General features: G+C 29.5%; 1 protein-coding gene across 1 annotated transcript; it reads left to right on the plus strand.

Moving 5' to 3' along the window:
- The first annotated feature begins 17,187 nt into the window (after positions 1 to 17,187).
- LOC142331313 (uncharacterized) lies at positions 17,188 to 118,422 on the plus strand. Its single transcript, XM_075377133.1, has 7 exons — positions 17,188 to 17,566; positions 61,451 to 61,584; positions 77,162 to 77,342; positions 97,832 to 97,988; positions 99,758 to 99,840; positions 101,873 to 102,017; positions 117,624 to 118,422. The coding sequence occupies exons 3-7, from the start codon at positions 77,256 to 77,258 to the stop codon at positions 117,710 to 117,712; spliced, it is 561 nt and encodes a 186-aa protein (XP_075233248.1). The 5' UTR covers positions 17,188 to 17,566; positions 61,451 to 61,584; positions 77,162 to 77,255; the 3' UTR covers positions 117,713 to 118,422.
- The last annotated feature ends 645 nt before the right edge of the window (positions 118,423 to 119,067 follow it).

The raw sequence follows: 119,067 nt of genomic DNA on the forward strand, positions 1-119,067 counted from the left end.
CTAATTAAAACTAATTTTAAATGAGATATTATTAAGGTATTAATTATTTCATCGCATAATTACCTATTTATTTATTTCGTAAAAAGTCACTTTCAAAATTAATTCGAAGGACAAAATTGTGGAAATTTATGGAAACTTTTTGGAATTTGTGGAAAATTAAAACATACCGTGTGTACAAAAAATAATATCGAGGTTTTAATTTCTTATATCACTTCGATAGGTGTGCGGTGTGTTGATTTTAGGTTAGAATTGTTAAGTTAGAATCGAGTAAAAAGTTTGTAACTACACAAGTCAACAAATTTATTTATTTATTTTTTGTTATATTATTGGAAATAGCTGTATTTAAAGTACCTTTGGCCATAAATTCGAAAATGATATGCAAAATACAGTAAAACTTACAATTTGTTTGGTACAAGGGTTGGGGTTTTGATATAAAAACAGAAGACATATTTTTGTTATGTAATGTACATTGAATAAAATATATATATTTACATGTAGTAATACATGTTAAATTTAATTAAAGACGTTCTATTAAGGACCATATGCAATAAAAAATATAAAATGTTACGTAAAGATACCATACAATGACAAAATATTTCACTTTTTTTTTGTGTTCAGTAAAATCTCTTTTTAAAAACCAGCAGTAGTCGGCCATAATAGATGGGTCTTAGCATCCCTGGTATTGTATTTCCATTGTCCTGATATCTTGTTGAAATATCTCTCCTTGTTCGTTACTTACTGCATCCAAATTTTCCGGAAAAAGTCCATTGAGAGTGTAAAAATGCATTTTTAAGGGTGCTCCCCCCACCATAGGAACAGCAAACGACGTAGAATTTTTCTTTCCATGCATCTACTCCACTAGATTTACGTGACATCTCACATAGTAAAAATGAGAAGCTCAAGATTTATCTTGATCTCCAATTTAGCACTTAAAATATAAAATATTTTGTTTTTTATGACTTCCTGAGATATAAATCTAGTCTGTGACTTTATAGTACATCTTCCACTTATAACAAAACTTATCCCTGGAATTTTGCAATATCGACTTGCTATTTTATATAAAATATAATTATATTACTAAAAAACACTTGACTGTACGGAAGACAGAATCAAACTAAAGTTTAAAGAAATGGTGCGGGACATGGTATGCCTCGGTGCCGACAGAGGCGGGGATGGTGATCCCGGGGCAGCCACCTCTTCAGCAGCTGGCAGAGGCTCGAGTGTTGAGCTACTGGGGAGTTCCCATGCGGGATACGTTTCAGTGTTTCAAGGAAAAGCTTACATATGCGTCCATAATGTTTATAGATGCTACAGGCTGTAACCTGTAATTCAAAACCAACCATGTTGTACGTGCCGAAGTAGAGATTGAAATGTTGTAGAATGAACATGATGATTTTCTTTATCGTGTTGTGTTTAATGATGAGTTACTATTTCATCTTAATGAAAAGGTTAGCACACATAAAGGCCATATCTGGGGGTCAGAAAATCTCCATTAATTATTTTAATACGAAAGGGTTTCCCAAAATTAAGTGTTTTCTAAACGATATTTCAACGGCAAGGTTACGGGCCGTTCTTCTTCGCTAAACCAAGCGTAAGAGGATTTACTTATTCGATATGTTTCGTACACGGCTCTTTCCTAGACCGCATGATTGACCAAAGAATTTTATTTAACAATAAATTGTATGCATCATAACTGTGTACGGGATTGGTTGAATGATAATTTTCCCAACCTCTGAATTGGTCGGCATGAACCCAATGACACAGTTTGTTTGTGCTTGCCTTCCAAGGTAAGTCGATCTGAACTCATGTTATTTTCTCGTTTGGGATTTTTCAATTCTTTCATATTTGGATTTTATTTTTTTCCTTTGGGATAAAGGATCTTGTGTATGTGCCACCGTTAGCTAGTGATTTAACTAATTTGAGGCAGAAGATTGAAGTAGCTGCTGCTTCTATTACTCCAGATATGTTGGTTTTGGGACGACCTCTTCCATAAGTTTGGTGTGTGCCGCGTGGTGAAATTTTCTCACAATGAACTTTTGAAAAACTGTGACAATTACTCTTCCATTTTATCCTGATTCATTATATAGGTTAAATTTAAAAACAAAATAAATAATTTTAATACCCTGATTCTTTTATTTGTACAACCTATATAATTATGTAATATAATAATAATTACCCACCGGGTTGGTCTAGTGATGACTTCCCAAATCATCACCCGTTGGCGGGTGGCTTCCCAAATCAGCTGATTTGGAAGTCAAGAGTTCCAGCGTTCAAGTCCTAGTAAAGTCAGTTATTTTTACACGGATTTGAATACTAGATCGTGGATACCGGTGTTCTTTGATGGTTGGTTGGGTTTCAATTAACCACACATCTCAGGAATGGTCGAACTGAGACTGTACAAGACTACACTTCATTTATACCCATACATATCATCCTCATTCATCCTCTGAAGTAATATCTGAAAGGTAATTACCGGAGGCTAAACAGGAAAAAGAAAACAAGTAAATAATTAGGTAAAAAGAGCTTCTATTTTTTGAGCAGGGTTGAGTAAAATTTTTACTAGATCCAGGTTACCAACTTTGAAATCAAAAGATTCTTGACCTTGAAATCAAAATTAAATGGCAGTGATATGTATGCTGAAGTCATCATACAAAAGTTTTATAAAAATTAGGCTTAATATGCCCCATCCCAGAATGAAATTGTCCAAATACATAACCATAGTGAAATATTAATGTAGTGCATCATTTAATTAATTCAAGAATGTGATTGTGGACCCAGAAAAAAAGATAAAGAGTTTTTTTGAGCCTCATCTTTAAGAGGTTTTGAATAAGACCATTCCAACCCCGTAGGTTAAAGACACCCGCCTTGTGACGCTTCCGGTCGACACACCACACCGCCCGTTCCTTTGAATAAGACCACATACCATCAGAAGCATCTTAACTACTTAAGGAATATTAAATTATGTGATAAAATTTATCTTAAATTAAATTTTGAAATATAATAGCCGTAAAGTTCATGTCTCCATGTATATTTGATGCGTTATCTCCAGTCTTGAGATACCAAGCAAAAAAACAGCCCACAAAATATACGTATGTATACATACATCTTTCCAGAATTATTCACTGCCAAAAAAAAGGTTTTTTTTTTGCTAATAAAGAAACGTCGAAATTTGCAACACGACATGAAAAATTTGAGTGATACTTTCTTTCACTGATACTTTTCTTTTGAAGTATACTTTCTCTTATATGTAAACGGGAAAGTAAAATATAACATTTTGAAAAAAATACATTTTTTAAAAATTACAAAATAATTTAGATAATACAGCAAAATTATTTTACTTCAAAATAATAGAGAAAAGTCAAAATAGCAAAGATCACTTACAGTGAAACTTAGGTAAGTGGGCGAGTAGCACTGAAATACTAATTCAATTAACAGATTTTTTTCTAACCGTAAGTTTTATGTTGTTTATTTTTGTATTGTTTAAATTCATAAAAAGAATAAAAGTATTACTATATTTGCATTACATACATAAAATATGCATTTTTATTTAACATTTTTACTTCTATAAATGAAAAAAAAAAAGGTTATTTTGAACTCTCTTAGTGTGGCCCTCAGTAAATGGGACAACTGATATTTTCAACCTGGTTGTTTGGCAAGCTGGGTAAATGGTAAACTTCTTTAAGTCAGAAAAATAATAGGTACCTTGAGATCCCATTAATCAAGGTTTCACTGTATTTCCCTTTTTATAATTATATACTTGAGTCAATAGATATTTTAACCTCGAAAAAATCTACTACAGAAAATAAGTTACTGGAGTGTGTTCGGAAAAATATGAAGAATAAAATTTGACATAGGGGACAGGAATTTAAATTATTAATTAACAGATTAAGGAAAGATTTTAGGTTTTCCCCAATAGCGGCTTTATTTTTAATCGCATGTAAAAATATAAAGAACCGAGAGACAGCTGAGAAAATTTCGCATAAAAAATATTCCGGATATTTTTTCTATGAAACCACCGGGTTGGTCTAGTGGTGAACGCGTCTTCGCAAATCAGTTGATTTGGAAGTCGAAAGTTCCAGTGTTCAAGTCCTAAAAGTCAGTTATTTTTATACCGATTTGAATACTAGATCGTAGATACCGGTATTCTTTGGTAGTTGGGTTTCAATTAACCATACATCTCAGAAATGGTCGACCTGAGACTGCAGAAGACTACACTTCACTTACACTCATACATATCATCCTCATTCATCCTCTGAAGTTAATACCTGACAGTAATTCCCGGAGGCTAAACAGGAAAAAGAAAGGAAGTTATTTCTACGAGGAAACCTAACGGCATTAGTGAATTTTATAATAAGCACCAAAATCACGCTATAGCTATTATACACAGGTAGCGTAACTTGAGGGAGCGCAATAAATAAACTTCTAAAACTCTGTTCCAATTAGAGATAAATAAAAAATTCAAAAAGGTACGGATTCATAAGACCCAAGGCTATAAATTAGTCAAATTTTAGAAGAATTTTTCATTGCTGACTGCCCGTTAATCCGGATCTACGATGAAAATTTGCAAGTTGTTGATAAAACAATAAACAAATTACAAAAAAAATGAAAAAGTCAGTACAGTATTCTGTACTTGAACTTACTACTTGAAAGTTTCATAAGGGATATCATTATATCTTATTTAATTGTTTATTTACCAACAATTCAAAATTCCATTTTTTTAGAAAAAGCAAGTTTTGGTATCTTGTAACGTTCAAAACCGATCGTTATTAATTCAGTTTTTTTTAAATATAAAAAAATTTGAATTGCAATTTGTTAGGTAAAACATTTACTTTATATGACAGAGATGTTTTTTTAAAAAACTTAAATTTTTCAATGAGTTGTAGGAAGTAAATTTTAGTATACTTCGTGAACACTTAAAAATGACACCAAAAAACATTGTAATAAAACATTAACAAAAACAAATATTTTGATGCAACTTCGTTTATTTATGTAAAAATACGTCATTTAACATCTGATTGTTTTGAAAAATTTTGTGCATAAAAACGTGGTTTTTTGAAAAATTATCTAGTTTTTCGACAATATTTTGTTTATTTTTAATATTGTGAAAAAATAAAAACCACCTGTAGAAAACTAAGATAATACTGCACCAAAGCTCCCAAACACTTTTGCACTACGAGCAAAATTAAGATATTTTGGATAAATTATTAATTTATCTATTTAGTCTTACTGTATACGAGAAGGCTTGGTTTCCAGGATACTATACCATATCGCGAATTTGGTGCTTTTTGTAAAATTTGCTATCTCCTTAGTTTTGCTCGTAGAAAAAAGTATCAGGGTAGGAAGGGTTTATTTTCTCAGCTATTTATCGTGCGCATTTTATTAATTCCTTGTACGAAGTAAAGGAAGTATTGTGATCGCGAAAATTTGCGGTTGTTCAGATTTCAACGGAAATATCCATTTTGAATATCCCTGAAACCATTTTGTCTAGTTTCGGCGTGACGTCGTGTGTATCTCGCATAACTCATAAACGATTAGCCGTAGAATGTTGAAATTTTGGATTTAGGACTGTTGTAAGATTTAGTTCTTCACCTCCCCTTTTGACTGCAATCGACTAGACCAAAAATGTCCAAAAAAGCCCAAAAAGCAAAGATTTGGATTTTAGACTTTTTCTTAACTGCAGTAATAAGCTCTCATTAAGTGCTTTTTAACGATATATATCATAAGTGGTCTACTTTTGATTGGTTCCAGAATAATAGCCAAATAAGATTATAACTAATGAAGTATTTGCATCTTACAAGAGGAAGGCATATCGGTTCGAATCAAAATTCATCTCCTTTGTTTAACTTTTTTTTTGTTTAAATATATTGATTTATTAATAACTTGTAACCGCTGATTGTAAAAAAACTTTTATGATATATAATAATTCAATAATAACAATTTTGTTGTTGTTTTAATCCGTTCAGGCGTGTCCGACCCTCGACGTTTCTATGGATAATTTTTCTCCATCCGTTTCTGTCATTGACTGCTTCTTTCAGTTGTTTCATGGCTAAGGCTACGTCAGCTTTGATGGTATCGAGCCAACGGGTGTAAGGCGGCCAGTCTCCTTTTGCCGTTGACTATACCAAGCAACATTGACTTTTCTAATAAATTTGACCTCATGATATCTCCGAAGTATGAGAGCTAGAGCCGAATTACTTTACCATCAAGGGACACAGCTGGTTTAACCCGCTCCAAAACCGCCCTTTGGGTAATTTTGGCTATCCATAGTATTTGCAGCATTTTTCTCCAGCACCATAACAAAAAAAAAAATTAAAAATATGAAAAAATATCTGAAGTTATTAATGTTATGTACTTTTCATTTTTTTAAAAATGCGTATATGTAATTTAATAGGCGTACAAGGAAGTCATATGGTGTCCACATCAAATTTTTTTATTCAATGTGAAAAAAAAATTTCGTTCTGATTATTTAGGTTTCAGTAAAAGTTAATGTTACGGAACGGCTTCTTCGTGAAAAGGTATATTTAAATAGATAATATTCTTTTAAATAATGTAATGAAAGGGCTTAAAAACGGGAAATTAAACAAATTTGAATTAGAAAAATGTTTCATTCAAAATTATAATAATTTCAGTTTAAATATTTCCATACAAAAATTTTTCAATTCATTAAGGCTTCTTGAAAAATCGTCAAAATTATCTGCTCACGAATAAAAGTTAATAAAACAAAGGTTTTTTGGAAAAAAAATGCTTGATATTAAAGCTTACAAAAAAAATCGAAAAATATAAATTTTTAAAGGGCAAATAAGAGTGGCTAAATAACAATAAAACCCTTTTCCCTGAATTATACAAAAGATTAATCTCACACACAAAGCGAACCGAAAATTTTTAAATTTGTGTTTTACCGTAGGCAGTGTCAGCACTGAATAACATAAGTAAACCAACTCACGCCATCTTGCGTGTTAACTGCTAGTTTAACAATCATGGATATTTGGAATACAACAAAACATTCAACACAACGTGCTTTTGCCGTTAAAGCTTTTTTTATAAAAATAATGACTGTGGAGGATGCGTGTACAGAATTTCGCCGCTAGTTTAATTTAGGACGCTACGATCTTGTACCGTCAGCACATGAAATTAACACATGATAAGTATTAAAAAGAACCCACCTGGTTGGTGTAATGGTGAACGCATCTTCCCAAATCAGCTGATTTGGAAGTCGAGAGTTCCAGCGTTCAAGTCCTAGTAAAGCCAGTACTTTTATACGGATTTGAATAATAAATCATGGATACTGGTGTTCTTTGGCGGTTGGGTTTCAATTAACCACACATCTCAGGAATGGTCGAACTGAAACTGTATAAGAATAGACTTCATTTACACTCATACATTTCGTCCTCATTCATCCTTTGAAGTAATACCTGAACGGTTATTCCCGAAGGCTAAACAGGAAAAAAGTAATGAAAAAACCAATTTTCCAGGAGGTTTGCGGACCGTTCTTATGCCAGACAATACCGAAACTGTTTGAGCTATTGTCATAAGAACTCTACACCGTTCATTTCGTTGTTATGGAATATCTTTACAGTCCCATAGTTCCAGTTATTTGAAGAATATTGTTACAGGACTTATTTTTCCATCCATACAAGTTGCTCATTGGCCAGGAACTTAAACAAAACGATCACATAATACGCCATCAATTCTGTGATCGAATTAATGAAATATTTGGATCTTTCAAGGAGAAGACACATCGGTTCGAATCAGACTTCATCTCCTTTTTATTTATCTTTTTTTTTAATTTAAATATATTGATTTATTGATAATTAATAACCTCTGATTGTAAAAAAAAAGTTTTACGATAAATAATAATTCAATAATAAGAATAAAAAAAAATATCAGAAGTTATTAATGAAATGTATGTTATTTAGATATTGCTAAAGGTACAGATAACTCCTCTCCGATTGATAGCGGCTTTAGAGCTGAGGATATATCTGCGAATTTTCTATTTTTTAATGAAAATCTACATATATTTGTCATAAAATTAGCAGTCGGTGAAGTGGTCCTTAGGTTCACGCCATACCATCGGTACAGCAAATGGATGGATCGCCGTTTCCCCCTCAACCATTCAGTTAGAGTTACTAAGCACGATATGCAAATAACATGAGGCGCCCAGATTTTATCTTAATCCCCGAGTGCACAATCAAAATAAGATCTAAAACTGTATAAAACCTTATCAATTCAGAAATCATCTTTCTTTGAGATTTAGGCTTAAATTAACAGACATAACAAAAATTGTCTGGATGATTTAAACAATTACAAACTTTTTGCAGAAGCCGTATTGTAGCAAATAAAAGTGAGAAAAATTACTTTTTTTTTAAAGAATTGATGAAAATGTAGCATACCACTAATAACTCTGTGAAGCACAACACACAGTATAGGCAAGTGAAGCTAGAAACTGAATAAAATTTTAAGCTCTGTTGTAGGTAAAAACTGATATCTACATATATGAGGTCATCATACAGACATGTTTGTATGTGCCTACTTCTCATAATACAGTGTGTATATTAATTTATTTCTCTTTATTCATCATGTATGCTATTGTTTAAAAGTAAAAATATAGAAACTATTCTAATTGTAACCAGTAGTTGACCAAAATGAGTTTGTTACAAAAAAAATTACAAATTTACGTAAAACCTTTTACGTGGTAACACAATTTGAATAGTATACTTTAAAACAGCACCCAAATTACAGTGAGAAAAGTTGTGTAATGTGTTAGATATAAATTTTGTGTTGACTAGTGTAATTGATGTTCATAATGCCGAAAATTTTTTTTTTATATGACAGCTGATTTAAAAGAATTTTAAAAAAAGAACAGATAGAAATTTCTTATTTGTTCATATTCTATAAAAACCAACATTAAAAATAAATTATTTGAGGTATACCAATTTCTTGAAATATTTATTTTATTAAAAAATAAAAAAAATAAAAAATATTCTTGATAGTATATTATATTTATTTAAAGTTCTATTTTTTATTCATTACTTCAGTGATTCCCAAACTGTGCGCCGCGTTCTCTTCACAGGGACGCCACGAAATAGTGTAAAAGCTTCATAATTAATTGAACCACGACATTTATAATTGCTAATTTAATCTTAATAAAGTAAAAAAAAATAATGAAGATACACGGGTTTTATTTATTTTTATCTTTTACTTACAGTCATATTTTTACATAGGGTAAGGCGCCATGGAAAAAGTTTAATTGACAAAGGGCGCCGCGAATCGGAAAAGTTTGGGAACCACTGCATTACTTAAAACAAAGAAAATTTGAAAAAAAGAGAATTATTTCTATAAGAAAATGAAAACTGTAATTTACTTTTTTTTTGGAGGGGAGATTTAAAAAAAAAGACGCATAGAACGCTGTGAAGATAAACTGGCTGTACAATTTATAGAACAATAACGTAGTTTTATTTTAAATTTTGAATAAATTAATTTTTTTTGGGGGGGGGGAGATTTTTTCGCAGATTGTATATTAGCCGGCCTCATTAGTGCGAGTGGTAGCGTCTCGGCCTTTCATCCGGAGGTCCCGGGTTCGAATCCCGGTCAAGCATGACATTTTCATACACGCTACAAATCATTCATCTCATCCACTGAAGCAATATCTAACGGTGATCCCGGAGGTTAAACAAAAAATAAATAAATAAAAAATTAAGATTATATATTAAAATTTTTGTTTATTTCAGATTTTAAATAAACTAAGTTGTTCTATAAATTGTACAGCAAATTTATCTTTATCAGGGTTCTTTGCAAGACAGTATATGAGCAAATAAAATCAAGTCATTTATTTGTAGAACTACATAAATTTCAATTTATACTTCCTTCTCGTAATTTTGAATTTCCTATGTTTCATTTTCGTATATTATTGTTAGAGTTATATGAATATATGAATTTATTCTTATTCTTTAACATATTATTATCATCTGTGTTATTTATGTTCTGTTTATTTTTCTTTTTTGTAAATTTCTGCCGTTAGGAAACAACAAAATTAAATATAATTCTTACTCGGTTGCATTGTGTTGAGCTATTATGCTGGAAAAAGGAAAGTATTGTAATCAGTAAAAAAATGGAGAAAAGGTTTTTTCATTTCTCAAATTTTTTCAATCCAGGAGCCCCAAAAATCAAAATATTGGGAAAGAATGTTTGTTCGTACGTATATGTACGTGCATTGGCATGTTTAAAGCTTAATAACTTTTGACTGGATAAAATAATTTTAATTGAAATTTGGAACAGAAACTATTGTATATGGAGAAATTTGTTGGTAAAATTTTGAGATCAATATCTCTAAGGGTGAGGGGAGGTTTTAGGGATCAATTTTCTGAAACTTTTGTAAACACAACCCCCACTTTATATTAAACTCAGTAAATGCGCGCATGCTTGTCTTACGATTTAAAAAAAATTGCCTAGGGATTCCACATCTTCCTCCAAAAATCGAAAAAAATTACCTTTTTATTATTGAATATTTTTTAACCAATTTTTTTTCTATCCTAGGCAAAGTAGTAGTAGTAGTAGTAATTGTAGTAGTAGGTAGTGGTAGTAGCAGGTAGTAGTAGTAGGAGGTGGTAGTATAAATAGTAGCACTAGTACTAGTGTAAGTAGTAATAGTAGTGTAAGTAGTAGTAGTAGTAGGAGGAGGTAGCAGTAGTAGTAGTAGGTAGTAGTAGTAGGAGGTAGTAGTAGTAAGAGAACAGACCAAAGTTTAAAAATTCCGTTTTTCGAATCTTTATAAATTTTTTTTTGGTTTAAGTTTTCTAACAATGTTAAACGTTTAAGTAATAAACTTATAGTTATATTACAATAAAATTTCATCCCTCCTCTATGAATCATGAGACCTTGCCGTTGGTGAGGGGGCTTGAGTGCTCAGGGATACAGAGTAGCTGGACCGAAGGTGCAACCATATCGGAGAGGTATATGTTGAGAGCCAGACTAAGGAATGATTCCTGAAAGAGGGCAGCAGCTCTTTCAGCAGTTGTTAGGGGCGTGAGTCACAATGACTTAAACGGCCATATCAACATCACTCAGTCCTCTGAGTACTGCGCAGCTGAAAGCAATGGAAAACTACAGCTGCTATTTTCCAAGAAAATGTGGCTCTCTGCATTTTCATATAGCAATAATGGAGGCGCCTTCCTTGGTAAAATATTCCGGAGGTAAACTAGTCTACAAGCGCCCATGATGATGATGATGAGGTAGAGTGTGTATACGAAGAGATTGATGAAGCAATTAAACACGTAAAAGGAGATGATAATTTAATAATAGTTGGAGATTGGAATGCAAGCGTTGGAAAAGGCAAGGAAGGAAATATAGTGGGTGAATACGAGCTGGGCAAAAGGAATGAAAGAGGGGATCGACTTATAGAGTTTTGCACGAAGTATAATTTAGTAATTGCCAACAGCCAATTTAAAAATCATAATAGAAGAATATACACTTGGAAAAAGCCAGGCGATACTGCAAGGTATCAGATAGATTATATCATGGTTAAGCAAAGATTTAGAAATCAACTTGTTGACTGCAAAACTTACCCTGGAGGAGACATTCATAGCGACCATAATTTGGTGATAATGAAATGTAGATTGGGGTTTAAAAACCTGAAGAAAAGGTGTCAGATGAATCGGTGGAATTTAAAGAAGCTTGAGGAAGAGGAGGTAAAGATTTTTGAGGAGGACATCGCAAGAGGTCTGAGTAAAAAAAAATAAGGTAGATAATGTAGAAGAAGAATGGGAGAATGTTAAAAAGGAAATTCTTAAATCAGCAGAAGCAAACTTAGGCGGAATAAAGAGAACTGGTAGAAAATCTTGGGTTTCAGTCGATATATTGCAGCTGATGGATGAACGTAGAAAATATAAGAATGCTAGTGATGAAGAAAGTAGAAGGAACTATCGGCAATTAAGAAATGCTATAAACAGGAAGTGCAAACTGGCGAAAGAAGAGTGGATTAAAGAAAAGTGTTCAGAAGTGGAAAGAGAAATGAACATTGGTAAAATAGATGGAGCATACAGGAAAGTTAAGGAAAATTTTGGGGTACATAAAGAAAGCAAAGAAAGCAGGGGCAGATAAATGTGAAGAATACAGAACAATTAGTTTAACTAGTCATGCATCAAAAATCTTAACTACAATTCTATACAGAAGAATTGAGAGGAGAGTGGAAGAAGTGTTAGGAGAAGACCAATTTGGTTTCAGGAAAAGTATAGGGACAAGGGAAGCAATTTTAGGACTCAGATTAATAGTAGAAGGAAGATTAAAGAAAAAGAAACCAACATACTTGGCGTTTATAGACCTAGAAAAGGCTTTCGATAACGTAGACTGGAATAAAATGTTCAGCATTTAAAAAAAACTAGGGTTCAAATACTGAGATAGAAGAACAATTGCTAACATGTACAGGAACCAAACAGCAACAGTAACAATTGAAGAACAAAAGAAAGAAGCCGTAATAAGAAAGGAAGTCCGACAAGGATGTTCCCTATCTCCGTTACTTTTTAATCTTTACATGGAACTAGCAGTTAATGATGTTAAAGAACAATTTAGATTCGGAGTAACAGTACAAGATGAAAAGATAAAGATGCTACAATTTGCAGATGATATAGTAATTCTAGCCGAGAGTACAAAGGATTTAGAAGAAATAATGAACAGCATGGATGAAGTCCTACGCAAGAACTATCGCATGAAAATAAACAAGAACAAAACAAAAGTAATGAAATGTAGTAGAAATAACAAAGATAGACCACTGAATGTGAAAATAGGAGGAGAAAAGATTATGGAGGTAGAAGAATTTTGTTATTTGGGAAGTAGAATTACTAAAGATGGACGAAGCAGGAGCGATATAACATGCCGAATAGCACAAGCTAAACGAGCCTTCAGTAAGAAATATAATTTGTTAACATCAAAAATTAATTTAAATGTCAGGAAAAGATTTTTGAAAGTGTATGTTTGGAGTGTCGCTTTACATGGAAGTGAAACTTGGACAATCGGAGTATCTGAGAAGAAAAGATTAGAAGCTTTTGAAATGCGGTGCTATAGGAGAATGTTAAAATTCAGACGGGTGGATAAAGTGACAAATTAAGAGGTATTGCGACAAATAGATGAAGAAAGAAGCATTTGGAAAAATATAGTTAAAAGAAGAGACAGACTTATAGGCCACATACTAAGGCATCCTGGAATAGTCGCTTTAATATTGGAAGGACAGGTAGAAGGAAAAAATTGTGTAGGCAGGCCACGTTTCGAATATGTAAAACAAATTGTTAAGGATGTAGGATGTAGAGGGTATACTGAAATGAAACGACTAGCACTAGATAGGGAATCTTGGATAGCTGCATCAAACCAGTCAAATGACTGAAGACAAAAAAAAAAGAAAAAAATTTCATTATAATTCACCCCCATCTGCCCTCCCCCCAAAAAAAATAATTTTAAGTAACCTTTTATTTGTTGTACACTTGATAGTGGAGATATTTTTAGTTTCTTCCATTTAATAAAGTAAACGAAGAAAAATCATAATCGTTTTTTTGGAAGTTGATTTTTTTTTTTGGGTAGTTTGTACTATTACCATGCCTCAAAACATAAAAAAGTTCAGTTAAAAATATGCAATAAATATAAAGATAGCTCTTTTCGATTTTTGGGAAAGGGGGAATTATGAGGCAAAATTTAAAAAAAAGAATAGTAAATTAAGCATTTACGCATTTTTTAAGTATGATTATATTTTCAAAATTTTCAAAAAATTGACTCCCAAAATCCCCCTGGAGTTTTTGGCTCAAAAGTATTACCATAAAATTGTCCCATATAAAAAGTCTCTGAACAAAACTTCATCAAAATTGGTTTATCTAGTCAAAAATTATTAAGGTTCAAATACACCAACAAACGTACATTCGTATGTATAAACATTATCTTCAATTTTTTTCTGTTTTTTGGGGTTTCTGGATGATGAAACACAGAAAAATGAACAAAAACTTATACCTCATTTTTTTATTGATTACCATACTTTTCTTCTTGCTGCATAGCTCTAGAACTATCATACCAGGAAAGAAAATCATTTCGATATTCCTCATATTATAAGGTATTAAGGGTATTATAGGATATGAGTAATTGTTTTTTGAAAGGCCAAAACATTGAACGAACGACCTCAAAACTTGATGACGGTCATGATGGGTGTCCGTAGTTTTACATATTCTACAAAGACGTTATGTCGAGGTTCTATATGGAGGAAATAGCGTATACAAATAAAAGACATAAAAATTTGGTTTTCTTCAAAAATGTAAACTTTACTATTACTGTTTGAATAAGCTCTTTGTAAATTAATGAGAAAAGTTCAAGCTTTGATTTGGTTTATATCGCATTTTATGAAGGTTTTATTAAAAAATTATTAGTCTAACTTTAGGTGACATGTAAAAATCGTCCATAGTAAGTAAATTTTATAGAAAATTTGGGTAAAATAAACAAAAAAATATTAATGACGGAGGATTAATAGTTTTCTTAGGAAAATAAATTAAATTTTGTATTATCAAACAAAAATTACCTTTTTTGACAGTCAGTTGAATCACCGTAAATACCAATTAAGTAGAAATGCGTAAAAAAAAGAGAAAAAATCTTTCTCAGTTCTTAGCAAGAAGACCGCCTTTTCTTTATTTTATTTTGTCCTCATGTTCCAACTTGCAGCATCGTAAGAAACCATGCTTCTAATTTTTTTTTTTTTTTTGTTGAGACGGATGAACCCCTTACAGCTGGAGTGTCGGGCTCGCTAACAGGTTCCGCAAGATGTCATTAAGAGTGCGTATGTGTGCCTGCGCCCTACCGACTAAACCTCCTATCTCATCGATCCTCCCTCCCGGGGCTGGAGCCACAATTAAGCGTACTCAGCCCGGGGAGGTGCCATGGAGCTCCGGGGATTCACAGTCTCCATGCCTCATCACCGTCGTCGATCCACGCAAACGCGGACCAACGACGGCTCCGCATGGAGATGTCCTCCACCCCTTCGCCCTCCGAGCGATTTCTTCAACTTACCTAGGAGGTCTTATTCCAGATATCTATGCTCAAGCGCAGGTCATCCATCCTGGCTGATACATCCGCATTAATCCAAATCCCGTCCTCGAAGTTCTACCACTTTTTGCGTATGATGTTAGCGGTAAGCATTTCTACCGCAGTTCGTCCTTGTTTTCTTGTCAGCATGAAGTACGATAGTATTATCTGGAGTGTGTCTTCCTAGACCCAGCCTCTCCTTCGTCTGTATCCAGCACATTCATCAGTAAAAGGTGTGTTCACAGTATCTAGCGTACTGAGCAACTTGCCCTACTGAAACGTTTTCGATCATAACTTGAGCATAACTCAAGAACGACTCAACAAATCTTCATCAAATTTTTATATGCACAACTACAAATACACTTTTACAGCATACCTAAATTACAATGAAACTGATGAAGTAGTTTGGAGATTTTTGAGCCTCAAATTTTATACATAGGCATATATACGAATATATATATATATAAAACACATTGGTAAAGTATTTTTCATCATTTATTTAATGTTTATATTGAACACTGTTCACGCATAAAACCACACTTTTTCAAAACAGAAATTTGTCCTCGAATTTATTTTCAAAATTAGTGATCAAATTAAATCTCATCTAATTCGATTACGTATGAAATTCAAACTATCCAAATTAAAAGATAAAAGAGAAAATTATTAATTCATTAAAAAACTCTTAGCATAGTTAAAGTTATATTTTTTAGATGTTCAATATCTTTCGGCGGAACGGTCAAGTATGGTCAAATTCGTGTGTTTTCGGCTGAAAATAAATCGAATAACTATGTAGGTAACTTGGTCGATTCCATTTCTTCTATAGGGATCCCATTTTAATACGAGATATATTGCTTTTATCCTACAAAAAATTCTACAGGATGAATTTAGTAAGATACGAAACACTCACTATTAACAATACTATTTAAAAATAAGTGGTGATATATTTTGCTCATCCATCTCTTTCGTTGAGATTTAATATATATATGGTTTGCAAAATAAATTACCTCAAGATAAGTATGTTTAGGCATAAAGTTTTATGTAGAAAAAAATATCTTATATTGAAATATTAAAAAAAAATCATGTCGTAGGCAAATGATCAAACGAATGTTTAAGCTTGGTACAGTGTGTTTTAATTTAATTTTCTGCGTAGAGTTGAAGATGGAATTGTCCATAGAGTTCCATGTAGATAAAGTCATGCTTGCTCCTAAATAATCTTCTTTTTTTTAAAAAAGAATGACCACTAATTTTGAAAATAAATTTTCCTGTAGAAGGAAAATGATTGCATGAAAGTTCAAGTTTGACGTTTTGATTTCATTTTTTGCATTTGATGAATGTGGAGTTAATAAAAATTAATTTATATTGAAATAAAAATGAAACTGCGTAAAAGGATTATGATCGAATGAAAGTTTAAACTTGACAGAATGTGTTTTTATGTAATTTTTTGCATACAGTTGAAGTTGGAATTGTCCATAGAGTTTTGTAATAATACTATCGAAAACTATTTTATGATGCGAAATAACGCGTGAAGGTAAAAACGTTTTGGAATCTCAGCAGTATTTTAAAAAAGTTGAACACATCATTCCGGGAAAGTTTTTACATTATAGACTTCTCAAAAATAATAATAGTTGTAAAAATTGTACGGAGAGTTGAAATAACCAAATTAAAAATATATATTTTTTTTATATTTTGTAATCATTCCGTAATTAAAATTCTATTAACTTTAAAGTATGCACGAATTAGAGCGATGCAGTTCGTGTGTAAGACTAAAATAAGAATTTATTATGGCAATGGGTTTTGAAAAGTATATAATACAATCTCTAATGGTATTTATTATTTGTACAACTTAATAATTTATTTTTATAAATACCTGATGCGGAAGCATAATTTTTTTATTAATAAATAAATCTATGCCGTAGGTAGCCTATACCGGAAAATAATTGCATTTTTATAACCAATTTTATAGATAATACGATAACACTGTATTTCAATTAAACAATATAACATCGCTTTTTTGTTTTGTCACTAGGAATGCTTTTTTTACGCATTATCTGAAGTGTAACTTGGCGGACATTACAAGGTCATCGCTCCGGCTGGCAAGCTCAATTACGTCCATTGGTACAATATAGCCTACACCGCACAGCATTTGCTATGTTCTGTTCTCTTCTCGTGCGCGGCTTGTTGTCTGCTTTATAGTTCTCTCTTGTGTTCTTCATAATATAATTGAGTATGGCGATGAGTGGTTGGTTATTATTTATTAACTAAATAACATAACTTCTACAGCTGAACTGAATTTAGTCGGAGTTATACGTTTGACGGAGTCGTTTCATACGTTTGAAAAACAAAAACATTTTTGTTAGTTTTTATTTGTTGAAATAATAATTTTAAATCGCGAATTATTTAGTTTAACAAAAAAAAACCGCTAATTATATATTTAATGTTTAAATTTAAATTGGTATTTTATTTAAATTTTTGTAATTATTTCTGACATTAGAATAAAATTCGCTACATTTTACCTTCGCTGGTAAGTAATATTTACATTTTATAAATTTATAGTACATTGCTCAAAGATTGGCTTAATCCCTAGTTATAAAATAATGACTTGAGATATTAAACTCCATATCATAGGTTTTACGATCAAACATGTTTTATTACTTTTATTCAATTTCTGTTGTTCTACATAATACAAGAATAAGTTAAACGCGCATTAAAAAAATAAAACTATTTTTTTTTTAAATTAAAAAAAAAAATAATTGTTTGAAATTTCTTTAAACAAGAGAAAATATTTAGATTTTTTAAAATTAATATTTATATTAAATTCACAAGGTTAGTTTGAAAAAAAAAAATTAAGAATTTTTTCATTTTAGTTTGACATTTTTAATTAGTAAATGACTATTATAACTTACGTTTATACAAGTAGGATTATTATTACAAATCATACAGTGTTGTTAATTGAATCTGTAAAACAGAAATACAATTTTTACTTTCTATATGAATCCTACTAGAAGTATCATTAATTTTATATAAATATAAATCTAAACATAATGGTAAATTTTGTTAAATAACTTAAAATTTTGTACCCTACATTGTTGTCAGGCTGCTCTCGTTCGGAGTTTATACGACAAAGAACGAATCAATAATGTAAAAGGTTAACCTTTTATAAACTTTATACACTTGACCCATTTAGTTACAGAAAGGAAAACAACGTTTAATTTTACGTCAAACCTGTGGATTTAAAATCATCACAATTTAATTTTTTTAGTATTCCAAAAAGGTTCAAAATGTTATTAACCCATTCGTTTCCTAAAAATAAATATTTAATATCTCATCAAAAAAAATTATTAAATGACACAGAAATATTAGGATATAGTACTGTTGGACCGAGATTTAAATTTACGATAAATTGTGCTAATAGACTTACAAAAGTCGTTTATATTAATTTATCTGCCAGTAAAATTTTTAAATGTTTATAGCAAAACTAATAAAATTTTTAAAACCTATATTTTTGACATTTAATGAAAATTTAATAAAAATCTTCTTCTTCTTCTTCTTCTTCAGCTCCACGGTTTCAAACAATATGACATTTATAAAATAATGTTCCACTTACCAACAGTTTTAAAAGTATATATCCGAGTACTTTCAGAGCCGTTACTCCATCATCAGGGATTTCCCAAAAATTCAAATTCAAGTATATAATTGTATTTAAATTAAAATTGTTACGTTCATAATAGTCGGTCGTCAAGAAATAAAATTAAATTGTACGTCAATAAGACCGTAACGTCATGTTCATAAGATGTTTGCGACTATTACAATAGTCGCATCATATGTTACGTTCATATTACGAACGTAACAATTTTAATTTAAATACAATTATACATTTGAATTTGAATTAACATCTTTTGGGAAATTCCTGATGATGAAGTAACGGTAACGAAAGTACTCGGATATATACTTTTAAAATTGTTGCTAAGTGGATCTTTATTTTATGCAATTGTACTAATACCAACGATGCCAAATGTTTAGTAAATTAAATTGGACATGTTCCGGTACTGATCTCTTCTTCTGTCTTTCCAGATCTCTTTTCTCTAACGCTTATAAATCATTTCATATACTAATTGGAAAATCTTTTGCTTTACCTGTTACCTTTATCTTTTATTATAGCAGAACGTCAGTAATTTAGATTGATAAAAAAACCAAAGAATCAGTCTGGCATAACATCTGTAAATATTTACAGAACATAAGTATTTCTGAATTAAATAAAAAGGAAACTACATTTCTTTAATCTCTTTAAGCAAAAATAAAAATAAAATGTGACATAACTGGATTTTTAATGAGTCAAGATCTTTATTGTTTACGTAATTAAAAAAAATCATGGAAACAAATTGTGGCCTTTTTAAATGAAACACAAATTAAAATGATAAAATTCGAACTAAAGGATATTGGATGAAATGATTAAGTCTTTTTAATCCAATTCTCCGATTTGAAAACTGTAGAGAAAAAAAGGAGAAAAAAAACAACGATTGTTTAAAAAATGGTATTAGAAAAAGTCTTTCCAGTTTTAGATAAGAATTATACAATCCATACAAGATACTTGTGTTGGTAAGAATGATTCCTACGAGGTTAATGAGATCAACACTGGACTTTTTCATTCTGAAGTTTTCCGTATTTTTGATACGTGGGGTAAGTTCGCCGAAAAAAAAAGAAAAAACTGAATAAAAAACAAATAGAGATAAGTGTTGTTGCAAAAAAAAAAAATTAATTAAAGAACAGTACTGCAAAAAATCAGGAATTATGTCAAATATCTTTTCATTTGTTAAGAAAAATTAATTTTTCATTACCTTTGAAAAAAAACTTTTGGAATTTTAAAATACCTTATAAGTATTGGTTGTCTACTATATAGTACTTTAAAAATTTAGTTTTTACAGATTATCATCTTATTGTGCTAAGCCACAAGTTTTTTTTCTTCAACCGACCATTAAAAACATGTAATACAACTAAATGTTTTAATTACTCATACTTTACTACAATTAGTATAAATACTTATTATTTTGTTTATCTACTATTTATATTAAAAAAAACCGACAAAACTAAAATTAGAACTGACCAAGGTTGTACATTAAAATTATTGAAGTAGATATATATGCCTACTTTATTCTGGAGGGGGAAATGATTATTAATTTCTAACGAATAAAATTTTGATTTCTTATATTTTGTACATTTGGGTGGAATTTCTTTCATTACATAAATATTTTATTTCTGTGGGAAAAAAAGCCTGATGTGAAAACCACATGACTTCCTTGTACGCCTATTAAATTACATATAAACATTGTTTTAAAATGAAAATACATGCAATTTCAATTCATTAATAACTTCTGTTATTTTTTCATATTTTTTTTTATTGTTATAATTTAATTATATTTAGTGTAATTTTTTTTTACAATCAGAGGTTAATAATTATTGATAAATCAATATATTTAAATTAGAAAAGTTTAAAAAAAGAAAATGAAGTCGGGTTCGTACCGATGTGTCTTCCCCTTGTAAGATCCAAATATTTCATTAATTAAAATTTTACTTGGCTATAACTCTGGACAGTAAAAATAAGTACCATTTATGTTATATCGTTTGAAAATCTCTCAATGACGGCTTATTATTGCAGTTAAGAAAAAGTCCAAAATCCAATTTTTTTCTATTTTGGGCTTTCTTGGACTATTTTTGGTCTAGTAGATTCCAAACAAAAGGAAATGTGCACAACTAGATGTTACAACAGTCCTAAATCCAAAATTTCAACATCCTACGACTAATCGTTTTTGAGTTACGCGAGATACGTATAAACATACGTACGTACAGACGTCACGCCGAAAATAGTCAAATTGGATTCAGTGATGGTCAAAATGGATATTTCTGTTGAAATCTGAAAACCGAAATTTTTCGCGATCACAATACTTCCTTTATTTCGTACAAGGAAGTAAAAATGAGAATATTATGGGATAAAATAAAATATAGAAAGATAAAAACACAGAACTGAACATGTATTCATATATCTCATTTTTCTTTAATTATATTACTATTATTTATTAATATTAATTATTACTTTAATTATATTTTATAAAATTCTGATACGGACACCACAAAAAAAAAGTGATGCAATGTGGTGTCCAACACAATGCAATTGTGTAACTGTCCACTTTATTAAACAATTGCAGAATCGTATCTCACTTTCAAATGAAATAAGTTTAAATGAAGTGCAGCAAAAAATGTGTATATGTAATTTAATAGACATACAAGGAAGTCATGTGGTGTCCATATTAGATTTTTGTTATTGTACACATTTAATTGATTTATAGTGTAATTTTTAGATCAAAAGAAAGAACTGGGTCGTTATTTACAATAATTGTTCCATTTATCTAATATATATACCGAGGTGCAAGTGTCATTAATAACATTCACTTTCTCTGAGAGTAATGATTTTCATTATACAGCCAAATCTTGTGGTCAATGATGTGAAGGTGAAACTTGCACAGTGTACTGAATTACGATCAGCTAAAAAAAAATCTATATTTATATTATAGTAAAAGAAATCATTTCACCTCTCACTTACCCAAGTAATCCTGGCATGAGGTGTTTTATATTCTTGAAAAAAATGTTTATACCGACTATGGGAGTAATCATATTATTTCGCCTATTATAGTTATTATGATAAATAACAAATATGTATTACATTATAGTTTTTAATATCTCACATCTAAAGGTGGAAGTGTTCTACCAATAAATAACAGCAGATGAAATTATAGATGTCATTATTTTAACATTAGGTTAATTGTTACCTGTTGTAAATTAATTAATTGTATTGTAAGGGAAAATTTAAGAATGTTTTTTTTTTGTATTCATGATAAATTATGAGCTATTTAGAAGTATTCTGTTTACTTCTTAACCGAAGTACATTTAAAAGAAATAATAACCTCAATTTTATATGATTTGTCAGCTTCGGTTAAATTATTAGAGCTTGAATAACTGGTTTTTAGTTGGATTTGTTTCGTAAGCTCTCATGAACTAAAGTTTGTATTTTTATTTTTAATTTTTAAATATCAACGTTATTATAATGTGAAGTAATTCAACATAGCTGTTTGTATCGTTATTAAACTTTCTTGAAGGTTATAACGCAATCAATTTTTTAATACTTTTTTCAGTGTATTTATATAAACATTTTCATAACCTTCATGTAATTAAAAAAAATCATATTATTGAAAAATATATGAGTGAAACTATACATATGAACAATCGGCTATGGCTAACAGATTTTTATTTTTCCATTTACGTTGCAATGCTCATTATAAAATACACGCTTATAGTTACTCACCGTTACCTAAGGAGCAGAATTATAAAAATGTTCACTGTAATTCACACTACAAAAGTAGTATGAATTTGCGACTGTATGTCAATTTCAGTTTCATCTCTGTTTAAAATAAGATGGATCATCTATAAATTCATTTCTACAGAGAAAATAATAGAATCTCCGGCAATTTTTACTTCCTTGTACGATGTAAAGGAAGTATTGTGATCGCGAAAAATTTCGGTTTTCGGATTTCAACGAAAATATCCATTTTGACCATCACTGAATCCATTTTGACTAGTTTCGGCGTGACTTCTGTACGTACGTACAGAAAAGTTCAAAACTGAAAATGATTTTGGAATTTTTCTTAACTGCAGTAGTAAGCCCTCATTGAGAGCTTTTTAACGATATATCATAAGTGGTACTTATTTTCATTGGTTTCAGAGTTATAGGCAAATGAAATTTTCATTAATGAAATATTTGGATCTTAGAAGGGTAAGGGAATGCACATGGGTCCAAATCAGACTTTTTGCATCTCATTTTTTTTTTTAGCTTTTTTTTTTAATTTAAATATATTCATTTAACCTCTTATTGTAAAAAAAATTATGATAAATAATAGTTCAATAATAAAAAAAAAAATTATATGGAGATATCAGAAGTTATTAATGAAATAATTTGATGTACTTTTCATTTAAAAAAAAAATTATATATAATTTAAAATGCGTACAAGGAAATCATGTGATGCCCACATTAGATTTATTTTATGAAATCTTATAAATTACTACACCGGGAGATTCGAAAAGGACTTCACAAAAAGCTAATAAATATTTATTTACATAACTTAGAGATTTGGTTGAGATCTCATTTCATAAAAAAACTCATCAAATTTGTCACCCAACACATTCACTTTGGTTTGATATGGCTTCCGTTTATAATGATATACATACCACCTGAATTCGATTTTATTCCAGACTGTAGCCAGCAAGTCGGGTTACACTCTACTTACAGCTGGGGTGTTAATTCGAAGTCTTAGCTCAACAAGGTCAGCAAGAGAAGGTGGTACATTAACCCGATCTTTAATGAAACTCCACAAAAAAAACTAGCCGGGTCAAATCAAGAGCGAGGTGGCCGTGCAATTGGACCTTCACGACCGACCACCAACCTGGGAATCGAGTATCTAGAAAATCTCGGACTTCTAGGCGGTAGATGGTGTCCCGTTTTGCAGACAGTAAGACCATCTTAGTTATCATCGTCCAACTGAAGAATTAGAAAATTTTGAAATATGTACAGATAAACAATACCATTTTCGGTTGCCTCTTGAAAGAAGAAAGGGCCGTTCTATCTGGAAGAAGATCTTATCTCAACGAAGGTTTGGAGTCAAGAGAAAATTTTATGCCTACTAGGAGGCTTCCTACCGGATTCTCTACGAAAATTACGTTGAACTGCACTTTTGACTGTAAATCGTGAAACCAGAACACACAATGATTACGTTCCGCATCAGTAAATCTATTCATTTTTAACAACACTGGTGGCCGAATTTGGTGCTAATGAACTACGTGAGTCAAAACTTGATGTGTTTTGCTATGAGTTCAGGTCTCAACCGAATCTGTAAGTTAACTTAATAAAATTTTGTATGCTTTTAAATTTGTGAAGTCCTTTTTGAATCATCCGGTACTTTGCGTTAAGTTTTTCAAGTTTTCACTTAAACCCGGTTGTCGTAAGAAAAAAAACCGTGTCCTAGTCTTTTCTTGTCTGTTGTTCAATAGCTATGGAGGATTCATTCACAGTATACTACATACATATCAAAAGTGGTATGAGCGTTTCCCGGTTAACCCACATCCTTAAATTCCTTTTTATTCTGTTAGTAAATTATATATAACAAATATTTTTTTCTTTTATGCCAAAAAACAAAATTGTTCTCCAACGATAAAAAAAAAATTTACAAACACTAAAAATTTTCGAAAATTAAATAAGTATCAAAATTTAAATATTTCGGAGAAGTAATAATGCCAAACGCTCTAATAAAAGGAAGCGCTAAAAGAGTGAACGTAGAAAACGGCGTTAGCGTTTAACTTAACACGAAATTTATGTAATAAAAAATCGCTTTTACATAATGCTAAACTCCGACATTAAAACACAGTTATTCTTCCGAAGGTGTTATATGTTGCTGAGTGTTTGCAAAGATTTTCGGCTAAAGACCTTTTTAAAATAGAAAAAAGAATTTTAAGAAACATATATGAACCCAACTACCAGGACGGAATTTTTAAATTAAAAAGTGAAAAAAGTTTATTAAAATACAGAAAAAATAAGACACCATTCGGAGAAGAATATTACAGTTTTATGGGTATTTATGTAGAAAGAGCGAAAACAGATTAACAGAACAAATATTCATTTTTTATAACAGAACTGTAGAGCTGTAAAAAGTAACTGTGGTTTAAAGAAAACCACAGTCTTCTTCAAAAATCTCCAAAGAAACACGTTTAAATAGAGACCACCAGAAAAATAATCAAAAAAATCTACGTTTCCAAAGAAGAAAGATAAGAGAAATGTAGGAAGAAAAATAACAGATTAAAAACAATATTAGGAAAAAAAAAGAAGTTCCAAATTATTATGCAAACGTGTTCCTTAGGGTGCGGACGGAATATATATATATATATATATATATATATATATATATATATATATATATTGGGTGCGATTTTATATATATTGGCTCTTTTGATCCGTTTTATATAAATTTTCTTTTAAACATTATGACACTAAAAAGCTTCTATTATGATAATTAAGATTTTACTGCTCTTAAAGAATTCTGAAAATGATTCACCCTTCAATTTTTTTTTTGTTTAATGAATTAATTTAATAATTCAACACAGAAGCATTGAAGTTTGTTCGTAGAAATATGAAAATGGAATTTTGAAGCGTAAGAAAAATCCCTTGGGTGACCCGGGATGAGATGCCAAAGCGCTACCACCCGCCGATGGAAGTAGACAGATGATGATTTTCACCATCATCCGGTTTGCTGCCAGGCGATAGGTCCCTTACGCCACTGTTGTCTCCATCTAACCCAGATACAAGTCATCTCCTTCGTCCCCTCCCAGTTTCTAATTTTCATCTTATCTATAAATTTCATCATAATTTTATCATAAGAATCTGAATTTTTTTGGGTATTTTGAAACTATAAGGCCCTTTTACAATTGCATCTAAAAGATATTTACAATCAATTTCTTTAAATAAAAAAGGAAAACAGTGAGTAATAAAAAAAAAAGCCGACAACACAGTTGTAGGACTTTCCCGCCATGTGGCTTTTTTCTGATGCACGGATTGCACACAAATGAATTAAAAATATTTATCACTTTATTTATATATAATATTTTTTGTTTATTTACTTCAATGATTCTAACAAAGCGCTCGCGCATACCGTATTTCATTCGCGCGTGTGAGGCGGTACAAGCCGCTATTTTAAATACTTCTTACACTTTAAATATTATCCATTTATTTAATTCTGCATTTCACTTATAAATACAATACAGAAGACGACTTCAGCAGCTGTACGTCAGTGCTGCACTATCACCCACCAAGCTGGTCTAGTGGTGAACTCGTCATCGAAAATCAGCTGATTTCGAAATCGAGAGTTCTAAGGTTCATATCTTAGTAGCCTAAAGATAGTTAACTTTATACGGATTTGAATACTAGATCGTGGATACCGGTGTTCTTCGGTTGCTGAGTTTCAATTAATCACACACCTCAGCAAAGGTCAACCTGAGACTGTACAAAACTATACTTCATTTACACTCATACATATCATCCTCATTCTTTCTCTGAAGTAATACCTTAGATGGCTCCGGAGGCTAAACAGAAAACAAAAGTGCTACGCTATCACTCGTTGTGGTGAGAGGGTACTAATGACACACTAATTTATTTAAACCCACTTAGCCATTAGTTTATTTAGATCAATTTTAGGTGTGGTGGTGCGATTTTGCAAAAAATTTGTTTTGGAAATATTATTATTTTTTAATTTTTATCAAATGTGCTTAAGAAAAATAAGACCTTAATTAGGCGAAATCTCGAAATACTGTGAGTGACCTTGCTCTAAAGCCTCACTTCCTTGACCTTCTAAGTTGAAAACTTAATGGCATCAATGTCCCATATATAGAAGTTATCTGCCCATGTTTGGTCAAAATCGGTAGAATAGTTCTGGAGATATAAGGTGATTTAGGTAGCGACACCTAACACCGAACACAGATATGTACATATGAACATCCGGAAAATTTCCATCCGGTTTTTTGGGTTTCTTAGGTGTCAAAACGTAAAGATTCGGTGAAAACCGCATATGCCCAAATTGCAACGATTTCCCTTCTGTAGCTACAGCTCTAAACGGGAAAGTAATATATATAAAGTATGTGCGAGGTGTGTGAGCAAAGAAATGAGATTAGTAACACTGCGAGCGATCTGGCAACGCTGTTTCTACCGGTCTGTGCTAGACCGGTTTTTTCATCCCTTTTACATGCTTAGTATGAGTTTCAACTTAATTCAGCCAACACATTATTTTTGACAGCGCCATCATTAAAGTTGTCTGTTACGATAATGGAGCATCGAAATTAAAGCGACGTTGTGCAATCAAGTTTTGTGTTAAACTTAGGGAATCCGCTAGTGTGACCTTTGAAAAGTTGAAACAGGCCTATGGGGAACATTGCTTATCAAGAGCACAAGTTTCCCGCTGGCACAAATCCTTTTTGGAAGACTGAGAACACGTTGAAGATCAACCTCGCTCAGGGAGACCTTCAACTTCAAAATCTGAGAAACGTTGAGCGTGGGAGGGTTTTTGTGACATCAGACCATCGTTTAACAATAAGGTTGATAAGTGAACAGTTAAATTTAAACGCTTTCACCGTATATCAAATTTTGACAGACGAATTGGACATGCTAAAGGTTTGTGCGAAATTGCTACCGAAAAACCTCACAACGGAACAGAAGGACAGGGAGACCTCAGGGAGACCTTCAACTTCAAAATCTGAAAAACGTTGAGCGTGTGAGGGTTTTTGTGACATCAGACCGTCGTTTAACAATAAGGTTGATGAGTGAACAGTTAAATTTAAACGCTTTCACCGTATATCAAATTTTGACAGACGATTTGGACATGCTAAAGGTTTGTGCGAAATTGCTACCGAAAAACCTCACAACGGAACAGAAGGACAATCGAAGAAACATGTGCGTTGATCTTCTTGAGAGGATTGAGAATGATCAAGAATTCTTCAATCGTGTGATCACAGGTAATGATCCTGGATATTTGAGTACGACCCTGAAACAAAGCGGCAAAACGAAGAGTGGCACACTTCTCCTCGACCGAAAAAATGTCTGATGTGAGCAAATCATGAAAACATGCTGATTTGCTTTTTTGACAGCAGGAGTAACGTGCATAAAGAATTTGTTTCTCCAGGATAAACTGTTAACCAAGTGTTTTACAAAGGTTTTGAAAGGCTCAGGAAAAGAGTGATTCGCGTGAGACCAGACATAGCAGACAAGTGGATGCTTCATCATGACAATGCCCCGTGTCACACGGCCATTTCCATCAAAGAATTTTTGACCTCCCTACGGTTCCTCAACCCTATTCACCTGATTTGAGTCCTTGTGACTTTTTCGTTTTCCCGAAATTGAAACATTTCTTAAAAGGACATCATTTTGGAACTCTGGAGAACATTCAAAAGACTGTGACCGACCAGTTAAAAGTCCTATCAGTTGAAGCCTTCCAGCGCTGCTACCAGGAGTGGGAACAACGACTCTGCCGGTGTATAGCTGCTCAAAGAAACTACTTTGAAGGGGATAATATTGTTTGGAAAAAATAAAAACTTTGGTAAGTAAAAGGTCAGTCTCATTACTTTACTCGCACACCTGTTACATATATATATATATATATATATATATAAATAAAATAACTAGGTTCATTGATTAATAGAATGGAAAATAAAAAGTATTAATAAAAACAACCTCAATGCGTTAATATCTTACACATAAATTTATTTCCTTGAAGATCATTATTAAGGTTATTTGAGGTTATTTGCTTTATTAATGAAATAATAAAACAGCTGTATAAATAAATATTTGATTTGCTATTATGTAATTTATTTTTCAATAGGTAATTAATGAACGGAATTTATCAGTTTCATACTATGTCGACAATTAAGACGTTGTTAAATTTAAGTCGAATTAAAAAATAACATATATATTGCAAGTACTGGATGATTTACTATTTAAATTTTAAATACTCTTAAAAATAAATATTATCAGTTGATATACAGGAAGTTTTAATTTAATTCTCTAATAATATAAAAAAAGTCTCTATAATTGGTGTACTCTTACTAAGTTATCGAAGAAAAAAAGTAAATGATTTTAATGATATTTGAGTGATTTAAACAAAGGTAATTGTTTTGAATGAAATTTGAACGCAAAACATTCCTACATTGTTTCTCCGATAACATTTCTTGCAAAATTTTTGGATCGCCGCTTACATATTTAAAAAAAAAATATTTATAAAAAATAAAAACAGAAGTAGATTAATAAAAAAACACGTTTTACTGTTTTATATATCATAATATTTTACAAGAAAATCAAATGACATCTTTGCTATTTAAAAAATTTAGTTCAATTCGAGTAAACGAACAGAAAATTTTAAAAATTTCCTTAAAATAATATTTTTGTTGCTGTATATAATACCTATATATTTATACTTATTTATAAATATATAGGTATTATATATAGGTACCTATTTATACCTTAATAATAATTTAAGTGTTCTGCCCAAAGGCAGGTTTTCACATGGCCGCCGTCGATTGTATGTCATCCGTTTCATTTTATAGTAACTTCCCTTTATATATTGTCTACCATTTTCATTTGTCTCCGACCTCTTGCTTTCCTCCCCGTTACAAATCCCTCCAATGCCGTCACCAACAGGCAGTCATATCTCAGCCAATGTCCCAACCAACTGCATTTTCTTCTTTTTATTATTTGATAATCGCCTTCTCTTCTCCCACTCTATGAAGCACCTCCTCGTTCCGAACTCTCTCCGTCCATCTGATCTTTTCCATCCTCCTCCAAACCCATATTTCAAAGGCCTCCAATTGTTTCTCCTCTCCCTTCCTAATAGTCCACGTCTCTCTCTCCGTCCAGCTGATCTTATCCATCCTCCTCCAAACCCATATTTCAAAGGCCTCCAATCGTTTCTCCTCTCCCTTCCTAATAGTCCATATCTCTGCTCCATAAAGGGCCACACACCACACAAAACATTTCGCAAATTTTTTCCTTAGTCCCAGATCTAGTTTGCTACATAGCCCTCTCATCATTTTGCTGAATGCTTCCTTCCTAATTTATACCTTTAGGTTATAAATTAAGTTTTGTAATGTGAAACCTATAACAACAGACTTTTGTATCTCTATGTTTACATTTTTAAAAGATATACAGATAGCAGTGGAGGTAATGTTGATCAAAATAAAGGTATAATTTTTATTTTCACGTAACGTTCTACAATCATTATAATATGAAAGTATCTGTATACTGTATACAACTGTATATAGACCTTTTGAATATAGCTATATAAAGCTATACGAGATGGTGCCGTCAAGTTACAGCGACTGTAGAATAGTTGACGAGAATTGAAAAATGACGTTAACCTACCGCTCTTTAATATGTAAGCATTAAAATTTATAAATTGGAAAAAATATATATTTTAAAAATTTTTAATTGAGATATGGTAAAATTCATAGTATGAAAAATTGGGTATTATTTCGAAAGCGGACACATTGTTTAATTTCCATTTTCATAATTACTAATATGTAAATATTACTATATGTAAATTAATTATGAATTAAGTAATATTATTTAGTTTTTTTACGTCAGTCATTTGACTGGTTTGATGCAGTTCTCCAAGATTCCCTATCTAGTGCCAGTCGTTTCAATTCGGTATATCCCCACATCCTACATCTCTAACAATTTGTTTTATATATTCTAAACGTTGCCTGCCTGCACAATTTTTTCTATTTACGTCTCCCTCCAATATTAAAGCGTCTATTTCAGGATGCCTTAAAATGTAGCCTATAAGTCTGTCTTTTCTTTTAGCTATAATTTTCCAAATGCTTCTTTCTTCATCTATTTGCCGCAACACATCTTCATTAGTCAACTTATCCACCCATCTGATTTTCAATATTCTCCTAAATCACCAAATTTCAAAAGCTTCTACTCTTTTCTTCTCAGGTACTCCGATCGTTCAGGTTTCACTTCCATACAAAGCTACGCTCCAAACATATACTTTCATATGCTTTCAAAACGTTTAAATTAATTTTTGATGTAAGTAAACTGTAAGCTGAAAGCTCATTTCGCATGTCCTATTCGGCATTTTATGTCACTACTGCTTCCGTCCATCTTTAGTAATTCTACTTCCCAAATAACAAAATTCTTCTACCTCCATAGTCTTTTCTCGTCCTATTTTCATATTCAGTTGTTCATCGAATGTGAAGAATACAGAACAATTAGCTTAACTACTCATGCATCAAACATCTTACATATTAAATTGCTAATGTCTACCTCAGTGTCGTTTTAGTAATACATTTCAACTTGTCTTATCATATTTGGCTGTATACTAGTCTTTACAATAAATTATTTCAATCGTGTACTGTATGTGTTTGCTGTGCTTGCAACTATTCGTTACTTTCATCCGACATGGGTTTTATTGACTTAATCTGTGAAATTTCAGATAAACAATATGTTGTACGGTTTTTTACGAGCCTAGGAATTTTACATAATCTTAGGTTTTGCGAACAGTCATGAAATAACTCTTTTGATAAGCGACAGGGAAGATTAATGGTGTAATTTTAGCGATTTGGTTCGGTTAAGTACCGGTACGTGGCTGCAATGCAGTTAACTAAAGTTGGAAGTTGTGGTTTATTTTCTCTACGCTTAGAGTAGAAATATAGCAGTTTTAATTGCAGTTGCAATTAATTTCAGTTGATTTTATCTCAATTATATAGGGAGATATAATTTTTTTTTTATTGCCTTTTAACCTTTGTCGATGACTACGTAAGTAAATAAATGTTATATTATAGGCTTAATATCTAATTGTCTATAAGTTTTTTAATGCTATAAAAAGTTTAATCAATAACAGTGATGGTTATTTGAAAATATCTGTTGGAGGTTTATTCGATCCTAACGGAAATTTTTATCAATTTAATTTTTACTTCCTTGTACGAAGTAAATTATTGTAATGGCTAAAAAATTCGGTTTTCTGATTTCAACGGAAATATCTATTTTGACATTCCCTGAATCCATTTTGACTAGTTTTTGCGTGACCTCTGTACGAACGTATGTATCTCGCATAACTCAAAAACGATTAGCCGTAGAATGTTGAAGTTTTGGGTTGTTGTAACATATAGTTCAACCTCCGCTTTTGATTGTAATCAACTAGACCAAAAGTGTCCAAGAAAGCTCAAAATAGAAAAAAATTGGATTTTGGACTTTTTCTTAACTGCAGTAATAAGCCGTCATTGAGCGCTTTTCAACGATATGTCGTAAGTGGTACTTATTTTCATTGGTTCCAGAGTTATAGCCAAATAAAGTTATAATTAATGAAATATTTGGATCTTACAAGAGGAATGCACATCGATTCGAATCAAACTTCATCTCCTTTTTTTAATTTAAATATATTGATTTATTAATAATTATTAACCTCTGATTGTAAAAAAAATTACAATAAATAATAATTCAACAATAACAAAAAAAAAAATATCAAAGTTATTAATGAAATCAAATTTTACGTACTTTTCATTTAAAAAAAAAATTGTTTATATAATTTAATAGGCGTACAAGGAAGTCATGTGTTGTCCACATCAACTTTTTAGTGTTTAAATATATGATAAATTAGGAAACTTATTGAAAATAAAATCCTACCTGAAAAAATAAACGAAACACGCCAATTCAATATGTTTAACGGAAGAACATTAAACAAAAGATTTTAATTAGGTTTTGTTGTACCGGTTATCATTATCTGCCTTGATAATGATTATCTCTCAAGTAACCTGCCTAGGTCCCTCACATCATATCTGTCTCCATTGTCGCCTGTGACCAGCTAAACTTTTAAGTTCTTAACAGCAACGATTTCTGTTAGATTATCTACATTTAAATTTCTTTCCAGCCTCTTTGTAGTTTTTCTGGTTCTTCTAGCAATAGTTTATTCAATTTTTTTCTCTTTATTTTCAATCTCTTTTCTTTTCTTTTCTTTAATAATAATCTCAGCCGATTAGTTTTCCTATTCCGAATTGTTCTGATTAATTTTCTACTCTCATTAACTCTCTTCATTTTTAATTTTATCTCTCTTTTTAATCTTTTCCAATCTCTTCCATTCTCGTATTTCAAGATACTTTCAACCTTTTTGTACCTTTATCTTTGTTTTTTTTTTTCACATCCATATAGAAATTTACTTCAAGCATAACACTTCACGTGGCGCTTCGTCAAGTTTATCTCCACTCTTCTACGTAATAATTTTTTCTACCAAATTCTATTTTAACCAATTATTATTCTCGTGTCTTTTCAGTTTTTGGTTAATATCATACTTGTACTATTTTACACGTCCAATTATTTTTTTCCTTTGTAAACATTTATTGGCTTGTTACTTTTCACCATCAATTTTATTTTCCTAACAATTTTCAAATTGTATTTTTTCAAAATTTTTTTTAACTTTTAAACCATCCATTAATTTTTTTGTCGTCCTTTTCTGAAACACACCATGAATATATACCCTTATACAATTTATTTTCCTTCGTCATATGCTGATTCCTTTAATTTTTTGAGCATTTTTTTATATTTTCAACATAAATATTAAACAAGGTTGGAATTAAATAAGACATTTGCCTTCTTCTTTGGTCAAATCACACAGTTTACGAATTCCTATTTTCATAATTGTTTGCAACAGAAATAAAATGATACAAACCTTATACAACAGTGTTGTTAATTTCCGTCGCATAGCTTGATCGTAGAACATTATATTAATTACTTAAACTGATGTGACTCTCGGTCTAGAAGATATATCTTGATTAGTGCTGCAATTTATTCCTAGTAGAACGACCTTGAGTTACCACTCATATAACAAACCGTTGCATTTCTAACCAGTTATATGCTTATAATCTACACAGTATATTGGTGTACATTTTATTTATATCAGGATCTAATTAAATTCCATAATAATCAATAGAATAATGCTGGATGAAAATTTTATTATTCATTATTTACTTATATATTTTATAGTCTTAAAATTAACTGAAGGTGCGCCTTCGAGAAATTTGAAGTTAATTTCAAGTGAAGAAATAACCGTAAGTTTCCAATGGAGAAATACGGCTTTTTGAGCAGATCAACTTATCATTTCTTAATTATATATTATTTTTATCCTGGTTAACAAATTTCAAAAAGACCGCTTACCAAATTATGGACTACCATTTTGAACTGCTTTCATTCTGCTATCCTTCCACTATTAATTCCTCGGTAATTAAACCCCTTTATTCATTAATATCCCTTTTTATCATTACTTTTATCCAATTCTTATCAATTATTCTGATACTTATTTTCATTCCGATAGTGTTCCAAGTAATTAAATATATATAGAGACTACTGGGATGGGTAAAACCTGGATACTAATACAGTAAAACTTCTTCTTTTCTGTTTAGCCTCCGGAACCACCGTAAAAGGTATTACTTCAGAAGATGATATGTATAAATGTAAAGGAAATGTAGTCTTGTACAGCCTCAGAGTCGACCATTTCTAAGATGTGTGGTTAATTGAAACTCAACCACCAAAGAACACCGGTATTTACAATCTAGTAATCAAATCCGTATAAAAATAATTGTCTTTACTAGTATTTGATCTTACAACTCCCGACTTCAGTTGATTTGCGATGACTAGTTTACCAACTCGGTGAATACAATAAAACTGAGATACATCGGGTTATATAGCTTATACGAATCTTAGCCTGCTACAATATTATTAAAAAATATTTATATAATAGTTTCCACTTACCAACAATCTTTAATAGTAATGTTCGAGCGCTTTCGGATTATTAATCTATCCTCGGGAACAATGATGTGTTATACATTATAATTATTTATTTCACATATCATTAATTATACTAAATTGAATCTTTATAAAAATATAACAAATCATAATATAACGTCACGTGAGTATGAAGATTTCAGCTGCTATCCAACAATAGAGACCTTCATTCTGACATAACGGAAAACGTTAACTTTATTTTACCTTTTGAAGAACAATTGTTATAGATATATATTTTTTTTATAAAAATTCAATTTAGTAAAATTAATGATATGTGAAGTAAATAATTATAATGTATAACACATCATTGTTCCTGAGGATGGATTAATAATCCGAAAGCGCTCGAACATTACTATTAAAGATTGTTGGTAAGTAAAAACTATGATTTAAATCATTTATATTAATATCAACGGGCCAGGCTTAATAAAATTAATGTAAATATTAAAAAAATTTCATAATATTTTCTAATTTTTTTTTAAATTCGAAACTTTTACCTCTTTTAAGGTAAACAATTTTTTCAAATTAGTTTAAGAAAAGAATTAAATTATATATAATTGATATTTAGATATATAGAAAATTTTTTTTACAATTTTTCATGGTATTTCCGTCCTTCTTAAAACAATAAGAATCATTAATAATGGAATTAATAACAATTAAAAATGGTTATACACGAAAATTTATCATGGGAACAAAATTCATTAAACTAATAAGTAGTGTTTTAGTTACAGGCAAGGAAATGACCCGCAAAGCGGATAAACCAGCCAGTTATAAATAAATATATAGTTAGTGTAAATTCTATTATATGTGTAATTATATATAAAAGTATTTTGTATGAATAGTAGGAGAATTATAATACTATTATTATGGATATAATTGTAGTGTACGATTTGGCGTAAAATAATTACTGTTTAATAATCATTGGAAAGTATGTCGGCACTGTAGGTTGATAAAACTGTCGGTATTACTAAATTACTATCTTTTTATGATACAAATAAAACTTTGTTATAAAAATATATATGGCAGCCACATTTTATAGTATACTGTTTTAATTGTTTTTTTACGATATTTGTTAAAGGTATATTTTTTAATGCAAGAACTTTGTAAAAATTATTTCAATGAATACTTACTTATCAGAAACATTTTACCAAGCGAGGTAAAATATTATTTTAATTCAACCTTTTGCCGTTTCGTAATAATAATTAACGGTCTAATTAAGTAATAATTATTACTTAAATAATAATTATTAAGTAATAATTAAGTTACGATCTAAAGTCTTTTCTTATTTTTTATTAAATTTTAAGTAAGTATTTTGCTATGAAACAGGTATGTAACAATTTTTTAATAGAATTTTGTTCTTCAAATTGCAGAACTATAACCATAGGAAAAGATACCGACGGTTAATTTCTTAAGTAAATGAGTGCTCTTTATTTACAGGATAATATTAAAGTATGGAAAGACTTAATTAATTCAAAACTGAGGAAGTAGAAACAAGTGCGGATCTGCATAGTTACAAAATTATTAATTGTTGACTGCTAATTCCAAAATTAATATTTACTTCCTTGTACGAAGTAAAGAAAGTATTGTGATCGCGAAAAATTTCGTTTTTCAGATCTCAACGGAAATATTCATTTTGACCATCCCTGAATCCATTTTGACTAATTTCGGCGTGACGTCTATGTGTACGTATGCACGTACTTATCTCGCATAACTCGGCTACTGGTATAAATCTTCCGGGCCGGCCTCCGTGGGGTGAGTGGTAGCGTCTCGTCGGCCTTTCATCCGGAGGTCCCGGGTTCGAATCCCGGTCAGGCATAGGATTTTCACACACGTTACAAATCATTCATCTCATCTTCTGAAGCAATACCGAACGGTGAACCCGGAGGTTAAACGGAAAAAATATATAAATCTTCCGGAAATTTTAGTAATTTTTTGTGTTTTTTTTTGGACTAAGGAAACGTCGAGATTTGCAAAACTCCCGAATTCAAAATTTGTACAAATATAGTTTCATTTTCTTTTCTGTCAAGGCACTTGACGAAAATTAGGTTACATTAAAAATAATGAAAACTATAGTTATTGCGACAGCTTACGTTAACTAAAATTAAAAATATATTTTAAAAATGTAAACATGAACTCGTGTGCCATTTAATTTTTTGTGCAAATTATTTAATCGATTTTTTTTTACTTAAACTGATTTAAAATTACTTAATTACATATTTTAAAATACAAGATACGTCAAAGTAAATTTAACAAAATATACAACCGTTAATTTTGACTTCAACAAACTAATATGCGCTTGACTGAAAAACTAAATAAACAATATTGTAATACCATGTTGACCTTCAAAGATAATGTTTGTTTATCATGAATAAAGATAAAATATTGAACAAAAAATAAACTAAACGATATAAATTATTTAAAGTTAAAAAGTTCTTAACTTAATCTAAATTTTCACGATATGAAATATTCTCGCGGTATTTTTCATTTTTTTATCATTTTCATGACCAATGACGATAAAAATTAAAATTTCGTAGATAATGACATCATTGTTACTGTTTACGAAATTTTGATTTTCTTCCTCAATAGTTCCGTAAAAGTTGATATTGCACTTATTTATATATTAAGTTGATAATTGCTCTAGATCAGTGCTCCATGACCCCCAAAAAGTAAAAAAAAAAGATATAATGAATATTTCGCATCTTTCTAACTCCAACGCAATGATACTAGTTAAAATTATTTAGCGGCGTTAATAGCGACAGGTATGAACATACATGTATGAAGTGTACAAACACGAGCAATTTACAGGGCCAACTTGAATGTACGTACTCCTTGTAATTTGGTCTGCTCGCATAATATTCGCTGTGACAGCGTCATGTTCGAACATACATATAATATTTTTGAACACATCATGCTCTCAGTAGTATAAAAGAAGCGTAAGGGAATGCAGAAAGTCAGTTTAGTTTCGAATTGTTTTCGTTTGGTGCCTTTATTTAAGTTTTAAAAAGTGTAGTTTCATTGAAAATAATAATAATTATTCAGGTTTCGGTTTCTTAGTGTGCGGTCAAACGGTGTAATTCTTTTTTTTTTCAATTAGATTCTTATACAAAATGGATAAATTTATGAAAAAAAACTAAGTGAGCAATGTACATCCAATGAATCGTTTAGAAAAATACAAAATTGTAGAATGACAGTTATTTAAATTATGGTTTTAACTCATTGAATGGAAAACCACGGTGCGTTGTTTGCTTTCAAGTCCTCTCCGATGAAAGCATGAAGCCATCAAAATTAATTCGACACTTAGAAACTAAATATCCGGATTATATAAGAAAATCCTTGGAATTTTTCAAAAGAAAATTGCATTCTTTGAGAACTCAACAAGCTTCTATTTTGTAAATCAAGCCATACACTTCAAGCATTTTATCTCTTAGCATTCAGACTAGTTAAGATGACCAAACTCCACACAATCGCAGATAACCTCACATTGCCAGCTGCAATGGATATGTTCAGTGTTTTAATAGGCGTGGAAGATACAAAAAAATTCCGCTTTATAACGACCTAGTACTAAGGCGAATCGATGACATGGCTGCCGGATGTTCGCGATCAAATAATTCAACAATTTTATTAGGATTCAGTTTGATGAATCAACAGATGTGACAAACATTTCTTATGTTTTGTAATAAATGAATGCTATAGGGATAAATCAATAAATAAAAAAATGTTGTTAATCAATACCTGGTCATGCAACAGGACAATACGTTTTTGATATTTTTTATGAAGCTACGAAAAAGTATAATATAGATTGGACAAAATGTATTGCCGTATATAGTGATGGTGCAAAGGCGATAACAGAAACGAACAGTGGATTTCTTAAAAGATTAAAAGATCGTCTTAAACCAAAGGCGGAATGGACGCACGGCTTTCTTCACAGACAACTCTTATATTATAAAAAAATATCTTGCTTGTTGATATAAAAAACTGTGATGAAATGGGCGAAAAGAAAAAAATCTCTTTTTTTTCCATACAGAAATCAGTTGGTTATCGTGAAGGAAGGTGTTAACTCAGTTATTGCAATCGCGAGATGAATTAGTAATATTTTTCCAGAATAAACATTCACCATTCATAATGTTTTTATAGAATAATGGGTATATGTTGCTGTTGACAACTTAGCTGTTATATTTTTGCATTTAAACGACTTAAATTACAAGAACGTGATAAAAACATTTTATTAATGACTTCGTTAAATAAATTATAAATTTATAATTTCATGCTTCCATTAAAAAGTTTGATATCTGGATTATTCGCCTTTAAAACAAAAATTTTGATATGTTTCCACACAGATTATATTGAAACGAAATTAGATTATGAAGACACTAATATTCACCACAGTTTGGATGGTATGAAATTGCATTTGCGTGAGCTAAATATTCAGATGGCGGATTATTTCCAGAACGATAAAAATGATTTCTCGAAGAGACTGGTACGCAATCCATTTAATGAAAACATTGTTGCAGCTGCTAAGTTACAATTTGAGATTCACGACCATCTCATGGAAATGTCTGCCGTAAAACGTAACAACTACAATTTACATATGAAGATTTAGATACGATTTGGCTTGCTCGTCGAAGTGAATATGGAAATTTAATCACAGAATCGTTGAAAATATTTTGCCAGGTCTTGCCTCTGTGAAAAGAGTTTTTATTCTATGGTTGCGCTAAAAACTAAATATAGGAATCGTATTTTATCACTGGAAAACAATTTGCGGTTGTGTTTCTAGCAAAGATCTACTTGTGGAGAAACTTTTAAATGAGAAACAAACGCAACCATCTCATTAATTTGTTTTCTTTACATTTATGCTTATAAATATGAGTAAAATATTTATAATAAATGATTTATTTTTCATAGAATGATTTTATTAATGTTTACATGTAAAGTTGTAGGCTAATTACGCGACCCCAAGGTTGAGAAACGCTGCTCTAGGTTAACAAAAGGAACAATTGATCCTGTAGGATCTGGAGGGCGGAACGATTGATCAAGTACAAGAAAGAGCAAATGCGGCCACTCGCATTGTACATGAGTGGATGGACTCTAGGGGTTCTGAGTTTGTCATATGAAAAATGTCGGTGTGTTGCCATAGTAGGCAGAAGGGTTCTAGACCCAATTGTAGTATCTATTAACGGTAATGTTATTGAGGAGGTCCACAGTTTAAAGTATTTGGGTGTCACTCTTCAGAGGAACGGTAAATACACGGAACACATAAACAACATCTGTAAGAGGGCTGAAGATATGGCGAGGAGTATTAACATCATAATGACGGCACAGAATGCCCCCAGGCATTCCAAGCGCAGATTGTTAGCATCAACAATATTATCTTCACTTATGTACGCGGTACCTGTCTGGCATCAGGCGATAGACATTGGACGTAACAAGGAGAAACTTGTCAGAATACACAGGAGGATACTACTTGGTGTGGTGGCCGCTCATAGAACGGTATCCTACCAGACACTTTGTGTGCTTGCAGGGGTGCCACCGATCGATCTTACAAAGGAAAAACAGAACAAGAGGCCAAAGAGGAAATCTATACTTTGTGGCAAGGAAAATGGAATAATGATGGTGTGGGTCGATGGACGAGGCGGCTCATCCCTGAGATTGCACAGTGGGTTAGAAGAGGATGCGGTGAGATGGATCATTACTTGACACAATTTTTCAGCGGACACGGAGTATTTAATTATTATTTAAATAAAACAGGAGGGATGAAGCAATCTGTATGATTTGTGACCAACTTGACGATGTGGAACACACTTTTTTCATGTGTGACAGGTGGGAGGTTTTAAGATTTAACCAGAACATCAACGGATTAACACCTGATAATATAGTGCAATTTATGACTAGCAGTGAACATAACTGGAACACAGTAGCAGGATATGTTAGGCAGATTCTGGCACAGAAATATGTTGATGAGAGAAGTCAAGGATATTAGTATAGACTAGGGTAGGGAGGACAGCCCCAGCGAGGAGGGCCGACATGCCGATGTGTGTCGGTTCCAATGAGCCGCTGGGGACCCCGGGGGCTCTTAGATAGGAACACTGGAAAAAGATGATCAATGAAAAGACCCGACACCACGTCATGGCTAACCAGGTATGGCGTGGTGTCAGAATTGGGCAACTAAAATATGGACCTCTCAAAAAGAGCTGAACCGGTGGGCCATGCCGGACGTACAGCCGGTAGGCGGGGAGGCCCATTAGAGTCTAAAGACACTCCCCTGGGCGGCGTTACACCAGCAAGTCGGTCCGGCCCAGGGGAGATGTGAGAAAAAAAAAGGTTAACAAAAACCTCTCTCACCATGATAAAATTCAATTAACAGTCGTTTAATTTTTAGGAATTTATAAAAAAGCTGGTAAACTGAATCAGATTTTCTTGAATACATTTGAAGAAAGCGTGGAAAATTATCGATAACTATAATAAAATTAACTTTAATTAAATCGTTTTTATAGATCTGAAAATTTTATGATTTTTTTCCAACGTCGCTTCTTGTCAAGTTTAATATTATAAGTTGATATTTTTATCCTCTTCTTCGCATGAATTTAAAATATAAAATGTACTACAGTGTCTTGTTTTATTTCTAAATCATTACTTACGGGTCTTTGAAGTCATTTGTACTACAGTGTACCGACCCGAAGGATCTTATATACAGTACGATCTCGCTATAACGCGGCCATCCGAAGATAATTATTGTATCCGCGTTATAGATTAATCGTATTATTTTGAAGATAAAGTGATAAACGAAACAAATATATGGGTAATTGTTTAATATTGTAACACGATTAAAATGTTACTGTTAAAAAAAATCTGAATATTATGGGATAAAATAAAATATAGAAATATAAAAACACAATACTGATTATGTACTGTACAGTACTTTTAATATTTCTATAGCTGAACTTCATTTTCAAATTGTTTTTTTCGGAACGATTAACTACGATAATTGTGCAGTCTTTTAAGCACTTTACCTTATAGCTTAATTGAATATACAGTACTGCAGGAAGTTATTTAAATTCAAAATACCGTAAAGTAATATTCAGTGCAAAAAGAAAACATTACCGCATTAACAAAACACATCTGAACATAAGGGAAAAGATTTAAACAATATAAATTTTTGATAACGTTATTTTATGTTTTTGTTTTCATCTTTATAAAAGTACAGCTACGTGTAATTTCACAAAGCTAAGTGTATTAACCCATATATCTATTTATTCTGTTCAATTGACACAAATGCGTTTCTATATACATACTAGAAAATAGAAAAAGTTTTTTTTTTATATCTGATAACATTTCTTTTTTTCAGGAAGAAATTTGTATCGACGTTATTATGAATCGGGTTATAGCGGGGTCCCATTGTGTTTACATTTTTCTAAACTATTGTATACACTATTTATTTATTATCTAAGTACCATCTTTATCATTATTTATCTAATTTATTTCATCAATTGCATATATGTATTTTTCTTCGAAAAGTCGGTAGAAAAGAAATTTGTGGAATCAAAGAGATTCTTTTTTTGATTTCACTGACTAAAACTAAACTTTTAGAGTTTTAAGTTATAAAAACAATATGAAAATATTATTTTTATTTCTTATGAATATTGTTAACTGAATTAATAAATATTAGAAATTTTCGAACGGTTTTTTCCTTGCCATTTACCTATCATATTTCATGTCGTACATTTTATAATAAAAAAATTAAATTACTTTAATATAAATCAGGAGTTTAAAATTTATTTATACGAAATAAAGAATGTAAATGTAGGTAAAAATTATATGTTTTTTTAACAACAACACAGTATTATACAAGGAGAAATATAGTAACCTTGTCAAAGTTTGCATGTCGAGATTTCATGACGTTCTGTAATTAAAAAATCAATTTTAATGTTAAAAAACTTAACGATATGTATGAACGTACGTGCATTTCGTTAAGTATGTATGCTATTCTGTTTTTTTTTTTTTTTTAGCTTGATATTTCCAGACTGAATTGACCGATAAGGATAAAATTTGGCACGAACATTTCTGTATATAGGGCATAGACGCCATTTTTTTTTTTGTTTTACGTAGGAGGAAGGAAAATCTGCTGCCGGACGCCGAGCGATCCGTACCTCTGGCTGCATGGGGTTTCCCGCGTAAGGCAGTGACCCACTAAAACCCTTCTCCTCCCACGCCGTGGTGGCGGAACCACCTAGTGAAGTACACATCGTCATCACCACGCGTGCGTACGGGTATTCCGGGTGTGGTCCTTCCGCAAGGGCTTCCGGCGTCTCCTGAGGGCACTCCTGTTGGACTCCCGCTGGCCACCCCCGAGAGCTGACCTTCCATCCTCAATTCGGGGCTGCACACTATCTTATTCTCTTCTTCTTGTAATTTCACGTAGAGAACTCTATGAACCGTCTTGAGTACCTGTCCAAACCTGCGCCAGAGTTGATCATACTCTCCATTACCTCCTCAGGTGAAACCACCCTATCTCAAAGGGTCGCTCCAAAACCCATGTTGGACTTTTGAGAAAAGTATGTTTTACGTCGTCCTTGTTGTCATAGTACTAATGGCATAGATTAGATGCCATTTAATTTTGGTCAAGGGAGATAGCTCGTATCATAAAATCGTAGGTAAATTTTTTATAAAATTTAATGCCCTTAGATAACTAAGATACTTTATCATAATATTTGAACTTATTCAAACCACCAAAAACGATGGGGGGGGGTGCAAAAAATCTTCTTTTTTTATCATTTCTGAACTCGTCACATTCTTGGTATGAATTACATGATTTCATTAAAATAGTGTCTTACTTTGATTATCCATTCGGGCAATGAAATTTAGGGGTGGTGGATAATAAATCCCCCTCTCGTTACTTATCGTCTTGCTTGATATCATAATCGCAGATAAACTAATTTTTATGACATTTTGAACGATAAATTCTTAATATGAATCATTGATGCCGGTCAATTTTGGTTTAAACCGTTTAAGGGGTTGAGGAAATATAATCAGTATGGGTCCTGTATTTTAAAATTTTGTTTAGAATTAAAGTTTAAAAGTTTTTAAAATTCTATTTAAAACTTTAATTTGCGTACTTACATACTTTTATTTTCCATTTAATATTTCTTTAAGTAGTAAGTAGTTTTTCTCGGATGAAGCCCTTGGTAACCAGAATCACGCAAACATTTTTATTTCATTGAATAGCAAATAAAAAAATTAAAAAATCTGTCAACAAAGTTATAGTACTTTCCTGGCATTGGTTATTTATTCTTACGACTATATATAATAATGGGAAAAATAATTATACATGAATAAAGTTACCTAAGATTTCTTTTTTTTGAAGTTTTACTTTAAAATTATCATTTTATGTTTAAATAAACCGAAAACAGTTTTAAGATTCAAAAAAAAATTTTTTAACTTTTTTTATGTTCCCCACCTCCAAAATTGCCTTCCAACAAATTTTTTTTATTTTATATTTTTACTTTTTAAATGGAAGTAACTAAAAGAAAAAAAAAACTTAAAAATGAACAATCAATAAAAAAATATCTAAGATTTTTTTGATGGTGGGGATGAATTATGATGTAATTTTATTGAAAAATTATTTACTAAAAGTTTTTTATTTAATCTTTTAATAATATTAAAATTTTAAATAAACCAAAAAAGTTTTGAAAATGCAAAAAAAATCAATATTTTTAAACTTTGATCAGCTCCCACGTTTCCAATACTGCCCCAAAGTACTTTTTTTGGGTAGTTTGCATTACTACCATGCCTAGGAAAGTATAAAAAATCGGTTATTAAATATGCAATGAATAAAAATATAATTTTTTCGATTTTGGGGGAAGAGGGAATTTTGGGGAAAATCTTTTTTAAAAAAGTTAAGATAAGCGTGCGCGTATGTGTACTGAGCTTAATATAAAGTGGAACTATGTTTGTAAAATTTTGAGAAAATTGACCCCAAAAATCCTCCCTCATCACCTGGAGGTATGACTCCAAAATTTTACCAACAAATTGTCCAACATACATGAATCTCTGAACAGTTTCAAGAAAAAGAGTTTATCTAAAAATAAGTTATTAAGCTTCAAACAAGCCGACATACGTACCTACGCACGAAGATTACCCTCTTTTTGGTGGGAGGGGTAGTTTCAGGATCATAAAATTTCGAGAAATGAAAAAACACATACCCAATTTTTTGTCTGGTTACCGTAGATTCCTTCTTGCAACATAGCTTTAGAGTTATGAAACAGTTATCTTTATAAGTTTTATACGAGTACATTTATACAGATATTAATATAACAATATTAAAAAAAAGCTGACAACACAGTTGTATCCCGTCCATGGCTTTCACACACACGCGCGCGCGCGCACACAACTTAATTTAAAATACGTCAGTGTTACACTAGCGTACCTTGTGGTGACAGGGGATAATTGACGCAGTATACCCACTTAGCCACTAGTTTAGACAATTTTTTTTGGGTGGGAGTGCGATTTTGCAAAACATGTTCTTTTTTTTGCATAGTTTTTTTTTTTTAATTGTTAAAATATGTGCCTAAGAAAAATAAGACCTTTATTAGGCGAGATTTTGAAATAGTGAGGGTGACTTTGCTCTACAACCTCACCCCCTAGACCTTTTAAGTTGAAACTTTAATGGAATTAATATCCCATTGGAGTGTAGATTCCAATCCATTGCGAAATATGAAAAATAGAAAAAAAAGAAAGAAAAATAATAAAAGCATTTAAAATTAAGTGTAATAAAAAGTTGTTGAAAATTGGAAGGATTGATAAAATTCGAGATGAAGGTCAAAAATGAATTAATTAAAGAGAAGAGAAATGTAAAAGGAGAGCATGATGAGCTAGGTGGTCACAATTTCACAGACTTCTTTGTACATTAAATTTATTATTCGGGCTACAATTACAGCTATCCAAATATTTTCTCGCACTGAGTAGGAGAACGTATAAAATAGGTTCGATAAAAATATCTAATAAATAGTTTGAATCCGAACGAATAAGTTCGAAGTGAACAATTTTTTACGAAAAAAATGTAACTAATAATTTGTAATCTATTTCGGTATCAAATATAAATAAAAACTTTTTCACTTGAGATCAGATCTACCATTCTCTAGAGACTACATAATACAACATTTCAAGGAAGAAGGGTACTTAATTCTTTTGCTGCATAATATCTAACCCATAATATTTCTTATGGCTGAATTCGAGTAAAGCGATAGCGATATGTTTATATTAGATTAGTTACAATTATTATGAATAATCAATGTTTCACAGAAATCATTTAAAAATAAAAGCATAAATCAGCTATTATTAAAAATTTATTCATTTATACTTCCCTGTGAAATGAGATAGGAAGTACGGCACGCCCACTACAAACGTCGCTATAAATAAAGTTTTTAACAATATAATAGTGGCGTCAAAGTGACAGAAGCATATAAAGAATAAAAAGGAAAATTGTTTATCTCATATAAACATACACGCGCACGCATCCAGAAAATGTAAAAATGTAGGCGTGAGTGGGAGGATGCCTGCCTTATGTAATCCATAAAGATCTTATTGTATAATCGTCTTTAAATTATTTTAACGCAATAATTTTTAACTAGGCGATTATAAGTGATTTAGTATTAAAGTAAAATACATTTCAAAATCTTATTTTTTTACGACGTCAGCTGAATACTCACAATCATCCATAATCTTTTCTTCTTTTTTCTTTGTTTAACCTCGGAGTCCAACGTTAGTTATTGCTTCAGAGGATAAGAATGAATGATTTGTAGCGTGTGTGGAAATGCCATGCCTGACCGGGAGTCGAACTCGGGACCTCCGGATGAAAGCCGAGACGCAACCATCCATAATCTGGAAAAAATAAATAAATTTCTTAAAAAAGGAAAAGAGAATAAAAAGAAGCTGATATTTTACTTATCATAAATGTTATTTTATTGGCTAGCAGACAGTTATTAATCACACATATCATCCTCATTCATCCTCTGAAGTAATACCTTACAGTGGTACCGGAGGCTAAACAAAAAAAAAAAGAAAAGAAAACAATAAAAAAGAAAGACAATTATTAACGGTGGAATTTAAAAGTTGTAGCCTTGGTCTTTTTTTCTGTTTAGCCTCCAGAACCACCGAAAGGTATTACTTCAGAGGATGATATGTATGAATGTAAATGAATGAAATGAATGTCTTGAACAAATTCAGGCACCGGTCTTGAACAAACCAAAGGACACCGGTATCCACACTCTAGTATTCCAGTCGGTAACTACCTTACAAGGATTTGAACCTTAGAACTTTCGACTTCGAAAAATCAGCTGATTTGCCATGATGAATTCACCTGTAGTTTTTTTTTTAACCTCCGGGACGATCGATAGGTATTGCTTCAGAGGATGAGATGTATGATTTGTAGCGTGTGTGAAAATGCCATGCCTGACCGGGATTCGAACCCGAGACCTCAGGATGAAAGGCCGAGACGCTACCACTTGCGTCACGGAGGCCGGCTTACCTGTAGCCTTGATCTAGAAAAGATCAACTCTACAAATGACAAAGCGCGGATGTGAAAAAAAAATAAAATTAACTGACTGAACAAACTGAGATACGGTTAAAAAACCGGAGCTGTAAGACTGTAAGAACATATTTTTTTTTCTTCCCTACTCCCTCGGGCCGGTTATCCAATTAAGTATACGCAGCCCGAGGAAGTGTTCTCTTACTCAAAGGAGGCCTCCCCACCCACCGACCGCATGTCCGGCACGGTAGGTCAGCCCCCCCGGTCGGATCTTTTCTTTACATTGCCTGCCTCAAATCCCCAGGGCAGGAACCGAGTCCGACTATGCCGTCCCCAGCCCCAGCCCCGGGAACCGGGTCTCGGTCTTTTGGTGTTGCCTGCCTCTAACCCCGCAGAAAGTAGGCCAGGCCCGACTATGTCGTTCCCAACCACCAACTACGAAGCCGGGTCTCGGTCTTTACATTCCCAGTCCAATCTCGTAACGCCTACTCGCGGTCGTAGATTTCATAAAGAGACAATACTCATGAATATCCTAGTTCTACAATTACTTCAGTCTTTATTAGTACCCCATACGTCTTTCAGTATCATTTTTCTCTTTTAAAACTAAATAGGAGAATTTTTCAAAATTATTCCAATTTTGTCTAGAACTCAATATGAAGCTTATTAGTTCCTCGGGTGTGAGATTTTGTATTCCCGTGCGAAACCTAAGTGTTGTCCATTTATCGCATTCAAATATTGTATGCTCAGCTGTGTCATCGCGTTCACAGTACCGACAACGTGGAGAGCTTCTTTTGCCAAAGCGGAATAAATATTGCTCGAAATTTCCATGTCCAGAGAACATCTGAAAGACATAGTAGCTGACCTCGCCATGCTTTCGTTTGACCCATTGGCTAATGTCTGAAATCAACCTTTTTGTCCACATAGCCCCCTCATGTTGACTCCATCTACGCTGCCATGCCTGTATAACCACTTCAGAAGCATCACCCCGTTCCATGCCCTGAAAGCGAAGCCAGCGTTCCAAAACCTGGGGTTCTATGGGTTTTGTGGACGCCAGAACGCACGCCGTCTCATAAGATATTGTGCGGTATCCGAACATCACCCCAACTAGAGCCTGTCTATCAATCGTTTAGCATTCCTTTGCGTGAATATGGCTCTATACCAAACAGGTGCAGCATACAATAAAGCTGAGGTGCATGCGGAGACTAAAACCCTACGTTTAGATGATCGTGGTGCTTCACGTCCAGTCATTAATATTAATATGGCTTTGAGAGTTTTTTCAGCAGATTTACATCTTTCAGCGACGTGTAAACCAAATTTAAGGACTTATCTATTATTAGGCCAAGATATTTAGTATGTGCCACCCTTCTTAATCTATGTTCTCCAATCCACAAGTCGAGGTCTCGAATATTTCTTCTGCCCGCAATCATTATGTACTCGCATTTGACCAGAGATAATGCCAGTCCATGTTCAGTGAGCCAATCGCATACAGTTTCAAGCGCTCTATTACCAGAGGTCTCAAGTTCTAGCTCAGTCTTGGCGTTGACCATGATAAGACTGTAAGAACATACCGGTAAAGAACATTACGTAAACGTTCGTTGTATTATGAACGGTAAGAACCGTGCAAAATATGTTTTTACTCAAATGAAGAATGGGTAACCAGCTATAATTACTATTTTTAAAATGAGGGATCCGAAACTCGAACAAACAAAGTTTCGAATCTTGTGCCGATCAAATTGTTGTTCTTAAGAAATTACATTTCAATGATGTTTTTATTAATTGAGTAGGTTTTAACTGTTATTTGTCAGTATTATTCTCATAAGCATGAGAGTACTGAACATAGCGGGGATCCAGGAGGCTCAGAACCCTGGCTAGGCCTATTTATTTGTACAGTATATAAAAATATACTGCGCCGCTTTCAGGTAAATTTATGATCATAAAGAATATTACCAAACCCATACTGGAAAACCTGGTAAAATAGACGTGTGTAAATTAAACTATAATAATTGTAGTAAATACTACACTGGATAGACTGGACGCACATTCACCCACACAGCTACAAAAATCAAAATTGTGAAATAAAGCTTAATAAAAACAGAATATAAAAATATATTAAAAACTACTCGTAAGTTTCATACGTAACATATAAAATCTCAGATCAAACATCACAAATATACTAAATTTGGAAAAAACATCGTGTTAATCGAACAAATACAATGCAATCAAATATATATTTTCTTTCCTAATACTAAAGAGCTTTTCCTAATCAGTTCAAGATGGATGCTAAAAACAACGATGCCATTGGTTATTTCAACTCCATTAAAGCCAGTATTTAAAATACTTTTAAATATTTTAAAATAGATAAACCAAATTCTGTAAATCTGAATGAACAAATAATAAGTTGTTATATCGATTGAAAAAGTAAGTTTTTCAAAAAAAAATATCGATGCATTTTTAGCTGAGACTGCATAAAATCACCATGAACTTCAAATGAGAATGTTTAAACATTATATATATATATATATATATATATATATAAAAATAAAATTAAGTCAGTTACTAGTTCAAAATCAAGGATAAATAATTTAAAATAAAATTTTAATGATAGCGTACATTATAATCATATATTTTAATCTTGATGTGTTTAATAAAATGTAAAAAAGTAAAAAAATAAATTAATGGGTAACAAACTGAATTTATTTCGTTGCAGACATCAATGATGTCATTATACAACAGGAAAAACCTAAATGGCTTCTTTTCAACTTCCTGGGAATCACATGCACGCCATGCATACAATGTTTGTAGCTTTCATACAAAAGGCTTATCAGATTTAAAATAGGTTACCAAAAATAACATTGTTTAACTGAAAAATAAATGTTATAATTTATGTCTGTTTTGTTTTAAAACTTCTGGTAAACGTTATGTATGGTCTATATTGAAAACGTTTTTTTTTTAGATTTTAAATAATATTATTTATTAATTACACAATCTGGCTGTGGAAAAGCTGTTTTGAAAAATATCGTTATTTCTACCGTATATGTTTTGTAAAAAAATTACGTACCTTTGAAGAGTCAAAAATTGTAAAATTATTGGGAAATTTCGTTTTTTTCTGTAGAATATATTCTTCACACGAAACGGAAAACATTCAGGATGTGAAATCTGCCAGAAAAAAAAAATTAAAAATGATCAACCCAGAAACGCATTGTATTCAAGTTATATATATGATGAAAATTTTAACCGTGATATCAGGTAGAACGGTAAAATTGATGATACATAGTATAAAAATTATGGGACAATTATATTATGACATAAAAAAATAAAATGTGGGACGTAAAAATTTAAATTAAATATTTCTGAAATAAAAATTGTTACAGAGCCACAAAACACCTTTTTTAAAGTTTTATTTAAATTTATTTTGTTAAATTGACCAAAAAAATTAAACCTTTTTGTAGAGAAACTAATTCTGAAAAAATTATGTAACTGAAATCAATTGAAAACAAAAAAGAGATTTAAGAAATTCGACTTTCATTTAGAACAAAACGGACCAAAGTCATAACAAAAAAATATAATAGGGATAACAAATGACTTCCTTGTACGCCCATTAAATTACATATACACATTTTACGCTGTACATCATTTAAACTTAAGTGAGATCCGATCCTGCAATTGTTTAAAAAAGTGAACAGTTACACAATTGCATTGTGGTGGACACCACACTGCATCACATTTTTTTGTGGTGTTCGTATCAGCATTTTATATTAGTTTATATATTAATTTTGTTTCACGTCGCTCAAGCAGTTATGTGGTGAAAGTGAGAACGTGTCGAATGCATAACCATGGACACATCGGTTTGAATACGACTTAATATATATTTTTTTTATTTTTTTATTTTTTAATTAAAATGAAAAGTATATAAAATTCTATTCCACTAATAACTTAAGATTTTTTTCATATTTTTTTTATTATTATTAAATTATTATTTATTGTAAAAAAAATTACAATCAGAGGTTAATAATTATTAATAAATCAATATATTTAAATTAAAAAAAAAAGTTAAAAAAAGGAGATGAAGTCGGATTCGAACCGACTTTTCGAAGGTATACGGGCTGTGGCTCTACTAACACAGCCACTGCCACCGTTACTGTATCTATGACTGTTTGCACCTGCCTCCGGCGGTTACTTGATTAAAAAGCATAAAATAAAAAGATTGACCGCCATGGAAAACGCAAGTAACCATATAGTGCCGGCGAAACTGCGATAGGAAGTTAATATACAACAATTTGATTTAAGTAGAAGTTAGAGATAAAAACTTTGTTAGAAATTAATTACTAATTAAATTCTCTCAATTAATAATTGAGAGAGCATTAATAACAAGAATAAGAATGTTTGTTCGGAAAATTGTAAGTAGAATTTTCATTGATAACTGATTAAAACTGGTCTTATAAATAATTTTTCACAATTTTTTTGCGAACTGGATTAATTAATTTTCTTTTACAAGTCATTCTACACTAAAAACAGTTTTAGTTAAAAATTAAAACATCCTTGTACGAAGTAAAGGAAGTATTCTGATAGCGAAAATTCTCGGTTATCAGATTTAAACGGTAATATCCATTTTCACCATCCCTGAATCCATTTTGACTAGTTACGGCGTGATTTCTGTACGTATGTTTCTCGCGTAACTCAAAAACGATTAACCGTAGGATGTTGAATATTGAATTTAGGACTGTTATAATATCTAGTTGTGCACCTCCTCTTTTGGTTGTAATCGACTGGACCAAAAGTTTCCAAAAAAGCCCAAAATCCAAAATCATTGCGATTTTGGACTTTTTCTTAACTACAATAATAAGCCTTCATTGAGAGCTTTTCAACTTTTCATATATCATAAGTGGTACTTAGTTTTACTGGTTCCAGAGTTATAGCCAAATTAAATTTTAATTAATGAAATATTTCGATCTTACAAGGGGAAGGCATCCAGTTTCTATGAGGGCACGGGTGCTTTCAAGATTACCTGTACCGTATGAGTAGGAGTACCACGAGATGCTGCTATGATTGTGGGAAGCAGGATACGGCGGAACACGTAGTGTTTTTTGCACGAGGTGGAGAGACTTAAGAGTCACCATGATAGGTCACGGCGCAGTAAATGTGGGTAATGTCATAAGTGTGATGTTGGATAACAGAGATGCTTGGACGAGAGTAACAACTGCGGTGTCGACTATAATTAGAAACAAGGCAGCAGAGAAGAGGGGCAGGCAGGCTGGAAAACTGCTATTGACCTGAGGCGGAGCGACCGATACCCGGACGGCTATGGGCGGCCAGCCTTAGAGGGTGGCTCCTCGGAGTTGTCGTTAGCCGATGATCCCCTGAGGACGTCTCTCGGGCTATTCAAATACGGTAACAAGAGCCTCCGGGTAATTGCGCAGGAGCTGCGTACATACCATGTGGATTAGGTCTGTCCCCTGCGTGACTAGTGGGGGAGGTTTTTTAGCGGGTGGAGCCCCACACTTGCCGTCAGAGCGGGCCTGGATCCGCCTGGCAGAATTTTTCCCTCCACCTACGGAAAACAAAAAAAAAACCTCCAATTCCGCCATGAGACCGAATTTATACCATATTTTTCTACGAAAAGTCGAAAAAAAATTAATAATTATTTTTACGAAATTTTTATCATAAAAATTCGAAATATTTTAGATTACTTCATTACTTCAAAAAATCAGATATAATATTTTTTGAAAATTTCATTATCCACCACGTGTATAATAATCACCACTTGTCCAATCACATTGCACGTGAAATTATTTTTATGTCATCAATAAAATTAATACTCGAAATTCTAAAGAGATTTTTTGCACAATTAAGAACAGTATTCACATTCCTTAAAATATCTATGTTTAAAAATTATTTACTTTGTAACATTTTGGATTTTAAAAAAAATTAAAATTATACTTTTGTAAATGTAACTACGAAAAACTAGATGAAAGCGGTAATTAAAAGTTAATATATTTCTAAATTCTTATATTTCACATTATTTCTCTTTCAAATGAGTACGTTTCAATAAAATTTATTCTATATCAAACTATTAAAAAAAGAAAAGTAAAAAATATTGCCAAAGTTTTCTTTTTTATCTAAAAAGGTTTCAACGCATATCCAACACATTTTCATTTTAATTTTTTTTCTTTTGATGAAGATTTTATGTTAGCCAAGTATAAAAATTATACGTCAAAATTATTCGTGGTCTTAAAAAAAAAAAAAAAAAAAAAAAAAAAAAAAATACATAGATTAAAATTTCACAAATACTAATAATCTTTAAAATTGGGTTTTAAAGACAGATATCATGAGATATTCATCTCATCTCACGAAAGTTGTTATTACTGAATGATTACATCAGTTAAGCAATGAAAAATGAAATCTCTTGGTCGATATCGGGAAGTAAAAATTAGTATAGAAGCCGTTATTATTTAAAAAAGGATATTATTGTAATTTACAATTTCCTATCTGATTGAAAAAAACTATTAAAAAATTATCAATTTAATTTTTAAAGATATTACAACAAACACTACAGATTTAAATAATCATAAAAATTTATTGTAACAAGCAGATTTCCTTGAGTTAAAACAGATATGGCACAGCGTAGTAACGAAACGTTTCGCAGCTGTGAAACAGGTCTGTGAACACAGCAAACGGTAAACAAATGCACCACTAATACTCTATATTTTGTATTAGTTAACAAAAAACAATTTATCAGTTGTACAAATTCAAGCTTACACGCCATGTTAAATAATTAACATGGCGTTAAAAAAAATTATTTGTGCATTAAGTAAGTTTCAAGCCGTCAGGAAAAGGACCATTATAAAAATTCTAATATAATTCTGGAAATCATTTTGTTTTTAAAATATAGTAAATGTTATTTTCAATACATCATAACTTTTTTCTATTTGGGAAGTTTTTACGGAATTCTTCATAAAAAAAATTTTAAACTTAACAAATTAATTACAATTACTGGTTGTTTTTCTAAAAAAAAAAAAAACTATAAAATTTTTGAAAACCTGACCTTTTGACTTTTATATACTTTATATTGTAATGGGTAACATGATTCGACTTTCGGAATATTTCGACATATCTTCGTGTTTCACATCCCCCAGACTCCAAAACCACCGTTAGTTCAAAAATTTATATATATATATATATATATATATATATATATATATTTCACTTTCCTCTGAACACGATAGCTGCCGTAATTTTGCGTCAATCACTTTCAAATTCATACATAAAATTTAACGATCCAAAATTTCGGTTATTGGGCAAAATCGGATCATGGGGATGGAAATGGGGGGGCATTTTTCGAAAAAAAAATACCGCTATAACTTTCTTATTAAGTAAAATATCGAATTCGTTTAAAATTCCTACTATTCTTTGGATAAGGGCCTAAAATATATCTAAGTAAAGTCTATTGATATCACCAATAATTGGTCAAGGGGGTGGAAAATATGGGTTTCGAAGACAAAAAAAGTCGTACCTTCCTGAATAGACAGAGTATCTAATCGGTTTATAGTGGTCGTTAATCCTGTATTTTTTTTTTAAACATGAGAAACCTTTTTTCCAACAACTTTTGTTGTACTGAGTAAATTTGAAGTTTTTCATAAATTTAAAGAGGAAATCTTTTTTATCCCCTACTTAGCATGAGTGAAAAATCTACCTCCTTCTTCCAGTATGCCGAAAGGGAATTTTTTTTATTGTTCTCAGTTTTAAAATGTAATTATTATTTATTATTATGTAATAAACTGTAATTATAAGTATAGAAAAAAAAATTCACATAATACAACTACTGAATATATAATTAATATATGTAGAAGAACAAAAAATAATATTTACATATTGTGCATTACAATTATAAGTAGTTTTCATACAAGTGATTTTAATAATAATTATTGGTTGAATATCATTACAATTAATATATCATTATGTAATTATTAATACTTGTACCAGTAACAGTAAACTAATTTTCATGGTAATTTGTATATAGTATTATGTAACAATAATTATAGATTATTTATGTAAGAATTTCAGATCTTTCTAACATGTTATTTATTTTACTATATATTACATGTTATGAAGTAAAACTTAATTTAAAAAAACCCATTTAAAAAATTAAATTAAATTTAATACGTTATAAAGTTAAATTTATAAAATGATCACAAATTAGCATTTTTGTAAGTAATTCAAACTCAGTTTTATCCTTTGCTAACATTTAAATACTTGCTAAGTATGATACATAACAACTGTAAGAGTAAAGTATATAAGTGATATGTTTTTACAGACTTTTTGTAGAAAAAAAACGGTGTACTTTTGTTTGCACAGTGGGATTGGAGGGTGAAATTGAATTTTCTTTAATTTTGAGGATGCGGATTATGAAAATACAATACATGTATAAAATTTCATAACTCAAGAATCTCCATAACTACGAAATCAATTTTATTGAGATTTAGATATGCTGTAGCAGTGCGTATAAAGTTGTGCATGTGAAGATTTGGTGAATATTGGTTGAGTAATTATTAAATTATGCTCAATTTAATGTTGAGTAAAGATGATCTGAATTGAGATTATGTTGGCTTTATATTGGTGTATTTTTCATAGGTGTTTATACAATGAGTCAAGTGGTGAGTGAGTTTAAACATGATGCTTGTGTGTAGGGTCTACTCTTTAATTGAACGCATGTAATATATTATACTCTGAATACATTGCGTTTCTGACTGCAAAATAGTGAAGTGTCCAACAAGAAAAGTTGATCTGATTCAGCAGAACTGGTGCAGAGTTTTATTTTATTTCTATATTCTAATTTAGTTCAGGCCAGTTTATGGATTTTAGTAGGAAATATTTGTAAAAATGATTCTTTTAACAGAATATAAATTATAGAAATGCTATTAATTATATAATAATGTGAAAAAATATATAAGAAAAAATTGGAAAACTAGAAATTAAATCTTTTTAAAATAATTAAATCGAGCATCAAATAAAATTGCTACAAAACAAAATTTCAAATTTATTTACATTTAGTGTTCAACCTAAAAGAGACTCCATCACTTAGTTTGGTCCATAAAGAATAGTTTGTCGGCAAACACTTGCATAATAATTTACAGAAATTGTTGAAAATTATTTCCATTTACTTCTACACACTTGTCAACACATTTGCCATGTTCCTAGCTACTCTTGTTAGCTGTACTCTGTTTATTTCCTGGATAGTATTGTTGATGTTTGTCTTAAGTTCCTGCAGGGAGCGTGAATTGCTCCTTTAAATAATTTCTTTTAAGTAATCCCACAGTAATAGTTCTGGACTAGTCACATCAGGAGAGCTTTGTGCCCACAATTCTTTAGAACTGATTCCTCCAATGAAAAAAATCCTGTAGCATCTCTATAGTAGAGCAAGCTGTGTGGCAAGTAGTGCTGTCCTGTTGCAACCAACAGTCTCTTTCAGTAAGGCTATGAATTGTTGTATGATTTATTGGTAGACAACAGCATCTATAGTTTTCTAAAAAAACGAGGATCCTATTATTTATCACCTTGAAACCACATACCATAATCTATTTTTTGTGGGTGTAAGACAGACTGAAAAAAATATGTGAGTTTTCAGTACCCTAGGTCTGCTGACTATTATCAAGTGAAAAACATTTGATCTAAAATGCCAATGTTGCCTCTAATGAAATTCTTGAATGGTTGACAGAGTGAACCCTTTTAGCACAATCAATATTAGTTACCTGATGGAAAACTTGCATTTGATATAGATAACACTTCAGCATTCTCCTCACTGTTGTGGGGCTAAACCTAGTGAAATGTTCTTCTCCTGGCTTAGTCTCTGCAAAGATTTATGAAGAGATCTTGCCACTTTAATGTCCTGTACTGACTGCGTCATTAAAACTTACCTGTGTTAGATGTACTTCTGGTCTAACAACAAACCTCTTTCATAAATGTATTAACAAACTGCTGAATAAATCTTTCACTGGCACTTCCATTTCAAATTTTTCCGTGAACTTTAGCTGACACAACATGAAATTTTGTCTCTAAATATGTTTCCTTCATGAATACACAATCTTCAACAGTTAACCACGTTTTAACAAACGACAACACACAATTATGCAATTTTGTTCAAAATTCAATGCTCGATACAGACTGACAATACTTAAATGTGCAGGCAATAGACAGTCCTCCACATTGCAGCATCAGTCATACCAACATTTTCCACATTATTTTACTCACTCACAACAATATATGCATTTTACAAAAAATATACTTTTAATATAAACTACTAAGTGATGGGGGTGTCTTTTAAGTTGAACACCTATATACTGTATAACTATACATAGCATGAAATTAGATAAATTAATATATGAAATACAAGTTAATTTATTCCAATGACAAAATATTAACATTAAATGATTGGTAATCTCTCTGTAACAACCATTTAATTTTTTTTCAATATCAATGATTTCGCACATTATTCAAAGGGTGAATTTTGTCTGTTGATATATGAAAGCTAATTCATTATACCATAGAGGTGCCGAATCATTAAATAAATGTACAAATATTCACATAATTAGATAATGTTTTATTTAATGTTTAGATTGTTATTTTAGTATTAGTATTTAACTTCAAACCCATTACACAAATAATTCAGCTTGAATGTTCATTAATTTTTATGTTGATTTAAAGAATATTCTAACTAACGAGATAGTATGTTTTTAATGTAAAAATAACAGTAAAGAAGAAGCAATTTTTAATAAACCAATTGAATAAGAAGAAATAATGCTTCCATGAACACACACATATTATTTATAAATTTATTCTTTTACTCAATTTACGGTCAAAGTAGTCAAATGGAAATAAAAATAAATGTAATGTTATTGGCCAATTCTTTTCAAAAAGCTTGCCTGAACAAAACCGTATCACAAAAATACATGTTCATTTGAATCAATACACAAATAATGATGTAAGAATCATTCTATTTGGATCTATAATAAAATAAGAACACTAAATGGATGCTGGTTGAATAGAAAGGAGTTGTGTAAATAAAAGAGAGGCAACTCATACATACTAAGGAGTTGGTATATAGAAATGCATAAAAGGTTCTGCATATTTTATGGAGATGGCAGTCAATCTGTTAATTCATAAAATTCATTTTGACTTCCACTTGTCACTTGTCAACTTACATTCTGGCCTGTTATATCCGAGTACTAAAAATATTTATTATTCATAAAAATTAATAACAATATTTGAATGTAAATAGAAAATAAACAAGCAAACTGATGCTTTCTGAACTAAATATTTTTTCCTGTTCTTTCACACAACATCCAGTAATTTTGGTTATCCCTTATTTCAACAAAATCTTATTTTAAAAAAAATTTGATTTCAGTCATGAAACTCTATATGTTGGCATAATCTGGTAAAGTCACAGATAACTTAATAAAAAAATCCAGTAGCTAGCTCATCAGTGAATAAAATTATATAATTAATTTTTTAGTGAAAAACCATAGTTTAAAATCTGATGTGGACACCACATGACTTCTTTGTATGCCTATTAAATTATATATACACATTTTTTTGAAATTAAAAGTACATAAAATTTAATTTCATTATAACTTATGATATTTTTTAAATTTTTTTATTGTTATTATTGAATTATTATTTATTGTAAACCTTTTTACAATCAGAGGTTAATAATTATTAATAAATCAATATATTTAAATTAAAAAAAAAAAAAGTTAAAAAAAAGGAGATGAAGTCGGATTCGAACCGATGTGCCTTCCCCTTGTAAGATCCAAATATTTTATTAATTAAAATTTTATTTGGTTATAACTCTGGACCAATGAAAATAAGTACCACTTATGATATATCATTGAAAGCTCTCAATGAGAGCTTATTACTGTAATTAAGAAAAAGTCCAAACTCCAATATTTTTGGATTTTGGGCTTTTTGGACATTTTTGGTCCAGTCGATTGCAATCAAAAGGGGAGGTGCACAACTAGATGTTACTACAGTCCTAAATCCAAAATTTCAACCTCCTATGGCTAATTGTTTTTGAGTTATGTGAGGTATACACATATGTATAGACATCACCCCTAAACTAGTCAAAACGGGTTCAGGATGATCAAAATGAATATTTCCGTTAAAATCAAAAAACTAAAATTTTTCGTAATCACAATACTTCCTTTACTTCGTACAAGGAAGTAAAATGTATGTTTCACTATGAACAGACACAACATTGAAATTTATAATATTTTTTTTATTTATTATAAATGTGTTCAGCTATTTTTTTGTGTTTTCATTTTTTAGAGTTTATTTCCCAAGATATTCCAGCTATTGTTGAAACATCAGATCATAAAGTTTTTTTTTTATTAAAACACAGACAAGGGAGATTTGATTTTTGTTTGGTTAAACTTGTTCTAAAATAAATAAAATATGTAATCTAATTTTATACACTGATAAAGTTATTTATTATTGTAATTGGTAGAATGCAACAGTAAGCTTTAAGATTATAATAAATAATGTAAAAAAAAGTTGAGGTTTTTAAAGCTACTTAATATCTTTTTGATTAATATAACCTTAATGTACAGTAATGAAACACAAATAAAATTAAAGATTAACTCACAGAGCACACATCCAATTGATAGGAGAGCTCATCTCATACTTTATCCAGCATGTCTGGAGTAATGAAAGCTACAGCTGCTTCAGTCCTGTGCCTCAAATCGGGTAAATTAGTAGGTAGCGGAGGCACATACACAAATTATAAAGTAGCCAAATATAAACATTTTCATATGAAATAAGCCTCTATTTCTGACCATGGTCAGTATTAAAGTGTTGATAAAATTTAAAATAAGATTAAATAATCCCATCGATTATTTGATAATGTATTATGAAAATCTATTTGTACATTCATAAAGCTTTTTCTATTTCATTATTAATTAATTAAAGTTTCATATGGTACACTGTACTGTCAAAAAATTACCGGGAATTGTTAAATAAAACGCACAATTTTTATTTATTCATCAATATTTATTTTGTCGCCTTCAAATTAGGCTCCATTTGATGCAACACACATATGCCAGAGTTTTTCCAGTCTTCGAAACACTTTTTATAGGCGCTTAACGGTATGGCCTTCAGCTACTACCACGAATTTTGCTTTATGGCTTCAATCGAGTTAAAACGGGTACCCCGGATAGGCAAAGTTAGCTTCAGGAACAGATAGAAGTCACACGGGGTCAGATCTGATGAATGTGGGTTGTTGATCGATTGTATTTATTGCGTTTTTGACCTTAAATTCGGTCACAATTGTCGCTCTATGCAATGGCCATTATCGTCGTGTAAAATACACGAATCTTTCTTCCACAAATCTAGCCGTTTCTGACGGATTTTCTCACGCAAACGCTTTAATACGACCAAATAGTATTCTTTATTGAACGCCTGTTCCTCTGGAATAATTCGTTATGCACCAAACCACGAATATTGAAGAAAAGAAAGAACATCACCTTGACTTTTGAGCGACTTTGACGTAGTATTTTCGGTTTCGGCTCGTCTTTTGTCCTCCATTATGATGACTGTTGATTTGTTTGCATGTCAAACTCGTACACCCATGTCTCGTAACCAGTTATGATGCGTTCGATGAATGTGGGATCAGAATTGGTGCGATCCAACATATCTAAACAAACCTGTTCAAGGTACTCTTTTTGAAGAAAATTGAGTTCTTTTGGAATAAGCCGTGCGTCAACGCGTCTCATGCCCAAAATATTCACCAAAATCGAACTAACAGACTCGTGAGAGATTTTAAGGTCACGCGCTATGTCTCTTAAGCTGGATTGGCGATTATAGAGCACAATTTCTTTCACTTTATCAATGTTTTCATCGGTTGAAGAGGTCAAAGGTCGTCTAGAATGAGTCATATATTCGACTATCTCACGGCTCTCCTTTAACACTTTGAGCCACTTGTATTTTTGATGAAACGAAATCACCATAAGCCTTTTCTAAAATTCAGCGAATCAGCACACGAAATTCCGTTCACAATACAAAATTTAAGGCAAACTTTTTGTTCATTGTAAAAGTCGTGATGCACTACTGAAGTGGTCTGATTCAACCATCTACTGTAAACAAACTGGTAAACAGATCGTTCTTGTTTTGGGAATTGTAATTAAGTTTAGTGTTACCATTTTAAGGAAAAAAAGATTTAAAAAAAATCATTAGCGCGGTCCTTGTAAAATATAAATTTCCGGTACTTTTTTGAAGAATGTATATGTATATGTAATAAGTATAGAACAATCTTAGTTATAATGAAAGTATAAAATACCATACGTAATATATTCTTTATCCTTAAAATCTATAGATCACTCTATTCATTAGGACTTTGTAAACCTTAATTAATTAATAAAAGTAAACATGTCAATCAAAAAGGTCAATGGTCTCTATTTACTCCTTATTATACTCTGTTTTCTTTTACTCAGGTGCCATCAGTATCAGTAGGTGCGCCCATGGAATATTGTCAGATTATATGATACTTGCAACATCACTTCTTGCTGATCTTAATGAAACTACAGACTATGCAGGATTATTTAGTGGCTATAAAACTACTGAACAGGTAACTAATTTTAAACATTTTTTTTCAATATATTACGATTTTTTAACATGCTGTTGTTTACTCAAATATATATAAATATGAATAAATCAGTATATATATAAATTTCACACTACAATTAACACTTTAGTAATTCTATTACATAACTTGTGACACAATCTTTTTCCTTCTAACTAATAATACTGTCACTGTTAGAAAGATTCATTTCTTTATTTACAAGAAAATATTTAGGTAAAGTCTTAATTTGTCATCAATTTATTATAACGTTTGTACGTATGTACTGACATCACGATGAAATTAGTCAAAATGGATTCAGGGATGGTCAAAATGGATATTTCCGTTGAAATCTGAAAACCGAAATATTTCGCGATCAAAATACTTCCTTTACTTCGTACAAGGAAGTAAAAAGATTATATTTTCATAGAATAAAAGCTAGTTAATGTAAAAGATAAATAATCATTAATATATAAATTTATGAATAAATTAGCAATACGATATGAGGTATTACTTTAATTGAAGTTATGGTAGGCAGTTGGTAAAATAAGAACAACATTAAATTGCTTATTAATAAGTGTCCATTACGGTAAGGTCATTGAACAATATAAACTACGTCACTGCTTTGTTGATGGCGTAGATTAAAACAAATTGTAACCATTATTTTTTTTTGATATGTTTAGTTTTAATTTGTATTTACTGTTTCTTGTCCTAAATAAATTATTTAGCGCTGGCATTGTGCACGAAGCGATAAATTCTATATTCCACTTAAGTAATCCGTATAGTACTCCTGAATATGGGATATAATACTCGTAGCAATATTGAAATATACAAATTTATTTAACAGCAAAATTCAGCTGAAGTTTTCGTAAACGTAGTACTATCAATTTATGATAAAGATAAAAAAAAGATAAGGAAAAAACAATCTGCTTTTTATTAAACTAAAAATACTGAAATTGAAATCTAATATACCAAGCATCTCACAAAGAAACGGTGAAACTTTCAGGACATGTTCTACTGGTGAAAATAGTGAAAAACATTCATATAAACTTAGGTTTGAAAATGCTCTGTTTTCGAGTACGGCTAGAGAAATATTTCGCTCGGATTTCAGCTTTTCTAATAAAAATAAGCTCGATTGTAATTTTTGGAATGTAAATTAAGGAATAAAGTTGGTGATTTCTTATGTAATTTGAGCTGGAAATGGGATAAAACAGGACCCAGAACTGTAATTCCAATAGTTTTTAAGATATCCGTGGTAAAACACAAAATTCAGTGTCGAAAAACCCTTTTTTTTAGGTTAGTAGTACAATAACTTTGTTAAATGATTAATAAATGCGGAAGATTTAGTAATAAAACTTGTAGAGAATTTAATTATGTGTGAATTACTGTAAATATAGCCAGTAAAAAGTAAATAAAAAGTTTTAAAAATCGGTTTTTATTGAAGCAAAACAGACAAAAAATAGACAGAAATATTATTATTTTTTTTTACCTAATAAAGAGTATTCTTAATACAGCAAAACAAGAAAATAAAATACATGAAATGATAAATGGTGACAGAAATCAAACCTCAGTTGTAGTAATTATTCGAAATTCCCTCCTTCACAACTTACATAACACTTCACCCGACGCAAAATATTTCCGGTGGCTTTCCGTATCACCTCAGCATAGTTTCCTGTAAATTCAATAGCATTAGGACTTTAATGAGCAACTATTCTTTAGTATTAACTTCTTGTTGCTATAGAATCGTTTTCATATGCCCCCAAATGAAGTAATCCAGTGGTGATAAGTCAGGTGATCGTGGTGGTCAATTGGCCACCACAATTGAACACGATTGGTCCACCACGTCCAATTCAATTTAAGAAATTAGCATTCAGGTGATTTCTAGCTACTAAAGAAAAATATGGCGTTGCACAATCGTGCTGGGAAATCATTTTCAGTTTAATTTGTAAAGATACATCCTCCAAAAGAGCCGGCAAATTACTTTTCAAGAAACGAATGTATGCATCTCAAGGTTTTCATTGAAAACAAATGGTCCCAGAATTTTGTCGTAAATTATATCACATCAAATCAAACATTAATGTGAAATCTATGTTGGAAATTATTTTCTACAGTATTATGCGGATTGTCTTCGCTCCGTACACGACTATTTTTAGAACTGAAAACTCCATTTCTCGTAAAAGTGGCTTCATCAGTAAATAAAATTCAAATTGACCTTATCAACGTTGTCTAGCAGCCAATAAGAGAGGTTTAACCGTTGGGAGTAATCTGTCAGCCGTAAATTTTGTACTTGCTGAAGGCGGAAAGATACCGATTTTCTTTCCGTAGGATGCGCCACATTTTGATTATAGAAAACCAGTTCGACACGAAATTCGCCTTGTACTAGTGCTTTGACTATGCTGAATCACACGATGTTCATAATTAACACGATGATTTACTTGAAGTTCAACAACAAACGAACACGCGGAAATGACCCTTTGGTTCATAAATGCTGACACACCGAAGAATATTTAAAAACAATTCTTTAAAAAAATCTTTATTCGGTACAGTGAGTAACTGCCTTTACTAGGATTTGAACCTTAGAACTCTCGACTTCGAAATAAGCTGATACGCGATGGCGAGTTCATCACTAGACCGACCCGGTGGATTACTTTTTTTACCAGAAAGCAAAATAAATATTACTTCAATTTTTCATTAGATCAGGAAACGAATTTGAAATTGCATCATTAATGAACAAGTAGACGGAAAGCCAACTGATCGAATTAAAATAGGATCTCGCTTTGATCCGAAAGCGTTGTATGTTATAAGTAGAAAATAAAAACAATTAATTATAATTGAACTACATCAACTCTGTAAAACAGATAAATTAAATTTATGTTAAATTGATAAATTAATGTTAAATCGATTGTAAAATCGATAAACTATGATAATATATATTGTACTAAAATAAATGTTAAGACATCTAAACCATTACATATTAAACAACATATTATTTTTTTTTATTTAATATTTTGAAACATGTAAGCTAAATATTATATATACGCATTATATACGATGTAACAAAACCACAAGTTGTAGTATAATAGGCTTATAGATTTGAAGGTTATCCTAATAATGTTTATTTGTTTTTTATCCTACTGTAGTTTAATATTCTATCATTATGTAACATCATAGAACATCATTATTGTTGTTCTTTGTCGTAATTTGTATAAAAAATGCAATTTGTACTATGTTTTCCGTGCTTTAAAGAAATAGAATATATACGAATTATATCACATATCATTCTTTTTAAATTTTTCAGTGTTTTATATTTAGCTATATTTTATTATAATTTCCAGATTAATATTATTAATTAAGTCTACAGTTACTATATAAAACAGATTTTTTATAAGAAAAAAGAAAAAGTACATGAAATACGAGTATATGAAATATTACCAGGAAAACAACATTATTTATTAATTAAAAAATAAATAAGTAATAAATTAAAAATAATATTACAATATATTATATTAGATAAAATTTGAAAATATAATTCTCAAACTTTTTAATTGATCTACAACCAAATTGAGACACTTTATTAACGTTTTACAGGCTTTTAAATTTCACCACCTATGTTTTGAGTTACCCTTCCGCACTGGATTGCAATTCGTTATTAAAGCTATGGGAAGTTTTTTACTTCATACTGAAATAGCCCAATTGATTTGTAACTAAAAACTTTGAGACCATTTGGAAGTATGCCATTTGTTCAAGAAAACGATATCAAAGCTCAACATACAACATTTGTTTTAAATATTCGTTTTTAACTTATATAAAATTTAAAATACACTTCTACATTCCAGACGTTTTACGGTGCCGGTTCTATGAAATTAACTGGTAAGACTTTTACTCAAAAAAATTCCTTTCCGCACGCCGGCGGGCGGAGGTAGATTTCACCGGGACAGAATAGGGGTAGGCTAACTAGGATTGTACGAGCTCGTATCAAACATTACTTTCCATGTTTTACGGACCCTACGTTTTCACATTAAATTACAAGCTATTGGTAAATTTATCAAGACTTCCTTATAATTTTTCCTGAACTGCTTGACAACACATCTAATTAAGGATTAGTGGGCGATTCTAGGTTTGCCTCTTGAAATGATAAAAAGACAATGTTTTCCGAAAGTTTTATTTAAAAACATGTATAAATGTAACAACAGTGATGTTGAAAAGATGATTTGAAAGTAAAGAAGGTCTATATTACCCACATAAAATATTGTCACTTGCAAAAATTAAAATGTACACAGTACTAAGTCACAGAAGTTTAAACGTGTTCACTTCAAATTCATTCTATGCGAAAATTATTTCATATATAAACAAGTTTCACATGTTTAGCATACGGAAACCCAACAATTCCAACTTCTTCTTACAATTCCAACAATATTTTGGTCATCCCTTGCCGTAAGTGTTGGCGATATCAAAAATCATTTAAAACAGATTTTCAGGTAATATTTAGAGGATTAACAACCACTAAAGGACAACGGATTCGATCCTATGCCTATTAAGGGAGCTATGATTTTTTTTGTCCTTGAAACCCCATTTTTTCCACTCCTTGACCCTTATTCAAACAATAGCAGGAATTTTAAACGAATTCGGTATTTTACTTGATAGGAAAGTTATAGCAATGTTTTGTTTCTTCTGTTTTGATCATCTCTTACCGTAAGGGTTGGTCATATCAAAAATTGTTATAGAAAAATGTTTTAGGCAGTGTTTAGAGGACTAACGAACACTTTAAACCGATTCGATACTGTGCCTATTAGGGAGGGATGATTTTTGTCTTCCAAACCCCATTTTTTCCACCCTCAGAGCCAATGGTTGGTGATATCAAAAAAACTTTACTTGCATAAGTTTTAGGCCCTTATCCAAAGAATCATAGGAACTTTAAAAGAATTCAATATTTTACTTAATAAGAAAGTTATAGATATATTTTGTTTTTTCGAAAAAGCTCCCCCATTTCCACTCCCATGGTACGATTTTTCCCATTAACAAGCTCGACCGAGATTTTGGGTCGATATATTTTATGTATAAATTTGAAAGTGATTAGCGCAAAATTACGGCAGTTATCGTGTCCACAAAAAGTGAAATATATATATAAAATACATACAAACGTTTGGACTGACTGTGGATTTGGGATCTGGGTATGTGAAACGCGAAGTTCAATCAAAATTTTCCGGAAGTCGAATCATGGTACCCATTAGAATAGGTAGCTTTCATATGATATCTACCTAAAAAAATTGTTATAATTTCCCTGATGGATAAAGTTGCAATTTTATTTTTTTTATAACAATTTCAACATTGTCTGATGTTTTGAAACTCAAGTCTTTTATTCAACAAAATTTAATCTCGTTGCACTCAAGAAAGATTATCCTCCATCCCATCTGTTGTGTTTTGTGTTTTAATGAAACCAGTTTAAGAATCCAGCAGATCTGTGTAAGATAGTTTTACTATAATCATTTCTTGAAGAATTGAACGAAGGTTTTAAAAAATAATCTGAAAGCATGAGAAATGGAGAATCGTAGGTTATCTCGAATCATATATTCTATCTAGAAGCCTCACACAAAAATAAACCGGTGTGGACACCACATATCTTCCTTGTACGCCTATTAAATTACATATACACATTTTTATAATGAAAAGTACATAAAAGTTTATTTCATTAACAACTTCTGATATATTTCTTCTTTTTTTTTAATTATTACTGAATTATTAATTATTGTAATTTTTTTTACAATCAGAGGTTAATAATTATTAATAAATCAATATATTTTAATTTAAAAAAAGGAGATGAAGTCTGATTCGAACCGATTTGTCTTCCCCTTATAAGATCCAAATATTTCATAATATAAAATTTAATTTGGCTATAACTCTGGAACCAATGAAAATAAGTCCAACTTCTGATAATCGATGAAAAGCTCTCAATAAGGGGCTTATTATTACAGTTAAGAAAAAGTTCGAAATCCAATTTTTATTTGGATTTTGGGCTTATTTTGACACTATTGGTCCAGTCGATTGCAATCAAAAGGAGAGGTGGATGTTACAGCAGTCCTAAATCCAAAATTCCAACATCCTACGGCTAATCGTTTTTGAGTTATGCGAGATACATAACGTACGTACAGATGTCACGCCGAAACTAGTAAAAATGGATTCAATGATGCTGAAAATGGATATTTCCGCTAAAACCTGAAAACCGAAATTTTTCGTGATCACAATATTTCCTTTACTTCGTACAAGGAAGTAAAAAAAATAAATAAAACTAAAATTGTTTAAATTTCATTTACTTAAATTTTTTTCTTCTGAAATATTTTACTTAAATATACTCACAACGAGCAAATAATAAATAAATTACCAAAAGTGGAAAACTTCTTTAAATCTTAAAAAACCCTAAAAAAATGATTTAATTACAACTATTTGATTCTAAGGGATCCTTATAAATATCAAATATTTAAATCATAAAGAAATATATTTTTACGAAAACGAATTGTATCCTCAGTCGAAATGAAATAGAAAGCTAAAAAAATTGTTTTTTCCATTTAAATTCTTTTACTAAAATAATCTTGAGCGTGTAAATATAAAAAAATCTGACAGAAAAGTTGTAATATTTTCCTGGCATTGGTTATATGTAGTGGAAAAATAATTTTACATGAAAACAGTTACCTAAGATTTATTTTTTGGGGTGGGGGTAATTTATGATCAAGCTTTACTGTAAAATTGTCATTATATGTTTAAATAAACCAAAAAAGTTTTATAAATTCAAAAAATTGGTATTTTTTTATATTTTTCTGCTCCCCATTTCCAAAATCAGCTTCCAGGAAAACTTTTAGATTTTTCTACGTGTATTATGTTAAAAAGAAGAAATTTAAAAAAAATTCAGTGGAAAATATACAACCAATAAAAATTTACGTAAGATTCCTTTTATATCGGTTGGTGAGGGGGTGAATTATGATGACATTTTATTGTTATATTATTATTAAACGTTTGTTATTAATTTTTTTATAATATTATAAGTTTAAACAAATCAAAAAAAGTATGAACAATTATAAAATAATTATATTTTTTAACTTTGATCGGATCCCCCACCTCTAATATTGCATTCATTATCTTTTTCCTGAGTTGTATTCACTTATTACTTTGTCTAGGAATACATTAAAAATCGGTTAAAAATATGCAATAAATAAAATAAGCGTTTTTTTCGATTTTTTTGCGGAAATGGAATTTTTTTTTTAAAGATGGTACATGCACGACTGTAAAACTAATACCCCTTACAAATATTTACCCCAAAGTTTTCCCCATACACGAGTCTCTGTTTAAAATTTCCTTAAACTCAGTTTATCCAGTCAAAAATTAGAAAGCTTCAAACACGCCATCACATGTACGAACATTACCCTCTTGTTTGTTTTTTGAGGTCTCTGGGTCATGAAACGTTAGAGAAATGCAAAAAAACCGTAACCCATTTTTTGACCGATTACCATACCTTACTTCTTACACTATAGCTCTAAAGCTATGATGCCAGGAAAGTAAAAGATATTACATCGAATGGTAGGGTTTAAAGTTTTGCAATAAAATGCATCATTAGCAAGTAAATACAAAAAAATGTACTTCTGGTTAAAGAAGGCGGTTTATTTGTAAATATTTCAAGCAAAAATTTGGAGACATTATTTAAGGTTTCAATCGCTTAAACTCTTACGTGTCTGATTAAAATTAATTCGTTATTTTTTTTTATAAACCAGGTTTTATTGTTCATGTATAATCCCATAAAACAGACTCAAATCCAGATAATGAGTTAGGATGGTAATAGGATAATTTTTTCTCATCTTTGCGTTTATATTTACGAACTATTTTTGTTGTATAGAAATGTCTTTTTTTACAAAAAATACAACAACGTTCACTTCTAACAAACCAGACAACAAAACTGTTTATGTATCTCAGAAAAACATTTCAGGGTACGAGAAAGAGCCTTATCCATCTTTAATTAATTACCAAACGACTTTAAAAAAAAAGAAAAAGATCTTCCCACCCATTTATTTATTTTAAATAAAATACAAATATTTTAATGAAACATCATTACCATGTTGATTTGTTTAATTTGTTACTTCTTGGCATTATAGCTCCAGAACTATGATTCTTCTGCAAGAAGAATAGTATAGTAACAAAGATAGGGTATGAAATTTTTGCATTTCTCAACGTTTTAGGATCCAGGAACCCCAAAAACTCAGAATAAAAAATACATAAAAAAAACTTTTTAAAAATCATATTAAATGCACTAAAAAGTAGAAAAAAAAATTATGTATAATTTTAAACGCCACTATTATTAAATTAAACGCACTAAAAGGTAAAAAATAATTTTAGGACGGTATCTCAGATGGACTCGACAACAAGCTTTGATGGTGATATGTAACAAGGTGTGATGATATGTGAAAGTAAATTTGATGTTAATGTCAATATTTTCATACGCGTGGTGAATAGCCTAAAGAGTGGGAAGCTCATGTCAAAGTAAAAATCTTTTCTCCCCATTCTTTAGGACATTCATCACGCATATGAAAATATTTGTAAAAACATCAAATTTTTAATTTGAAGCTATGACTTTCACATATTCTTACATATCACTATAAAAGCTTGTTGTCAAATCCATTCTGAGGTACCGTTCTAAAATTATTCTTTACCTTTTTTTGTGTTTAATTTAAGAGTGGTGTTTTAAAAAATCTTTTTACATATATTTATTTTCTATTTTTTGGTGTATTTAATATAAGAGTGGTTTCTAAAAAGATTTCTTATATAATTTTTATATTCTACTTTTTATTCGTCATATGTTTATAGTTTATAGTATAAACGAACGAAAAAATACTTTCCTTCAATTTAATCAGTTGAAACGACAATATCATAAACATAGATAATTCTTTCACTAAGAAAATATGCATGTAAATGAGATTGCAAAAGTTCAAGGGACATTTTTTTCACTTAGCAACTTAGGGGCATCTTAGCGACTTGAAAATATTACTAAAATGTGTTGCCATCAGAAGCAAACCTGTATGCAAAATTTCAGAGCGAATGGATAAGCAGAAGTGCTTCAAAATTCGACTGAAAGGTTCCGTACTATAAATCTCACGTACGTACTTAAAGAGCGAGTTAGTATAAGAGTGCTAAAGGGGGATATTGTTCGTACGTACGTGTGTAAGTCTGCTGTCGTATTTAACGCTTAATAACCTTTGGTTAAACTGGATAAACCGATTTTGATGAAATTTTAAACAGTTTCGTGCGTGTGGGGCACGTATTGGTAAAGGATTTGAGTTAATATCTCTACAGGGTAAGGAGATTTTTTAGGGGTAAATTTTCTTAAAATTTTGCAAATATAACTCCACTTTAAAGCTTAACCTATACTAGCTCAGTATATGAATGCATGCTTATCTTACCATTTAAAATAATTTGTTCCAAAATTCTATCCTTCCCCAAAAATCGAAAAGCTATCTTTTTATTTATTGCATATTTTTTAACCGATTTAAAAAAAAATGTCTTTCCAGGTATGGTAGTAGTGCAAGTTACCAAAAAAAATACTAAACAATATTGGTGGTGGAGAAGCCGATCAAAGTTTAAAGATATAGATTTTTCTAATCTTTCAAAAATGAATTGTTTTAATAAATCTTTTGTTAATAAAATTTTAGTAATAATATTCCAAAAAATTTCATCATAATTTACACTACCCCCCAAAAAAAATCTTAGGTAACTGATTTTATTGGTTGTACATTTTGGAGGTGAAGCAGAAAAAATATCGAATTTTTTTTTTTTTTTAATTTTTAAACATTTTTTTGGTTTGTTTAAACATATAGTGATAATTTTACAATAAAACTTCCTCATAAATTACCCCCCTCCAAAAAAAGAAATCATAGGTAACTTTTTTCATGTATAACTATTTTCCCATTGTATATGAATAAATAACCAATGCCAGGAATGTAAAGTTTGTTTAACGTGTGCAAATACGTGCAAGTGAGTGAGTGAATAAGTGTGTGTGTGTGTGTGTGTGTGTGTGTGTGCGCGTACGCGCGTGTGTGTAAATATTTGCTCATCAATTGACATTAATGCTGTCTGAAATATAATTTTCTTTATTTTATGCAGAGTGTAATCACGAAGTTTCCCGGGACTTTCATAACCTATCCTACTCGTAGAAGTAATGGAAAAGTTCATATAAACGTATGTCTTAAAATGCTTCATTTGCGAGTTACGGCTAGTGAAAGATTTCGGTAGGATTCCAGCTACCTCGATAAAACGAGGTCGTACTTAAATTTTTAGGACGTTAATTAAAGGGGTCAAATTAGTGATTTCTTATGGGTTTTGACCTGAAAAATCGAATAAAATAGATCCGAGAACCGTATCTGCAATAATTTTTGAGAAATCTGAGGTGAAAACTAATAAAATGGGTTAAATAACCCTGTTTTTATCTTTGATGTACAATAATTTTGTTAAATGAATAATAAATACATAAAACGTTTAAATAAAACTTGTAGAGAATTTAATTCTGAACAAAATAATGCAAGATTTTTATTTTATAATTAATAATTTATTTATGATGTTACTCGAAATCAAACTTTTTCTCTGGTTTCCCTTAATTCTTTCCAAGGTAAATGCTAGAGCAATTTGTTATCTATGAAAAGTCACAATTAGTCATTCCTGATATGATTTACACACAGTACGACTATTATTACACGCGAATCAGAATAATTTTTTTTTTTTTAATTTGTTTTCTAGTACTGAAATACTGGGACTTATAGATTACGTCATGTTGAAGATATGCCTAAAAAAATAGTAAACATGATTCGATACTGTAACCGACGAATCATGGATAAACAGTTACAATCAGTATTATCTATTTACGGTGCAACTAATTCACCGCAATCATGTGACTTCATTCAGTTTTATTTATAATATTGTATGTAACAAATAAATAAATTTTATATATATATATATATATATATATATATATATATATATATACTCGTATATTAAATAAAGGTTGAAGATTCTAGATAGGATTTTTTTTTTAATGAGTAAAATATTTTTAATATTAGACATTCGACCAACCGGGTTGGTCTAGTGGTGAACGCGTTTTCGCAAATCACCTGATTTCGAAGTCGAGAGTTCCAAAGTTCAAATCCTAGTTAAGGCAGTTACTTTTATACGGATTTGAATAGTAGATCGTGGATACGGTGTTCTTTGGTGGTTGGGTTTCAGTTAACCACATATCACAGAAATGGTCGACCTGAGACTATACAAGACTACACTTCATTTACACTCATACATATCATCGTTATTCATTTTCTGAACTACTGCCTGACGGTGATTCCCGGAGGCTAAACAGGAAATAAATGTTAGATATTTGATTTTATTTGGCAAATACTAAGTAAAAATAACATTATTAACAAAGATTAACGTGGGACTAATTTAATTCATAGATATTCTCTGAAAATTTAATGACGTTGTTTCATTCGTAATAAAAAAAATAAGTATTCATCTACATGAATTATACTGAAATAAATAGTTATAGAATAGAAATAAAATTAAGAAAAAAAAAATGTATTACGTATAGTTTAATGTAACCACACTACAACTTATTTAAATCCATTAGGGAGAGTTTCGATGTGTGCATTACAGCTGGGAATGTACGTTTGCGTCACCAATTTACGAGCTTGGAGTGATGATTGTTATTACTCATCTTAAAAACATTTATTTCGCACTTGATGATCCTTTTTATTAAATACATTACTTAACTTTTGCAAAATGAAAGTAATAAATTTGAAATTACATAGATTTTGTACGATAAAAAAATATTATTTATTAATTATTATAAGATATTGAAATCGTTAAAACTTTCAATATTATTAAAAGTTTTAATTACAATAGAATTTAATCATAATTAACCCCCATCACCAAAAAAAGTAATCTTAGGTATGTTTTTATTACTTGTAAATTTTTTTTTTTTAATTTCCTCCATTATCATACTAAACGTATAAAAAAAATTCTTGGAAGGTGGTTTTAGATGAGCGTTAACTTATAACGATGATAATTTTACAATAAAACTTCTTCATAAATTATCCCGATCTCAAAAAATCTGATGTGGATACCACATGACTTCCTTGTACGTCTTTAAATTACATATACACATCTTTTGCTGCATTTCATTTGAAAGTGAGATAAAATTCTTTAATAAAGTGGACAGTTACACAATTGCTAAAATATTAATTAACATTAAATATTTATATAATTATTAATTCAACAATCTTACCTGAAATATTATGATTGAGTAAAAGTCCCTTTATTATTCATTAAATAAATGTATGTCTTATATCTATCTAATACTATATATTTTTTTTTTTTTTAATTACTACCATCAACAAAATGAAAACAAAAACGAATAATCAGATGTTTCACCAAATTACTTACTTGTTCACCTATTAAAATACATACGAGTATACACATTTTTTTTAAAATGAAAAGTACATAAAATTTTATTTCATTAATAACTTCTGATATTTCTTCATAATTTTTTTTATTGTTATTACTGAATTACTAGTTATTTTAATTCTTTTTTTTTACAATTAGAAGTTACTAATTTTGATAAATCAATATATTTAAATTAAAAAAAAAAAAGGTAAAAAAGTTGAAATGAAGTCTGATTCGAACCGATTTGTCTTCCCCTTATAAGATCCAAATATTTCATAATATAAAATTTAATTTGGCTATAACTCTGGAACCAATGAAAATAAGTCCAACTTCTGATAATCGATGAAAAGCTCTCAATAAGGGGCTTAGTATTACAGTTAAGAAAAAGTTCGAAATCCAATTTTTATTTGGATTTTGGGCTTATTTTGACACTGGTCCAGTCGATTGCAATCAAAAGGAGAGGTGGATAACTAGATGTTACAACAGTCATAAATCCAAAATTGCAACATCCTACGGCTAATCGTTTTTGAGTTATGCGAGATACATACGTACGTATAGACGTCACACTGAAACTTGTCGAAATGGATTTAGGGATGGTGAAAATGGATATTTCTGTTGAAATCTGCAATTTTTCGCGATCACAATACTTTTCCTTTACTTCGTACAAGGAAGTAAAAAATGAAACTTAAGTAATTTTTTCATGCATATAGTCTTCCAGTAAATAAGAATAAATAACCAATACCAGAAAAGTATTACAAACTAATAGTTAGCTTTTTCTTTTTTTTAAGAAAAAAATGATGAAACTGAATTTAGTAAATTTTTTTGTTTACGATTTCATAAAATATTTAATATAAATTGTTTTAAATTTTAAATAAATATTCCAAATATATAGCTATTTAATTGAATTACAGATAACTTATGATTTAATAATTAATTGGACGAATACTAATAGATAATAATTAAAAATTAATAATACTAACGTGTGCGTTGTAACGCAAGTTTCCGAAAATATTAGTTCAACGCTGATAATAGAATAATCTTCCAAGCTCATGAATTGTTGATGTGCCCTACATATGACCCTGCAAATTGCAATCGGCCAGGAAACGTTTTAATACTAATTTTGATTTTAAATCTATCTTCATGAAAAATCTCTATAATTTTATTTTTATTTCAAAATGATACAGTGAAATCTGTGTTGTCCTAACGATTTTATTGGTACCAGACATAATGCAAAGCATGCGTTCGGTTAATTTCACAACACAGTTTTTTAAAATAAAAACCCTCGGGTGAGTTAGAAAAATGATTTAATCAAGATAGAATTTGACAGAATCAATAGAAGAAGTTCAGATAAACAACACTCTAAACGTACAAATTCTTATGTTGAGAGGGCTATCATTTTCCAAATACCTAGCAAGTAAGCGTGACTTCTCAGAAAAAAATTTCTGAAAATCATAATTTTTATTTTTCCCCTTTATGCATAATTAAAATATAAATAAAGAAAAATTTACATATCTTAAACACAATTAAATATCTACAATTAATAGATTGTAGATGTTGTAGATAGATTAATAGTCGCTTTAATATTGGAAGGACAGGTAGAAGGAAAAAATTGTGTAGGCAGGCCACGTTTGGAATATGTAAAACAAATTGTTAGGGATGTAGGATGTAGAGGGTATACTGAAATGAAACGACTAGCACTAGATAGGGAATCTTGGAGCGCTGCATCAAACCAGTCAAATGACTGAAGACAAAAAAAAAATTAATAATTTGTTAAATGTCTATAAGTGACTTCAAGGAGAGAAAAACTTACATCAATTTACACATCTATATTCCGCTTATTCTAACTGGGTCTCTGTAACAGCTGCCGATTAATTATAATGATAATATTAATTTTTGTTTTTGTTGCGTGCCGAAGAATTCTACGCCGATCGGGACTCAAACCCAGAACCTCTGAATAAAAGGCAGAGATGCTGCCATTCTGCCGTAGAAATCGGTAACACATTTTACGCGGAGTAGATTTTAACGGTATATTTTTACTTCCTTGTACGAAGTAAAGGAAGTATTGTGATCGCGAAAAATCTCGGTTTTCAGCGGAAATAACGATTCCGACCATCCCTAAAGGTACATCGGTTCGAATCAGACTTCATCTCCTTTTTTTTAATTTAAATGTATTGATTTATTAATTATTAACCTCTCGATTATAAACAAATTTTATAATAACTAATAATTCAGTAATAACAATTAAAAAAATATCAGAAGTTATTAATGAAATAAAATTTTATGTACTTTTCATTAAAAAATAAAAAAAAATGTGTGTATTCAATTTAATAAGCTGTGTCAACATCAGATTTTTTTTTTACAATTCTTTAGCAAGATTTATGGTTCTCCAAACTCAGCAACCAAAACAGACTTTGATAATACATTCTGCTCTTCTTTATTTACCATTTTCTATCTATATTTAAATCTATTTTTCTTATAATTATAGAAATTCTACAATTATTTTACAGTATCATTAAATTTTATTGATAATAATAGTAAAACATATGTCATATATACATTTATTTTTTTGCCATACTTCAAAGAATATTAATCTGAGAGTTGAAATTGTTTAAATTTCCCGTTGTTTTTATTTTTATTTATTTATTTGTTTTTACACATTTATTTTGTCTTCAGATAGTACACACTTTCATTCTATTCTTCTATAAATTATTCTAATTCGTTATTCAGAAACATGAGATGTTATTATTAACTTAAGATTTATAGTGGGATTTAGTATAATTCTTTTCATTAATATCGTCATTAATTTTCAACCTTTTCTGAAAAAAATTTGAAAAAATAAAATATCATCACCATTACCAGTTATTTCATGTGTGTGTGTGTGTTTGTGTGTGCGCGCGCGCGTGTATGGATGCATGTACAAAATATAAACAAAGTAGTAAAAAAAAACAATAATTTTGAATAACTAATTATTATATAGCATTAAAAATCAAAAGAAATAATACTATGAAGTACTAATAAAATTAACATAATAATCTTTATTAATGTATTTTTTATGACCAATAATAATTAGTTTATGTAATTGATTTATTTCATTTACAAATAAAGTAATATTTTTATTTTTCAGGTTACAGTTAAAAATGTAGCAATGAATTAATCGAAAAAGTGAATAATAGATAATTAGTTAAAAGTGGAGAGAATAAAAAAAATTGTAAAAAAACATGAAGATGGGGCTACCAACAGTAAAAGAGTCGTGCTGTGGGTGCGCCCTTGAAACTGGGACTAAAATTATCGGTTATGTGCATCTTGTAAGTAAATTATATTTAATTATTCATTGAAACCGTTTTAATAATTATATTTAAATTACATTTCAATTGATGCGTGCAGTAATTATATGATTGTATACAGTAATAAAATATAATTTAACTATTTGATACAAGAATTATAAAAGTTAACAAGGAAATATAAGTTAATCAGTAAATTAACTTATATTAAAAACACCCTTGTTAAAAACAAAAGAACATTTTAAAAGAGCATCAAGAAAAAGTTTTTTTTTATAATTACCTCTGATATAAAAACAAGAAAAGGGAAACATTATACTTAATTATAGTGTGCTTTCATTTTCTTCTGTACAATTTAGTTTTTTTTTTTCAATAAAAAACAGATTTTAGATCAATTTTAACTGGTTTTCAGTTTTCAAGAAATGCATCTATATTATTAAAAATAAATATTACAGTTTTCAGTAATTACTATTGATAACTCTATATGAATTAAAATGGTAAGATGAGTTAATTATAATCTTGGAACTGTTTTGAAAACATTATAAAAGTTTTATTAAGTGTGCTAAAATTGGAGCTATTAAGTTCTCTTTCCAGATTAACCAATATGTACAAAAAATACATTAAATCATATTAAGTATTAGAAAATGTGTATGCAATTAATTGGTAAATTATGATAATAAAACAAAAAAAGATCGACTTACACCAGCTCCCTTCACCAATTGTGACTGAAGTGAAATGGTATCAATGCCCATATAAAGAAATAATCACACCAAATATCATTCAAATTAGTCCATCTTCTTAATGCTATAATTGTGGATTTTGGTTAGAGGGGAATTATGAACATATAGATCTGCCCTAGGGATGTGGTGACCCCATCGTTCAGTGTTTGGAAACTGTAGATAGCCTGGCCTTGGTCCTGGACTCCCAGGATAGGTCCTTGTACAAAGATGCAGAGACATAAACATGACAGCATTCTTACTGTTCATGGACTTTGAGAAAGTATTCAATAGACTTGGCCATGATTAGATGGTTCAGATTCTAAAACCCTTAGGAATTAACTAAAAAAATCAAAACATTGTGACTAATTTCTATTGGGTCAGTGGTGGTGTAGCTAAGGACATGTTTAAAAGAGGAGTGGTGAGACAGGATTATATTCTGTTCCTCAATTTTTAATATCTATTCTGAACATACATTCAACTAAACCTTGATAGATTGAGAGGAAGGTGTAAAGGTCATTGGTTAATAACCTTCAGTATACTGACATATACTTGTAGTTTTGGGAAGCTCAATAGAATATCCAAATACTTTTAGCTTGGGTTTATATAGCATGTAAGAAGTATGGCTTAAGTCTGAACATCAAAAAGATTAATTACATGATCATCAGATCAGGTGAATAGACATTTTACAGCAATAGGTGTGATGCTACAAAGGGCGAAAAATATATACACTTGGATAGGGTAATCACACTGGAAATAAAGTGCACAATTGAAAAAACCAGATCAGCACATTCTCCCAACTTAAGAACATGCTTTGTCACCAGACCTTTCCTTGATGCGAATGTTAGCGTCTTGGCCTTTCATCTGGAGGTCCCGGTTTCGAATCCCGGTCAGGCATGGCATTTTCTCATGCTATTTGTCATTCATCTCATCCTCTGAAGCAGTACATAACAGTGGTCCCAGAGGTAAAAAAACCCTTTCATTGAGCCTCAAGCAATATATATACTCTGTCCTGTTGAATGAGGTGGAATCCTAGACACTCACTAAGGGAAAGCTTGACTTTTTAGATGTGGTCTTCCAGGTATGTTCTAAAAATGTGTTGAACAGACAGGGTAACAAATGAAGCAGTTTTAAATTAGATGAAAAAGTAACCAGAGATTGTGCAAACAGTAAAAATTCAGAAATTAACCTACTTTTGCCACAATTATGAGACTTCCAGATAAATACACCCTGATTAAATACATACACCCTGTTACATACAGTTATCCAGAGAAAGATACCACGATGTCATGTCCAGACAGGTGGAGGACATCATGGCTAAAAAATCTGAGATGAGGTTTGGAATAATGCATATATTAATGAAATATAAATACATTAATTCACCTAATCCCCTAACACAGAAACACAGCACATAATATTATAAAAAAATAAAATAATTATTAATATTCACATCGAATGCCCCTTGACAACTCAAGACAGCTCTACTAAAACAGCCATGTTGTAAAGGGTTCATTTATCAATCAAAAAATTAATATGAGAAAATGTTTTAAAATAAAGAGATCTACATGGAATGATTTATTATTCAAGATGTTTATGATGTGGGATAACCAATAATATTATGAACTATGTTGATTATTGCTGTAAGTTATATTAAAATTATAAATAAATTTGTCTGGGTGATAAGTGGATGATTATTTCTCAAGGTATCAAATAACGATATCAAAGTATCAAAGCGCCATACTTATGAAAATCATTCGATTTCAATAGTTGTATCATCAAACCATTGATGATACAGAATGGAATATGATCATTACATTTCTAACCAATAATAGAGTGCATACAGTAATTCTGATGCCTGTGGAAAATTGTGAATTTTCAGCTAAATAGTATTTTCTGGCGATTCAGAAATTCATTTAGCTAGTCTAAGGCAATTCTGTACAGAGGTTAATGTATCTAGTTTTCCAAAAACTACCGAGACAATGTTTCCCACAGAATAAATAGATTTTTCTTTTTTGATTTTCTCATATCCAATTACCTTTGTTGTGACTGTGATGCATGTAATGTAGCTGAGGAACAAGCCAGACTAATTATAGTTGATTTCTTAGAGAGTAATTTTCTTATTAAACAGCCAATTCCTATGGTTAACAGAGTAGAGGTGACACTTTTAGAGTTGAATATGTAAGATATACAAGGTACTCAGGAGGGCTAAAAGACTTATACACTATAGTGTAATTACCTAAGTGAGAAGGTATAGGAAAAACCACTTTACCCTTTACTTTCACAAAAAAACCTGACATGGGTTATTATTCTTGGAAACTGCTATTACCATTTTCATGAAAATTTGTGTCAGGTTACCTGGTCATTTTACATTATGGCTCCAAACATATGCATTTATCTGCCACTTGTGTTGCAAACAGCAAAACCAATTTTGATAATGGATCAATATTGAAAAAAAATAAGGTTAGTTTGATTTATATTTGAACTGTAACCAATAATGAGATTATAAGACTTTTTTAATAAAAAATGATTTTTTGTTTATAGTTTTATAAAAATTCTATGCTGATTCAATACACCAAGAATTTAGTTTTCCACTTTAAAATAAAGATATTAAAAATTATAAAAATTGGAAAAAAATTTGTTTTCTGAGAATTTTGACTTTTAATATTATAAAATAGAAGTTATACCTACCAGGTAAAATAGTAACTTTTGCTTTTGATTTAAGCTTGTTAAAAAATATTTAATTTGGAGCCAAAGTACTCATGGGATAGTAATAACATCTATTAAATTTTTTTTTTTAACCTATGGATCCACCATTAGGAATTCTTCAGAGGATGAGATGAATGATTTGTAGCGTGTGTGAAAATGCTATGCCTGACCGGGATTCGAACCCGGAACCTCCGGATGAAAGGCCAAGATGCTACCACTCAATGCCATGGAGGGTGGCATCAACATCTATTAAATTACCAGTAAACCTATTTACAGAATTTATTTATTCAAAAGTATAAAAAACATATAACAGACAAAAGAATCTATAGTTAAAGTTTGAATATTAGAACTGAAGGATTCTTCTCTGAAGCTAGAGAAAACTTGGTAGCTAGGCAGGATTTTTTTTTTTTAAGAAAAAATTTATCTCTTATTGTTATTACAAATATCACCAAATAAAAAGATTTTTTAGAAAAGGAAAACTTAGAATTGATAAATATGTATGAATAGACAAGAATTCAGTATTCGTAATGCATAAGTTTATATTAAGCTAATGAAGCTTTTACTCTTTAATTTATGCTTTTTGCTTCTGGCTGATGTATAAATATGAATAGCCAACTAAATACTATAGAATCTCTATACTTGTTATCAATGTATAAATATAAGTAAATTAAAGCGAGTTATTTTAAGCCATACTACATTTACATTGATTGACTAACATTTACTTAAGAGAATTTTTAGTGGAGCTAATAATTTATACATAGATATAGTAAGAAGTTTCATAATTCACATAAATCCCTCTATATATACACATTTTATATATTTGCATAACTGAAGTTCTCTCTGTGTCTCATTTTAATTACATACTACTAAATTAACAATTACTCTACTCTGCCTGGTTGTTATCAGTTTTGCTGTTCTTAATATAACATCTACTGATAAATGGATTAATTTATTAATAATGCTTTTAAATTAATTATTAATGTACGACTATAAAGCTTAATGCAACAAGTACACAAATGAAGATTAACAAAAAACCACACCTTGAGAAAATATAATCACATCAGGAAATCATTAATAGATTATTTCAGTACATTATTGAACAGGTAAATCAATTTTCTCAGCTTACATTCTCATTAGTTGATAAAATTTTTTTAAAAGTAATAAAATTTAAATGATGGACCAAACCAAGTTTATTAAATACATAGTTTTTAAAAAATCATTTTATAATGCTTTCAATTGCTCTTGTACATAGTTGTAATCAGTGACTGGAGCTGCTACCCATTTCACATTCTCATCAGTAGGTGTAATTCCTAATAATTTTTTTTTAATTAGGTGATCATGCATTTAAAATATTACCAAAAACTTTGTTTGATTTAAAATCTGTTTTGTTCATTTATTATGTAATTTTTCTTTTTATGATTAATCTTCATATAAGCTGAATGCCTGTGCATGGGAAAATGAAATGAACATTTTGTAATGTATGAAAAACGCCATGCCTGAGCAGGATTCGAACCTGGGACCTCCAGATGAAAGGCCGAGACGCTACCGCTCTGCTATGGATATCATTATTTATTTATTTCATTACATACAAAAATATCTTTGTAACGTTTCTTGTGCATGTGTAGAATACCAAGTTGTCATCAATATTGGTGGAGGTTTTGAGAAGCGATGGCTGATATCAATATGTCCATCAATTTATCAAATTTATTACCATCAAATCATTATATATCTACTGACATATATGTCATTGAGATAAATCATTTGATGCCTAATTCTTGAATATCGGTGGAGCCATTCTGCAGTTAAAGGTGCATAAACATACATTCACAAAGCAACAAACATCTTATTCTCCTTTTTGTAGGCAGATTAACTTAAGAATTTTAATAAAAGTGAACACATAAATTAAAGTAACCAATAATATTTATTCCTTACAGAATTCCATCACTTACTGAATAAATATTATTAATTAGAAATGAACAATATAAATATTTCTTTAATAAACTCATTTCTTTTCTATTAAAACAATGAGTGTTTGGAATTTAATTTATTCACTGATATTCAAAATGAAGTCATTTCTTTTGGTCAGAAAAATAAGACACTTTTATTATATGTCATGACCATATCACAAGCGCTGTTGTATTAAGATTTTGTAATTTTACATGATTCAAGTTTAAAAAATATAGGCACTGCATCAAAAAAATGATTGGTTAGATTATACCAGTTTGTAACTGAGCTTATAAAACGTTATAAAGTTCTATTATATTAGTTAAAATAAAATCTATGTCATCTATACATCATGAATCATCTTATTTACTGAAAATTAAAATAAAATAAAATTATACTAATAAATAAATATAAACATTTATGGGTTTCAAATAAAAGTACAGTATAGCGATAAAAAAGAAATAATTCTTCAGTAAAAACAAAATGTACATGTACATTGTTAAATTAAGAACATAAAAGAAAAAAATTGATGTTTCATCTACACAAGGTAAAATTTATAAAGTTAAATGTGCATATATGTGTTTATGTGCATCAGATGTTGTTGCTTAAATATCTCATATCGCAGTAATTACTATTGCTATGGTGTCACCATTAATCATTACTAATTTTACAGCAATTTACTTTTACTGTAGGCGTAATAATTATTTCTTAATTGTTTTCAATTAAGTGTAAAAAAATTCTTAAGAAAAGATAGCTCACTTTTACTGTTGCATTTTTATACAGTTTGTCACAGTAATAATTTTAAATTGGTTCATCAAAAATTTAAATTTGGTAGTTTAATGGGTGGAACGACACATTTAAGGTCCTTTGTTTGATTGTTGCATTAGATGAATATTTTTAGTGTATATAAAAAATACTACTACTAATTTGTCAAAAAAAAAAATTATATAAGAAAATATCAGTTATTTTAAGATGCTTAATTTACTTTATTATTTTTTATTAGCACAGTTGTACAGTAAGAAAAGAAAGCAAACTAAATAAAATTGAATGACTAAAAATTCTACAGTCTAGTAGGAATTATGGAGACTGAGTAAATATTCTTTAGGTTTGTTTACAAAATATAAATTAAATGAATGTGTTGGTAAGGTTATAGCTGTAATTGTTTCTATGCAGTGATACTTATCACTTATGCAGCGAAAAGAATATTTGACTATGGTTTATTGAAGTTTGTAAATGGATAAGGATTCATAATTATATTAAAAACTAAAAATACATTTTTTATAAAATTTATTTTTGAATGGACATTGATTAAATGATTTTATCATTTATAGTAAAAAACAGTACGAACTACATTTCCCGTGCAAATAGAAACTCAATAGTGAAGTTTTAAATCTTAATCTTGGGAACTTTTTCTTCGAAGTGTAATTAGTCATACTTCTGGGTAATCCTTAAATGAATTAATGAATGATTGAGAGAAGTATAATCATAAAATTACATAGTTGAAAATAATAAATAATGGATATATGCATTAAAGTATACAAGGCCTGAGTTTATTGTATAACATCCAGATTGGTAATTTTTACAGCCACTGAAATAGAAAAAAAAACCACTCAAATACCAAATTGGATAAATTAACAGATCTATCACTGGAAAACTGCATAAATACCAAAAGTGCAATACTTAATTCCTACACCTTTATGCTGGATAAATTGTGGTTTGAGCAATAATACAGAACCATAGAACAAACTGTAATGCTCATAAGTGACCTTATACAAGTATTGTTATTTAAAACCAAATTTTTTAAGAAAAAATATGTTACGTTAAAAAACTGTAAAAAAACATAAACATATATAACTTTTTTTTGTTAAAAAATATAATTTATTTTTTCTTAACAATATAAAATGTTACTATTTTATTAAAATTATTACAATTTATATTAAGTCGGGAAGTAATTCATTTATAAAATACAAAAACACATTAGTGTAAATAAAATAGTAAAATATTACAATGACATATATGCTAAGTCATAATAACTTGAAGATGTTGCTGTGAAAATTAATACAGAACAATACATAATATACAGGAAATAGATTTTATCATGACTGTAACTAAAGTAAAATAAAATAAAACGTAAATATAATAGTTTAAAATTACTGAATGGAAAAACCAAGTTACTGTTGACACAGTTATTTTCTTTTGTATTGAGGATATGGGCTGTCATCAATGCGACTAAATTAAACAAATTAATTTTAATAAAAAAGATACATAAACTAATGATAGAAATAAAACAAATAATTATTAATTAAAAATTACTAAGCATAATAATAGATGTAATAACCTATTTATTTCTAGACTAAAAATCTCCAACTGTAATTTTTCCTTAATATATTACAATTCTGTATGCTAGTTGAAAAATATGTTGTTTATTTTGATTTAACTAACTGAAAGCAGGATTTAAGCCTAGTTAAATTTTGGTAATTGTTCTCCAAATGCAAGCCACATTTAACCATATCTTGAGTTAAAGTCAACAATCGAATTCTACAAACACAAGTTAACTGGTAAGAGAGAAATATTCAAAAATAGTTTTAAAGGTAATAATAATCTACCTGAACGATAAATAGAAAAATAAACAAATTGTAATAAAATATATAATAAAAAACTACAAAACAAATTACTTACATTCGAAAACAAACACAATTTGATGGGTTTCCTATGAGCTCCCCAATTTGTAACAACCTAGTCAGTCTGTAATACATAGAAGAAATAGAAATACTTTCTAACAACAATGATACTCGCAAAATAATGTTCTAGCATTAAAAATTTTAAAAATTGGATAAAAATGTTTTCTGAGAAAACTGACTTTTAATATTATAAAATAGAAATTATACCTACCAGGTAAAATAGTAACTTTTGCTTTTGATTTAAGCTTGTTAAAAAATATTTAATTTGAAGCCCAAGTACTCATGGAATAGTAATAACATCTATTACATTTTTTTTTAACTTCTGGATCCACCGTTAGGCATTCTTCAGAGGATGAGATGAATGATTTGTAGCGTGTAAGAAAATACCATGCCTGACTGGGATTCGAACCCTAGACTGATAAATAGTCTACTCAGGCAATAAATGAAATATGAAAAACTGTGAACTTTTATAAAAGAAAATATGGTTCAATTCAAATATAATAAACAAATTTTCTTGCTCTCCCCATCAAAAGAACAATCAACGAAAATATACAGAAAACAAAAAATGAGAAAAATCTTATTTATAAAACTTCAAACCACCCCAACATACATAAGCTATTTTGCATCTACATGTATAATCCATTTGCTACTCAAAACAAACATGTCATCTGAAGTCCATTTGGTAGAACTCAGTGTTATAAAATACCTAGAATGCTCACTGACTTTTCTACAAAAATAAATAAAAATAAAGACAAAACAAAAAATGCATTATACCATGTTCAAATAAATACTCAGGTGAAAATAGCTCACATTTTACAAATACCTGGTTTCAATATGTAGCCTGCAAAACAATGAAAAAACACATTACTATACAAAGAATATAATCACCCACCACACTGCCCAGGAATACAAAAATTGAACTTCCCCAATCACGGGTGCTGGAATGCTATTCTGGTACTTTTTGGGAGAAATAAAAAATTAGTCTTCCACATAAAATTTGTTTTAACTTAAAATCTGACCTATGTTTTAATGTAAAACTAAAAATAAATTATAAAAATCAGCCCGCACAAAAATGGTCATTGGTTTTGGATATCCATTGGCAAATGGTGACAAAATAAGTTGCTAAAAATTTAAATATTTGATATAAAAAAATAAAAGTTTTGCTTTTTAAACCAAAAAAAAGCAAAAACAAATTATTCTGAATTCACAAAACATCTTACTTTTAAATTTTTAGTTTTTTTCAATAACAGACACACACCATAAGACACATGACCACCATAAGAAAGTGGCTCATTTGATCTTCATCATGAATGAAGATGTACAATATTTTGTAGATCGTTTGCTGATTAATATACTCAGCCATACTTTCGTAACTACTAGCGTTGAACAGTAAATTACCTATAACAAGAGTAAATCAATATAACGTTCTCCCAGTTTTGTTGAGAAAGTTGGTTGATTGTGATTGATCAGCATCAGTGGACAGAAGATTGCTGGCTTCTAGAAACTAACTCTCTTGCTTTCTGGAGTGGAGAAGATCCTCAGAAAGTTTGAGTTTACATCAACTTTACCAAACGAAAGTGAGAGAATTAAGGTCTTGTAAATCATAAAAGATGAAAACTAATTCACATAATCATGTAACAAATTGAAATAAATTTTGTGTACTTTGGCAGCCTTTCATTCTGTTCCTAGTGTGTAATCCTAACTGCAATCTGTTCAACTTGAAAACAATAAGTAACCCCACAGCTCAATGACATATGAGTATGTATATGAATATAAATGAGGTGTAGTCTTGTATAAGAATGACTGATCATTCCTGAGATGTATGGTCAATTAAATCCCAACCACCAAAGTAAACAAGTATCTAGTAAGTATTCAAATCCGGATAAAAGTAACTTACTGACTTAGAGAATTAACTAAATAATTGCAATGACAATTTTCCCATTAGACCAAGCTTAAAATTATACCTTTTAAATCAGTACCCAAATAACAGTGTAAAAAACCTTATATCAGCACCCAGTTATCAATCTAAAAAAAAAAATTAATAATTTTACCTGAGAATAGAAAATCAAGGTGAATTTAGATAACATTACTGACTAGTTTTATTACCGACTAGTTACAATTAATGTAATTTTACCTTGTAGAATATTTTAATATGACATATATTCAATCCATGCTGCAATAATGATGAAATGTTATTTATGTAAATATAATTTATAAATTGTTGAAATTATTCTGTAATTTTTTATGCAATGTCCTATAAATTATAAAAAGTTGATAACGGTTAATTTAAATTGCTATTACCCCAACTTTATAAGTTGTATTATATATGTTTTTATTTTAATGAAGATTATTTGATTTTATTTCTAAAATTAATCTTACATTTCATTTTATTTAAAAAAAATAAAATAACTATTTTAAAATTTAAAAAAAATAAAAAGCATTTATTCTTATCTTTGTATATTTACATTAAATATCATAATTGTAATAAAATTGTTCAACCAATTACAAAAATTATTAATAATGGGAATTAATCTTTCTATTAATTTATTATTACCAGGAAGGAAAAAAAAATTAAATCAGTAAAATAAAAATAAAAAGTTATATAAGTGAATAATTTTGTCATTGTTTATAATCAAACCAAAAGTTAACATCAATGTCTCCATTCAGTTTTTTACATTTAACACAAACTAAATAAGAAATTACTTTAAAATGATCTGTGTCAGTTAAAAAAGTAATATTCCTGCTATTATTTTGTTCATAGTATTAAACAATAGTTAATAAATTTTGTCCTGGTTTGTAATAGTTATACTATATTGTGACAGCATACATTTGTACATTTTATAATAAAATTAAAAAAAACAAGATGGTCTCCACTTTTTACACGACTGCCCAAAAAAGATTATAGTGTACTTAGGGTGTATGAAAGTATATTTGCTCACTGTAGAAGCTCAACACCTGAAATGATATAGATGTATGATCACACATTGGAATTCTTATGTTACTGGGAGTGTCATAGGCTTTATAAATATGTATGTACTATATACAAATATGATATACAAAATTGTCATTTGCATGCTCTTTAATTATCCTATATTAAAAAGCAATGTTTTTAAGTAATGTGTTTTTTTAACATTTATCTCTTGTTTAATTCTATTTTTTCACAATACATGATGCAAGAGAATGGAAAAATCTTTAATATATAATTATATATACCATATATCCATATATCAAAAAATTTTCATCAGATCAAAATTTATTATTTTTTTAATGATTATACGTAATTATACTAACAAAATGAATTCTTTAAAATGTTATGTTGATATTACGCATTAACATTAATATTTTATCAACTAATAGTTAATTACATTTTTCATTACTGAAGAAATATTTCTCTCTAACTGAGTTTACACACCACAACTATTTCATGTGGTTTTTATTTAGGTTGGCCAAGATAAAATTTTAAATTCAATAAGATCAAGAACCTTTCATATACACATGAACCTTTCGTAATCAATCAAATAGATATCCCCACCAACCAACAACATTTAAAAAAAAAAAACAACATTTTGTGATCATTTTCAATCATAAGAACATTAAACTCCTCTTGAAAAAAATTTTTATAAATTTAAAATTCAAAAAACTGTATCATATTGATCTCCTATCATTTTTTGACAAAAACGTTGATCACTTTTGACAAAGTAAGTTTCCAATGCTTAATTCTTGTTTAATACGTACATTTTTTAAAACAATTATTTCAAACAAACTAATTTTGTGACATGTTCAGAAGATTCATTGTTAAATGAAGATGAATTTCTATAATCTTCTACATTTGCTCGTATAATAACCTATTCCTTCTTTTTTGCAGTTTAAACTTTTCTTTTAGTTTGCCCTATGTATCCAAAACTGCAATATAATCTTTACAAACCAATTTATAAATACTTAACAAAGTTAGTTTATTTCATCTTTAGTGTTCCAAGGACAGAAGCAAATTTCGTAGATGTAGCTTTGGTGTAATATACGTCATTAGTAATGAATCTGAATTTCTTTATGCACACTATATCTATGTTTTGAATATATATTTTAACAAGGAGAAAATGTTTGACTATTTCTAGGAACTGAATCGGACTACCTGACTTAGATTAGCCAGTTTATTCTAGCTTACCAGATGTCGGAATCTAATGCAAAGTGTTTGAAACGTAAACGATCTAAGAAAGCAGTTGATATTAATCTTGCATAGTCATTTGGCCAAGTAATCATGTCAAGTTGTTAAAAATTACAAAGCCAATGTGGATTTTCACAATGTGGTTGTTTTGTTAGTCTAACTTATTTTATAAAATGATCCTTTTAATCTCAACTAGATTATATGTTCTGTTTATATGATGTAGCGAATCATTAAATATTTGAAAATAGGATTTACAATAACAATGTCATCCTAATTATGCTTAGGAACTTCCTTAATACTTTTGTTTACATTAAAATGTGAACTCAGCCAAAGAAAACGAGATTACCAAGTATTTTGAAATTTTTGTTGCCTCATAAAATTGTCCTCTTGCTATTCTCAACAGTTTTATTGATAATAATTACACTTATTGATAGAGAAAAAAAAAACTTCCTCTATTCTAAATCATGATAACATGAATAAAATCCATTAAATCTTACAGGATCCTCTGCAGAATATAACAGTTCTTTTTGAGTGATCTACAATCCATGCTTCAATGCTCTAAATATTATTTACTGTTTGATTGAAAAAAAAAACAAGGTATTAATAGATAATCAACTTTACATCATGATTAATTTTCATAGATTGGACTAGAAAAACACTGAATGGTTATTACTACTTATTTCTAAAAATTCTCTATACTATAAATTCAATTGTCTTTATAAACTTAGCTAGATTAAGTAAGTATTTTTATGAAAACCACAGTTCCTGTAGTTCTTCAGTATGTGTAGGATATCTTTAAAATCAAAGTGAGGATAAATGCTCACAGATAAAGAGTTTTGAAGACAGGCTGCGCATATCATTATAGAAAAGTAGTCAAGAATAAAATCCTGCAAAATGCAGTAGTAGATGACACAACTGATATATTGGTAAATCTCTTTCCTATTAACTCTGAAAAAATGGATTTGAAATTGCATTATATACAGTATCCAAAAAAAAAGAGGAAAATAATGCTAAAACTTTTATAAACAATGCAAAAAACCTTTTCAAATAACCTAAATTTATTATTTCTACAGTTCTTATCTTGGTCTTCGCACAGTGTCTTTTCTGAACATTCAATTAACCCTATCCATGAGGACCTAGAAAAAAATTGATGCTCATATAAACTTTTACTACAGGTAATGTTATGCATTTTGTTACAATTTAGCAAATCCGTTTTCATTTTACCGCCTGGTTATTGAGTTACTATTAATCCCAGTGCTTGTCATATGTGCGCATAGTACTGAATATGTATTCTGAAACCAAGGACGTATCCTTATATGTACTTATACTTCAGACAATATTACACGTTTTTAAAGTTAACAAAATACTTTAACCAGCACGACCCTGGTGATTGAAAGATGAGACTTGTTTATTTGTATAGTTGAACAATAAGACTATATTTTCAAAAATGAAAAACAAAGTATTTTTTAAATCAGAAAAGAAGACTGAAATAGAAAATTATGAATTTTGATGAGATCATAATTCACATGAGCTGATGTACTTGCAAAGATAGTACGAGTATCTTTGTCTCACAACAAGACAAAGTAGTATCGAGTATCAAGTAGTGCGAGTATTGACACCTAACCTTTGTTACCTTATCCTCACCTAACCTTTCTTCACCAAAATTCTGAATCAGTACTGCTTATCCTAACATTTTTATTTATCAGTATTAATCATTACAAATTACAAACTTCAGTAATAAATTTTATATAGTAAATCATTTCTAAACTAAACATTATACAATGTTTAAATGAATAAAATTTATTGACAATTAAAAATTACAAAATTATGAATCGAAATTGTAAAATAATGAAATTATGAAAAATATGAATCGTTAAAACAATTATGTGCTAAATGGCACTACTGCAGAATTAAAAGCACCTGAAATGGGAAGAACCAAATGATAAAAATCCATTTCAGCACAGTGAACACAGCAATAAATATATTACAGTTTTTTCAGATTAATTTAAATAATACAACACCAACATAAAACAATCAATCAATAGTTTTTAGTGTTCATATTCTCTCTCTCTTTTACACACACACACACACACACACACACACACACACACACACATGCAAATTTTTAATAAACTTTATTTTTTCCAATTTTTTAGTCCATTCTGTGAATTGCACAATATATTTATATCTTATATGAACATAATATTTGCTATATACTTTTCCTTAACTGCAAATTAGCCATTTCCACTTAGTACTAAAATCTTTTAGATTTTTGATATCAACAGTTTAAACAATCAGTTTATTTTTAGGGTATTTATTTAAATTAAACTTGCTTTGAGAAAATTTCTTTGTTGAATTTATGAGCTACCAACAGCCTATCATGTATTTGCTAATTGACATTAAACATGAAATTCTACTATTCTTTAGATTAATTATTATAGATAACAGTGAATACATAGGTAATTCACATTACTACGAGTGATTACTTTTACACATTACACTCATATGATACTTTTGTTAAATTCTAATAAGCAGTATTCCTTAATGACCAAAATCAATATTTATTTAAAGACCCAAACAAGAAATATTAATACCTTCTTCTACTAACTTTAAAGAACAATTATTTCTGCCAATACTTAAAAGGAGTATCCAAAAAAGTCGAGATATTAAGTGTACTTAATTATTATTATATAAAAAGTCATCACCAAAGTAATATTGTTTCTGTAAAATGAATCTACAAATTTATTTTTAAATAAATAGCTTAAAATAAATCACCAATTTCAACGGCAGAGTGGTAATATCTTGGCCTTTCTTGGGTATAAATCCTGGTCAGGCATCCCATTTTTCATATGCTAAAAAATTCCATTTTCACACTACAAACTTCTCTGTGTGGTGAATTAATTCATTAAGAGATAAAATAATAAAAAAATAAATAAAACTACTTAGCTATTTTTATTTATCATTATGAGTATTGCTTAGGAAATTTACTTTATTTATATATAAATAAAATAAATATTAATTGGGAAATAAAAGCTTATAAAACATTGTAAAATTAGTACCTCCAACAATATTTTTAGAAAAAACTAAAATTTACAAGCAATTGTTATTTTTTAGGTAATTCAGTTGAAAACATAAATTTTAATGTAAAAAAATGTTTAATTACTGAATGATTACATTTATTTTTTATTCTTATTCTGAAAACAGTATGAATTATTCAGTTTGGATTGTTTTTTAGTTTTTGTCATTTAAACAAATAATACGTTTTATTACATTATTTTTTATTTAATTTTTTTATGTACCAATACTATTTTTTTAATACTTACTGATAATAAAGCTGTATAAATGAATTGGTTAAAACATTTTTTAGATTGCTAAATTCAATTAAAATAAAAATAACCATAACATAATAAGGTCCTTCAATCTAAACCATAGTATATTCTGTATAATGCGATGTGATACTGCTTGATACAAAAGAAAACTGCTTTCTTTTTTTTTTTTAAGAATAAATAATTTTTCTTTACAAAAAATTCAGATTTACCAATGCGTAAATGTAAGAACATTTTAAATTTATTAATCCCCTAGAATTATATTTACTGATGTTACAGAAAAAGGTCATTTTTTATCTTGAAAATTCTTGTGAGTTTTTAAACAGACCCAAGGTGTAATATTTTACCATTTTCAGTGTACATCTATACGTTAAATAATTATTAATAAAAAAAAATCTGGCAAAGAATTACATGATTTTCCCAGCTATTAGTAATAATAATTAAAAGAATTTGAGTCAAAAACAAAAAAAAAAACAGAATACATATTTTTTTGAGTTGGGTAATAAATTTTAAGAAAAATCAAAAAAAATAAATTGTACATAGGTTAAGCCTCCTAAACTTGTTTAAGTAAAGTTTTCTTTAAATCTACCAACAGCTCATATGCACTCAGCAAATGTAAACAATGCAACCAAATCAAATTTGGTGAATAGCAAACTTAAAGATTAAGTTTAAGTTGGTATTCAATGAAGGCTAAAATAAGAAAAAGAAAATTTTCCTGCATTTTAGGTCTGGGGTCTATAATTTTAAAAAAACTGTAGAGATATCTTGACAACTCTATGAAGCATAAACTTTCACTTTTAATAAAGTTTTCTCTAAATTGCTTCTGAAGAAAATCAAAACTTTTTTCACGATATCCCTTAGCCCCTTAACAGACTAAAAAAATAATAATATGATCAATGCCCCAAATACAGAAATATTGAAGAAAATTGGTTGGGAACGGTAATAGTTGAATGAAAATTTAATAATCGGTAAACTACATTCTTTGTAACATGATGAATTTCCAACAATGTCCCATCAAGGCATTGTGAAAATTGATGACTATAAAGAATGAATAAAAGCCAATTATTGAATACAGTTTTAATAAATTCGTCCTGCTAAATCAATAAAATTAATCTATACTAAATGCAGTTTTAGTGCACAATATTGGCAATCTTTTGTATTACAAACCAATTTAAAAAAAAAAAAAAATAATAAAAACACAATTTTATAAAATCAATTTCATTTTGATATATAATATGGTTCAAAATTTATAATACATGACAAATAAATATTAATCATAATAAATTATCATTAAATGAAACATAAAACGTGAAAAAAAAACTATTAATATTTATGAGAACTAGTAATTAGTAGTGTAATCTGGATTTCACTACGACAGCAACTAGAGCAATGCAGATAAGTAAAAAAGAAGTAAATAAACAAATAAAAAGACAAGTGAAGAAAAAACAAAGCTGTATTTGACTGAGTAGTTACTTGACTATATTACTACTCTGGCAAATAAATTGAAGTAGATTGATCCTAGACCTTTCCTATTTTAGTATTCAATAGTTGTTATGTTACAAGTGATAATGACAGTTTTCCTGTCTTCGTATGACGTCACTAGCTTATAATGGTTATTGTATTGTATTGCAATACATGCAACATCAAACTAAAGTTAGCATGTCAATAAGTTTTATTTATATTTTAAAAATATTAGCAAACTAATAATTTTTCTTAATTTTGTGAATAAATTAAAAGAAATGAAATTAGAATAATGAAATTGAGATGAAAAATAATTAAATGTAGCCCATTTTGTTATCTCAGATGTTGGAATAATATAAGATTTGCTAAAAATAGATATAATTTAATATTTTTAAACTGTAGTTTGAATTAATGAAAGCAGCTCTTGGTCTTTTCGACATTCTAAATGCCTAGCCTGATCTCTTCTCTAACATAACAGTTGACAATTCTATTCCCAAATAATGTTTAATATTTGCAAATGTATACAATATGACAAGTGACCAATCTGCATTAAGGAACAACCAAATAGCAACTGAGATTTGATCATAGCAGTTGGCAACATTGTAACTTAATGAAATGATAAAGTGACCTGATCTTACTGCAACAAACAGTGTAGTAATTATTTTGCCATGTAAGAGACTTATGTTCATCGAAGTTGATTAAAAATAATTTATCAAAAGATTATTAAAAGAAATAGATAAATAAATAAAATGTGTATTTAAAAAATACTGCACATTATATTACATTTAAACAGTATATTTTGTATTACAAGAACTGTCTTCATGCTTTCACTGTTATTTTTAATAAATACAGTACCATTTAAAAAATCTTCCCATCAGTTTGTTTAAAATAATATAAAAATATTTTCTTTTAAAGAAACAGTATTACCTAGCCAATGATTTTAGTAAATAATACTAATTAAAAAAAAAAAAAAAATTGAATTTTCTACAACTTTAGAGCATATACTTACATGTGAGTGTGTGTGTGCATGCACGCGTGCATGTTTATATGATTGAATAATTTGCAATAGTATCTTCTTGATAGATGTTACAAGCTACAGGTATATTCATTACAAAGACAAGGGGATGTAGTTTCCTACTGCACCAAATAAAGAATAGTTGTCCACTTTTTTTGAGATTTTCAGAATATCTTACAAATAAATTGATCAATATGTGGTACTCATAAGTAATAATACAATGAAGTTCGTGTTCTATTCAGTTTGTTATGGATTCAATTCCTAACATGCTTCAGGTATTTTTTCTTTATTTATCTAACCATATCAAAAAATAATTTATTATATTGGATGTTACCATAAAATAACTAAATTTTTAATATTTTAAAATTAACTTTACTTAATATAATACTGAATTACAGATGGGATGAAAGCGTTTAAAATGAAGATGTTTTGACGAATATCAAAAGACAAAAAAATATGTGTAAGCTTTTAATGAAAATCTAGGTTGATAGGAAATATATACGAGGGACATCTCTAAAGTAAAGACCGCTGGGAAATTTCTCTCCTTAAGGTTGGCGAACCTGTGTCGTTCATGGCCACTCTAGTAATGTACACACTGCATAATTGTCTGAAAGTTGTCGCGTTGTACTGTCTTCGATTACGTGTGAGTTATTACGTTATAAATTGAATAGGAAAATCGACGTTGCCGCCGACTGTGAAATACGTGGAGTCATATATTTTTTAAACCATCAAAACTTTAAGCCGGCTGAAATTCATAGGCAGTTGGTTGCTATGTACAGTGATTTAATTAGTGAAAGAAACGTCCGAAAATGGTGTGAAAGGTTTAGAAAATAGAATTAATGTACATGATGAAGAACGTTTGCGGAGGACTTCGTTAATCACAGAGGACTTGTTGAAACGCGTCGATGATGAAATCAGAAAAAATCGTCGCTCATCGATTTCCGACCTGGCTCTTCTTTTTCCTGATGTTTCAAGAGCTGTGATTGGTCGCATCGTTCATGACCATGTAGGCTTCAGACAGGTTTGTGCATATCAGTTGCTGCACCTCTTAACGGAACATCACAAAAAAATCCAAATGGGATCTGCTTTGGAATTTTTAATGCGCTACTCAGAAAAATGTGATGAGTTCCTTAATTCAATTATTACCGGCGATGAAACATTGATTTTGTATTACACACCAGAGAGAAAATGGCAGTCAAGTAAATGGCTTCATCCTCAATCACCAACCAGACCAACAAGGTCAAGTCACAGCCATTTGGATGCAAACTGATGGCCACAGTCTTTTGGGATCGGTTTGGCATATTGCTGATTAATTTCATGCCAAAATGCAGAAGCCTGCTGTGAAATTCTAAGTATATTATGGTGCACTATTCAAAATGGGCGATGTTGTTGGCTGACCGACAGTGTTGTCCTGCTGCACGATAATGTTCGTCCACATATTGCAGGTCCGACATGTGTTACTGAGAATATTTGGATGGGAAATTTACGATCACCCACCATGTAGTCTGGACTTAGCTACTTCTGATTATCATTTGTTTGGGAAATTGAAAGAATTTTGAGTGGTCAGTTCACGATGAACTTAAAAATGCTGTTAATCAGTGGCTAAATGGAATGGCGACAGAAAAATACGACGAGGATAAATTGAAGCTGGTGTATCACTACTATAAATTTCTTAATTCATATGGTGATTGTATAGAGAAACAATATAAGGTATGTAGTTTAAGAGAAATAAAAAATATATGTAAGGTTTTCAGAATAAATTGTTTTACAATGAAATGGTCTTTACTTTAGAGATAACTTCTTGTAAAAAAATGTTAGTTAATTTAGAAATAGTAAGTGTGATAAAATGAAAAGTTATAATAAAATAAAACAGAAAGATTTAAAAAAGAGTTTGCAACACATGAAATAAATAACTAAGGATAAAAGCAATTATATCTTAGTTGTGAAGAGTAAAACTTTGGCATGTTATAGAAAGTAATGAGGAAGCACATTGAAGTAGTAAACAGGTCAATAGAAAAATAAAAAAAATTACACGTAATTCTTATTGCAGTGTCTGAGGTGATGTGAAACCCAAAGGAGTGAATCTATGTAATCCTTTTAATTGAAGATCCTTGTCCTAAAGCAAGTTTTCCAGCATATAAAATTCGGTTTGAGAATGCAAAAAAAATATTCTTAAAATATCAATAAACAAACCTTGCAATCAGCATTAGGTGTCTGTTCAGTTTGGTGTCAATTTTTAAGACAAAATTTTTATACTGTTGAAATGTTCAGGTAACCTATATCTTCCAACATAAATACAAAAACATCCTTGTCTATACAAAATGCATTTAGAAGTATCTGGAATTAGTTAATTCTTAAATGAGGAAAAGAGTAAATGATAACAAATAAAGTATGGAAAGATAACATTTAGATTTATTTATTATAAATCTAAAAAGTGATTAACACATCTAAATTAAAGCATCAGCATGAAATAAGTAATAATTTCTCTTTATTTTCATATTTCAGATCCTGAGCTGTGTACTATTTCTATTTGTTGGTACTGTTGCTGCAACAATTTTAGGGGAGGGAACTGATGTTGAAACAAGCACAGTAAGTCCAGTTCCAACAGAACTACCAAAAAATGAAACTATGGTTTTTGGAAAAGTGACATCTCATCAATTTGGTAAATTCTTAGCTATATACTTGTATATTATTTACACAAAACTAATTTTTAATGGCATACTGGATCAAATCTAATTTTAATTAATGTTTTTCCCATTTCCATAGAAAAAAAGATTACTTGAATGCATTATAAGAGACATTTCTCACTGAAACATGTTGCTGTTTTATACTGTCATTTGAGCTGAATTTACTATTGGTAGAATTACTGAAATAAAAAGATATGGATTTAGGTTATGGTAAAAAAAGTTAAAACTGAATTGTATTTTTTTATTTAGATGTTATTTAATTATTTTTTTTATTTTAAAGATCTTGGATATACTGCTTCAAGTATGTTAAGTGAAAGATTTGAGATGGATAAAATGCTGATTAAAAAACACCAGACTATTGCTGGGAATCAAACCCAAGAAGAAATTATCTAGAAACTAGCATGCAAAGAATTACACCTACAGGATGTGTGTTTGGTTTTTTTTATAAGTTCAAATGTTTTAAGATTTGGAATTTTTTCCTGATTGTATAATAATATTTAGAGATTTTAATCTTTTTCATTGCAACAAGACCCAATGACAAAAGTAAACAAAACTGTTTTGTCATATGTTAATAAAAAAATCACATTAAGTTTACATTTGATTTGGTTTATCATTAAAAATTTTAATGACTTTATTTTTTGAAAATAAAAACTATTAATATTAACAAATTATCTTGCTACATTTAAAAAGAATTAATTTTGATAAATCTATAATAATTAGTTAAAATATCATTTCCAACTAACTTGAAATTTAGTTGAATTTAGTTCTATTTTGGAAAGTGGTTGCAGGTTTGTTTTTCATCCATAAAGTTCAGGTTTTCAATTCTGGTTAATTATGACATTTTTTCAAATTATGACATTATTTCTTCAAGTAGTTGGTTGGTATTTGGAAGGACATTAAGCCACAAAAAAAATCCTACAGTGTATACAGGGAATCCTGCAGAAAGGGACTTAATAGAAGAGGGAATACCTTAAACTGTTGCTTTACACCATTTTTACTAGTGTCTCTTACAGGTGTGACATTTCTAAACCACCTGAGGTACAAGAGGCTCTGGTCAGAATTTCTTTCTTTAGGTGAGATGATGTTTGTAAAAAAAGTGAAGGTGTAATATGTAAGGCTAAATATTATTACATTATGACAGATTTGGCATACTGTCAAATACACACAACTAAACATCTGACTCTGTGTAGAAAGCAATGGAAAACCTCTTCGGTCCTCATTTCTTGGCATGGAATTCTTATTATTCTTGAGAAGTATATTATGTACAATAATGATTTATGTCAGGCCACTATTGATAGTTTGGTTATATATGTATATATATTTTGTAATTTTATGCAGTTTTATTTAAATTTTCATTATTATCTTCATATTCTGTATTTTTTAATGCAATGTTAAAAAACAAACTTTTAAACTTAATAATTTAATGACATATATATTAATAGAGATTATAACAAAATAGTAATTTATAATTTAAAAAAGGACATTGACTCCAGTTACATTAATAATTAAAATTAATTACTCAATATGCATCTCGGAAAGTTTAAAATTACTTTTCTGAATAAAGTAGAGAAAAATTTAATAAAATTAATTATTACTAAGAATTGCTGGAACGTTATGCAATAAAAAAAGAATTTCAAACCATGTTTTGTCTGCAATAAAAGATATAAATTATCACTGTAATATAAACTACATAAATTTGTTTTAAAATTTTACTTTTAAAACTTATTTTTTTTTTTTATTGTAGGTTTAGTTGTTTCTGCATTCATTGCTTTAGCACCAGCAGTAGTAGGGATCTCAAGTTTACTTCTTCTAATTGGAGCGAAAAAGGTATATTAAATTAAAAACAACAATAATTTTTTTTGTATCTTTTCAAATTTCCATATTCCTCTCCTAACCCTCCCAACCATTATAGTTTTTTATGATATTATTAGTCCATCCAATCTTAAAATTATAGTAAAATAAAGCAGATGCTTCTATCCATTTTTATTTTTTTATCTCTTCCTCATTAATTAACATCTTTTACAATTAATGTTAATATTATCTTTTACGATTAATATTACAATTACAAAGAACAAATTACAATTACAAAGGGAACTTTTTATTTACAGTCCAATTATACATGGACTCTTATCACCTTTGAAATAGTTCCCTTGGAAAGCCACATAACGCTTCAAACAGTTTTCCCTCTTCATAGTAGTGTTAGAACTCAGAAATTGGAATACCCATCAGATGGTCGGTTACATATTTTTTTTGTTTTTTGTTGTTCTAAAATGGTATCCTTTGAAGTGTTTTTTTAAAAATCAGTATCAGAAAAAAGTCGCTGGAACTCAAGTTCAGGTGAATTAGGTGGTTGAGGAATTACAGGAATATTTTTCTTTGGCAAAAACTCATTAATTGGAGAGTGCAGTGTGACAAGGTGCACTGTCATGATGCAGCATCCAGTTATCCTTGATGGCTGGTCTCACACGGGCAACTCTTTTCCACAGTCTTTCAAGAATTTCTCGGTAAACATATTGATTTACAGTCTGTTCTGTAGGCAAAAACTCCTTATAGACAATGCCATTACTATTGAAGAAACAAATTAACATGGTCTGATTTGCTCATTTTTGCTTTTTTGGGACGTAACTGATTCCTGGCCATCTGAAAATGCTTTAAACCACCTAAAAACTTGGGCTTGTTACAGAGAGTCATCTCCATATGTTCTTTTCAATTTTTAAAAAGTTTCAGTATCATTCTCACAGAGTCTAACACAAAACTTGATTGCACAACGTTGCTCATAATTAGTATCACTCACTTTTGTAACATACAACAAAAATTTGTTTTATGAAAAGTTTTGTTACGTCTCATGGGCAACAATAGACTAAAAATATTAATACCTATAATATAAATCAGTGTTCATATAACCATATGTTTACTAGTAACTTTACAGTGTTGCCACTTTGGCTGCCAAAAAAGAATAATCTCATTGCTTTATTTACAGACCTCATATACCATCCAAAATATGTACACATTACCATCCTTCTTCAATTGTTGGCTGAAATCTAGATACGTATAATTTTTTGGACATAAATAATACTGCTAGCTCTTTTTGACTGATTTTGCTATGTTTTAACAGCAAAGGGATTAATTAAAACATAAATAAATATACTATATTAAGTAATAATATATTACTGTTATAACACAGTAATAATAGTCTGTGCTATGTTCAGCCAACGGTCAACTCATCTAAGAAAATGAAGGGTTGGAAGAGTCACTGCAGTAGTGGTTGAGAACATTTATATTAGTAACGCTAACTGGAGTTGTATTTATAATACTAGCCAACTGTTAAGCAAACAAACCAAGTAAAACGCGTTGTATGAATTGACCTTCTTATTAATTAATTAGTAATTAATTGGCATTCCAGTTGATTCCAAATACCAATGTTTTTTTGATTATGTAATTGGATTTTTTACATCCATGGTTCATCAGACCAAAACATGTTGTTAATTAGAACCCAACAACAGAATGGTAGCCAGGAACAATGACAAGGAGCCATTAACAACTGGTCTGGCTGAACCTTGGATTATCTACTTCCTGGATGAAAAAAATCCACTGATCATCTGCAATAATGCATATTACTGAATGTGTTAGTTTATAATTTTTTTTTATGAATAAAATAAAGCACCTTGTATCACACACTTGTATATGTAGCTGAGCTTATTCATATCGCTACTAATTAAAATTTGGATTTGGGCAGTAAATAGATTTTTGATGCTAAACTGAGGCAACATATTATCACTAATGTTAATAAGTTCTATTTTTGTATCATTTATATTATTTTCCCTTATAAAATGACTAAAATAATTTTTTATGTTCACAGAAAATGCCATATTTGTTGTTGCCATGGCTTGTAGGAATGACAGTTTTAATTTTAACATACATGGGACTGTTATTAATATTTTTATTTATATTATGTACTGATGGATCTCTGGATAAACACTTTATATCTGTATTTACTAAAATAGGTAAGTGTCTTTTGATTTAGTTTTATTATAAGTCCTTTAAGAATATTACAATGGGAATAAGGTGTTGTACACAATACTAATTAAACCTTGCATGAACATAAGTGCTATTAATATTGTAATCTAAAACTAAAACTACATATAATGTTCATGCAATTTATTTAAATACAGGATACGTTAAATCATTCAAATATTTATGTCTGATAAGGTTAAATAATAAATTATATTTGGATTTAAACATTTTATTGTTTTAATTTAATAGTTCAAGACTGATTAACAAATTTCTCACACGAGCAAAATCGTAGTATATATCTTGTTTATTAGCTTGGTCTCCATCAAGATGCTGTCATTGCAAATCCCCTGATCGATGTTTCAATCAGTGATTTTTATCTTTTACTTTCACAAACATTTTCTAGTGAACATCTTTCTTCTAAACCTGTTCTGTAGCCTTTTCTTAGTGTCTATTCATCTTCTTACAAAAGACAACCCTTATGCTAATTTTCATGTACCGTATAATTGAAAGAAGACAACCAATTAAAAAATTCTTTCTTTTCAATTATTTTTTTTGTTGGGTTATAATCAATCAAATTTATCTCATATCTAAGAATAATTTCTCTATGTGATAAAAGTTATCACCAGGTCCAGATTCAAATAACATCTTGAACCTGTAGGGGAAAGACATCCAGTTTGTGACAATTCCAGCCTCCACAGCATCCTCATTGTTCCTAGTTCTGAAGGGCATTAACAAAGGTCAATTGAAAGAACTGAAAAATATTATAAAGTGCCTTTGAAAAATAATTTAATTGATATAAAACAAAATTAAGGTGGATGAATATGAGTAAAAAACCAACAGGAAAGAAATTTAAACAGGTATCAACTATTTTGAAAGTTTGCCTTAATAGAAACACTATTGAAGATTTTTATATAAAACATAAAGTGGGCTAAGATGTAAAAAAACTACTTCCAATGATTAAATTAAAAATTTATTTTCATATGAGCATATTTGTGTATTTTGTATGTATGTTGTAAACGTGGGATACGGATGAAAATAATGTACGTTAAAAAATAAACTTTTTAGCCACTAGACTGAACAAAGACTAATACTAAATTGGATGATATTTTACCCACAAAATGTAATTTCATGGAGAAGTTAGATCACATATTTCCTCAATAAATTTTGGATAGACATCAACAAAAACTTAAGTGAATTCCTATACAATAATTACATTACTACAGTGTTAATAAAAAGATGTAACTGCTTCCAACAGAATTCTTTAATAGCAAACTATTGTGATGGGCATTAACTGACCAAATGAATTTTGTACCTTTACCTTTAAAACACTGTACCACCATTGATTAATGTAGAAATATTAATTCATAGCTTAAAAATTCACAAAATAAAGTAATTAATTTGTTGAAAATGTGTACCAAAATTAATCCGATTGAAAGAGTAGTTACTAGTAATGAGTTTACCAGTACAAGTAAATAAATCTCAAATAAAATTATCTGTTAACAAGAACATTATCAGTTATTTAACAAAAAAAAAAAGTGGGTGGTGTCACATGCAGTGACAATCTGAGAAAATATTCATATTAACTAAAAAAATTTGGTCAAAATAGAAAAAAAATCTAACTGGTATCAGTTGTTGGTAACTCATATATAACCAGACTTTCAATTCCCACACCTGTATATGTTACTTTATTCTGACAGAAATGAGCTCAAATATAATGAAACATATTAGCTCAACAAACATTACTGGTAATACCATATTGGCCCGAATATAAGACTATATTTTTTTCAGAAAAATATAACTATAAAAATTGTATTCGTCTTATATGTGCTGCCTAACATATAAAAGGACATATAAGCTAGAGGGTTTTATACTGTTTTTGCATTTACGAGACTGGCTTGTTATGAGAGAAACATGTGCGCATCGCAGCAGAGCTCAAGGTCAAAACTAAACCGACATTTTTCTAACTTTGTCATTGATATGTTCGTCATACAAGCATAAATTCATTCCATGCATTATTTTTTAATATTTTTAATGCGCATATGTGAATTTTTGTTTTTATTTTTTTTTTTGTGTATGTGAATTTTGCAACAGTGGATTTATCATATTTCTGACTTTTTAATTTATTAAACGTCATAGTCACGTGATGTACACAATTTGTTCTTAACTCGGAGCACATGCGCAGTCGTACTCTGTTCATTACCGCACCGGTAGATGGCAGTAGTTTTAGGTTACCTATCATGAACGGAAAGTGTTGCATGGAGAGTATCTTCGTTATTGCAGATAAATAAAGGAGAAAGGAGAAGTTATAATACAAACTTCAAATTGTGTGTTTTACGTGAGGCAAAATGAAATAATAACTTAGAAGCTTCGAAAAAGTTTGGTGTTTTGAATGCAATATTTGATGTTGGTGGAAAGAAGAAGAAAAGTTTCAAAATACCGGTGAAACATGGAAAGCATTCAGAGGACCCAAAAATGGGAAATTTGAGATAAGCTTGTTTTTTTATATGTGCAGGAGAAATGAAATGAAGGCTTGCCAATAAATCGCAAAGTGATTCGAATGAAAGCGTTGGAGGTGGCATGTGGATTAAGTATTGACATTGACGTAGATAAACATACGGGCAATGAAAATTCACGCATTAGTCATGTTAGCAGTTACCAAAGTTGGAAGAAAAATTCCACCTTATGTCATATTAGAGAGATAAACACTGCCAAAGGAACAGTTGCCAGCTGTAGTTGTTTTTACAACTCAGAAGAAGGGATGAATAACCAAACAACTGATGGCAGATTGGCTGAAGGTAGTTTGGGGACGTTGACTAGGTGCTTTACTATGGCAGAGGGGGATGATAGTTCTGGATTCATTTCATGGGCACACATTGAAGAAGAAGAGGTAAGTTGCTGAAATGAACACTGATCTTGTGATCTTGTTGTGATCCCTGGAAGAATGACTTCCCAACTTCAGGTCCTTGACGTTGTCAATAAGCCTTTTAAGGTTCATCTGTGGAAGGAATACAATGCCTGGTTGTGTAAAGAGGACCATGCATTGACTCCAACAGCCAAGTTGATAAAATCAAACCTACAGCTGTTGGCCATACGGATAACCACAGCTTGGAGTGCGATCAAGTGTGAAACAATCATCAAAGGGTTCAAGAAGTGTTGTGTTTCTAATAAGATGAATGGTGATGAAGATGATGAACTGTGGAAAGATTCTAGCTCTGAATCTAGTTCCGGTAGTGAAGATGAACTGGGAGAGGAGGAGGAGGTTGATGACTGGGAATGATATCTAATTACATTATGTTAAAATAGAAGTATTGATTTTTAATTTTACTTTAAGGTATGGTTATTATTTATTTATAGTTAAAATTTCAATATGTTTTGATTAAATACGTCAAAGCAGTCTTAAATGTGACTATTTAATTTTTTCTAGTAAACACCCCTCAAAAACTCAGGGTTGTATTATATGCGAGGCCATCTTTTATTTGAGCCAATATGGTAGATTACAGTAGATTTAGTAGATTGCAGTAACTGCTATCAGAAAGTATTGAAATCATCTCGTCAACTGATGTGTAATTGGATCAAAATAATCAGTGAAATATTTAATTGAGGATGCAGTGTAAAGGTTGTCATTAATTCAATTATTTCTTCTTGAAGAAAAGAAAAATTAAGAATTTAATGATAAATATTCAAGTAAAGAAGATAGCAGAAGACACTTTCTTTGTGAAATGATGAAAAATATTATTCCTTTTTAAAATAATATTAATATCTAAGTATGACAGTTTAGTTGATACATAAAACTAATATGTACGGAAAAATAAAATAAGTATTATATGTAAATATTGTAATCAGAAAATAATATCATGAAAGTAAGGTTAAGTCAATAACAATAAACAACAAACATAATGACAACTATTATAATTAGTTATATTAAATTGAACACATATTAAGAAAATGTATGCATCTTTCAACTGCATATGTTCAATCATGTAATCATATGTGTTATTTATTCTTATCTAATTGGTTTATTATACTTAAATTACTTCTTCTTCTTAAGTGTTACTCTTTATCTGAAGTATATATTGTCTAGTTTTTAAAATGTAATCTTTAATGAGTCGACTTATACATGTACTATAACAATTTAAAAATGAATAAGTAATATTCATAAAATGTTTCTTAAAACTTAATACGATTATTCAAGTTAAATTATTGCATAATATCTGCAATTAAATAACAATAATAAAATAGTGAGCTACATATTAAAATAAACATTATCTAATTGTATAAATATTTGTATATTTATTTGATGATCTTGTATATTTGTATATTTATTTGATGATCTTTGTATATGACCTTGTGAATCTTGCACTCAATATACAGAGAAGCAAGATCCGCCCAACATTTCAATGGAACAAATTTTTTCCAACAGAAGTGCTACTAATTGTTTTATTGTTACTACAAGATTGAAATTAAATTATTAATTAATTATATTTTAGTTGAAATTAGTCCAGTTTAATTTCATAAGCAATTCTGGAATTTTCTTAGAAAATTAAATACGGTTTATATTATTTAAATAAAATAGGTTATGATTACTTTCATAAATTGACATAAAGTTTCAAGCGTTGAGTAATAAAAGTCGTTTAGGTGTGAGTAAGAAAGAGAGATGAATATTTCTGTCTTGCTTCAACGAGTATGGATCTTCAGTTCAGCTGAAGGCTGTAAATTTATGTACTATTCTTTTAGGAACTGATTATACTGGCAATAATAGAAAACAAAACCTTTGTATAAAATACTCAATAGAGCTCGTTCAAATATTCAAAATAAAAATAATGAAAAGTTCTCTTTTCTAAGGAAGCTGTCAAGATACTATTTTTTTTTAAGAAGTACTTGTATAGCTTTTTTTTAGTTTGCTATTAAGCTCTCAATTTTTTCATTGGACCATGAAAAAACAGTATTTCATTTATGTACATAATCAACTCTAAATTGGCTAAACAGAAAATAATAAATGAGGAAAAACGTTTTACTGTTTTAGATGTATATCAAAATAGTTGATTTCAATAAAAAAAATTCATATATATGATAATCATACACAACATTTACAGAGTAATAATCAACAAAAAGACAAGTCAATTCACAAAGAGAAAAGTCTCAAATCATTTTGTAATAGTTTAGAGCCAGTTATAAAAAAAAGAGGCAGATTCAATAATAAAATATTTGAAAATAATAAACTTCATGATACAATTTATATCACGTTTGATTTAAAATATTACAAAAAATAAATAATATATAGTTTAATAAATTAAATTAATCCTTGCTTGAATGAGTCCCTAAACAATAAAATATAAGCACAGTTTAATAACATATGAAGCAAAGACATGAAAGATGACATACAGATTTAATAAGTAAAATGTTTTTAAAACTGGTCATAATGTTTTCAATCATTCTTGTAACCATCTTCAGTGATTGGTGCTACTGTCCTCATGCTAGCATCAACTGATGTTATTGGTGAATATTTTTGGCAAGGCAAATACATAATTCGAATGTAGTTGAAAAGTCTGTTGTATCAGATCCATAATTATTCATTTATATAGTTTGTTTTAGTGCGTTTATATACTTCATTGACAGTGAACTTTATAAATATTAAAGTTAATAGTTGTCAATGAAATACTGACCTACTACCTTGATATTCATATCAAAATTAATATTTATATTATGAATATTCATATTCATAAATATTTTTGAATTCATCAGGATTGTTGCTCTTGGGATATTTTATATATACAAAAAAAAATCCTTCTTTAAATTTAAAAACATTATGTAACGTTCTCATATAAATACAGAATAAAACACAACACAGCACATTTTTTGACTTTCTTCTAAATAATAAATAACTTTTATAATAATTATAATTTCAATTATATATATAATTATTAAATAATATTATTCTTACGTGATTGCTATATTATATATAATCATAAAAATTAATGTTTGTTTGTCCCGTATGCGTTCCTATACCAATCATCCGATTGCAATGAAATTTTGGTGAGTTGTGAGCACGCCCGCAAAGGTTTCTGAATTAGTTTGGACCCGCTAGGTTGCGCTGGGGTCGAGATATTTAGACAAATTTTATTTATGGTAAGATTTGGCTCATATTCAGAATATATATTAGTTACGTGAAAAGAAAATTTTTTTCAAAAAATATACCCGCTAGGTGGTGCAGGGGTCAGATATCTATGAAACAAACAAATATTCAAACAGACTTTCATCTTTATATATATATATATATATATAGAAGATTACCCGGGCGGACAAGATACATATTACAAAATTTTGCATTCTTAGATTCGTCTGGAGGATCTCACAAGCAAAAAGAAAAACTTGAAGATCTCGCATGCAAAAGTATCTAAGCTCTGAGACCTTTTATTAAGTACAGAAGGACTGTGAAAAAGTGTTTAAGTGAATAAAGTGTAAAAAATAAAAATAAGTAAAAAAGTGTTTAACAAACTTGCATAATTAAGATAATAAAATTTTATTAGAAGTTTATGAGTTGTGCGCCCACCCGCCAAGGTTTCTGAATTGGTTTGGACCCGCTAGGTAGCGCTGGGGTCGAGATATTTCGAAAAATTGTATTTACGGTCCGATTTGGCTCATATCTGTCCAAAACGACAAAATATTGGTCATAACATACGATTAATTATATGTAACCATACAGCGTGGGCGAAGCCGCGACGGGAATGCTAGTAATTTATAAATATCTTTCTATGAGTATACTGTCAGAAATAAAATAAGCTGACACTAGGTGAGAGAACATAGCATTAGTTAATTAAAATGTAACAAGAGGAATGGAAAACATTGTGCCATAAGTTTTGATTTAATGGATTGTATTTACTCGTATTAAATTTAGTTTAGTCTTTCATTTAACAGTTTAAGATCTTAGGTTATTTTTGTTATTGACCATCATAGGCAAAAACATAAAAAAATATCAAATAACATTTTAAAAATTTGTTCAAATTTTCTTCTAATATAGATTCGGTTTTTTTCCATAAAAATCCGAAACTGTATAATTTTTGTAAAATTATTATTTTTTCAAATCATTATTATTTATTTTTTGTTTAAAAAATATTTGATTTTTTGCAGTATTTATACAAAAATTGATATCGTTTCCTATAGTTCAAACACCAGGGCTTCTACCCTATCAATCATCTTTGTTAAAATCCCATTTCCTCATCTTCTTTCCATCACCTAACTGGGTGACCTCTATTTTTTTCTCCAACAGAACTCAAATGGCCTTTGGGCCATTTTCCTTTTCTCATCTGTCAAACTAGCCATTTCTTATGTTTAATTTTATCCAGAATCGAATCAATTACTCCCATTTTCCTTGTTTCAAATATTCTTGTATATTATTGATCGTGACATCTTCCCGCTAAGAGGGCTAAAAATTTTGGGATTTTTCTAAATACCTATTTGTGAATATTATTTTAAAAGAATTTTTAATGATTTGTAATGAAATGTAGTAGAAATAACGAAGTTGGAACACTGAATATAAAAACAGGATGAGAAAAGATTATGGAGGTAGAAGAATATTGTTATTTGGGAAGTAGAATTACTAAAGATGGATGAAGCAGGAGCGATATAAAATGCTGAATAGCACAGGTGAAATGAGCCTTCAGTCAGAAATATAATTTATTTACATAAAAGATTAATTGAAACATCAGGAAAAGATTTTTGAAAGTATATGTTTGGAGCACAGCTTATATGGAAGTAAAACTTGGATGATTGCAGTACCTGAGAAGAAAATATTAGAAGCTTTTTAAATGTGGTGCTATACGAGAATGTTAAAAATCAGATGGGTGGATAAAGTGACAAATGAAGAGGTGTTGCGGCAAATTGATGAAGAAAGAAGCATTTGGAAAAATATAGTTAAAAGAAGAGACAGACAGACTTAAACGCCACATATTAAGGCATCCTAGAATAGACATCCTTTAATATTGGAGGGACAGGTAGAAAGAAAAAATTTGCAGGCAGGCAACATTTGGAATATGTAAAACAAATTGTTAGGGATGTAGGGGGTATACTGAAATGAAACTACTAGCACTAGATAGGGAATCTTGGAGAGCTGCATCAAACCAGTCAAATGACTGAAGACAAAAAAAAATGATTTGTATAAATTTACTTCATTAACTTTAGCTAATTTCCAATTATTATTTCAACTAAATGTTAGGTACATAATGTTTTTTTTAATAACTATATTTCACATACAATATTAGTATTTTAATTATTTCCTTTTTATTTGTTCACTATACCTAATAATCAATTAATTAGTTAATGTAATTTTTTTTGATGAGAATTGATGAATTTTGTAGCGACAGAGATTTGATTTCATTACCTTTAGATGAAAGACATATATGCTATTGTTCTGCTATAGAAGTCATTGGGAGAGTAATTAGCAAATAATTCTGAATTCAACTTCTAAGTGACAAAAAAGAATGTGTAATGCAGCTTATTGTCTAATGTTATTATGCTTAGAAAATTCAATTAAAATTTTGATGTAAAATGTTCTAATGGATTAAAACAATAAAAAATGTCAAAGGATTCTGAGAACAAGATTTAATTTTAATGAAGGACGAGCAGTTTCATTAGATACTTTTTTATAGCATTTTATTTTCAATATAACATATAGCCTATACAGATAAAAAAAAAAGTTACAATGGAATAAAAGTATGTTTTACAGGGAAAACTAATGATAAAACTATGCTGTATTACCTCTTAAACTGAAGGTTCAAAGAAAATCCTCTCATTATATTTTTAAAGTTTAAAGGACTTTTCTCTTCCTCTTTGTGAAAAAAAATCATGTATAATTAAAATAAACCTTTTACAATGAAAGATGTTTGTTGATCTTTTCAGTAATTTAGCTTTGTATAAACCTGATAATCTAAATCTGTTTTTTTTTTTTTAAACGAGAAAAAAGTTTAAATTGATAACTGAAAGTTGATTTTATTATAATGCAGTATGGAAATGTGATTAATCCAATTTCTGCACTTAGAATCTTTTTAATTTTTTTATAAAATTGTGTGCATACATGCTCATGAAAGTCTAATTAAATTTTATTATGGGTTGAATTACATTTTGAATAAAAGAAAATAATATTTGTATAATAAAAATTTCCTCCATGGGTGAATAGGGTTATTACTGTCTTTCATCGGGAAATTCTGTTTGAATTCCGATTGTACACAGCAGATTTTGCATATGATACAAAAACTAACCTATCTAAAAGTAATTATAATTGGGCTCACAGTCTGTTGTTACAAATGATAACTAAATTATATTTATATTTAATACTTGAAGATGTTTGCAAGTATTTCTAAGATGTTGCATTACTATGGGAAAGATTTATAGCTCATTTTACATACATACAATTTAAGAAATAAAACATTTTGTGAAATTGAAACAGAATTCCATTTGAATTGTAACAAAAATAGTCAAATGGAAGGAGATGAAAACTGACATTTATTTTTTGTAAATGTCATATCAGAAAAAAAATCATTTAAATATGACCTACATTTTTTGCTACTTCTTCTTTTTACAGAATTTATGTTAAAGAAATATTTTTTGATGGAAAATTTATTAGCTTTTTTCTTTCTTGTTACTGAAATAAATTAAGATTTATTCATCGTAAGATTACATACACCCAATATTTACGAAGAAAATAATCAAATTATTTTTATGAATTAAAACAGAAAGACTATTCTGTGTGAAGTAGTTATTTAAATAACATTTTTAAAGGAAAAATTCTCAAAAACTATATATAAAAAGATAATCCAAAACTTAATGAGCATTTTTACTGTTTAACTGTCATCGTTAGTAAATACATGGGACTTCAAAAAACTAAATATAAATACAAAAACGAATCTAAAAGAATTTTATGGATAAAAAAATAATAATTTTATTAAAAGAAAAAAATATTAAACAAACATCACAAAAAGGGCGTTTTATATATACTAAAAAAATAAAACTAATTTTAGATATTTACCTGGTCAGAGACTTACTACTGCTTGAAGCTATAACCTGATTTTTGGTGAGTATTTCATTAAAATAGGTTAAATCGTTACTGAGAAACAGATGTTAATGTTCCCTGCAGATAGATCCATGCCTGTTAAAAAAAAAATAATAAACAATAAGTAAACCCAACAAAATTAAAACTAAAAGGAAATATCAACCAAAAAATTAAAGAAACAGAAAGACCCAAAAATAGGTACAAAAAAATAAATTAAATAATTTCCAAAAACAAGTAAATAAAATTAAAGAAGTTAATTACATTTTTTTTCAATATTTAATGTAAAATATATTATCAGCCTAAATCCCGATTTGACTAATCAAAAACGTCCATTAGTTACTATATAAATCACTTAAGAGTACTTTACACCTGATTAAGTGCTATAGGATACTAAAAATACAAACGTTTGTCTTAAAAGTGTATTACCAATTAATAACTGCTTCATTACTCAGACAGAAGTAGAAAATACTTTCATCATGTTCTGATTGCTTGTTACATGGACCATTTATAAATGTTTATCGAATTATATAATGAATTTTTTTTAATATTTTCTTATAAAAAACTTTTATTATATTCTATCACCAGTAAGGATAGATGTAACATTCAGCTGAAAGTGCTTTTCCTGGTTTGAACACTATCAGTAATCATATAACGTACAATAAAATTTTTGACAAGTATTAAAAGTGGAGGAAATTTTACAACATTGGAAGAGAATAATTATTTATAATCTGTAAAAGAATCAAATAGAAATTATAAGAAAAGAAAGGTGAGCTCTTTTGGAAAGGAGTAAGAAAAAGTCTGTTTCCTGTTCCTTTTTCATCTTATACATAGAAAAAATTAAATAAGAATAAAAGAAAAATTTGACATTAGGGTAAATATCAGGAAGGAAAATAAATATAGATTCAATGATGATATATCTTCGATGGAAACCGAAAATAAGTTAGAAGGAATAGTAAATGCTACATATTTACTACTAGGAGAAAAGTTTTTTTAAAAGATAAATAAGAGTAATTCCAAAGGAACAAATGTGATAGAAAGGAGATGATGAGTAATTTAATTTATTAGATACAGGAACAAAATTTACCAGAACTGGGAGAATTTTATTATTCAGTTTGTAAAGTTACAAAGAATGGACATAAAAATGCAGAACCAAAAGTAGACTGGCACAAGCAAGGACAGCTTTCATCCAAAAAAATTCCATTACTACCAATTATAAATCTAATAATTAAAAATAAGATAATTTAAGATCTAAAGGAATATTTCTGTGAAGAATAACAATTTGTGATAGTGAGGTATTACAAGAAAGAGAATGGAGTAAGTTAGGCCTTTGAAATGTGGTGTTACAAGAGAATGTTGAAAATTAAATTAATTAATCAAATTTGAAATGAAGACATCTTAAATGAATAAAAGAGGGTAGAAAGTTGAGGCAAAATCTTGTAGAGAGTTAAATTAGGTTGGTGGACATGTATTAAATTATGCAGGTTTATTTAGTGCATAAAAAATAAAATCTATGAAAGACATCAACAAAGATTGGGATGTTCAAAACGGATACTGAAAATAAAGGATGTAGTAAATATGTTGGGATTAAAAGAGTAGCATTAAACCAGTCAACTGACTGATAACTCAAGAAAAAATATCAAAATTAACATTCCTTAAAAAACAGTATAATTTGAATAAAAATGTAAAAAGGGTATTTGTTGTAGCATTTTAAGCAGTAATAATAATTATTTATGTAAACTAATAATATGAGTTCGAGAAATAGTAATGTCAGATAATGAATTATTTCCTCTTTAGTTGAGCAATATATATTAATAAAATGAGTTTAAAAAGTAGAACAGTAATTGATGAAATATAGTAGTAAAACCGGAAATAACAAATAAAACAAAATGAGTTGTAGTTGTGGGAGAAACTGTCACGCACAAATAAAAACAATGTTAAAAAAATGGAACAGAATGAAAAATAAAAGAAGTCTGTAAATGTAAAGAAGTGTTGAAATTGTAAAGAAATGGTATATGTAACGACTAATCAATATTACTTTCCATTCCAAACAGAAATGAGCTAAATTCGTAAACCAAGACTAGTCATTATTGTTAATAATTTTTTGTATTAATACAGCTTTTATTATTAAACTAGTTGAAAAACAGCAATCTAACAACATTTTTATTTAAAATTATATAATACCAATCTGAAGAGACTGGTTGTAGAAGAGAATAATGTAGAGAAGGATCACAAGAGGATAGAGAGAGTAGTTCGAAATATCAGTTGCTCACAAGTATAATAAGAAGTTGAAAATATGTTGAGATGAAGAAAGAGGTAGAAGATTAGGCTGCTATTGAGCCTAATACTTTTTTCCTATTGAAACAAGCTTTTTTTTTCGTAGACATATATTTAATCTGAATATAAAATTGTTTCTTCAGACTGAATTATTTATCTCCTTTAATGTTATTGATTCAATCAATTTCTATCACTTGTTTGAAATAATTATATTTGTGCAAATGAAATGATATTTTATTCTAATTTTTTTTTTCTAATAAAAAATAATCTCACTGAAATTAGTTTCTTATATAATAATGATATAAAAATAATTTTAAAATAGCAGCCATTTTTTGAAATTGTAAAATACAAAATTTCCGCTACTCGATAAAGTTGCCAAAATATTTCTAAAATTCAAAGTCAAATTTTCATGTTTCAAAATCCTCAATTAAAAAAAAATATTTTTAAAATTAAAATATTAAACTGGAAAATAGATTAAACTGCATGAGTATATTTTTATATGAATCAAGATTTTGGTATTTGGAATAAATATTCGAGTAGGACAGAATTTTTAAAAACTTGATGAAGGCTAATATGAATATTAACCATAGGTGTCCAACATACAATGTCAAAAATTTTTATATGATGGAAGAAACAGTTGATAGTCTATTTATGTCTATGGTAATAACAAGCACAGTTTCCACATGGCTTAAAAAAATTTACAAGAATAAAAACTTACGTATCAAAAATAAAGAAAAACGCTGAGAAAATAATACTTTAACATCTAAAATTGTAGATATGTATTTTTTATTAATAGTAAATAAGGAAGATTGGGAAAAAATGAATTATCATAATTCTTGTTAAATGAATGTTTAAGAAAGTTAGTTTCTATTTAAGCTGATAATATTTTTCTAAACAAGACTGGAATGAATATTTTAATTTTTGAGATGCATTTGTGAATTTTTAAGCAAAAGGTTAATTTATTCCTGAATAATATTTCTAAAATATAATTATCAAACAGAATTAATTTAAAATATGACAGACCAAACTAATATCTACAGGGAATTACAGATTCAAAAAATACTCTCATATGAAATTTTTAATTGATTCTGCTGTTGAAAGAAATTCATAAGTAGTAAATAAATAAAAAAGAAAATATATTAGTGTAAATTAAACTATTATTGTTATTCTAAGTTGTAAAATATCAGTTTTATTTTAAAATCTAAACTTTTGTAACAACAAATCAAAAAAAATGTTTTAAACATTTTAAAACTTCAAAATGTTTTCATCACTCTAAGTACAACTCATCAAAATTGATTAATTTATGCTAAGTAGTTCAACTTCCACAGTCACAGAGGCTGGTCACAAATTTGATTGAAAATATTTTGAAGTTAAGCTTTTTAAAAATATTTTTTTATGCAGATTGGTTCAACAGTTTTCTCATAATTTCTATTATGATTACTTAGCTTATTGATTTTTATTTTGTTTGCAATACATAATTTTTTTTCAAATTGTGTGATTATGCTATTGAAAATAAAAAAGGTGCCAAACTTGATTTATTATAATTAAAAGTTGCCAAATTTTTTATCTCCCTATAAAAGTGTTCTGATTTCTAATTGGAATTGTGGTAGAAGAAAAATAAGACCTATTTTATTTTTCGAGTTTTTATTGATAAAAAACCAGAGAGATTTTCACTGTCAAAACAAAGCAAAATATCTACTTAAAAGGAGTAAAATTTTGAATAAAATTCTGAAAGAAAGAACTGTGAAGTATGGAACAGTAGTAGCATAAAATACAAAAGAAAAAAGCACCTTGACTTGTGAAGAGTTGTAGAATAATATGGTTTTATATTATTATAACTCAGCCATCACTGGATGAGTGGTTAGGAGTAACCATTATTTTTTATGTGTTTATAGGTGTTTGATGTAACTGAAGCATCCTAGTTCATATTCACTTAAAGCAGTGTTCCAGAACTTTTAAGACCTACAATTTGCCTTGACCTAATAGCAATTAGTTGTAATTCCCCTATTTACAAAAAACAACACACACACACACACACACACACACACACACATATATAATTAAAAAAAAAAAAAACAGTCACAAAAGTACTCTTGGAGGTTTAACTATGAAAATAAAATATTTGAATTTTTAGACTATATATATACACCGGTATATATACATAACAATATAATTTAATAAAAATTTGACTTTGTGTTTTCATTATTATTATTATGGGTTTAATATTATACAGTATCTTTTATTCATCACTATTATTTTAATGCAACAATTACGATGAAGTATTATTAAAAAGCAAACATGACAGAAACAACAAAGTAAATTTTCGTTTTGTTTGATTTCTCTTTTACTTTATACAACACTCATTTTTCTTCAGTAATTGTTATAATTGTTAAAAAGCCTGTCATTGGTACATGTTCTTTTTTAATTTCTTTAATGAATAAACAGTAAATATAAAGTAAAGTTAATTCATTTGTGATAAAGGTAATTAATTTATTAAGCAAACCATTTAAAATAGTAAGAAAAATGAAAATAGCAAATGAAAGATCTGTGAACATATTAAAAATTTCATCTGAATAAAAAAATATTAAATTATTTATTTATGGTTTAGATAAAGGTTAAAGTATCCTGACCAAAGTGTAAAAAAATAATCAGATAATCCTTTGCTTTACACGGCTAAGATTATATCAATCCATCTCTTTCTGGGATCTTCCACATATTTTTCATCAAGTAGGAACCCATAATCAATCAAGCTTCCTTTGAAATAACATCATCAGACATCCTATTTAAGTGGTCATACCACTTAATATTGATATTTCATAATGTCTCTAACTAAAATGTTCTCTCATTTCTAACAAAATCAATCATTATAAGCCAATATACTCTCTTTAAAAAAGGAATATACTCTCTCATAAAAGGATATCTTTTCACACTAGATCATTTATTTCACTTTTGATGATAAGTCACAGGTAAATTTTCATTTCCAAATAAGTGCCACATTTTGAAAATCACCCCTCCTTTCCCAACATTATTTTAAATATTTATCCAATCCAACATAAGTCAAGATAACTCACAGGTATTTCCACATTTTATACGTTCAAGAATCCCATCCTATCCTTTCCAATTATTATAACAATTATATATTTTTTTTCTATATAAGTCCCTATTTCATAGCTTAATTTACTTTGTATTTTCAAAGCAAAGAGTTATTCGTTCACATAATATTTTTATCAAATCCAAATATAATTTTTTAATGCATAAATTTTTGTTATATTTTCAGGTGTTAGCTGTTACTGCTACCTTGTAGTTTACAGTTTTTATAAAGAGCTTAGAGACGATGAAGAAAGTCAACAGTCATACGTATGCTAAAAACAAAAAATTCATTGGTAGTGAAGAATTTTTTTAGTGAAGATAATTTTGTTTAATGATTAAACAGTCTGAAAATTATTAACAATCATTGCCACTGTTGTAATTAGAAATATTATGTTTTTAATTTTTTTAATTTATTAAGCATTTCAAAAATACAAATGCTTAATAAAAACAAAAAAAAATCTTAATACTACATTACAGATTTGAAGTAAATTTAGGAATAATTTTTAATTTTGTTGTAATAAAATAATTTAATTGTTTTCTGTGTTAGATGAATTCATTTGTGTAAATAGAAACAGTAAGTGAATAATTAATATTTATCAAAAGAATAATTTATCAATGTTTGTATAATAATAACAACCTTAAATATAACATAATTCATTAATAATAATATTAATATTACCATAGATTAATCACTTTTATTGTAACTATAAATAGTTTTAAATATTGAAGATAGAATTAATTTTATTGCATTTCTATAATAGGCTTTAGTTATGAATAAATAAATAGACATTTATTATTTTTTAATAAAACAATATACTGCATTATCAAGATTAATTAAATAATAAATAGTTCCTATTGTCTAATTCTATAGATTATTATATATTTAAAAACATATATTATGTAATATTAGTCAACCAGAAATTACTTTTTAGATTTTTTATGTAATTAAAAAGAAAAACAAATAAAATATTAGCTTATAGTAAATATTTTGACTTAATTCACTTGTCATATTTTTCATACAAAAATTAATTATTTGATTTAGAACAGAAGATTCGTCAAGAACTGGACTGAAATAAGAATTAAAATAGATAAATAAAAAATCCTTTTTATGGGATTTCAAAAAAATTTGGAAATTGCAAGTGTGCCCACTCATGTTTATATACATATGCATGTTATATAAACATATACACATATGTTATGTTACAAATCTTTATATATATATATATATATGTACGAAGGACATTTAATAATTAAAGAGAAAAATTAATGTACAAAAAATATTGTATATTTTTAAAAAATGAGACTTTTACTGCTTCATAACATAAAACCCACCAATATTAACAAATTTGTCCCAACAATGTAATAGTTTTTTTTTATACCTGATGCAAAGAAGTCTTTGTTTTGTTTGAGCCACTTTCCATAAATTCTTTGACTTCCTCGTTGTTGCTGAACTTTTTTCCACGTAATGCCTCCTTAAGTGGACCAAACAAATGAAAATCCGAGGGGGCCAAATCTGGACTGAGGGAGGATGTTGACAGTATCTCACAACCCATTTTTTCAATGGCTTTTTGGGTCAGCTGGGCGGTGTGAGGGTAAGCATTGTCGTGTAGCAATATCACGCATTTTCTTTG

This window comes from Lycorma delicatula, chromosome 10 (genome assembly GCF_047948215.1).
Source record: "Lycorma delicatula isolate Av1 chromosome 10, ASM4794821v1, whole genome shotgun sequence".
Classification (NCBI taxonomy): domain Eukaryota; kingdom Metazoa; phylum Arthropoda; class Insecta; order Hemiptera; family Fulgoridae; genus Lycorma; species Lycorma delicatula.

Excerpts from the sequence above, each read along its gene's own strand:
- LOC142331313 (XM_075377133.1), top strand. The coding sequence starts at position 77,256 with ATGAAGATGGGGCTACCAACAGTAAAAGAGTCGTGCTGTGGGTGCGCC. Across the intron at positions 97,989-99,757 it reads AGTGACATCTCATCAATTTG|GTTTAGTTGTTTCTGCATTC; the intron begins GTAAATTCTTAG and ends TTTTTATTGTAG. Across the intron at positions 99,841-101,872 it reads TTCTAATTGGAGCGAAAAAG|AAAATGCCATATTTGTTGTT; the intron begins GTATATTAAATT and ends TTATGTTCACAG.